Source organism: Sceloporus occidentalis, unplaced genomic scaffold, assembly GCF_023333645.1.
Source record: "Sceloporus occidentalis isolate IW3139 unplaced genomic scaffold, rSceOcc1.0.p SCAF_2, whole genome shotgun sequence".
NCBI lineage: Eukaryota > Metazoa > Chordata > Lepidosauria > Squamata > Phrynosomatidae > Sceloporus > Sceloporus occidentalis.
The window spans coordinates 272,755,691-272,892,763 of record NW_028316982.1 but is presented as its reverse complement, the minus strand read 5'-3'; the positions used below and the strand labels follow the sequence as shown (position 1 = coordinate 272,892,763).

At 51.6% G+C, this 137,073-nt stretch overlaps 7 protein-coding genes and 1 pseudogene across 11 annotated transcripts; 3 read left to right on the top strand and 5 right to left on the bottom strand.

Annotated features, from left to right (window-relative positions):
* Positions 1–1,179: 1,179 nt before the first annotated feature.
* Positions 1,180–11,514, bottom strand: LOC149320207 (arfaptin-2-like). Of its 3 annotated transcripts, none has more exons than XM_089513139.1 (9): positions 11,407–11,514; positions 6,922–7,032; positions 6,360–6,468; positions 5,811–5,906; positions 5,480–5,595; positions 4,675–4,896; positions 3,782–3,939; positions 3,408–3,582; positions 1,180–3,080 (listed from the first exon to the last, which is right to left on the bottom strand). In XM_089513139.1, exons 2-9 carry the CDS (start codon positions 7,021–7,023, stop codon positions 2,925–2,927), a joined length of 1,134 nt encoding a protein of 377 aa, XP_089369265.1. In that variant the 5' UTR covers positions 7,024–7,032; positions 11,407–11,514; the 3' UTR covers positions 1,180–2,924. The 3 variants fall into 3 exon arrangements, with proteins under 3 accessions (XP_089369265.1, XP_089369263.1, XP_089369264.1); XM_089513137.1 differs by having other exon boundaries at positions 6,922–7,131; positions 11,407–11,480; XM_089513138.1 differs by lacking the exon at positions 5,811–5,906 and having other exon boundaries at positions 11,407–11,482.
* Positions 11,515–11,576: 62 nt separating this feature from the next.
* On the top strand, positions 11,577–14,554 carry TIMM10B (translocase of inner mitochondrial membrane 10B). Its single transcript, XM_089508298.1, has 3 exons — positions 11,577–11,618; positions 13,174–13,269; positions 14,059–14,554. Exons 1-3 carry the CDS (start codon positions 11,577–11,579, stop codon positions 14,224–14,226), a joined length of 306 nt encoding a protein of 101 aa, XP_089364424.1. The 3' UTR covers positions 14,227–14,554.
* Positions 14,555–16,216: 1,662 nt separating this feature from the next.
* On the top strand, positions 16,217–66,855 carry DNHD1 (dynein heavy chain domain 1). Of its 2 annotated transcripts, none has more exons than XM_089513136.1 (43): positions 16,217–16,278; positions 17,914–18,586; positions 18,694–18,903; positions 20,086–20,289; positions 20,412–20,522; positions 20,609–20,765; positions 21,613–21,864; positions 22,053–22,196; positions 22,354–22,444; positions 25,961–26,229; positions 26,709–26,952; positions 27,053–27,210; positions 32,751–32,876; positions 33,617–33,893; positions 34,017–34,144; positions 34,398–34,596; positions 34,849–34,940; positions 35,124–35,340; positions 35,895–36,020; positions 36,187–36,284; positions 36,465–39,501; positions 39,786–39,936; positions 45,877–46,069; positions 46,177–46,480; positions 46,636–48,355; positions 48,439–48,650; positions 50,668–50,872; positions 52,230–52,332; positions 54,006–54,155; positions 55,285–55,467; positions 57,392–57,823; positions 58,615–59,056; positions 59,154–59,300; positions 59,398–59,613; positions 61,008–61,186; positions 61,298–62,287; positions 62,385–62,559; positions 62,881–62,967; positions 63,057–63,258; positions 65,095–65,186; positions 65,321–65,473; positions 65,581–66,317; positions 66,399–66,855. In XM_089513136.1, the coding sequence occupies exons 1-43, from the start codon at positions 16,221–16,223 to the stop codon at positions 66,741–66,743; spliced, it is 14,289 nt and encodes a 4,762-aa protein (XP_089369262.1). In that variant the 5' UTR covers positions 16,217–16,220; the 3' UTR covers positions 66,744–66,855. The 2 variants fall into 2 exon arrangements, with proteins under 2 accessions (XP_089369262.1, XP_089369260.1); XM_089513134.1 differs by having other exon boundaries at positions 20,579–20,765.
* A 68-nt stretch (positions 66,856–66,923) lies between these two features.
* LOC149320204 (F-box/WD repeat-containing protein 7-like) lies at positions 66,924–76,280 on the bottom strand (annotated as a pseudogene). The gene is made up of 13 exons (XR_016280289.1): positions 75,963–76,280; positions 74,894–75,016; positions 74,528–74,801; positions 73,939–74,021; positions 73,620–73,758; positions 71,733–71,867; positions 69,804–69,927; positions 69,591–69,727; positions 69,209–69,322; positions 68,942–69,123; positions 68,600–68,825; positions 67,504–67,714; positions 66,924–67,394 (listed from the first exon to the last, which is right to left on the bottom strand). The product of XR_016280289.1 is annotated as an F-box/WD repeat-containing protein 7-like (transcript).
* A 9,400-nt stretch (positions 76,281–85,680) lies between these two features.
* LOC149320203 (scaffold protein ILK) lies at positions 85,681–93,311 on the top strand. Its single transcript, XM_089513133.1, has 13 exons — positions 85,681–85,746; positions 86,739–86,870; positions 88,242–88,407; positions 88,547–88,642; positions 88,867–88,963; positions 89,389–89,472; positions 89,571–89,656; positions 89,750–89,859; positions 90,150–90,277; positions 90,883–91,004; positions 91,109–91,208; positions 92,571–92,701; positions 92,785–93,311. Exons 2-13 carry the CDS (start codon positions 86,782–86,784, stop codon positions 92,932–92,934), a joined length of 1,359 nt encoding a protein of 452 aa, XP_089369259.1. The 5' UTR covers positions 85,681–85,746; positions 86,739–86,781; the 3' UTR covers positions 92,935–93,311.
* A 1,935-nt stretch (positions 93,312–95,246) lies between these two features.
* TAF10 (TATA-box binding protein associated factor 10) lies at positions 95,247–99,658 on the bottom strand. Its single transcript, XM_089513132.1, has 4 exons — positions 99,070–99,658; positions 96,502–96,566; positions 95,487–95,601; positions 95,247–95,392 (listed from the first exon to the last, which is right to left on the bottom strand). Exons 1-4 carry the CDS (start codon positions 99,592–99,594, stop codon positions 95,303–95,305), a joined length of 795 nt encoding a protein of 264 aa, XP_089369258.1. The 5' UTR covers positions 99,595–99,658; the 3' UTR covers positions 95,247–95,302.
* Positions 96,502–118,212, bottom strand: TPP1 (tripeptidyl peptidase 1). The gene is made up of 14 exons (XM_089513131.1): positions 118,171–118,212; positions 117,992–118,081; positions 117,334–117,473; positions 115,934–116,084; positions 113,160–113,281; positions 112,642–112,823; positions 111,917–112,115; positions 111,593–111,781; positions 108,720–108,792; positions 104,362–104,482; positions 102,921–103,079; positions 102,003–102,140; positions 101,729–101,874; positions 96,502–96,566 (listed from the first exon to the last, which is right to left on the bottom strand). Exons 1-13 carry the CDS (start codon positions 118,188–118,190, stop codon positions 101,737–101,739), a joined length of 1,722 nt encoding a protein of 573 aa, XP_089369257.1. The 5' UTR covers positions 118,191–118,212; the 3' UTR covers positions 96,502–96,566; positions 101,729–101,736.
* A 4,351-nt stretch (positions 118,213–122,563) lies between these two features.
* Positions 122,564–128,979, bottom strand: TOMT (transmembrane O-methyltransferase). Its single transcript, XM_089508296.1, has 3 exons — positions 128,696–128,979; positions 124,398–124,594; positions 122,564–123,253 (listed from the first exon to the last, which is right to left on the bottom strand). Exons 1-3 carry the CDS (start codon positions 128,955–128,957, stop codon positions 122,933–122,935), a joined length of 780 nt encoding a protein of 259 aa, XP_089364422.1. The 5' UTR covers positions 128,958–128,979; the 3' UTR covers positions 122,564–122,932.
* Positions 128,980–137,073: the final 8,094 nt, after the last annotated feature.

Sequence of the window (137,073 nt, the reverse complement as noted above, 5' to 3'; positions counted from 1 at the left end):
CAATCTCCAGCTCCGTCCAGAGGCTACCCCAGTGATGCCCAACCCAAAATACCCACCAGGTTGGCCCAGGAGAAAACCAGAGGTTGGAGGAACTGTTCCTCTCTCACCCCCCACCAGCTCCCCTCCTGTTTAGCGTGAGGAGCCCTCCCAGGCCCTATTCCCCCGAGAGACCCCCTATGCCCCCTTCCCCAGGAACATTTCTCCACAGCTGGATAGGATGCCACCCTGCCCCCTTTGCAAAGCACAATGCCCTCCATGTTCAGGCATCAATAAACCTACTTCTGGGGTCTCCACCTCTGTTTAGGGCTGAGCACATAAGATGGCTCCAGGGGGCAGAGACCCAGTGCCCTCCCCTGGAATAATACTGTGTCCAGTTCTGGGCACAATTCAAAAAGGATGTTGAAAAGCTGGACTCTGTCCAGAGGAAGGTGACCAAAAGGGTGAAGGGCCTGGAAACCATGCCTTATAAGGAGAGATTTAGGGAGCTGGGTATGTTTGGCCTGGAGAAGAGGTTAAGAGGGGATATGATAGCCCTGTTTAATGTCTTTGAAGGGGTGTCACACTGAGGATGGAGCAAGCTTGTTTTGTGCTGTTCCAGAGAATAGGACCCAGAGCAATGGATTGAAACTGCAGGAAAAGAGATTCCTCCTAAGCATTAAGAACAATATTCTGGGGGAGGTTTTTAAATGGAGGCTGGATGGCCATTGCCACTTGCCAGGGATGCTTTGGATGTGTCTTCCTGCATGACAGAATGAGGTTGGACTGGATGACCCCGGGAGTATCTTCCAATTCTATGATTCTATTATTCCTGCCCCTCACCTTCTGGCAATCTGTGGACCAGGATCAGGCCCCAGTTTGCAAAAGGTTCTCCCCGTCACCCAGTTCCTGGGAGAAGAAGAAACGCAGGCAAGGACAAGGGTGATCTTTGGGGGGGGGGTGTGCATGAAATAAGGTGGGCTGAACAAGGGAACGCTCCAAGGGTCCCCAGACTCTTTTGCCCCCCACTTCCCTCTCAAGGCACTTGGGTCCCCCCACCCTCTGGGTCTTAGCAGAGTTCCTGTCTGGGCTGTGAGGGTCCCAATCCCCCTCCCAGCAAGGCATCCAGAGAGATCTACCAACATGGAGGTCGGAATGAGAGCCATGTGCAGCCAGGCTGACGGAGGAATCCCAGAGAAGCCATTTCCTTCAGAATGCCGCATTTTATTTCTTTGCAACCCTTTTGATTGTCTCCAACATGATCACCAGCCTCCCAGATCACGCCATCATTTTTCCGATTCAAAGTCATGCTCCTTCTACTGAAACAGAACGGACTACAGGGGTCTTGGAGGGCAAGGGAGGCCCGGCAGAGCAAAGAACTGCAGCCGGCCAGAGCTGGGAGTGCCAGGGAACAGAGGGTCCAGAAGTGCAAGCGATGGCCCTCCCCTCTGGCCCAGCATCTGGGAAATGGAGGCAGGATGGTGGGGACATCAATGGAGCCCCTGACAGAGAGGTTTGGGGGAAAAGAACTGCTAAGCAGCCCAGGGTCCTAAGCAGGGGGTCCACCTGGCCAGGCAACCCCCAACCTCCAAGCAGCCAAAGGGACCAAGAGGACCTGGCCCTGGCATTTTAGACAGAGAAATGAGTCTGTGTCCTTTGGAGGGGATGGGGAGAGACCCAACCTTTGTGAGGCTGCCTCCTTGCTGGTGTTCAGGCAGCAGGAGAGGCAGCAGGACCCCAACCCTGCTTGTTCCTCCCCAGCACCTGCTTCCTTCACCATCCCTTCACTGACAATAGTGATTCCCCACATGCCAGCATTGCTTTAAAAAAGGCCAGCAGGCAGAGGTACGGAGAGGGGTTGTCCTTGGGGCATGCAACCTCCCTCCAGCAGTCCACTGGGGAGGAAACCAAGCCCGGGAAGACCCAAAGGTGAGTGTGCCTCTGTTGTCCATGGATTGGGGGGGGGGGGGCAGACTGAGGATTCCCCCCCCCCCCCCCCATTTGGCAGCTCAGTAGCTGGCCACCATGGAGCCTCTCTGGCTTGTACCGTTTATTCTGGAATCTTTACTTATTCTGGAATCTTTACAGGTGGGGGAAGGCCCTGGGGGTCCGCAGCTGGCAATGGGAGGGGTGCTGGGGGAGCAGCAGCCTGGAGTCCCCCATCACACTCTGCCTCCACCCCCGGACCCAAGACAGGGAGACTGGCCATAATATACATCTCTCTTTCTATATATATATATATATATATATAACCTATCCATCTATTTACAGATGCCTTCGCTATGCCTGCCTCACCTGGGAATCTGGGGCAGGCTCTCTGTTTGGTCCTTGGCCCCCCCATGGCTCTGGGGGGGGGTAGGGGGGACACAATCCCAACTTGCACTCCCTCCCTGCCCTGCAGCAGCACGCAAAGGCTCTGCCCGCCTTCCTGCAGACGCTTGGGGGCAGAGCCCAGGAGGAGTTGGAAGGACTCCCATGAGAAAAATGAAAGGGCAAAAGTAAGGGGGCCACCCCTGCAGACAATCTTGAATGTGAGGCTGGAATGAGGCTGACAGAACGTCCAACAAGCATGCCCCCTGCCTAGACAGGCCAGAGGCGCGGGAGGGGGGGAACAGGGAGGGACATGTCTCTATCATCCCATCCCATCCTGCCCCTGAGTTCGGAGTGTTTGAAGGTACGTGGGAGCATTCTGGCATTGGGGGACCAGCAGGGGAAGAGCCCAGCTGCCCCCAGCTGAAGTAAGAAGAGGAGGGGATAGCTGGTATCACCTTGGCATCCCTCCACTCACACACTGCCCCATGCAGGAGGAGGAGGAGCAGGAAAAAACAGGAGGAGCCACTGAGCCTCCCCAGGTGCCAAATTAGAGTCCAAGTCCACAAAGGGGGAGGGGGGGAGGAAGAGGGCCAGACCCACAGACTGACCCAGGAGCAGGGGGAAGGGTCACAGCCTCACTGCTCCTCCAGCCAGGAGGGCTTGTCAGCCCCAGGACTCTTGAGACGGACGTTGAACTGCTTCAGTGTCTGCTCCAGCTGTGTCTGGTTGCCAGCAAAGTAGGCTGAGATGGCGTTGTGGAAGAGCAACAGCTGCTTGTGCATCACCTTCACCTGTGTGGAACAAATAGGTGGATAAGGAGGTGAGGAAAGGGGAAGCTAGCCTGTCCTCCCCCCATAGCAGCCCCATTTTGCTCCTGTCCCTCTCAGGCAGCCTGGCAGTCAAGAGTAGGGGCCTCCAGGCTAGGGCCCCTCTTTGGGTAGCCAAGTTCAAATCCATTCCACCCCCGCCCATTTTCCAGCCTGGAGGGGAGCACATGCCTCACTTAAAAGGAGATTTGGGCATCATGGAAGGCCCAACTGCGGCACTTCTGGCCAACGCTCTCCATCCCACTGAGAAAGAGCAGCTGACCCAGCTGGAGCGTGTGCCCCCACGCCCACCTTGTTCTCCTCCAGGAACTTGAGCTTGACGGCTACGTCGGCGCGGAGCTTCTCATACTTGGCGCGGTGGGCATGGAAGCTGGCCTGGGCAGCCTCCAGGCGACAGAGGGTCCCTGCATCCCGGGGCCCCAGATTGACCTCCTCCAGGTCAGTGCGGTAGGCATCGTACTCCAGCCTGGCGGGGGATGAGAATCAGAAGGGAATCAGCACTCTTCCTCCCCAACAAACATGGCTCGCTGCCTCCTGCTAGGGATCCAGTGAGTGGATACCACCCCCACCCCCCAGAAGCCAAGGCAGTGTTGCTGCCACTGCCAAACGCTGCCTTCCCCCCACGGGTACCTTTGCCCTCCCTCTGCCCCACTTCAGATGCCCACCTGGCTGTCTCGTACTGCTTGACTGTCATGAGGGTGTCCTCCATGGTCTTGTTGACCAGAGTGTTGATACTGGAGACAAAGAAGTTCACAGCCCCCAGGAGGGTCTCCCCGTTCTTGCACAGCAGCTTCTGGGTCTCTGCGTTGTACCCAAACTCCTCCTGTGGGCAGGGAGGGTTGAGGGGGAGAAAAGGGGTGTGGTTCTCAGTATATGTTTGGGACGATGTTCCCCTGCCCTGAAGAAACCTCACAAATTTCTAGTTGGCCAAAGGAGAGCCCCCTAGCTCAATTTTGAGGGACAAAAAAGGATGGAGGAAGGGCTCAACCTCTCCTTGTCCAGCACCTCATCCCTGGGAAAAGGGATTGCTTGAGGTAAAGGAATTGTCCCCCCTCCTCAATGGGCTACAGCCTCCAGCAGAGTGGCCAGGCCCTCCCCACCCCACATGTGCTGGGCTCTGTTCTAACAACTATGGGGGAATGGGCCCCCCTTGAGGTCACAAACATGCCATGTTGGATGCTGCTGTTGAAAGGTGGCCAGTTGACTGGCCACAGTGGCTTCTAGCCCTGACCAGCCTACATCTGAAGAACTCCAAATCTATCCACGCACCCCCTTGCATCACCCAGTTGACTAGCAACTGTCTTTCCCCAGCTGTTTGAAAGGCTTCCTCATCTGTTAACAACAACAACAACAATGGCCTGGTACTCACCCAGCAACCCTTTTGAGGGCCTCATTGGAAGCATCTCATCAAGACCCAAGAAGCCTTCACCCAGAAAAGTGTGGCAAGACTTTGGGCCCCCAGTGCTGCCCCCCAAACTCTCCACTCTCTTCTCCAAACTTGGAGGCTTCAGGAGGCACTTCTTTCAGGGAGTACCTAGGCTGTGTGCACCCCACCTACCTGGAGTTCGGGGGACTTCTGGCTAAGGTCTGAGAAGGCGTCAGCCAGGGCATGTTGTGTCTGGACCAGGCTGTAGAAGTGGCTGGTGAGGGCACGTGCCAGGCCCAGCACGCATTCGTATTTCCGCTTGGTGTCACGCAGCAGCTCAATCTGTGTCTCCAGTTCCAAATCCACCGTCCGTGAGCCACGTCCGAAGCGCTCTGAGATCAGCTGCTTCGTGCACTGGAGAGGGGAAAAGAACAGTGGGGCAGGGGGTTTGTGGAATCTCTGGAAACCCCCTTTGTCTCCAGAGATGTTGCCTGGGAAAGCACCCAGTGGGACCAAGCTAACAGGAAGCCAAATGGGACCAAGCCCCATGCTGGCCAACCGGGCAAGCTGTTCCTTAATCCACAGTCCCTTCCCTCGACTTTGCACAACTGCCTCCAGGTGGCCCTTCCCAGGGTTGGGGGTGTGCCCCCAACCATGGCCATAGCACCCCATCTGTGCCTCTCACTCTTCAGGAGGCTCCCCAGGGCTAGGTGCAGGCTTTCTCTGAGATCCCCTGGTGCAACCCTCTGGGAAGGGCTACCCGGAGGCAGGTGTGCAAAGTGAAGGGGAGGGCCCATGGATTAAGGGAGAGCCTATGCAGCTGATCAGCAGAGGGGGAGCCCTGTGGCCAAGTGGGGCTCTGGCACCTCTGCTCTGGAGAAGAGGCTCCCCCATCAGGACAGACTTGGCCTCTAGGGCCCAAAGAGGAATTGAGAACTCCCTACTGCCCACCTTCCCTGCCCTGACTGCTCCCCTCACCCCACAAAAGGCTGCTCACCTTGTAAGTGTTAATGCCCCATTTCTTGACGATGTCAAACTTTTCCACTGCCACCCCTCGTGTGGCCGCCTCGTCCCCTGCGGGGCCCGGATGTGGCTGGTGGTGCAAACTGGAGCCTGTAATATATGATGCACAAGTGGGGAGGAGTCCTCACCTGGAAGCATGGACAACCTCACCCACTCTATACGCTCTCAGCAATCCTGCCCCACTCACCCACCAGCATGATAGGAAGCTGCTGGAGGAGAGGACGGGAAGCAGGACCAGTCTGGGAGCCTCATGGCCAATACCCCAATCCTCCCCCCACTGCTGGTTGGAGGGGGCAGTTCTGTACCTGAGTCATGGTCACCCTGACTCCCCATTCGGGCAGCAGCTGACGGACTGGGGGAGATGAGTGGTCCTCGAGGGGGGTGAGATGGAGTGAAAGAGCCTGAAATGGAGGGGGTGGAGTGGGGTGTTCCAAGGTGGGAGAGATGTAGGGAAAGGGCAGTGAGCCCCAGAGGGAGTCAGGAGGACACAGCCAGAGGGGAGGCGGATGGGCGGGGTAGTGATGCATCAAAACAGACACAGGTAGACAGACAGACGAAGGAGGGAGATGAAGGCACAGAGTGAAGCAACAACTCAGATGAGACAGACAAACAGTACAGTGGGTCACTCTCGGGGGTTGCCTCCCTCCATCTTAGTGTGGATGCCCCCAATGCCACACTAAATGAGATGTGGGGGGATAGGATTGGGATCCAAGGCAGGAGGCCTCACTGGCAGCTTCCTGGCATGAACCTCCAAGTCCCACTTGGGAGCAACCAAGAGACACCCCTATCTGTTGGGGCCAAGGAAGGTTGGCTTGCGAGGTAGTGGCAGCCCCCTTGACAAAGCCGATTCTCACTTTTGATGGCGCTGGTGGGGATGATGCCCTCAGCGGTGCCACCGTATCCGCCTGACACAATGCTGGTCTCATTCAGATTGGGACCGGACACCATCACTTGTTGAAGGTCCTGGAGAGGTGGGGGGAAAAAGGGGGAGTCTGCATGGAGGGGTTTGCCTTAGCAGGGTCCCCAGAGAGGGAGGTGGGATAATCTGCTCTCCACTGGCCAGCCGCAGCCTTTTGGAAAGGAGTAACAGAGGAACAGCCCTTGGCACAGTCTGACCCTCCCCAAGATCTTGGCCAGGGCCCAGCAGAAGCAGGGCACAGTGGATATAGCCCTGGGGACACTGAGGCTGTCCTGCTCCCACCCTGAACAGAACAAGTCACCTCCTCCTTGGAAAAACTCAGCAGCTGGCAGCTTTATTTTTTTAAATAAAAAGTAAAAAAAAAAACACCAAACTCTGAGGCACTGGACAAGGGTCTGGCACTCCCCTTCCCTGTGTACTCCCAGCCCCCAAGGCGACTTCTCTACACCATATCTGGACTGGGAGAGGGGTGTCCAAGCCCCCTTCCTCACCATTACCTGCTCCAGGCCGTCATCCTCGGCAGCCAGGCGCCGGGAGTCTCCATTGCCGTGGATGGGGATCTCCATGGTGGCCGCTTTGCTCATCAGCCTGTCCGTCATGCTTGGGGTCTGTGGGAAGGGTGGAATGGGGCCACTTCAGTGACCAGGGCCTCACATGCCCTCGCACACCTCCTCCTCTGTCCCACATAGACAGCCTGAATGGAAAAACTGGAGAAGGGGGAAATGGGAGCTTCCAGGAAAGGTGGCCAAGATGGAAGAGACCACAAAGACCATCCAGTCCACCCTCCCACCATGCAAGAACTCACAATTAAAGCATCTCCAACAGATGGCCATCCAGCCTCTGCTTAAAGACCTCCAAAGAAGGAGATTGCACCACACTACGCTGAAGTGTGTTCCACTGTCGAACAGTTGTTACTGTCAGTTTCTTCTAATGTTGAAGTGGAATCTCTTTTCCTGTAGCTTGTATCCGTTGTTCCGTGTTCTAGTTTCTGGAGCAGCAGAAAACAAGCTTGCTCCATCCTCAATATGACACCTCTTCAAATACTTAAACAGGGCTATCATATCACCTCTTAACCATCTCTTTTCCAGGCTAACATCCCCAGCTCCCTTTCCTCATAAGGCACGGTTTCCAGACCCTTCACCATTTTGGAGTCCTCCCCACTGAGTGCAGCGATTTGGGAAGCAGAGCTACAGCATTAGCTCAAAGAACTTTCTCACCCACGCTCTCGATTACCTGGGTGCGGGGGGTAGTTTTGCAAGGAGAGCAGCAGAAATACAGTTCCTCCCTCCCAAACAGTCTCAGGGTAGCTTCCCTCCTTTCAACCCTAGAAGGCAGAAAGCATCCTGCCAGGAGATGAACTGGGGATAGCTCTGCAGCCACCCACCTGTAACACAAGCAGCCAGGTGGCCAGAGAAGCAGGTATGCACCTTACCAGCATTGCCATGGCTCCAAGTAATGTGTAAAGAGAGAGCCTACCCACAATTCTTAGCAAGAAGCTTGAGAAGAAGTGGGGGGTCTCTCTTTTCTCTTCCACAGGGTTGCCTGCAAGGCCTAGATCCTCACCAGAGGCTCTACCCATCTTACCTATTGCCCTCTCACCTGTCCTGATGGGATTTTCCTCTGCTCATCTCCCCACACCTCAGACATCACCGCCACTGCAAGGTGGCTTGGAAAAGACCCACTAGCTCACTGTCGCTAGGAGGAGAGGACCCAAGGGAGGCCTCCTCCAGCAGCCCCTCACTGCAGGCAACCATGGCCTTCTGGTTCCTTACCACTCTGCCACTCATCCATCTGTCCAAGCAGAAAAAGCAGGTGTATTTACATATTGGGGGGGGGGGGAGAGGACACCAGCTTGGCTTGGGGTGCTAAGGGTGGGCAGGGTGAGTTCTTTTGCGGAAGCCCCCCCCCCCCCGGTTCCCAGATCCATGCTACCTGACCAATGGTGGAATGGGGACACGGGCAAAGCATCTGGATGCAGTAGTCAGTGGAGGGCGCTGGCTCTGTCGACACCCCCAAAGATGCCCCATCCCTGTTATGCTCCCTTGGGATCCTTGCAACAGTTACGGGGAGGAGATGAAACAGCAAAGAGTTGCGCAGAGACATCTCTGTGGTTAACCACAGAATGTGGAGAACGTGCTTTGGTTTTGAATTAACAATTAAGATTGGTCAGCTTCACAAAAGACCCACTAATAGTGAAGATGCCAAGAGCCAGAGGTAGTGTGTTCACTGATTGGGGTAGACATGGCTATGGGGAAAGTGGCTATGAGGAGTGCAACCTTTGGCACCCATGCCATCCCACCTGCCTGGCCTGGGCTTGCTTCTCTCAGTGAAGCACCTCCTTCCTGATCCAGGGTTCTTTTTGGCACATCAGGCTCCGTTCCAGGAATAGGAAAAACCTGTCTGACTGCTTTAGAGATGCTGCTAGGCTCCGGATGGCTGGCAGGCTGGGCACCCTGGGAACAAAGACCTGGAATACTGTGTCCAGTTCTGGGCACCACAATTCAAGAAGGATGTTGACAAGCTGGAGGGTGTCCAGGGGAGGGAGAGCAAAATGGTGAAGGGTCTGGAAACTCCCATCCCTCTGAGGAGTGGCTTAGGGAGCTGGGTATGGTTAGTTTGGAGAAGTGGTGATATGATAGCCCTGTTTAAACATTTGAAGGGATGTCATATGGAGCAAGCTTGATTTTTGTTGCTGCAGAGAACAGGACAAGGAGCAATGGATGCAAGCTAAAGAAAAAGAGATTCCACTTCAACATTAGGAAGATGTTCCTGACAGTAAGGGCTGTTTGACAGTGGATGACACTGCTGCCTTGGAGAGTGGTGGAGTCCCCTTATTTCGAGGTTTCTGAACAGAGGCTGGAGGGCCATCTGTCACAGGGAGGGCTTGGCTTGTGTCTTCCTGCATAGCAGATGGGGATTGGATTGGATGGACCTTGCGGGTTCCTTCCAACTCTAAGGAGTTTATTACATGATGACAATTGGAAATATACACGATGTGATAATCCCGCAATTGCACTAACGGTTTTCACACGACATCATGTTGAAAGCACTATTATCCCGTGAATAACTTGTGATAATCCTGCAATTGCGCTAATGGTTTCATATGAAGTCATACAACCAGGGTCAGCCCTGGTTAGCCCTAGGAACGGAGGACCTATAGGCTCCATTTCAGAGGAAGGAACTGTCCAAACCACCTCTGAGGATTCCTTGCCTGAAAACAGCTTATGAAATTCACAGGGAGAAGGGGAGACCGACAGGGGAATCCCAGGCTCTTTGTCAGAGGAAGGAACTGTCCAAACCACTTCTGAGGCAGGCGAATGGATGGCACACATCCCTCCACAATGGCCCTGAATCAGGGGACAGGTTCCCTGCCTAGTCTTGGGTGCTAAGGGGAGCCAGCCCTGATTAGCCCTTGGAGGGGAGACTAACAGGGAATCCCAGGCTCCATTTCAGAGGAAGGAACTCTCCAAACCAGCTCAGAGGCAGAAATATGGAAGGCGCATATACCTCCACAATGGGCACCAGATCCTCTGCCTGGCCTTGGACACTAAGCAGGGCCAGCCCTGGTTAGCCCTTGGAAGGAGGACTGACAAGGAACCCAAGGCTCCATTTCAGAGGAAGGAACTGTCCAAACCACCTCTGAGGCAGGTCAGTGGAAGGCACACATACCTAGACAATGGGCACCAGATCCAATGCCTGGCCTTGGACACTAAGCAGGGCCAGCCCTGGTTGGGGCTTGGAGGGGAGAGCGTTAGGGAATCCCAGATGCTTGGGGCTCTATTTCAGAGGAAGGAACTGTCCAAACCACCTCAGAGGCAGAAATATGGAAGGTGCACATACTTCCACAATGGGCTTGAATGCTCTCAACATCAAGCACCCTGTGAAATGCATGGAAGGTCTTAGAAGCTAAGCCCTGGTTAGTCCTTGGAGGGGAGACCGACAGGGAATCCCAGGCTCTTTTTCAGGTAAATGCCCTCAACATCAGGCTCTGGGTTTCCTGCTTGGTCTTGGGAGCTAAGCAGGGCCAGCCCTGGTTAGCCCTTGGAGGGGAGACCACCAAGGAACCCTGGGCTTTATTTCAGAGGAAGGAACTGTCCAAACCACCTCTGAGGATTCCTTGCCTGAAAACACCTGATGAATTTCATGGACGGTCTTAGAAGCTAAGATCTGGGATGCTAAGCAGAGCCAGCCCTGGATAGCCCTGAGAGGGGAGGCCGACAGGGAATCCCTGCTTCAGAGGAAGGGACTTTCCAAACCACCTCGGAGGCAGAAATATGGAAGGCGCACATACTTCCACAATGGGCTTGAATGCTCTCAACATCAGGCCCTCTGTGAAATGCATGGTCTTAGAAGGTCTTAGAAGCTAAGCTCTTGGAAGCTAAGCAGGGCCAGCCCTGGTTGGCCCTTGGAGGGGAGGCTGACAGGGAATCCCTATTTCATAGGCAGGAGCTGTCCAAACCTCCTCCTCCGAGGCAGGAATACGGAAGGCACACATACCGACACAATGGGCTTCAATACCATACTTACCAGGCACAAGATTCTCTGCCTGGCCTTGGAAGCTATGCAGGGCCAGCCCTGGTTAGTCCTTGCAGGGGAGACCACCAAGGAACCCTGGGCTCCATTTCAGAGGAAGGAACTGTCCAAACCACCTCTGAGGATTCCTTGCCTGAAAACACCTGATGAATTTCATGGAAGGTCTCAGAAGCTAAGATCTGGGAAGCTAAGCAGGGCCAGCCCTGGATAGCCCTCGGAGGGGAGGCCGACAGGGAGTCCCTGCTTCAGAGGAAGGGGAATGGAAGGCCCGCATGGCTGGGCAATGGGCTTCAAGGTTCTCATTCTCAGGCGCCGCCTGGTTCCCCACCTGGCCTTGGGAGCTAAGCAGGGCCGGCCCTGGCTGGGTCTTGGAGGGGAGACCGGACCAGAGGCCCCGCCCCCAGGGGCCTCCTCCTCAGCCCCGAAGGAAGGAAGGAAGGGGGTCTCACCTGCCGGCTCCCGGTCCCGGAGGCTCCGGGCGTCGGATCCGCGGCGTTGGGCCCCGTCGGGAGGGACGGACCGGAAGCCACGTCACCCGCCGGGGCTCCAGGTGCCCAGAAAGGAGGGCCGGGCGAGGGCCGGGCGGAAGTGGCGTCACCGCGCCGGAAGTGGAGCCGGCATGGCCGAGGCAGAGCAGCAGCAGCAGCAGCAGCTGCGCAGCGTAAGCAGGGAATGGAGAGAGAGCGGGAAGGAATGGCCCACTTTGAGGCCGCTTTAACTGCCCTGGTCCAAATGCGGAGGGATTCTGGGATTTGTAGTTCCGCGAGACACTTAACCTTCTCTCTCTGAGAGAGCTCTGGCGCCACCGCAAACTACAAACCCCAGAATCCCACCGCATTTGAGCCAGGGCAGCCCAAGAGGTCTCCGACTGCATCGGTGTCTGTACTGAGGATGCAGCTATGGTCCAAAGCCCACTTTGAGGCCGCTTTAACTGCCCTGCGGCTCAGTGCTAGGGGATTCTGGGAACTGTAGTGTTTTCTGAGACATTCTCTGGTGCCACAACAAACTACAATTCCCAGGGTTCCCTAGGGGAGTTAAAAGGCTGAATGGCTCACAAAACTACAGTTCCCAGAGTTCCCTAGCATTGAGCCCAATGGATTATTTCTGCAGTGTGCTTTGGTCTCTGCTGATGCTGCTTTAACTGCCTTGCCTCAGTGCCATGGGATTCTGGGATTTGTAGTTTGTGGTGGTTGCCAGAGCTTTTCTGACTGAGAGGGCGAAATGTCTCATGGAACTACAATTCCCAGGATTCCATGGTGTGGAACCATGGCACTTAAATTAGATTATTTATGCAGTGCGTATGCAGCCTCTCTCTCTCTCTCTGTCTTCATTTTCTGTCTTATCCGGATGATGTCTAAATTGTGAGTTTTCAGGGACAAACTGGATTTTTTTCGGCTTGTTTTAGTATGTTTGAAATGTCTCACAGAACTACAGTTCCCAGGATTCCCTTGCTCTGAGCCATGGCAGTTAAAGCAGTGTCAATCTGCGTTAATTTCTGCAGTGTGGGTGCAGCCTATGTACCAAAACACACTGCAGAAATAATCCAGATTGACACTGCTTCAACTACCAGAGGAAACCCTGGGAATTGTAGTTTGTTGTGGAACCAGAGCTCTCTCTGACAGTGAAGGTTGAATGGCTCACAAAACTAGTTCCCAGAATTCCCTAGCATTGAGGCAGGGCAGTTAAAGCTGTCTCAAACTGGATTATTTCTGCAGTGTGCTTTGGACATAAGGCTGCATCTGCACTGCGGGAATAATCCAGTTTGACAGTGTTTTAAGTGCAACAGCTCCATGGTATGGAATTCTGGGAACTGTAGTTTTATGAGCCCTTTAGCCTTTCCTGTCACAGAGCTCTGGTGCCTAAACAAACTAAAAATCCCAGGATCCCATTGGAGATGAAGCTATGGCAGTTAAAATGGGGTCAAACTGCAGTGTTTGTACAGTGCGGATGCAGCCTTATTTGTCCTTTCAAACTGATGCGTTTTCAACTGATCTCCTGTAGTTGTTAGTTGTCCCACCAACACAATGCCTAGCTCCAGGGAGAGAGGCGGGTAAGAAACTAATACTGTTATTATCCAGAGACATGGACTGGAAAACCAGTACGCAAAGGGATCGAGTTACAGGTTAGTCTCAAAGGTGCTACTAGATCCCTTTGCATGTTGTTGTTGTTGTTGTTGTGATTATTATCATTGTTGTTATTATTACTATTCTCTTCAGCTCCGGGACTTCCTGCTGGTCTACAACCGGATGACTGAGCTCTGCTTCCAACGCTGCGTCTCCAACCTCAACTACCGGACGCTGGCCATAGAGGAGGTGAGCAGCTGGCGGCTGGGGTCTTCCAGGATGACTCTTCCCACCTCTATCCCATAATGACAACAACAACAACAACATAATTATTTATTATTATTACACTCATCCCTCTGCATTTGCGGCTTTGACTTTTGCGGATTTGATTATTATGTTCTCTCTAGGAATATCTGGGTCCTGCAGCACAACTCTGTGGTCAACTTAAAGCAAAGGTCGCACCGAAGGGCCTAGAGATTGCTAGGGAGAACACTCCACTAGGCATTTGTAGCTCCTCCAGCGCAATTCTATGATCAGTGATTGGCAGGTGTTGACCACAGAGTTGCACTGGAGGACCTAGAGATTCCTAGAGAGGTGTTCTCTCAGGTAAAGACATTTTTGTTAGTTGTGGTTTTTCCACATTCATGGGGGTCCTGTGTCCCTAACCCCAGCAAATGTGGAGGGACAAGTGTATTAGAATCATAGAGTTGGAATACACAAATCAAAGCAACCCCGACAGATGGCCTTCCAGCCTCTGCTTAAAAACCTCCAACGAAGGAGACTCTACCACACCAATTATTGGTGATGTTATTATCATTATTATTATTATTGCTGTTATTATTTCTTTCCCACCTCTCCCCACGGATCAAGGAGAGGAACAACAGCAATGAACAAATACACAAACTCAGTTAAAACACACATCAGTTAAAGTGCACATCGATTTAAAAGGACAAATAAGATATCCACCTATTAAAACAATCCGCATTTAAAATTCATTATTTGAAAACAATACCCTCCCCATCTATCCCTCCCCAACAGGAGTCCTGCCTGGAGGGCTGCGCCGGGAAGCTGGTGCGTTCCAACCACCGCCTGATGGCCGCCTACGTCCGGCTCATGCCCACCCTTGTCCAGCGCCGCCTCGCCGACTATGAGGCCAGTCAAACTGGCCCAGAAAACAGCCCGCAGCCACCCGACCAGGCAAGCTGAGCCACCACAACGCTGCTGCTGCCAGCTGGGGCAGGGGTTGGTGCCAGGACAATGGCTGGGTGGTGGGGATGCCTGCATACAACCAGACTTGCCCGTTGGACACAAGAGGGCCAGTTGGGATGGGGGTCACTCTGCCCCGGAGCCACACAGAATGAGGACTCACTGTCTCCTTGCTGGTCTCCCACGTTGGCATGAAGGGGAATTGTCGGGACGCTCTGGTGGGGTGAGGTTGTGTGCCTCCCTGCTGGTAAGGGAAATGGAGCCTCAGGAGGATGGAGGGGGCTTCATTGTCCCAGTACCAAAATTAAAACATCTATTTCCAATAACAGTTTGCTGAGTGCAGAGAATCTTTGCTGGTAAGATCCGTTTGTAGAGAAGCTGTAAACCAGGGCTGAAGACTGGCAGGGGGCAAGTGGGGCATGAGGGAGGTTTCAGTGACTGGCAGCTTTGCCAGCTGTGTGCCAAACCCCCCCCCCCCCGCCCTCCACCTGCTTTTGGCTGCTTGGTTTTGGAGCAATGGGTTCAAGAGCTGTCATCCCAGATGGATGGGAGGAGCAGGCTGTCACCATCGAGACTGAACCAATTCCCAGCATTCTTTACCAGTTCCGCCGTTTGGGATTTGCAGTCAAGCAGCATCTGGAGAAAGGCTACATGGCGCTCATGCCAGTCAGTCATCATAACTAAAAGACGGATCCATCGATTGTGTGCCCTGCGTTGTCCCAGTGTAGACCAGGGTGGCTCATATCGCACTGGAACAAAGCATAGCTAAAACCTCTTTAGAGAAACGTGTAACTGTTCTACAAGAAGCATTGAATGACAAAAGGTTAGAACGAAACCACAGTATAGTAGAAAGGTGCCAAAGTACAACACTCTCTTACAGAAGGCCCTTTGTGTGCCGGAGCGCTAAGAGGGCAAGGCCTGCCTGGGTGGTTTTTTTCACTCTTTTATTGGTTTTCAAATATATACACACAATAAAAAACAAGAAAACATCAGCGACAACAAAAATATTGGAGAAACAATCTTAGACAAACAGTTAAACACAATTCATTCTCCGGCTTCGGTGGTTTCTTAGGACCAGTCATTCGTTTTACGGATAGGCTTCCCATATCTCCAGGCATCCAGATCAGATTTGTCACACGCTGAAAGGCTTTCCCTCGGCCGTCTCGCCTTTCGCTGGTAATTAAGTCGTTAATGATGTATCATTTTCTTGTTTCGTGTTAATATCTACAAATGGAAGCTTGTCCTTTATGTCCTCCAATTAGCATATTTAGTGACTACCTTTTTGTTTTTAAATCCTCACGCTACCAATATTTGATCATGTACTCGATCTTAATTAACTGCCTGGGTAATTCTGCTGGTTGACGGAGCAGGGCTGAGGGGATGAACCCGGCCTCCTGTGCGAGGGAATGCCACAGCGGGAGAGCAGGATCGTGGGGTTGGAAGGGGCCCCAAGGGCCGTCCTGCCATGCAGGAACTCTCAGTCGAAGCCCTCCCTGTGGCAGAGGGCCATCCAGCCTCTGCTTCAAAGCAGCCTCCAAAAGGGACTCCAACACTCTCCAAGGCAGCATCTCTCGGTGGCAAGCAGCCCTTGCTGTCAGGAGGCGAACCTCTTTCCCTGGAGCTTGCCTCCATTGCTCCACTGGGTCCTGTTCTCTGGCGCTGCAGAAAAGAAGCTTGCTCCCTCCTGAACAGGAGGACATCCCTTCTAATACTTGGAGAGGGCCATCATGTCACCCCCAGCCTTGCCTTCTCCACACAGACCCAGCCCCTAAGCGGCCTCTGCTCCCTCCGAGGGTTTGATGGTGCCCCGACTAGAGTAGCCCTGTGAACAGAGTCCAGGAATGGAGGGCATTCCTCCTGGACAGAGGGTTGGAGGGCGAGGCCGGAAGTCCTCCCGCGCCGCTCTAGCCCCGCCTCCGGCCACAGAGAGGAGCTTCCGTTGGGCCTCCCTTAGCAACGCCCGCGCGGCCCTAGCAACGCGGCCCACTCCCGCCATGGAGCCGCCTCAGCAGCAGCCCAGCCCTCTCCCTGGCGCCGCTGCTGCCCAAGCGGGTAAAGCGAGAGGGCCTCTGAGCATGGGCAGAGGGCCCCGGGGGTGGGGGCTCCCTTTGGGCCCAGGACATGCCCTGCAGTCCAACCTTCTGGCCAGGAGGCATTCCAACATGTCCTCCATCCAGAGTCCTCCTTTTCCAGGACACGCCCTCCTCTATTCTAATCTTCTGTCCAGAAGGAATTCCAACATGTCCTCCATCAGGGGGACCAGGTGTCCTCATTTTCCCGGACACAGCATCTTCCCTGCACAGGAGGGGTCCTAAAATGCCCTCCAGTCAGTGACCAGGTGTCCTCCTTTTCCAGGACATGTCCTCCATTTCAGCCTCCTTTCCAGGAGGCATTCCAATGTGTCCTCCATCCAGGGTGACCAGATGCCCTCCTTTCCCCGGACACGTCCTCCATTCTAACCTTTGGATGAGGACTTAGAACTTGCCTGAGCTAAAAGAAAGGTCTTTTATGCCATCCAGACTGAATGCTCTCCCTCCCTGCAGCCGCTTTGGATAACTGCAGATCTGAAAAGACCCCCTTCTCCAGGCCTGGCTCAGTTTGCCATCATGGTGCCCTACTTTATTGCCCTGCTTTATTGCCCTGCTTTTGAGGCAAGGTGAGATCATTGCTGTGCTGGCTATTGGCCGTAATACATGGAAGTGACATGAAAACCTCTGCCCAGGAGGCTCTCCGGGCGTCCTCCATTTTGAGCAGGACCAAGAGGCTTTTGCTCTTCCCCTTGTAAAGAAGGAATAATACAACTTTGGTATATACCCCGCTTTCTGTAATAAAACAGCCAAAGCGGCTTACACGAATAAAAAGGCCTTTGCTCACTGGAAACAGCCGGACCAGATGGAGCCTGGGAGCAGCAGCAGAGGAGACTCGCACCCGGAGCTTGGGCTGTGCTTCTTTCTCGGAGGGGAAAAAAAGGGGCAGCAAACTTTTTATAGGCCCTGGGCTGCTTGAAGCCACAGTACAAATGTGGAAAGGGCTGCTTTCCCCTTCATTTCGGCACCAAGGGTAAATGAAAGGAAGAATTTCAAGGGAGACTTGGCCAAGGGTTTGTTTTTTAAAAGTACAGTAATGTTAAATATTTCTCTTTTCTCTCTAGGAATCTCTAGATATTCCAAGAGAGAACATTTTAATCAAATACGTGAAAAATCAAATCCGCAAATATGGATTGATGAGCATATATTGCAAGCCAGTAAGGCGTTTTAATGAAGATAAATTCATCAGAAAAATATGGTTGAGTACATAAATAGAGAGGCAGCGTGGGCTAGTGGTTTGAGTGTTGGACTGGACTGCTACTCTAGAGACCAGGGTTCAATTGATGCCTCAGCCACGAAACCCACTGGGTGATCTTGGGCAAGTCACATTCTCTCAGCCTCAGGGGAAGGCAATGGCAATCCTCCATTGAACAGATCTTGCCAGGAACGCCCCAGGATAGGTTCACCTTAGGGCCACCTTTATGAGAGGTTCTTGCATCACTCCTGAAGGAGCCATGCCTGACGCCCCGAAGCACCTTACCCAGGCCATCTGCATGTGCTCAGATGCCCTCTTGCTGACTCGTCACCCTCCTGCTTCTGAGAGGGGCCCTTCCCAAAATATATGCCTCTCTTTTCTCTCTCTCTCTCTCTTCCTCAGCAGGGGTCCTACCATGGGAGGACGATGGTGGTGGAACCTGGGCATACTCCATCCGCCGGCGCCTGGCTGAGGAGCTCCAGGAGTTCGGGCACGCTGACCCCAAGCATGTGGATGACCTGGTGGCCGAGTTGGTGACCATCCTGTGTGCTGTGATGCGGAAGAGCAGCCGGGGAGCCTGGCTGCGTCTGATGGAGGCCATGCGCCTGGCCGCCCCTTTCCGGCAGCTCCTCTCTGGGCGGGCAGAGCTGGCCCCTTACCTGGAGGGCCTCTACTACCAGGTCCACCTCAACCAGGCCTTAATCTCAGACCTGGATGTCCTGGGCACTGTGGGACAGACCTTCCCTGAGGACTGCTCTGTGCTGTGGGCCCCTCCGAGGGCCGCCTGCCTCCGGGATCCTGCAGAGCCCACCAAGATTCTGCCGCTGAACCAAGAGCCCATTTTTGCAGGCCTGCCCTGTCCTTTTGCCACTGACTGGGCCATGCCCGGGATTTCTGGCATATGGGAATCAGACCCTGTGTCCGTCCAGGAGCTACAGAGACATGTGGGGCCGGTTGGGAGTGAGGTGGCCCGAGAAGAGACTGCTGGAGCAGGCAGCCTTTCCCTCATGGCTCTGACACTGGCCACAGAGGTGCCAACCCATTTCCCCTGCATGGAAGAACCCACTGCTGCTGCAGAGTAAGGGCCCAGAGGGATCTGGCAGGGATGCTCCTTGGTCCTCCCCTGACAGAATGGGTCCCTTGCTGACCACCCCTTGCTCTTTCTCTTCCCTGCTGCTGCTGCAGACCTTCTTCGCAGCCTGGCCAAAAAGCCTCAGGAGCGGCCCTGTTGCCAGAGGAGAAGGTGGTGATGGAGGCAATTCCAGGTGGACAGGTGGCACCTGGCAAGGAACCGCCCATGACTGGTCTCCAAGCAGCTGAGGTGTTTGCCAGGAACCGCCATTTAGGGAGGATTAAATTCCTATACCTCAACATCGCTCCCAACCGGCATTTCAGGTAGCCCCATCACCTACCTTGGCTGCCCTTCCTATGAAGGTGGTTCCCCCATTTGCTTGGACCCTTGTAGCGCTCCTTGTTGCATAGGAGGCAGAGGAGTGGGGTACCTTTTTTTCTCAATCCTGGGCCTTCCTCGATAAGGGGCTTCTCCTCCTAGTTGACAAAAGGCACAAGGAACACTTCCATGTTTTCCTCTCCAGAAGATATTCCCTGGGGTGGAAAAGTGGCGGTGGGGGGGAGGCAGGTGGAAGATGGTGTGGCCTGGAGCCCTGTTGGGATTCGGGGAGCAGGCAGACAGTGGTAGAAGGACAGCCTCCCTTGCTGCCGCCCTCCACCCCTCTGGCTCTGCTTTGTCCCCCAGAGAAGCAGCCTCTTCAGTCAGCCGTGGCCTCTGCCTGCTGGGATTCAGCAGGCAGGTGGTCATGCAGACAGAGCTTGGGGTTGACTTTCTTCTTCCTACAGTTGCAGATGGTTTTTAAAATTTATTTATTTTTTTCATTTATTTTATTTATATCCCACTCTTTAGAAACACTCTAAGAACAGTTTATAAATTGTTGATTTGACAGTTTCATCCTTCAGGCTTACAATCTAAAAAGACATGACACGAAAGGAGAAGGGAATGGCAGTGGGGAAGAGATCAAGTCCAGCAGATACTGCCAGTTTTTGCTCTCCCTCCAAGGCTAAGGGAGGGCAGTTGGAGTGGAGAAAGGGCCTTTCATCTGCCTTGGGGTTAGGCATGGAAGAGCTGTGCCTGCCTCTTCTCTTCCTCCAAGGCTAGGAGAAAGGCAGTTGAGATGGAGGGAGGGCCTTTCATCTCCTGCTGGGTTAGGCATGATGAAGCCATGCCTGCCTCTTCTTTCTGTCCGGAGCCAGGGCGATGGCAGTTGAAATGGAGGGAGGGCCTTTCATTTGTCTCTGGGATAGGCATGGTAGAGTTGTGCCTGCCTATTCCTCCAAGGCCAGGAAGATGACGTGGTTCATGGTTCGCTTGTGTGGCCAGCCTGTCTTTGGAGAGTGACAGGATGAGGTCCTTATGCTAGATAGTAGGGAGTCTGTCCAGAGGAAGGAAGGAAGACCCAGGAAGAGGATGGATGCCCTGGGAAGAGGACGGGATGCACTTGCTCTTTCAGAAACCTTCTTCAGGGAGGGTCTTGCCTTTCCTTCTCACCTCCCTCTTTGTAGGCCTTATGACCTGGTGGCTGTTCCCAAGCACCTGATCAATCCCCAGCACTATGTCTTCTCACCATACGGGATATTGCATGTGCACCCCAAGGAGGCCTCCGAGGCGTTCTCCCTGGGTGACTGGCATCGGGAGGCTGTGCTGTGGCAACTGATGCAGTTCATACCCTTTTTCCGGCTTTTCTTGGTCCGCAAAGCCTTTGTCCGGTAAGGGGTAGGGAGGGGGAAGGAAGGTTGCCTGGTGGCATCCTGGTGACTTGCCTGGTATGGCTGTGGTGTTGGGTGGCTCAGCTTGACCATCTGCTGTCTTTCACTGCTGTCTCTCCCAGATGGTGCTTCAATGTCAAACACTTGCAGCGACTGAAACGGAGGGAGAAGCTGCGTCTTCAGCTGCTCCAGGCAGTGCCACACTTTGGGGCAGCTCTTCTTCAGATTTCCAGGTGAGGAGGCCTGAGGCCTGTCTTGATCCTCCTGTTGCCTTCATTGCTCTCCATAGCCCTGGCTGCCATTTCTATCTCCCTGGCAGACTGTTGCAGGAGCTGCAATCTGTCCACTGGCTGCCCATAAATAAGGCCAAGTGCTACACCTTTCCTGACCTCAAACGGAGCCTGGCTCAGGAGAAGAGCAATGCACAAAGTTTGCTCAGCCGCTTCCTTATCCTCTGCTCTTCCATCTTGGAGCTGGTAAGTGCCAGAATGTAGTAGATTACAATTATAGCAGGACAACAGCATCTTTGGTAGAGACTTATCACAATGTTGTGTTTCTCCCATGGTTGCCTTGCATTTTGATTGTTGTTGCTTCACATTTTCTCATTGATGGGGAAAACGTATTAATGGCTGCCATATCTCTCCTATTCCACTATTGTTTGTAGTGCAAACATTTCATTTGACTGCATGTGCGATATTATGGCAACCATGCGGTGTGACAGCATGGTTTTATTCTCCCCTTCACTATCCCCAAGCAGAGAGAGGTCACTACAGGGAAATGGAGCCAGGCTTCCTTGTTACCTTCTAGGGTAATTGAAAGCTTCCTCTCTCTCTCTTGGAATGCGTTCAGAGAGAGAGAGAGAGAGAGAGAGAGAGAGAGAGTTTATTGGTCAGTCCACTTGAAACACATACTTGATTTGGTGAGGTTACTCCAGAGAAGAGGAAAGAAAGACTTCTGTCCTCTGTTCTCTCAGGCTCTCCCTCTTCATCTCTGTATGAGTTACTATGGGGCTCATGTGAGGAGCCAGTTTCTTACAGACCTTATGAGGGAAATGGGCAGTATCTAGGTGTATGTATGTCTTTGGAGCAGGGGGATGTTTCTTGAGATGGAACTGTGCAGGGAGGACTATTTGCAGGGGTGAGTTGGTAGGGCCTTCCATACAGAGCAGCACTGGTTTTCCCATGCCGTTGGTCTTGGAGAGATGTTTTCTGCTTGCATTCTTTGGGCTTTTGGAGCACAAGGGGGGCAGAAATGGCAGGTAGAATAGTCATATAGCAACAAAGAGACACTATGATGTCACTGTTGTGTCTGTTTCCCTGGCAGGTGCGGGATGACACATACAAAATGGTCCATGGGATGCAAATGAAAGTGCAGAATTATAAGCTGTACCTCCTCAAGGAGTCACTCTACTACCAGCGGATGCAGTATGAGGGGCTGCAGCGCCGCTTGCGGGAGGCTGAATCCTGGTTAGGGCGGCTGGGCATACTGGCTCTTCTGGTCAACTTCCTCATCTGCCAGACTTTGGTGTCTGCAATCCAAGAGGATTCCATGGCCTTTGTCCATCACACCATGAAGGTCCTGGGCCTCTGGAGTGAAGTGCCTGTTTTCCCTTGGGGTGGGGCTGGGGGCAGAGGCCATACTCCCACAGAGGCTGCCTTGGCACAAGCCCATCTTTGCTCTGTCTTGGCCCTGGCGGTGTCCAGGACTCTCCCTTCCTCAAAGTGCTTGTGTTTTCACTGGCCCTTGGGCCTCTTTCCTTGCAGGCCGATGGCACTGCTCGAAAAGCGGTCCTCCGGGTGCACCTGGTGTTCAGTGAAGACAGCCAGCTGGTGCTCTTCCCCTCCAACCAGGAGCTGGAGGACTGCCTCTTGGGGGCAGTGAATGTGGTGATAGAGTCAGTCCTGCAGGTAGGTAGGTAGGTGTTTGGTCGGCACCGCAGGATAAAGCCTTTCTTCCTCCCCTCAGTGCCTTGCACTTGCATATGGTCCTGCTGACTGAGGGAGATTCCCAACTGAGTCGGCAGAGCCTGTCTGAAGCTTACCTGCAGTTTTCCGTTTCCTTCAGACAACCCGGATCCAAATGGAGGGGCCAGAGAGCAAGGGGAGCCTAAACACCACAGCCTCCGTCACCGAGCACCAACCAGTCCAATCAAGTGGTGAGCCAAGAAAGAGCAGCAAGAACGGCTGTGGCCTGGTGGATCTCTCCTTCCCCAGCACACATGCCCCACCTCCAGCAGCTACTCGGTCTCTTTTTGCTAACATGTGTTTTGGGTGCCACTTTGCAAAAAGCAACCAGGATACATATGTAGGAGTTTGTCAGGTGGAGAGGGGGAGGAATGTACAGAACAGAGCCTCTTCAGAAGTGGTGCCAAACCTTTGACTTTTAGAAGGCTTCAAAACCACTCAGGGTGAGGGGGTTTCTCCGCAGACAATGGATCATTAATTAAATGGACACCCTGAAGCCTTGCCATTCAACAACTGAACAATACACAGATTAACATGCAAATTGTTTCCACTCAACCAACAGTATAGTATATAATCCACTCTCTTCCATGCCAGCATTCTCTGAAGATGCCAGCCACAGCCGCTGGTGAAATGTCAGGAAAAACTCTTCATAGCCCCCAAACCCCGCAAAAATCCACTGTGCCTTTTTTTCTCCTTTCTCTACCAGGATGGTCCGTCCGTTCTTCATGAGAGTCTGTGAGGTTTGGGGTTTGTCCATTGCTTTGGTTGTATGTGGTGCCTTTGCTTGTTTAATTGGCATCCTTTGCTGTTTCTTTATTCTCTGGTTGGTGCAAGGAGGAATATAAACAATGGGTTGAACCTCTACCTCCTCTGGATGCTCCTTCCAGTTTTCTTCCCTGCCTTGTCCAGAACTGGGCTGTCTCTGGGAGCTGGGGCTCCAATTGCCTTTTTCAATTAGTATTATTATTTTATTATTAAGTTTTAAAATTTTGTATTTAAAAAGTCCACACATAAACCAATCATATACCCAAGACAACATTCAACATACATCAAACATACTACATATCCCACAGTAAAATCATTAAACATAATGAAACATCTACCATTCTTCATTCACTACTTCCTATCTGCAAGTCTGAATTTTATTCCTATCTAATTTGTTTTTAGATTATCTGTTACTAAATTGTACAAAAACATTCTATCCTTATTTTTACCTATAGTTTTCTTTGGAGTCCTAACTTAAATTATAAGAATATTCACATAGATTCACTTTAATCAAACTAAACATCATTGAATTTCATTACCTTAAAGTATAATCATGTGGTCGCTAACTCCATTAATTCAAGTTAATTCAGACTAATCTAATTATATCCCTGGAGAGCTGACTTCCCCCCAGTTCTTCTGAAAGTATTCTGTTATCTCCCAATCTTTGTTTTACAGGTTCGAGGGCTTATTTCTAATTCCTCTTGATAATTTATCTATTTCCAGAATATCCAGTGGCTTAAGTGTCCATTCTTCCATTGTGGGTATTTCTTTTGTTTTCCACTTCTTGGCGTAAACTATTCTTGCAGCTGACAACATATAAAATAATATTTGGCCATTCCCCCCCCCCCCCAAAGATTGCTCTATTATGTTAAGTAAAAAAAATTAAGAGGTACTTTTATAACCTTCTTAATTAAAAAAAAATGTTTCCAAAATTTCACAGCTTTTTCACAGGTCCACCACGTATAAATAATAAATAAATAAATAAATAAATAACCACGTATGGCAGATGGACCCCTCTCTTTCCCACACTTCCAACACAGATTACTGCAATTGTTATAAATCTTACTCATTCTATCAGGGGTTAAGTACCACCAATCGAAAACTTTGTAATAGTTCTTGATGTTTTGACTGCAAGTATAGTTTAACCTCCTTTTCCAAGTTGATTCCCATTGATCCAAATCAATTGTGAAACCAAAATTCTGGGACCATTTAATCATGTTTTCTTTGACAGTTTCCTCTTGCTTATTTTTATGCTGCTCATGTCTTTCCTTCCAGATTCTATTTCTGTTTGTTTTAATCCAAAACCCTTCTGTCCCATCTTTATATCTTTATTCTTTTTAAATGAGATTGGTAGGGATGATAATATCTCTGCCTGTAAAACAGAAGAAGAGAAGAAGCCTTCTTTAGCTTCTTACAAATCAGATATCAACCACAGAATTATGTTTGCCATCCTGTATAGTTCAGCAGCATCTGCACAAAGGAACATTTGTGGAATCATAGAACCATAGACTTGGAAGGGACCATAAGGACCATCTATTCCAACTCCATACCAAGAGGTGATGCCTTAGAATCATAGAATTGGAAGAAATCCCAAGAGCCATCCAGTCCAACCCCCTTCTGCCATGCAAAAACTCTCAATCAAAGCATCCCCAACATATGGCCATCCAGCTTCTGTTTAAAGACCTCCAAAGAACAAGACCCCACCATTCTCCGAGGGAGTGTGTTCCACTGTTGAACAGCTCTTACTGTCGGGAAGTTCCTCCTAATGTTAAGCTGGAGTCCTGTAGCCTAGACTTCTCTGCAGTGTCAAAGGGGACCCAGTAGCTCTTAGTTTCCATTTCTGTTTTTTTACTTGAGATTGTGTTGTTGTTAACTGCCTTCAAGTCAACTTTGACTCATGGTGACTTCGGTACCCCTGTCCTCCTCAACCACTCTGTTCGGGTGCTGCAGGCTCAGGGCAGTCCCTCCATCTGGGATGTGGTCTTCCTGTCTGCCTACTGCCTTCCACCTTGCCTAGCATTATTGTTTTTTTCTAGTGAGTCATGTTTCCTCATGGTGTGGCTGAAGTACTACAACCTCAGTTTGGTAAAGTTTGCTTCCAGGGTGAGCTCCGGCTTGATTTGTTCTAGGACTGATTTGTTTGTCTTTTTGGCTGTCCATAGTATCCTCAGCACTCTTCTCCAGCACCATATCTCAAATGAGTTGATTTTTGTCAGCCTTCTTCACTATCCAGCTCTCACATCTGTGTGTAGTGATGGGAAATAAATGGCTTGGACGATCCTATGTTTGTTATTCGGTTTAATATCTTTGCACCTTACAGTCTTGTCTAGTTCTTTTATAAGTGCCCTTCCCAGACCTGATCTTCTGATTTCTTGATTGCAGACTCTGTTCTGATCAATGATTGATCCAACTCTGAAGATGCCAGCCACAGATGCTGGTGAAACGTCAGGAAGAAAATCTTCTAGAACATGGCCACATAGCCCGAAAAACCCACAAAAAAACTCTGCTTTAATTGTTTGCAAGAAACCATTTCTTCCTCTTTCTGCCGAAAGAGTTGTGGTTCTGGCAGATGTTTAGTTCTGTTTTTTTTTTTTTTTCCTTTCCTGTTTGTACATCTTTGGAATTTGTCTTCTAAGTCATTAATCCTTTAGTATGGCCATGAAAAGCTTTAGGATAACTGCATCAACCTAGAATGGCCCTTAATGTTTTATCGTATATGTGGAACAACTGCTAAGATCTCAGTTGAAGAGTTTAATGGTCACATTAGCATGTATAGAAGAAAATGGCCTGTTAAACCTTCCTCCCAGGAATCATACTTGTTTATTATGGGTTTTAATTTGGATTCTTTTGTTAACTGCCTTGTGAATATACAAGTGGCAAGGGCAAGATCTACACTGGAAGAAGCAGTCTGGTAAGGGGGTTTGTCCTCTGCTCTCTTGCAGCTCTGTCCCTGTGTGGCCGGAGCCACTGCACTCTCCAGCCCTTCTCCATAGCTGCCGAGTCGCTTGAAAGGTTGCCCACAGCCATCTTGTGTGGGGAGGAACCCCAGCTGGTACATCGGCTGGACTTAAAGGCTTTTGGGGGCCTAGAGGTGGTTGGCCACCGCCTGAGGGGCGAGTACCCTTTGCTGTCCCGTGAGCAACTGGAGAAGGACCTGCACTCAGATGGCATCATACGGGAGGCCCTGGCAACTCAGCAGGCTCTGCTCAAGGTGATGCCCTCTTGGAAGTCTGAGGCCCCTGAGGCAGAGAGTTTCAGAGAACAGTCAGGCATCTTCCCCCAGGCTCCAAACCAGCCATGCTATGGGGCACAGTTTACTTGTGTGGGAGCTTGAGCCCTTCCTTGCTTGGCACCAGGCCATCTCTGGCATTCTTGTCTCTGTGCTACTGGTGGAATCCACAGAGGGCACAAAGAGAGTGGACCAGCAGTGCAGAGGAGCGTAGGTTGGTGCTGTCAAGGGGCCTGATTTGCCTCAAGGATGGGGCTGGCCAGCACAAGGGTGTGCTGCCTGCAAATGATGCAACTGATCACCAAGACCTTCTGTAGAAGTGATGCAACTGGATCCATCTCTGCGAGTAGAGAATAGGGTGCTGGTCTCCAAAGCATCCTGTCTCTTAGGCCAGGGCTTCTGGGTCAGAAAATATTACCCCACACTGACCTGATGACTCTCCCTTCCCATCCCGTCCACAGGTTGCATTGAGCGAGACCCAGCTGCTGTGTCGGGAGTACTCCTGGCTCAGCCAGATCTACGACTTTGTTCACAGCTGGGGTGCAAGCCAGATAGAAAGCATGAAAGGCTGGCCAGCGGAGGAGTACGTGAACCAGATCCTGAAGCTGCGTGCGTGGGTGACCCAGGTCGAGAATGTCCCACGTATGGTCATCACATATAACCGCCTCCTCTTTGTGGACTGCAGTGGCATTCATCAGGACATCCGTAAGCTCCAGCAGGGCATATGGGAGGTCACTTGGGTGCTCATAGTGTTGTTGCTGACTCCAATGGTGTTGAAACCTCCCCAATGCCTCTCTCATCATAGTGCCCCTGCTAGATTCCATCAACAAGGACATTTTGTCGCTCCTGCTGAGCGAGACCACACAACGCAGTGAGGTCTTCATTGCAGAGTTGGCTGCTGTGCTGCAGCTGTACATGAACGTGGGCAGTGACATCTTGACCATTGCCAAGTGCTCCCAGAAGGTAAGCTGGCATTGCAAATAGGTTTTACAGAGCTAATGATCACCGAAGAATAGAATCATAGAGTTGGAAGAGACCACAAGGGCCATCCAGTCCAACCCCATTCTGCCATGCAGGAAATCCAAATCAAAGCATCCCCGACAGATGGCCATCCAGCCTCTGCTTAAAGACCTCCAAGGAGGGAGACTCCACTACACTCCGAGGGAGGAATGTGTTCCACAGTCAAACAGCCCTTACTGTCAGGAAGTTCCTCCTAATGTTGAGCTGGAATCTCTTTTCCTGGAGCTTGCATCCATTGTTCTGGGTCCTGTTCTCTGGAACAGCAGAAAACAAGCTTGCTCCCTCCTCAATATGACATCCCTTCAAATATTTAAACAGGGCTATCATATCCCCTCTTAACCTTCTCTTCTCCAGGCTAAACATCCCCAGCTCCCTAAGTGGTTCCTCATAGGACATGCTTTCCAGACCCTTCACCATTTTAGTCATCCTCCTTTGGACCCATGGCTCCAGTTTCTCAACATCCTTTTTGAATTGTGGTGCCCAGAACTGGACACAATATTCCAGGTGGGGCCTGACCAAAGCAGAATAGAGTGGCACTATTCTCTTGATCTAGACACTATACTTTTATAGCCTAAAATTGCATTGACCTTTTTAGCTGCAGCATTGCACTGCTGACTCATGTTCAACTTGTGGTCTACTTGGACTCCCAGATCCCTTTCACACGTAGTTTCATTCAGCCAGGTGTCCCCCATCCTATATCTGTGCATTTCATTTTTCTGCCCTAAGTGCAGTACCTTACATTTCTCCGTGTTGAATTTCATTTTGTTAGGTTTGGCCCAACTTTCTAGTCTATTCAGATCATTTTGAATGTTGATCCTGTCCTCTGGAGTATTAGCTGTTCCTCCTAATTTGGTGTCATCTGCAAATTTGATAAGTATGCTCCCAATTCTGTCATCCAGGTCATTGATAAAGATGTTGAATAACACTGGCCCCAGGACAGAGCCCTGTGGGACCCCACTGGTCACTTCTCTCCAGGATGAAAAGGAGTGGCAGTGTCGTCCCCAGTTGAACAGTTCTTACCCTCAGGAAGTTCTTCTTAATATTTAGGTGGGATCCCCTTTCCTTTAGCTTGAATCCATTGTTCCATGTAGTCTCTGCAGCAGCAGAAAACAAGCTTGCTCCATCCTCAATATGACATGCCTTCAAATATTTAAACATGGCCTGTCATTTTACTTCTTAGCCTTCTCTTCTGCAGGCTAAACATACTCAGCTCCCTAAAATATAGGTAAAGAAATAATTAAATAATAGAATCAAACCTAGAGTTAGATGAGACCCCAAGGGCCATCCAGCCTGGTCCCATTCTGCCATGCAAGAAGGCTCCAGATAGATGGCCATGTAGCCTTTGCTTAAAAGCCTCCAAAGAAGGAGACTCCACCACTACTTTAGGGAATGTGCTCTGTCTTATTATGGCCTACTTGTGAGCCTCTTCAGTATGGATGAAATCGTGTAAAAGCCAAGCTCACCATCATGTGAATGAGGATGTGTTTGTGTGTGTACACACATACATATGTAGGTACATAAAGCTCTCCAGTGTATTTCTGATCTCAGCAGCTTAGTAGCAATTCATCTCAGAGAGCTGCATCTGCCTGTTGTGGTGGTGGCCAGGCTGGATGGAGATTATGGGAGTTGTAGTCAACCTACTTGGAAGATACCAGGCTGGCAAGGGCTAGAGATTTTTTGTGAGTATGGGTCCTGATCACTCTGCAAGCTCTGGGCCGGCTACAGAAAGTTCACTTGCACTCTCCTCTTGATGGTCCAGTTGCCCCCCCATAGACTCTGGAGGCAACACTTGTGTCCTGTCTGGCCAGGACTGGGGGTGGTGGGAATGTCCTACATGGTCCCTGTCATGCCTGCTGAGAGACCAGCCCGCATCTTCCCACTTGTGTAGACTCTGCTTATTCATTAATAGTATTACTAACTAATGATCAGCCAACTTGGAGCTCATTCAAAGACAAGGATGATAAGAGGTACAGAGAACAAAAACTAAGAGGAAAGGTTAGGACAGAGGGGAGACATGATGGCCCTCTTTAAATACCTCAAAGGTTGTCCCAGAAAAGAGGGGCAGGCTTGTTGCCCCAGAGGATAGGGCCAGGGCTAATGGTTTCAAGTTACAGGAGGGTAGATTTTGATTGAACATTAGAAGGAATGGCTTGACAGTGAGAGCAGTTGGGCAATGGAATCAATTCCCTAGAGAGATGGCAGGGTCTCCTTCTCTGAATGTCTCCAGAAAGAGGCAAGATGGCTCTAGTTGGAGACCCCACAGTGAGCAGGAGGTTAGGCGGGATAGCCTCTGGGAGTACCTTCCAACTCTAAGATTCTATGTAGCCTTGATTTCATCGTGATTCCTCTCCCTCCTTCATCCCCATTTTTCCTTTTGCAGCACTGAGAAAAGGTGGCCCAGCCTCTCTATCCCATTCCTGTTCTGTCTGTTCCTTCTCTGGCTGCTTCTGCATGTAGGTGGAAGCCATTTTCTTCTCTTGGGTCTCCGGTTGGGTCTCCTTTGTCCCTCCCTTGTCTCTGTCCCTTCTCTCTTTTTCTGTTATTGAGCTACATTGGCTGATCCTCCACCTGCTCCCAGATCCTGCATGAGGTCCTTGTCCTCCTTGGTGCCTGGATTCCTCCATGACCTTGCCCTGTCATGATCCACTGGGAGGGGAAAGAAGCCACATGTGTAATTCCAGAGGCCAAGAAGCGAAGGAATCATTCAGTAGCCAGGAAGACCAAGAGGGGCAGAGGGATATGCAAAGGAATAGTCAGGGTCCAGATCCAAGGGTCTTGAAGAAAGGCCACATGTCTGAGCTGGCTTGGGCTTCTTTCCCAGCAAGTGAGTGAGAGATGTTGCTTCCAGAGGCGAGGAGTATTTTGCCTTATCTAGGCTGGCTGATTGTTGACTGAATGACCGGTGGAGGCGGCATCACCTGAAGGGCAGATGGACCAAGTTCCTTTCCAAACACTCCTGCACTGTTGCTTTCCCATGGGGTCGAGGGGTGGTGGTGGTGGCGGTGGCAGCCTCACTTGGTTTGACTACCCTTTTATTCCTCTGGACACCTCCCTGTCCATGATCTGGCTTGGGTCCAGCTTATTTATAGGATCGCCTTCTCCCATATAATCTGCCCCAAACACTTAGGTCCTCTAGCAAAAACTTACTGCAGCCAGTGAGAACTAGGACCTTCTCTTCTGCTGCCCCAAAATTATGGAACAGCCTGCCAGAGGAGATCCAACATATGACCAGTCTTGAATGCTTTAAAAAAGGTGATCAAGACATATCTCTTCTGGCAGGCCTTCCCATATTAACATCCTAGTAATTTTTCTACTAATTCCATCAAACATCCATTACTGTCTGGATCTGCCTCTGCCTTGTTTTAACAATTGTTTAATATTTAATTGTATTTTATTGTGGATGGGTAGGTTTATTATCATCATCCCCATCCTCCTCCTCCTCAGGCTCAACCAGTGCCCTTTGCCCTCCTTGCCTTGCTCACCCGAAGACCATATAAAATTTGATAAAATTACCAGCTTAATAGATGAAGGGAATGCTGTAGATATATTATATCTTGATTTCAGTAAGACCTTTGACAAGGTTCCCCATGACATTCTTGCAAACAAGCTTGTAAAATGTGAACTAGACAAGGCAACTGTTACATGGATTTGTAATTGGTTGACTGGCCGAAGCCAAAGGGTGCTCAGCAATGGCTCCTTTTCATCCTGGAGAGAAGTGACCAGTGGGGTGTCCAGTGGGGCTCTGTCCTGGGGCCAGTGCTATTCAACATCTTTATCAATGACTTGGATGACAAAATTGGGGGCATACTCATCAAATTTGCAGATGACACCAAATCAGGAGGAATAGCTAATGCTCCAGAAGACAGGATCAAAATTCAAGATGACCTGAAAAGACTAGAAAGCTGGGCCAAAACTAACAAAATGAAATTCAACACAGAGAAATGTAAGGTACTACACTTAGGGCAGAAAATAAAATGCACATATATAGGATGGGGGACACCTGGCTGAATGAAACTACATGTGAAAGGGATCTAGGAGTCCAAGTAGACCACAAGTTGAACATGAGTCAACAGTGTGATGCGGCTGCTAACGAGGCCAATGCGATTTTAGGCTGCATCAGTAGAAGTATAGTGTCTAGATCAAGAGAAGTAATAGTGCCACTGTATTCTGCTTTGGTCAGGCCCCACCTGGAATAATGCTGTGTCCAGTTCTGGGCAAAACAATTCAAAAAGGATGTTGAGAAACTGGAGCATGTCCGAAGGAGGGCGACTAAAATGGTGATGGGTCTGGAAGCCATGCCCTATGAAGAATGCCTTAGGTTGCTGGCAATGTTTAGCCTGGAGAAAAGAAGGTTAAGAGGTGATATGATAGCCCTGTTTAAATACTTGAAGGGGTGTCATATTGAGGAGGGAGCAAGCTTGTTTTCTGCTGCTCCAGAGAACAGGACACAGAGCAATGGATGCAAACTGCAGGAAAAGAGATTCCAGCTCAACATTAGAAGGAACTTCCTGACAGTAAGGGCTGTTCGACAGTGGAATACATTGCCTCAATGGAGGTTTTGGTGGAGTCTCCTTCCATGGCGGTCCTGGAGTTAAAGAGAGGCTGGATGGCCATCTGTCAGGGATGCTTTGACTGAGAGTCCCTGCATAGCAGGGGGTTGGACTGGATAGCCCCTGTGGTCTTTTCCAACTCTATGATTCTGTGACCAGGAAGAGAGTGCTGCTTCTCCTGACTCTCTGTGAGGCATCCTCAAAGCCCACCTTATATGCTGCTTGAGTTTATTTAATCTTTCTTTAGAGTTGTCCAGGCTGGAGGCCCTCACTGCATCCCTAGGTGATGAAACACTTTCTGTTGTTTGTCCTGAATCCCGCACCCATTGACAAGCTGAAGAATTTCCCAGAAGAAAGGGAGGCTGTGATGTTCCTAGTCCTGATGGCTAGAGAAGGATGTCCAACCACAGGAACAGCTGTGCCATTTTCTTTCCACCCCACCCCGAAACAGGACAGCAGCATTCTGTTGATTGTTTAGTTATCATTTTAACTTCATATGATCTCAGTTTTTAAAAATTGTATTTCTTCTAATTTTTGTAAGTCACCTTGAGTTCTAGACTGGGGAAGAACCAAGATATAAATATAACAATAATGAATTATTGTTTCTCACATTGTATTTTTTGTGGGGAAGCTGTCCCTCTTTTTGCAGGAGGATAGGGGCTTCTTGGGGCCCATTGCCATACAATGACCATACTAGGTAGACCAGTATTGTTATCCCTGACACATTGAACTACATGTAGAAGAGTGGCTTGCTTGAGGGTGCTTTGAGGATTGCAGGCCAGGTGCTTTGTCACTGGTGGGGACCCCTCCTCCTATATGTGTTTTGGCTCTCCAGCACTGTAAGCCTACTGTCTGTGCCATTGCTGGGCTGCTCCTCAGGCACGGCGCTCTCTGCGGGTGCAGAATAAATTCCTGGTGTCTGTTCTTCCGCAGCTGGAGCAGTACGAGGGGCAGATGAAGGAGTTGCAGGAATACATTGACTACGTGCGGGCCCTGAACGAGGTCATACAGCAGTGCTTCCGTCCTCTCAGCCCCAGTGAAGAGAGCCTGGAAAACACAGTGAGTGGCCACCCTCTCTTGGGCTGGGGAAGGGTCTCAAGGAAGGACTTTGAGTGGAGATTCACCTCTGGCCATTTTGATGTGTGGCATGCAGGGGTGGGTGGGTATGAAAGCTTGCCCTGCCAGTCATGAGGAATGAGTAATAAATAAATAATAAAACTATTTATATTCCACCTCTGTCAGTGACAATTGAGGCAGCTTGAGAGTCGCAACCAGGTGAGTTAGAGTTTAACCAGACCTTGGAGGCAGTGGGGTTTTGAGCAGGGGCTGGCAAGGACTACCGCAAAGGCTGAGGTCGGGGGGCTGACACTGCTTCAGACTCTTCTGGGGCAGGACAACAGGGGCCTTCTTTCTCTATTTTAAAGACCCAGAGCAGCACAGAAGCAACTGCAGGCCTCTCCTGGCTCTCCAACCTTGTAGCCCCACACCTTGTGGGATGGGGTGGAATGAAAGCCCTGCATGCTGTGGATTAAGAATCAATACTGTTGCTATAGTTTTTTGTGGGTTTTTCGGGCTATGTGGCCAGAGAAGATGCCAGCCACAGATGCTGGCGAAACATCAGAAAGAAACTCTGCTAGAACATGGCCACATAGCCCGAAAAACCCACAAAAAACTATGGATGCCGGCCATGAAAGCCTTCGACTTTACAATACTGTTGCTCCTCCATGGGTTGGGTTCTTAGAATTTAGTCCCCCAGATTTGTGGCATGCCTCTGACCTCCTGGGCCTTCCTTGCCATAGCTCCTGGACACCTGGGATGCCTTTGTGTACCAGCAGCGGGAGGTCTCTGACTTCATTGTCTCTCGGCGCCTCAGCATCATTGCGGAGCTGAGCAGTTCACTCCAGAAGGCCATCCGTGAGCTGCAGGATGTTCTCTCCATGGTCACAGTGGGCCGTTTCCTGGACCCTGCCCAAAACCCTCGGGCTATAGAAGAGGAGCTCCATGCCCTCCTGCAGAACTTTCAGGCTTTGGTGTTGCGGGTGGCCGACCTCTGCCGGTCTCAGCGTATTCTGACAGGTGGGAGAGTCAGAGTGGGAGGGGGCACCTGGCTCCAGCAGAGCTCCCCCCCCCAGCAAAGGAGCCTCTGCCTGCCTTGGGGCAGCAGGGTGTGAGCCCTGTGGTCCGTTGGTGTGTCTGCAGGAGACTGTATGGATGTGTCTTTCATCACGGGGAAGCAGGGAGTCATTGAGATCCGGGCACGGATTTGGCAGCTTTACCGCATCATCTCTGAACAGATCATGGAGTGGAAGTGTCTGGCTTTTGCCAAGGTAACGGAATGGCAACATCTAGCCCAGAGGCTGCTTCTTGTTCCCTGCCCCATTGGCTTCTCCCTGGGGCTACTACTGGACCCCAGGATTCTCGGTGTGTGGTGCTGTCCCAATGCTTTTCTCTACTTCTGCCTGATTCCACCAGTGCCTCTGACCTGGCAGCACCAGCCCTAGGGAGCCCGTGCCAAGCTTACCCTATCTCTTGGTGGTCTTGCCTCGACATCTCTCTCCCTCACCCTCCTTTTGCACACAGTTCAGCACTGCTCTAGCCATGGAGAAGACAGAGGAGTGGCAGAAGGAGGTGATCAGCCTTGAACACTGCCTGTCCGACAACCACCCTGTCCTGCAGGCTTGCTTGCGGACCATTGGCAACTTCCAGAAGTACCTTCCTTTGCTTCTGAAGCTTGGCAGCCCATTTCTCAAGCTCAACTGCTGGAAGGAGATCTTTGCAGGTGAGGCCTTGTCACCTCTCCTTTGGTGAGGGAGGGATGTCTTTCTGGACTGGGCCCACTCCTGCCCTGGAGTGTTGTGGGGAGGTATATGTGGCTCTCTCACTTGCTCCCCTCCCTCTGAGAGTGCCCAGCCACACACTGTAAGCAGTGGTGGTAGTGGTGGTGGTGTCGGTGGTCAATCCCCAGGAAAACACCAGCCTGGCTGGAGGAGCAGAGGTGGCCATCTTCTTTCTTTGGTCTGCTCTCTTCCAGTGATGGGCATCAAGTGCCCCCTGAACATGCAGTTCACACTGGGCCAACTCCTCTCATACCCACTGCTGGAGCACAGCGATTCCATCTTTCGGGTGAGTTGCTTCACACAGTGGGCTAGGGAAAACCTTACAGTACCAAGAAGGTGAGGCATCCTGTGGTAGCAGCTAGTGCTGGTGGAAATTGGGCCTCCCACTGCTGGCATTGCAGGCCACAGAACTCCTACCCCTGAGCCCATGGCCTTCCCCCATAGGGCAGTAATCTTGTTTGTCCCCCAGGTCTACGCCTGTGAGAAGAGCCGCCACTTTGCCAGGGATAATCTTCACCGCCTTCAGAGGACCTGGACTGAGAAGCAGTTCCGCTTGGTGAATTTCATCCTCAATGTGCCATACCACGAGCCTCAGCCAGAGCGCTTCCGTCGTCCAGTGAGTGGCCGCCACCGCCCAGCCAAGCTAGAATATATTTCCAAGGACAGTGGCACTTACGTCTTGTCAGGTGAGGCAGCTAGGGTGACTGAGGAGGGGTGGCGCCCCTCAGCTCCTGAGACCACATTATTGGGTCCAGGGCCACATTGCTGTGGGCCAGCGATTCCTAGTGAATGTTCAGAAGTGCCTCAGTCTTGCACCTGGGATTCGTGGTTTGGGACTGGGGGTGCAGCAACAGAACCATCGTCCCTTCTGCCCTTTGCCTCCGTCTATGAGGCAAGGACTGCTTTGCAAATCATTGGCTGGCAGTCAGCTCCCAGTGCTTCTTTCTTCCTAAATGCTCAGCAACCCTTCTGGCTGAGGAAGCCATAACAGCTGTTCAAAGTGTATGTGTGTGCACATGCATGTGTCCTGCCACAGAAGGTCATTCCCAGGCTGGTGGCTCTCACAGACTTGGTGTCACACGGGAGTTGCTGGGGGAGGGTGCGTTCTCTTTGCTTCACCAGCCTCCTCTCAATGAAGAAAATAAGAAGCGGGGAAAGAAACCAAGCTGTGGAGGCAAATGCCAGCTCCTCCTCCGCTTTGCCCAGCTCTCACTGCATCGCCTCTCTCCTCTGGCCACAGACACATCTGAGCTGAAAGCCGCTGTGCAGAACAGCATCTTGACTCTCCAGAACATCATCTTGTCCCCCTTCACATCTGACCTTTTGGAGCAAGCTGAGAGCTGGGCAACCACATTGCGTGCCTTTGGTAAGGAGAAGGTGTGGGCAGAATGTGACAGGTCTGCTACATGGCTGTAGTGGGGCAGGAGCAGTCCTCACTTTGGCCCTCTTGAGAGGGAGGAAGGGCTAGGGACTTGCACCCATGGAGGAGTCAGCCTGCCCCTTTCCTTTCCTTTGTTTCCATGGCTCTACAGATTCCCTCCTGGATGCCTGGGTCAATTTCCAGCAGAAATGGGTCTTCCTGAATATTGTTCTCTATGAGATGGACATTAGCCTACCCAGTGCTGAGCTGGTGAGTCAGCCTACCCCTTTGCTTGCACAATAAGCCCACAGAGTCTTTGCCTGTGTGCAGCAGCAGACACCTGCCCATTCCTGTTGCCTGAAAGGAGTCCCTTTTGTCCTGGTTGGGGCTCTCTTAATTGCTCACCTCTCCACCCTTGCAGCACTGTCTTTCCCTCTCTCCTCTCTTCAGGATACCAGGTTCCAACGGGTAGATGCCTTCTTCCGAGAATTCATGCAGGTGACATGCAATGACCCCCTGGTGCTGTCCAGTGTGAAGCTAGCACCAGGCAGGTGCCGCGACAGCCGCTTCGTGGGAAGCAGCCTACAAGCTGCATTCACGGAGGGCTCTGGAGACCTCCTGGTCATAATCCGGGCCCTGGACTATGTCTTGGAGGCAACACGGATGGGATTCCCCCGGCTTTTCTTCCTCAGCAATGAGGAACTGGTTGCCCTGGTGGCCACAGCATCAGAACCTGCAGAGGCCTCAGCTTGGTCCCAGCGCTGTTTCCCTGGCGTGCGCCAGCTGCAGCTCAACGTGCCCTCTGCCACCCAGAATCGCACCACGTTCTCTGCAGAGCTCCCAGTGGTCCAGGTGATGGGCCTGGTTGGGGAGCATGGTGAGACACTGAAGCTGTGCAGCATGGTCTCCCTAAGCCGGAAGGCCACACAGTGGCTCTCTGCCCTGGAGCAGCGCATGAAGGAGTCCCTTTTCTACCAGATGCAGGAGTGCATGGTCCAGCGCCTGGTCCTGCGTCCACAACTGGACGTAGCCTTTGAGCGGCACCCAGGCTCCACAGAACTGCCCCTGCATTTGGTTGCAGAGTCTTGGGGGACACTGGGCAGCGCCTTCCCCACCCAGTGTGTGCTGCTTGCAGAGGAGGCCTTGTGGCGGGTGGCGGTGGAGGAAGCCTTGCAGAAACCTGACTGCTGGTCGGGGCTGCAGCTGAAGTTGTGCCTGAAGATGGAGGCCCTGGCCCACTACATCCGCAATTACCGCAGCATCCATGACTGGAATCCCAGGGAGGACCAGCTGGGGGTGCTGCTGGGCAGCCTGATCATTCTGACCGTCCACCAGCGGGATGTCCTTTCCCAGCTCTTGGAATGCAAGGCCAGCTCCCCACAGGCCTTCCAGTGGGCTGGGCAGCTAAAGTACCGCGTAGTCCTGAATCCCGAGCGAGCCCGATCAGCAAGGCTCCCTCCCAGAAGTCCCTGGGTGGGCAACCCGCCCGGCTGCTGGGGTGAAGTCCTTGAAAGCTGTCTCCCGTATGACTATGAGTTCTTGGGCCCTGGTCTCCGCCTCCTGGGGAGCTCTTGCTTGGACAGGACCCTGCTGGGGCTGCTCCTGGCCCTGGACGAGTTCCGTTGTGGAGGCCTGCTGGGCCACCCTGATGTGGGCAAGTCCCACACAGTGCAGGGCCTGGCCCAGGCGCTAGGCCGCCAGCTGGTGGTGGTGAGCTGCACCATCCGCATGTCCATCAGTTGCCTTGCTCGCCACCTCTGTGGGGCAGTGCATGCGGGGGCGGTACTGGTGCTGGACTCAGCTGAACAGCTGGAGACAGCAGTGCTGTCCGCCTTCAGCCAGCGTCTGGTTGACCTGCAGAGGATGTGCCTGAGCCTGCAGGCTAGCAAGAAGACTGCCCCGGGCACCTCCTCCACTGGTACCTCCCCAACTAGCCAGGACTCGGAGAGCTCTGGAAGCTCTGATGAGCAGCCCATTGTGGCTATGCCAGAGCTGGGCATGGATGAGGCCGAGCCCTACCAGCCACGGGTCCTGGGCAACATCCTCTTTGGGGGGCGGCTGCTGCGGGTGCGGGAGACCTATGGCTGCGTGGTCACCCTAGAGCACCTCCCAGAGCCCCTGCGCCTGGCTGTGCGCCCCCTGGCCCTGCTGCCCCCTAACCTCACCAGGCTTGCAGAGGTCACCCTGCTAGCAGCTGGCTTCCGAGAGGCAACACGGTTGGCAGAGAAACTCTGTACCTTTTTACGCCTGGAGGGGGAACTGGGGCCCGATCCGCCCCGCAGCCGCCCAACGCTACTGCGGGAAGTGATCTCGAGGGCTGTAAACATCTTATTCACCCCTACACCAGGGCGAACCCTTACACTGGACCGGTCCAAGCACTCAGCTCGGACTACCTTTTTCTTGGGTTTGGATGAGGAGCCAGCTGTGGTCAAGGCCCTGTGCCTCTCTCCCTTGCTGAATGGCCCAGAATGCCCTCGGCTGCAGAATGTGCGAGAGCTCTTGCATGAAATCTTCCCCAGTACTTCCACGCAGGCTTTGGAACCCCCGATGCCCGCCCGGCTCCAGAGCGCCCTGGTGGCCCAGCTGCACGAAGACAAGATACACCCTGACCCACAACTCCTGAGATTTGCTGGTCTGCTCTCCCAGGCCCTGCAGGGTACCACAAGTGTGGTCCTCCTAGGGCCCTCAGGCGGGGGCAAAACCACTGCCTGGCGCACCCTGGCCAAGGCACAAAGCAGGCTGGCAGCTAGCGATGCCACACATGGGGTGTCACCAGGGTCTGGCACGCAACCAGGGAGCGGCACACACCTGGACACGCTATTCCGGCCTATCAGCACAGTCTGCCTGTGGCCCAACGGCCTAAGTGTGGTGGAGCTCATGGGCAGCCTGGAAGGCAGCATGTGGCAAGATGGAGTCCTGTCTCGGCTCCTGCAAAGGGCGGCCAATTCAGCCTTGGTCAGCGAGACAGATGTGGGTGGCACCCAGCAGTGGCTGGTGCTGGATGGAGCAGCCTGTGCCGACTGGTTGGAACCCATCTCCTCTCTCTTCAGCACCAGGCCCTCCCTCACCTTGCCCAATGGACAGCGGCTGCAGATCCATGAGAACGTCAAATTCCTCTTTGAGATGCAGGATGCTTCTGGGATGTCTCCCTCTGTCTGCACCCACTGTACCCTGCTGCACTGTGTGGGTGCCAACCTCTGGCAGTCACTGCTGTCGTCAGCTATTCTCCCTGTGTACCGCAAGTACAGCCTGACTCAGGAGAGTTTGACTATGCTGCAGGACCTGGCAGAGGAGCTCTTCCCACCCACCTTGGCCTTTCTGCAGGAGCACTGCTGTTCCGTTCTTTTGCCCCACAGCCACCCACAGAACCCAGTGGTAGAAGGAGCTCAGGAAACCATGACCTTTGTCCGGATACTCCATGCACTGCTTGAGCGGTACATGCGACGGGACAAGATCAAGCTGCTAGCTGCTGCCCAGGAGCCCACAGGTGAGTTGTCCTTTCCAGGAGGCGGGTTCTGGGTGGCAGGCAGGTGCTGATGAGAGTGTTTGGTGGGAGCAGGAAAGACCCCTATGAACAAATCGCCCCATCTGCAAGGGTTAGCTCCCCAAATCCACAGGACCTTTGGACTGGAGGGCTGAGGTGGTACTTTTTCTGCCTGATCTCTAACCCAGCCCCTTATGGGCTGGACCCTGTTACAAAGGGACCTTGTCTCCCCTCCCTATGGGAGTGCGGGTTCATGCCTTTTCCTTCACCTAGCCTTTTCTCTGCAGAAGCCAAGACAAGCCCATATCTCACTCACTCTGGCTCCACCTCTGGCTACCGCAACTTGGATGACAGCGTCCCTGCCCATCACCACCTGCTTATCCAGAGCATCTTCGTCTTTGCCTACATCTGGGGCTTTGGAGGCCACCTCCATCCCAGGTATTGGCTCCAGTGGGGCAGGGCATTGGACCAGGTCTCTTGGGCTTTCTGTCCTCTATTCAAAGTACACCTGAGGGAGAAGCTAGAAAGAAGGCAGTCACTGATGTGGCAGCTGAGAAGTATCCTTTAGAAACAAGGATGGGTGAGTGGGCTGGTCCTGGGGAATTGAAGCATGGTCCCCCTTTGTGTCTACCACAGCTGCATAGTACTCCACCAATGGACTTTGTGGATCCCCTTTTGCAGGGGATTTGTGTGGACACATGGGGAGGACCAGGGTTCAGCCCCATGAAGCCTCTTGCAACAAAACCAAGAAGGAACTTTGTGGCACTTTCATAGCTAACTAATTTTATTTAGCATCCTCCTTTCATGGCCTGCAGCCCATTTCATACTACTGACCACTGTGAACAAAATCACCTGGTGATCCTTTTTGCATTTCCCCCCATGCCCACATGTGCATCTCTGTGGGTTTCTCCTAACTGAACCTACCCCTGGTTCCCAAGAAATGATTGTGATCTCTAGGGAGGGTAAGTACAGCTGGGTCTCACCAGGTCTGTCATGCTGACAAATGTCCTCCAGCAGTTTCAAAAAGATGTTCAAAAGCAGTGAGGGCAAATATGAACCCTGCACAGCCCATACATCAGTTTGGGATTCAGTGCCCCCAGGATACAGGTGACTTCAGCTCTCCATCTCCTTTCCCTCAAATTCAAACCCAGCTGCAGGCTTTCAGAAACAGACTATTTTTAAGGAAAGGGTTTTACAATGGGCCCTTGGTATCCGCTGGGGTTTGGTTCCAGGACCACCAATGGATACCAAAATCCGTGGATGCTCAAGTCTCATTAAATACAATGGCACAATAAAATGGTGTTCCCTCTATAAAATGGCAAAATCAAGGTTTGCTCTGGGGGGGGTTATATATTTTTAAATATTTTCGAACCGTGGGTGCTTAAATCCACGGATAGGATTGCCATAATTCTCTACTAAAAACCGGGACAAAATGTAGGACAAAATTTAGACCAAAATATAGGACAATTGTAGGATAAGGTCTCTTAAATGTTCTATATTTTGGCTAAATGTTATCCTACAATTGTCCTATATTTTGGTCTAAATTTTGTCCTACATTTTGTCCCGGTTTTTAGTAGAGAATTATGGCAAATCTGTGGATATGAAGGGCTGACCGCACTAAGGTGCTGTGTTGTTCTCTAGTGGTGTTTTGTTTTCAAGAGATGTTTTAAGTTTGCATTCTGATGATACTATTTTGTGTTTTTAATATGTGTTCCATCTGGCTTAATGTGCAAGCCATCTTGTGTCCCAAGTCTGAGGGAAATAAATAAAGCCAGCCTGGTGCAGTAGTTTGAGCATTGGACTAAGCCTCTAGCAACCAGGGTGCAAATCTTCTTTGCTTGACCATGGAAACCCATTGCTACCTCCTCAATATGACATCCCTTCAAGTATTTAAACAGGGCTATCATATCACCTCTTAACCTTCTCTTCTCCAGGCTAAACATCCCCAGATCCCTAAGTCATTCCTCATAGGGCATGGTTTCCAGGCCCTTCACCATTTTAGCCGCCCTCCTTTGGATACTCTCCAGTTTCCCAATGTCCTTTTTGAATTGTGGTGCCAAGAACAGGACACAGTATTCCAGGTGAGGCCTCAGAATAGAGTGGTTTCTAGAGACACCTCCCATTTTTCTTCCTCATTGGAACTGTTTGAAATTGTGCCTTCAGTATCTCCCTTTTAAGAAACTCCCATCCGTCCTGAACTCCCTTCCCTTTTAGTATTTCTGACCACAGGATCACCCTCAATACTTCTCTAAGTTTACTGAAATCCGCTCTCCTAAAGTCCAGGATGCGTGTCTGACTCTGCCTGGCTTCTCCTTTCCACTGTATTACAAACTCCAGGAGAACATGGTCATTTCCACCTAATGATCCCACCACTTGCACCCCATTAACCAAGTCATCCTTGTTGGTTAGGATCAGATCCAAAATAGCTGACCCCCTTGTTGCCTCTTCCACCTTTTGGACCATGAAATAGTCTTCCAGGCAAGTGAGGAATTTGCTAGACCTTGAGGATCTGGCTGAATTTGACTTCCAACAAATATCAGGGTAGTTGAAGTCGCTCATCACTACTACATCTCTCTTTTCTGACTGTGTGGTCATCTGTTCTAGAAAGGCATCATCCAATTCCTCAGTCTGACTTGGGGGTCTGTAGTAGACTCCCACCATAACATCCTTCTTGTTTCCCTCCCCTTTGATTCTTATCCAGATGCTCTCCACCTGGCTTCCATGATTGATGTCCAGGATCTCTTCACTGGTGTAAATATCTCTGACATATAGTGCTATTCCTCCTCCTTTCCTGTTTGGCCTATTTCTCTTAATAAGGTTATACCCCTCTATTTCCACATTCCAATCATGAGACTCATCCCACCAGGTTTCAGTGAGGCCTATTACAGTGGAACCTCGCCATATGTGGGGGATCCGTTCCGGATCCCGCCACGTATGGTGATTTCCACCTATGCTCAAGCCCCATTGTAAACAATGGGGCTCGTGCACGGCGGCGCGGAAGTGTGCGGGGCGCAACGGGCACGCGCGCCCATTCAACTGAATGGGACGTGCTGCCCCTTCCGCCCCGCGTGTGCGCCGCGGCTTGGGCGCATATGCTCAAGGCCGCGTATGGCACGCCCGCCTATGGTGAGGTTCCACTGTATATCATATTTTCTTTGTGTGCTAGGAGTTCAAGTTCATCTTGCTTATTTCCCATGCTCTGTGCATTAGTGTAGAGACATTGCAAACCATGAGTCCCATTTACTTGCTGCTTGTGCAAGTTTTTTTGCCTCCCACTGCTGGGTCCTTGCACTGTTTGCCTTGTTTCCTCTGTGTCAGTTTGACTATTTTCGCCATCCCTTTCGCCTTCCTTAATATTGTCTCCCTTCCCCTCGGAACTCAGTTTTAAGCTCTCCTGATCCAGTTCTTGAGACTGTTGGCAAAAACATTTCTTCCAACTGGCGTGAGATGCAACCCGTCTGTTGCAAGAAGTCCCTCCTCATGGAACCGCAGCCCATGATCGAAGAATCCAAATCCTTCTCGGCGGCACCATCTGCGAAGCCAGTTGTTCACATCTGCTATTTTCCTCTCCCTTCCTGGACCATGCACTTCAACTGGCAGAAGAGACGAGATGACAACCTGTACATCCATTCCTTTCAGCTTCCTACCAAGCGCCTCGTAATCCCTTTTGATGTTCTGAAGGCTGTGTCTTGCAGTATCATTAGTTCCCACGTGGACCAAAAGGAAGGGGTATTGGTCAGTAGGCTTGACCAGTCTTGTCAGCCTCTCTGTCACATCACAGATTTTTGCCCCTGGAAGACAACACACCTCTCGAGACATCTTGTCAGGCCTACAAATCACTGCTTCTGTACCCCTCAGCAAGGAGTCCCCCACTACGACCACACGCCTCCTCCGAGGCTTAGCAGCGACTGTTCCCTCGGGTGGGACTCTCAGGCTCCCCTGCTCCGTCCCTGAAGTCTGTCCATGCTGCTCTTCTTCATCCTCCTTGATAAGGGAAAGAGCTTTGAATCGATTCTCTAGCTGCAAGCTCCCAGAACAATCCCTTCTTGGCTTACTTCTCTTTGTGACATTCCTCCAGCTGTCTGCCTCCTGTGTATGTGAAGTGACATTCTCCTCCCCGCAACTTCCTCTGTGTGGTCCCCGTCCAAGACCGTTTGTTCTGTTCTGTCCAGCAAATCCTCTTGCTCCCTAATATGCTGACTCCAGCTGCTGGACATGCTCCCATTTCTCAACATCCTTTTTGAATTGTGGGGCCCAGAACTGGACACAATATTCCAGGTGGAGCCTGACCAAAGCAGAATATAGTGGCACTATTACTTCCCTTGATCTAGACACTATACTTCTGTAGATGCAGCCTAAAATTGCATTGGTCTTTTTAGCTGCCGCATCACAGTAGTCTTAAGTAGACACGGAAACAGAACTCCCTCAAACCCCCCTCATAAAACACCTGTTGGCCTTGCGTATTAATGGAGCTCCTGTTTGCTGAGCTTCAGGGATAGTGGCTGCTAGGTCCTCTCCCAACCAAAACTCTGACTCCCTTCCTCTCAGCTGATCCCCTGAGACCATGTGCTGAGGCAGAAGAACTGGTCTACATGCAAGTTGGATTTCTTTAGCTTCCTGGCCAAAGATCCCTCCCAACCCATCATTACTCTTCCCACAGTATCTTTCCCATTGTATCTTCTTCAAAATCCAAGCTTGGGGGAAAAATCTCCCTTCACAAGGTGATGTGGCTTTATGTTGAGATGAGTTTTAACATGATTGGGGACAGCCATGTAGGTGGAGTAGTAAGTCCTTGAGTTCCATTTGTGGAAGAAAAGCGAGACATAAAGGACCTAGAAGCAGTGGTACATGCGCTGGTAATCTCTCGTCTTGATTTCTGTAATGCGCTCTACATGCTACCCTTGTACCAAGTTTGGAAACTTCAGCTGGTTCTAAATGTGGCAGCCAGATTGGTCACTGGTTCGTCCAGGCTTGACCACATAACACCTGTTCTAAAATCTCTTCACTGGCTGCTGATCAGCTTCCAGGCACAATACAAGGTGTTGCTTATTACCTTTAAAGCCCTACATGGCTTGTGCCCAAGTTACTTACGGGAAAGCCTCTCCCTACACAGTCCGCCCCGCACTCTCAGAATAACTGGGAAGAATGTGTTAGAACATCAATCAACTAGGCTCACATCGACTTCCCAAAGAGCCTTTACTGTAGCTGCTCCGAAATTGTGGAATGGTCTTCCGGAGGAGATCTGTCTTATTGCCTCCTTGGAGGCATTTAAGAGGGCACTTAAGATGGATCTCTTCCGGCAAGCGTACCCACCGGACCATGTGTAAAAGATATCCCATATCTTTCTGATCGTTGTATAACGCTTTTGGATTTCCACCTGATGATGAGCTAGTTTTAATTAATTGTTATTTTATTTTATCCATGTGTTTTTATGTGCATTTTAATGAGCTGTAATCCCGCCTCAGTCCATTGGGAGAGGTGGGAAAATATAAATAAACTATATTATTATTATTATTATGCAAATAAACTATACAGTCCTCCCTTCCCTTATGTGGGGGATCCATTCCAGAACCCCCTCCCCCCACATAAGGGGAAACGGTGTATGCTCATGCCCCATTGAAAAAAATGGGGTGCATGCATGGGGTGCGCACACCATTCATTAGATTGTACCACGGCTTCAGTGTATGCTGAAAGCCGCAGAAGGTAAGCCCACATAATAAAAATAATAATATTAATAATAATAATAATAGGATTTATTTATATGCCACCCAGTCACTGGGAATCTGGGCGGCTTACAACAGAAGGGATAATAGACGGTTCCCTGCCCTCAGGCTTACAATCTAAAAGACACGACACAAAAGGAGAAGGGAACGGTGGGAGAGGAGGGGATCAGGTCCAGCATTCTTCTCTCACTCTGAGGCCTGGACCAAGGCAGATGGACTGGGGGGGGGCTCTTCTTCTTAATCGAGGCCGGGCCCGATGGTGTTGGGCCTGTCCTTTCGCTCCTTCCCAGGCCAGAAGATGACAGTTGGAAGGAGGGAGGGGAGGGCTCTTCCTCTTCAGGCCCGACGGCGTATGGTGCGGGCTGACTGTATTTTATTTTTTTCTGCCTTTTGCAAGGCAGGAAAGCAGACTTGTAGCTTCTCCCATGTTGAGTTATTAAGAGGAGGGCTGGAAATGGTTGTTCTTCTTCCCCTTAGATGCAAACTTGGGGAATGTCAAGCTGAAGATAGAATCCTTTGTGTCATGAGGGGAAGGCAGTATTTTTGGCTGCTAGTTAAAATCTGGGACTGGCAGAGGAGGAACAGGAGGCCCTTTGCCTGAGAAACTCTGAGCTGTCCGACATGGTCCTCAGGCTCTCTTTCACTCTCTGCTCAGGCACTGGCCTTTCTTTGACCGCTTTGTCCGCCGAGCTCTGCTCAATAGCCGCTTCTCCATAGAGCTCCCTACTACAGATTCCATTTTTGACCTCTGCCCCGTGGCAGAGAGTGGCCACCTGAACTCCTTCAATGGGGACTTCCTGTCCAACCGGGTCAAGATCATCCCTGGGAGCTTCTCGGTACTGCCACAGGTAGGTGCAAGTTTGGGTCTTCTTCCCCTTCAGAGTGAGCGTGTCTGCTGGCAGGAGAGTTCCTGAGGGCCATCCCCCTTCCTCAGAGATACTTCTGTTTCCTGCAGTATGAGCGGGTGCTTTTCGTGGTGGACCTGCTGCTGGGCACTGAGCAGGCAGTCCTCTTGGTCGGGGAGCCTGGCTGTGGGAAGTCGTCTTTTGCCGAGATGCTGGTGCAGCCCAATTTCCTCTACCACCGGGTGCGTGTCACGCCAGCCCTTAGGGCAGCTCACCTGCGCCAGCTGCTGCACAGGAAGTCTCTCAGCACTGTGCGGGACAAGGGCCATTTCCCCATCGGCAAACCTACAAGGGGCACAGCTGCCAAGGGGTGCTGCCTCTTCTTGGTGGAGGACCTACACATGGCCTTTGTGGGTGAGTTGATGCCACCATGGCTTCTCTCTGTTCAGGAGTGGCTCCTCTCTGCCCTGGCTTACAGAGGAGCTGCCTGGGGCAGGCAGGGCTGGTCTCTGGGAGATTTCAGGACATGTCAGTGCAACTACCATGGCTCTCCTCCTCCTCCTTTTCAGACCCTGCCCATGGTTCCAGCCCTGTGATGGAAACCCTGCGCCAGGCTCTGACTCACCAACAGTTCTATCATGCTGAGACTCTGGAGCTGCAGAGCTTTCCAGGCACAGGCTTCAACTGCTTTGGCACCCTTTCGGTGCCTGTGACTGGGGCACGACCCATTTGCCCTCGCTTTGGCCGGCTGTTCAGCACGGTGGTGCTGCCAGCAGTGACCAGGGAGTCTCTGCTCCACATGCACACGGGCACCATCCTCTCCTGGCTGGAGAAGTTTCCCCTGCTGACCCGGCACAATGACTTAGCTTCAGCCATAGTTAGGGCCACCATTGACACCTATGAAGCTGTCAAGAGTCAGTTCCAGTCCTCTCCTGCCTGCTGCATTTTCCAGTTCTCCTTGCATGACATCCAGAAGGTGATCAAGGGGATGCTGTTGCTGCGGCCCCGTCCAGGCATTCACCTCACTAGCCCCCTGGATGACCACAGCTACCGTACAGCAGCCAGCCGGCGTGCCTCTGGTTTGGGCAGGATGCCCACAGGGGCAGGCTACACCACAGTCCTCAGCATCCGGCTGATTGTCCGCCTCTGGATACATGAGAGCCTGCGTGTTTTCTGTGACCCACTGCGTGGTGAGCACCAACGTGAGTTGTGTGGGCAAATGCTGATGGAGACGGCCAAATCCACCTTCTGTGCCAAGCGTACCATCATGCGTATGGTGCCCTCCTGCTGTGCCCAGCTCACTGCTCAGACCAGTGTTGCTTCCCAGCCTCCCAGCACCTCTGATGCTACAGAAGAAGTGCCCAATCAGGAGGACCTCTTGCTGAGCACCCATGTCGAGCCAAGCTTCACCAGGAATTTCACCCATCTTGATCCCTGGGACCCTGTGGAGCAGGCACCCCCTCTTGCACTCGACCCCCCAGTGCCAGCCCCATGGGAAGAGCCCCTCCTAGAGGAGCTGCCAGAAAGTGAAGCTCTTGATGTAGTACCTGAGGAATTGGAGGCTGGGAAGAAGAAGGATGGTGCCCTTGATAGGGCAATGCCGGATTCTCTGCGGGCATATGAGAGCCATGCCACTTCTCGCCGTCCCTCCTATGCACGGCTGAGACGCCGTCCCTCCTCCAGGAAGGAGATCCCTGGCCCAATGCTGCCTGCACACCTCCTGCTGCTACAGGGCGAGTCCCTGAGGGAGATTGTCTTCAGCAAAGACCTGGGCCCTGATGCCTATAGCCCTACCGCTCACAACCCCTACCAGGAGAAGCCCTGGAAGGTCTTGGAGGGTCAGCTGGTCCCCACCTTGTCCTCAGACTTCTTGCTGTGCACAGAGGGACTGAGGCAGGTGGTACACCTGAGCCGCCTCCTCTGTGGCCCTGACAGGCACGGGGCCCTTGTCTCCTTCAGCCGATGCACGGGCCGGCAGACGCTGGTGGCTTTGTTGGCCCGTGCCACTGCTTCCCTGCGCGTGGAGCTGCCGGCCAAAGCAGATGAAGCGGAGTCTGTGGCACTCTTGCGGTTGGCAAGCTGGCACGCAGGAATCAAGGGAGATCGGGTGCTGCTGGTGGTGCACCCGGGAGTGCGGATGCCCAGCTTGCATCTGGTCATGACGCTGATGGCAGAGGGGACGTGCCCAGGACTTTACAGCCCCGATGACTCCATGTCCATCATACAAGCCCTGCTGCAGGAGAACCCTGCCATCAAGCGCACCATGAGGGATGACCTCATTCTCCAGAAGTACGTATGGGCCAGTGGGGTCAAGACATTCCTGGGCCCCCACACCTAAATCCTCAGGCCCCTGTTTTTGGTTTTCTCCATAGGTTCTTCCATTTTGTGCGCTCTAACTTGCATGTGCTGCTGCTCCTGGGGGGTCCCCCAGGTACCTTGGCCCTGTCCCCTCTGATGGCCACAGCCCTGGCCCAGTTGCTCTGCAGCATCGAAATCTACCAGCCCTGGAGTTACACATCCCTACTGGAGGTGTCCTCCAAGCACATCCGGCACCACCTCAAGCACACCACAAGGCTCACCCGAGGTATGTGCCAGATGTGGGTGCGGGTTGGCTTCTGGAACTCAGCCTCTCCTGGGTCCCTATGAACTTTTTACTCACAGATGTCCATATGTGGGCAGAGGCACCACTGATGAAAGCATGTCTGATATGAGCATTGGACTCCAACTCTGGAGACCAGAGTTCATAGAATCATAGAGCTGGAAGAGACCCCAAGGACCATCCAGTTCAGCCCCGTTCTGCCATTCAGAGCCCTCCCTGTGACAGGTGGCCATCCAAGCTCTTTTTAAAAACACCCAAAGAAGGAGACTCCATCACTCTGAGGCAGTGTACAGACAAGGGAATTTCAGCAAGTGTTGCTTGTGACCTGGTTGTATGACAAGCCAAACCTAACACATTCCCTCTTCGATGCAACCATCGAAGGTACAGGACCCCTTTTCAATTTTTGGTTTGGCCACCCTAAATCTTCCACTTTACCTTCATTTCCTTTGTTTCATAAAGACAAGGAAGTCATGTGAGCTGCTATAAACTTCCTGCCCAAGGCTTTCTCTCCATCTTGTTTATCCCAGGATGGAGCACAACTCTTATCAAAATAGACAGTTTATTCATTCCAGCCATCTTTATAATCTTTAATATCAATTCATCTTTAGATGGAATCTCCAGATTCTTTTGCGTACAACATGCAAGCTGTCAAAATAGTATAATATAACACTTTATAATTCAACTCTTTGACTTGTTCATTTCATATTCCCAATAGAAATAATTATGGTACAAAATTTTGATTTTAAACACATCCTGCATGAACAATTGTACCTGTTTCCAAAATTTCTTGGCCTTGTTATATTCCCAGCACATGTCATAGAAGGATCCTTCATGTAGGTCACACTTCCTTTATATATTTTAGATAAAATGTGAAAGTGTCAGGTACTACCTGTATATCATCTATCATTTTTTCTTCAAACATTGAACCTTTTAAAACCCTTTGGCCCACATCTTTTTCCATTGTTCTAGATCTATATTATACCCAAAATTTTGGGCCCATTTAATCATACAAACTTTCGCCAAATTCTATTTTTAACATTTTGTAAATTTTCCCAGTCAAGCATTCATTGTCTGAGCAGAGTTTAATCTCAAATTCATTGTTTTCCTTCTCAAAGCCAAATAGTTTCCTGTCCATTCGAAATCTTTCTACTAGCTGTCAGTACCTGTACCGTTGTATGTTCAGACCATCAGCCGCCAATTTTTCTTGAGGCTTAAATCTATATTTACCATTTTCTAAGACTAAAAGGTCACCATACGTTAGCCATTTCTCCTGTGCCGCCTTATCCATCATACAAGGAAGAATCTGGACCAGATACAAACATAGACTGTATCCCCAAACACCCTTATGGATCTCCACTCAAGAAGTGTTTTATAGGTTGAAGTCTATGTTTCATTGGGGGGAATTTTCCAAGGCAGAATAAAGCAGGCACTGCCTTATCCCCAAGTGCCCTTCATTTGCCCATTTGCAGATGGCCACTCTGTCCTTTCATGGCTATCTTCACTCTTGTTTTTTCTTCTAAGGCAGATGCTGGCTTTTGCATGCAGCACTATCAGAAAGGTCCATTTTTAAACAGAGGCTGGATCGCTGTCTGTCATAAAGAGTGCTTCGATTGCGTATTCCTGCATGGCAGAAGGAGGTTGGGCTGGATGGCCCCCGGAGTCTCTTCCAACTTTATGGTTTTATGTTGTTTGTGAACCAGCATTTTCCTGAACCAAAGTTCTACTTCATTGGTCCCACTTCATCCATTCAGCCTTAGTTCTCCTTCCCAGCACTCCAGAATGCAGCGCATGTAGCCGTGTGCATCTCCTTCTGGCAGGCTTCCCACAAACCACTGGTTGACCACCTGGCAAATGGGAGATGCAACTAAGGAGCCTTTACTCTGACCCAACATTGGTCTTCATTGGTTCTGTTGTTTAAAGCAGTACTCCTGCAGGGGTCTGGAGTAGCTGTGGCGTGACCTGGGTTGACTGACTACCTGTTTGTCTATCTGTTATCTCTTAGAAATGTCCCCTCTGTATACCCTCAAGGACCTGCGGCATCACTTGGCCAGCGTCACTGCTCTGATCCACTCTTCTGCTGTTGCCCATGCCACTTTTCTTGGTGCCCACCTTCCCCTTGTCAGCCCAAAGAGTTTTCTGGACTTTCTGGACATTTTCATAGTACTGTTGGATTCCTTGCAAGAGCGAAATAGCAAGCAAACAGAAAGGTAAGTTTGGCTCCTCAGAGGCAAAGGTGGTGGCGACAGCCTTGCCGATACCTGCCTGATATCAGGCAGCCTCCCTGCCACTTCCTGGGGCTTTGGAGAGATAGCTGCTTTTCCTGGAGCTTGAATCCATTGCTCCGGGTCCTAGTCTCTGGAGCAGCAGAAAACAAGTCAGCTCCCTCCTTAATACGACGTCCCTTCAAGTATTTAAACAGAGCTATCATATCACCTCTTAACTTTCTCTTCTCCAGGCTAAACATCCCCAGCTCCCTAAGTTGGACATGGTTTCCAAATGCCCTTAAGTTTTACCCTCAACTTATCCACGGGTCGTAGCAAAATCCATAATTTTGGCCCCAAAGCTTGCCCTCAACTTATATATGAGGTCGACTTATAGTCAAGTATATATGGTAATGCTGGGGTAGGGTAGAAGGGCATAGGTATGTAGCTTCAATGTGTGTTAAAGGAAGGAGAACCTGTAAAGGTCCAGGTGCAGATCCCTGCTGTAAGCCTTTTCTCGGCAGTGGAGGGGTGGCACCCAGACAGCACTAAGCATATGCCCCCACGAATTGCCCCGGAGAGGAATCCTACCAAGGTGGGATGACATCTGGCCTAGCACACGCTGTTCCTGTTCACAAACTGTTGTGCGGTGGAATGGTGAAAGGAGAACATGGGGGTAAAGGGGCACCTTTTGTCTCATGTTCCCCAACCACTGGGAGGCATGGGCTCCTACTTCTGACATTGGGAGATGAAATATAACTAGTAGCCAGTAGCCAACGTTGGCCCAAGCCTTCCTGAATTGATCTCATCCCCTTTTAAAGCCACCTGAGTTGACTACTGTAACCACCTTGTGGCATTGAGTCTTACATTCAGCCTCAGAGGGAGCCATCAGGCAGACCAGCAACATCTTGGACTGCCTGAAGGACGAGACTTCTCCCTCCTTTAACTGTATTTTGTATTGTATTACGATTTTACTGTACACCGCTATGATCATCGCGGAATAGCGGTCTATAAATAAAACATATTATTATTATTATTATTACATTCTCTGGCTTTTGGGGTTCATATATGAGAAAAGGAGAAAATATTTTCCCTATACAAGTCCTTTACACCAGGCATAGTTTTATATGCCCCTGTTGTGTTCCCCATAGCCTTCCTCACCTTTTTGAAGAAGTTAAAATCAACTCCCCACCACACACACATACACACCTTTTAAATTCTCATCTGTGATGCCTGGCAGCCATTCACTGCCTCCCTCCCCGGTGTACAGAGTGGGGAGAGAACATGGAGGCTAGACTATCTCTTCCCCCTTCAGTTCATCTGCTCCACCTGAGGCTGACGAAAGCTGGTTTCTCACCTGCAGGATGAAGCTGGCATTAGTCAAGATGGGCGAAGTGACCAAGAAACAGCAAGAGCACACGCGGGATGTCCGTTTCTTGCAGCAGAAACTGCTCAAGATGAAAGAGGTGAAGTGTTCTAACCCCAGGATTCCTGCTTGGGTCGCCCTCAGGAAATAAGTCTTTCTTTTTTTTCTCCTTCCTTCCTTCCTTCCTTCCTTCCTTCCTTCCTTCCTTTGTAAAGGGTGGCTGTGAGATTTATCACACACAGATTTTTAGAGCTTTTGCAGGTCAGTTCCGACGTGACTGTGCTTCCGACGATGCGCGTTCACGTCAGAATGTGAATGTATTATCAGACACCATTTCTTTCTATGGGAGCTCCTTGCGAGGTGCTTCTGCAGTGATTCCAAAGTGACCCCTCATTTTGGTAAAACCAAAAAAAAGTAACTTCACAGAATTCGCTTCCAAGCTCACTTTGATTGCACTGTGAATTGGTCTGGTGTGGAAAACCACTCCGATGTCACCCCCCCTTGGCCCCCCGCATCCTGCTCTGTCAACCCCCTCCTCTTTCATGCCATCTCGCCCCCTCTGCCACCCTGCAACCCATCCCATCATTCCCATCATCCCCTGCCTTCTCCTGCATCCCGATCCTGGCCCAAGCGACCCCCAGAGACCAATCCCATCATCCCCTGCCTTTTCCTGCATCCCAATCCTGGCCCCAGTGACCCCCTGCCACCCATCCCATCATCCCCCAACTGCTCCTGCATCCCCATCTCACCCTCTCTGCCAACTTGCCACCTATCCCATCATTCCCTGACTGTTCCTTCACCCCAATGAAGGATGACAGCTACAAAGGGGGAAGAGAAGCAGGACAGCTTCCAGAGCCCCACTGAGCATGTGCAAGGGCACCGATTCGAATAGTTGAACTCTCCGATGTGGTAATGCAATGTGCACTCACTCCACTTTGCTTGAATCCGCATCACGTGACTTGCTTGGAACAGAACTGACTCCGCTTCTCCCTCAGTTCAGAAGGGCAGTGGAAAGGCAACCAGGTGTTGTAAAACATCACGTTTTAACCTTAATTCGCATTGCTAGACAGGAGTGACTCTGGATCTGGTGTGAAAAAACATCACGCTTTGTATTGCTAGAACAGGAGTGACTGCGGATCTGAGCTGGAAACTCCCCCACGTGTGATAAGGTCCTATGTTTAGTCTGGAAAAGAGATGGTTAAGAGGTGACATGATAGCCCTGTTTAAGTATTTGAAGGGGTGTCACATTGAGGAGGGAGCAACCTTGTTTTCTGCTGCTCCAGAGACTAGCTCCCAGATGCAAGCTCCCAGAAATGAGATTCCACTTCAACATTAGGAAGAACTTCCTGATGATATGAGCTGTTTGATAGTGGACCACACTGTTTCCTATGAGAATAACAGAGTCTCCTTCTTTGGAGGTCTTTAAGCAGAGGCTGGATGGCCATCTGTCTCAGGGGTGCTTTGCTTGAGAGTTCTTGCATGGCAGAAGGGGGTTGGACTGGATGGTCCTTCTTGGGGTCTCTTCCAACTCTATGATTCTATGATTCTATGAACTGGGGTCCTGGTGGTGGCAGTGAGGTCTCAGGACTGAGAGAGAGAGCAGGAAAGGATGTCAAACGGATGATGAATTTTATAAGTCTATCTAAAGGTGAAGACCAAAGCCCAACAGGTGTGAGGAATGGTCCACGAGAGGCTGCTGTAGTTGTGTGTGGAGAGCAGTTGGCCGCGTGTCTTGGCCAGAGGGGCAGCCATGACGGCAATGTTTTCTTGCAGCAAGTGGCGCAGAGCCAGCGGGAAATTGAACGGGAGCAGGAGGTACTGAGGCAGCAGGAGAAGGAGTGCCAGATGTACGAGGCCCACATTGACACCCTCACCAAGGAGCGGGATGACTTGGAGAAGAAAAGGGAGGTGGCCATGAAGAAGGTATGGGGGTGTTACCCAAATTGCGCCACAGCTGACTCTGAGAGGGCAATTTATTGAGCTCAATAGAGAGCAGCAAGAGGGCTTTCAGTAAGGTAAAAGCCAGGTGCTTCTGCCTTTGTTTAACAGTTCCAAACCCACTGGAACTCCAGTGTGCAAGATCCAAATGTAGTTTTATTGATGCAGTAAAAGGATTTCAGCATCCACACAAAGGCACACAATCATGCACCCATACAAGAACTAAGATGTAAGCAGTAAGTAGAATAGGATAGCGATTTGAAGGTTGTACTTTACCAGGTTCAGAGGCAAGGCTTTCCAGTCAGAGGCATGGCTGCAGAATAGTTTGAACTGAGATCGCTACCTGAGAAGTGAATGGCTAGCAGAGCTGGGAAATTTTAGCTAAAATCTGACAGCATGCCTGCCTGGTTTCAACCAAGACTGAACTGAAACAGCACACATAGCCACTTGCATAGAATGAATGCTTCTTGGGGCAGTTTCCCAGGATATCTGAATGTTTTTCCAAAGGAAAGGACAATTGGAGAGGTTTGAAAGTGGCTGGACAATAGATGTAACATCCTAGACCAAACATGTTAACTTCTGGATGGCAAAGCTCTTTGATGTCCATTCCTCTGACAAATATCAGGCATAGTTTCCCTTCCTTAACACTCCCAATCGAAGGATCAATTTCAATTTCAAGGAGTCCATCTTCCTTCCTGTGTACTGGAGTGCTTCCCTGCAAAGTCAATGGGACCTCCTTATTTGGACAGATTATCTCTTGGCCTTGGGGTGGCTTTGGTGGCTACATGACAGCCTCCCTTTTAATATGGAATTTGATATCAAGGTTCAATTAGGGGTGTCCAGTACACAAACAGGGGAGCATGCTGTCAAAGGCCATCTTGTTCCCAGGACTGCTTTATGAGCATTGGGATTCCTTGGTTCTCTTCTAGCTCTGTAGTTCTGCAGTCTTGCTGAGTGATGGATGGACTGGAGGGAACGGGGGTCCCGGTGGGTAGACTGCTCTGGCCCTGCCCTCTCACGTTCCCCCATGAGGGAAAGCAGCCTGCCAGTTGGCACCTGCCTGCAGTAGGAGGAGGCCAGAGGATTTCTCTCAAGGCTCTCTTTCTCTTCTCAGGTGAGCAGAGACTACAAGGCTGCCCTGGCTCAGCTGCGTGTGCAAGACATCGAGGAGCTGCGCAGCTACCGCCAGCCCCCGGACCTTGTGATCAAGGTGACCGACTTGCTCTGCATGATGTTTGACCATGAGCCAGGCTGGGAGAACGCCAAGCTGCTCCTCAACCAGGAAGATTTCTATGAGGTGAGGGCCAGGTTGTAGTTGACTCCACTGTGTCAAAAGGTCCACCTTGAAATGCTGAAGAAAGGGCCCTTGTGTGAGGCTCTCTGGCTCTTGGTTGTGCTTAAAAGCTATTTGGTTTTTTTGCTTAGCAAGGGGAGAATGACTAGAGTTGAACTCCTTGGAAACAGTCACCACCATGTTGTAGGGTTTACTCTACAGGAGAGTGGGAAAGTGCCAGAGAAATCCAGCATGGTCCTGTTTGGACACAGCCACAACAGTGAAGTTATTTTGGGTGTGGAAAATAGCAACAGCAATAGCAGTTTCATTTATATACTGCTTCATACCGCCTAAGCTGTCTCTAAGTGGTTTACAACTGTAAGCCAATTGCCTCCAACAAGCTGGGGACTCATTTGAGCGACCTTGGAAGGATGCAAGCCTTGGTCGAGCTTGAGCCCTGGCTGGTATTGAATTTGCAACCTTATGGTTTGTGAGTGACTGGCTGCAGTACAGGCATTTAACCACTGCACCCCCAGGGCTCCTAAGAACAAAGGTGGGCTGTGAGCAGTGCCCACAGGATCCCTAGAGATAGTGGGTGGGGGCAGTAAAATGACAGACAGGTGCCAGTATCTTCCCTTACACAGATGCCATCATGACTGGGATGTTCTAGACAATTCTGGCCCTGACACTTAAAGAAAGTGCAGAAAGAGACGATGCCCAAAGAACACAGGGTTTGGAGCCACTTGCCATCTTGAAGTGGAAAAGTGATCATGCCAGGGGGACTATGTAGCTTGTCAATACCAGCAAGGAGAGCCGCAGCTGGGTGCTGGAGAGAAAGTGAATGTGGGGAAGCTGTCTTCCCTAAGACTAGGATCCCAAAGGCAGATACGCATCCATGGAAGTCTAAATGGCAAGGGAGGTTCAGGAGAGAGGAAGGAGCTGGGGTTGCATCTGATCTCATTGCTGCTTCTTGTGGGCCACTGACTGAGCAGAATGCTGCACTAAGGGAGCCTTTGCTTTGACCTGCTTCAGGGCTCCTGGTGGATTCTTATACTGTCTCAGTTCACGGAGTTGGTCTGTGCCACTTCAGGCCTGGCTCTCTGAGGTCTGTGGTTCTGAAGGTCTGCAAAGATGCCGTTGTGGAGATCCTTCCTTCTTTCCAGACAGTGGGATCTTGGATACTCACTGTGAAGGTCCATTTTGAGTTGGCTGCCAGGAGGAATCCACCCCGCCTCCCAGGAAGCAGATGACTTTTGTCTACACTCTTAACTAATCCTTCTCAAAATGGATTCTTCATTCTAGTAAATGTTTAGCTCTGGTTTATTCTTTCCTGTTTGTACTCCTTTTGGTTTTTCTTCTTTAGTTATTTAACTCTTTATTTTGGCTGTGAGGCAAAACTGAAAGGAAGAGCTAGAGGAGGCAACTGGTAAGCAAAGCTTTAGGCCAGGGGTCGGCAACCTACGGCCCGTGGGCCGGATCCGGCCCGGCGAGGCTTTGGGACTGGCCCCAGCCCGGTCCTGCCGCTGATTGCTGCCCCCGCCACAGCTTCCACGCCGCTCCGGGCGCCATTTTGAGTTCGGCATCCAGTTGTCTGAGGGACAGCAACCCGGCCCCCGGCTCAAAAAGGTTGCCTACCCCTGTTTTAGGCCATGTGATTCTCGACTTCTGTCTGGGTGGTGATGGCTACAATCCATATAGTGTGGTTTCCTCATGGCAACTAACCTTGGATGGACCTTTAGTTCCATTTCATCTGCCTGCCTCCAACTGAGAGAAGGAGCAGGAAATGACCTCAGAGAAGGGTAGAAAGAACAAAAACCTAAGTGTAGCCATCTACACATAGATCTATGTGCAGGGGCTATCTATTTGCCCGTTGTCGTTCTCTACACAGGTTCAGCTTGCTTACTTCAGCATTGATGTTTTCATGTCCCACACCTGTTTTCCTCTCCAGGAGCTGATCTTCTACCCAAAGGAGGATCTCCCCACAAGGCTCTTCACGGAACTGGGCAAGGTAGTGTCTGACAAGGATTTCTCTGTAGCCTCCATCCAGAAAGCCAGCCAAGCCGCAGCATCCCTCTGCCAGTGGATCTCTGCAGTCTACTGGTTCCACTGGGCACTGCGCGAGTGGCAGCCCGCTGCACTGCAGTTGCAGCACTGCGATGCTCAGATCAACACAGAAAAATTGTGCCTGGGTGACCGGCGTATGCACGCAGAAAGCTTGAAGGAAGCCACTGAGGCTCGGATCCGGGAGCTGAAGCAGAAGCAGGAGCGGCAGGAGAAGCTGCTGCAGCAGCTCACACAGTCCTTGCAAGCCAAAGAGGAAGCCACCACAGTAGAGAGCTCTGTGGCGGAGCACATGGCCAACTGGAGCACACTTGCCAAGGTAAGGGGCGAGTTGGGGTCCATCTTGAGCAGCGCCTGGCAGGCTCCCCTCTTAAATAAAATAAATAAAATAATTTTTTATTTGTATCCCGCCTCTCTATCAAAGATAATTGAGGCAGCTTACATATTAAAACTCCATACAAAATCCCTCCCTTCCCAAAACAAAACTAAACAATAAAATATTAAAATGATCTACAATAAAATGATCTAATTAAAATAAACAGCATAGGATTAGGCACAGGGCAGTCGATGGGGTAAACATATTAGGTGTGTGGCCAGGATTGTTATTCGGGGAAGCCTGCCAGAAGAGTTCCATCTTGACGGCCTTTTAAAAGCTAAGCTAGTAATAAGACGCATCTCCTCTGGCAGGCCATTCCATAGTCTGGGAGCAGCAGAAGGAAATGTCCTCTGGGTGGTTGTGGTCAATCTGGTCTTTATAGGTTGCAATAGTTTCCTGTGTGGATTGTACCGAAGGAGGCATCCTCTAAATAGGTAGGACCTAAGCCATGTAGGGCTTTAAAGGTCATAACCAATACCTTGTACTGCACCAGGAAACCAATAGGCAGCCAGTGGAGTGATTTTAAGACCGGTGTAATGTGGTCACTTCTAGATTTTCCCATGACCAACCTGACTGCCATATTCTGCACTAACTCAAGTTTCTGGATTAAGTACAAGGGTAGCCCCATATAGAGCGCATTACAGAAGTTGAGTCGTGAGGTTACCAGAGCATGTACCAGAGAGCATGTACTCTTTGAGTGCCTGGAGCATTCTCTTCCCCTCTCTTTGCCGCAGGGCCTGGAGCGTTGCCACATCACTGTGTACGGTGATGCGCTGCTCTGTGCAGCTGTCCTCTCGTACCTGGGCCCCTTCCCTCCGACCCGGCGAGAGGAGCTGCTGGAGAAGTGGCAGGCACTGTGTGCTGGCTCCCAGGTCCCCCTGGGCCCAGACGACATCCGCCGGATCCTGCAGAAGAACCTGCCTTGCCCTGGTTCGGCCTCCATCGGCCCCCCACTGGTGGCAGTCCAAAGTCCACTGGACCTGGTCTCCCTCCTCAGCTCGCCTCAGGAGCAGCGCCTCTGGGATCGGGTTCACAAGCCCAAGGATTCCGAGAGCCGGCTCACAGCCATGATCCTATGTTCCAGCATTCACTCACAGGCCCACCGGTGGCCTCTCTTGGTGGACCCTGACAGGCAAGCCCAGCTCTGGCTCCTCTCATCCCCTGCTTTAGAAGAGGGTAAGTGGAGGTGAGGGCTGGCTGGGCAGTTGGGCGCCTTTGCTTGGGGCCTGCTCTTTCCCAAGGGGCTGCTCACCACTGATCTCTCTCTCCCCAGAGGAATCGGAGACCTGTGTCCTTTCGGAGCTCGTGCCAGATATGGTGGAGCAAGGCGGCTGGGACGAGATCCCAGAAGACAAGCTGGAAATCCTGTCGCTCACAGACCCTGACCTGGAAAAGAATCTCAGGAATGCTGTCAGCCTCAGTAAGCAGGCCAGGCCAGGTAGGGTGGGCGCATGGGAACCTTCCTCAAGTCCCTGGCACGGGTGGAAAATGCAAACAGCCCTGGTGCATTCCTGCAGACTTGCCAGTACTGCTGCTGAACTTTGAGAAGAATGTTCCTTGGTGCCCGACTCTCCGGCAGCTGATGGATAAGGAGTCCTTCCGAGGAGCCGAAGGCAAGGTCCTTCCCACTAAGTCTGAGAAGGGGGATGAAGAGGAGGAAGAGGAGGTGCTGGTGCAACCCTCTTTCCAGCTGTACCTGTGCACCGAGCTGCCTCTCGAAGCTTTGGGTGCAGGTAAGAGAGAAGCACGTGTGCTGCTGACCACCTCAACTGCCAGGCCCCTTGAGGTGCAGGGGTTTGGGGCCACCTGGCTGTGGCGACACCGAGGAGGTGGCTGTTTGTGCAGGTGCATTTGGCCCGTTGACTTCCTTGGCCCCAGCTCCTTCTCTAAACTCCTCTTGGGCTTGAGAGAGAAATGGGCTGCTGGGATGTATAGCCGGACAGGCCTGAGGAGCCATGATTTAGTACCTCTGCTCAGAGGGGGATCCACCAGCCAGGGCAGAAGGCACATCTCAGGAAAGAGGCCTCTGGATTGAAATCCATCGCCCAGATCAGGCGCTTCAGGACGGGTAAAGTTGTGCCATGACTGGAAAGGGCAGAGTGGGTACTGGAAGCTCCACAGAAGCCATACAGGGCAAAACTCTACACAGGAGGAAAGCAGAAGGTGAGAGGTGGGAACCCATCAGCAGGGGCAAGTAGGATTGGTGACAAAGAAGACAGAGTGGCAAAAACCTAAGCTGTCTCTGCCCAAGGAGCTTCCAAAAGGAATGCCCACACTGGTGAGATGGGCATCAAAACTGCCTTTGAGATTGCTGAGGCAAGCCCTCCCCGGAACCCAAAACCCCATCCAGCATCCTCTACTTTTCAACATATTTTCCATAAATGATCTGGATGAAGGGGGAAAGGATTGCTTGGCATATGAGGATGGATCACTTCTGCCATAGACAAGCCTAGTTAGTCCCACTCTGCATTCTCTGAAGAGTTGAAAGCTGGGGAAAAGAGTTCAGGAGAGAACAAGGAAGGCTCTCCCTTTTTGCTGTCGGGAGAAAATGGGTCAGAATGAAGACATGGGCTGGGGGAGGCCTCTCTCTTCCAAGTGTAATGTGGTGGGAGAGAGAGCTGGATTTGATTTACAGAGACCTTGGTTCAGTCCCAGTCCTATCATGCTTGCTGGGCAGGGGGTGACTCGGTGCCCTTGAGGTACGTTTGCCTCTCAGGGTTGTTGTGAGGATGCTATGGGGAAGGGAATGGTCTTCCATAGAGGGGAGACCATAAAAAGGAGGGAGGGGTGGTGGAAGGAAAGGGCAACCATCCTTTCCATGCCCTGAATAGCCAGAGCAGGCAGAAAGCTTTGTGGTGGTGAGAATACGACAGCCAGATTGTCATCTGAGTGGCATGGAGGACATTGGTTTGGAGCTGGCCCCATGGGGCCACAAGGGCTTTGTCCCCTATCCCCTGTGCATATTTTGGCCTCTGACTGGGTCATTCTAACACCTTCAGGCCCTACTCCTCTCCTCCCGTCACCACTGCTGCCTGTCCTGCCTCAGGGAGGGAGACAGGTGCTCTGGCCCATGGCTGAGTGCACACCAGATTCCCTCTTCTTCTTCCCTCTTCTGCCCCCTGTACAGAGGTGGACCAGATGCTCCTGAAGAGCTTGAATGTGATTGACCTCAGCCTCAGCCCAAAGGCACTGGAGGACCTCCTGCTGGGAGAGGTGTTGCGGGCTGAACGCAGAGAGATCCTGAAGACCCGGCAGGCCTTGCACCTGGCCGTCCTCCACCTGGATGGCAAGCTAGAGGCCACAGAGGTGAGGAGAAGAGGGCCAGGAGCTACTGCCGGGGGTGGGGTGGGGGTGGTTCTGGCGTGCCTGCCTGCCCAAACATCTGCCCACCCTCTTTTCTGCTGGTTTGCCCTGCAGGAGGAGCTCCTGGATTTGATCTCACAGCCCCAGCGCTCCCTTTTGGAGGAGGAGAACTTCATGCCCATGGTGCGGCTCCTGCAAACTCAGATCCAGGCCCTTCAGGCCACTCGCCAGCACATGGTCTCCCAATACCAGGAACAAGCTGACCTGTGTGACAAGTACCGGCGGGTGGCCCACATTGGCACAGCCCTCCATGGGGCACTCAAGCAGGTGGCCCGCCTCCACCCGCTCTACCGCTTCCCCACAATGGTTTGCGTGGACCGTGTGCGCCAGGCCCTCCTCTCCGCCAAGCGCCAGCAAGACACCAGCAAACAGGAGACACTCGAGGCCCGGCTGCTGGAGCTGAGCAAGTATGTCCTCCAGCAGTTGCTGACTCAGGCCCTGCCTGGCCTGCGGGAGATGGACCGCCTCCTCTACATCTTCCTGGGGGCACTGGCCACCCTGCCTGGAGCCGGGGCCAAGGCTGTCAGCTCTCTGGAGTGGCTGGCTTTCTGTGGAGGCCTGCGGGAGCCAGCCACCATGTCCCTGCTTCTGCTGAATGAGGAGAGGGCCCATGAAGGGATGCCGCGCCCCAGCTGGGTGCCTGCCGAGGCCTGGGAGGAGTGTCGGGCACTGGAGCAGCTGCCAGGCTTCCGAGGTCTACTGGCTTCCCTGGCTGGGCAGGTGGAACAGTGGCAGGAATACTTCCGCCTGCCCTCCACTGTGGTCGGCCCTGCCTTGTGCCCCAGCCATACCCACCTCAGCCCCTTCCAGCGTGCCATCCTGTGGCGTGTGCTGTGCCCCGAGGCCATGAGCCGAGTGCTGGCAGACCTCACCACCTGCTTGCTAGGCTGGTCCATGACAGAGGAGATGGTGGCCGCCAACCCCTACGCATACAGCCGGGCCAACAAGCCCATCATCTTCCTCACCCCCCCAGCCGGATCGGCTGCCTCCTTCACCGTGCCCCTTCTCTGGATCCACCAGATGGCTGCTCACCGGAAACGGGCGGTAAGGAGGTAGGGGCTGGGGAAGGTGAGCAGAGAGAAGGTGCCCGAGCAGCCTGACCTGGAAGTTCACCCTGGTCTGGGCCATGCCTACTTTGCAGGGAAAGATTGTGGTCATCTCCTTTGGCACCCCCGACGCTTCCCGGCGCGTGTGGCGGACGCTCCCTGTTTGCACCAAGAAAGGCAAGTGGCTGGTCCTGAACAACTGCCACCTCCAGGAGCACTGGGACCCGGATGTGCTCCTGCAGTTGGATCACCTGCTGAACATGCAAGCAGGTGAGAGCAAGGAGAGGGGTAGGGGGCTGTGCTCAGGAAGCTGGCCTGTTTGCTTGCCCTCCCTCCCAACTCAAGGCTCCTATTCTGCTCTTCCCCATGAATCATAGAATCCAAGAGTTGGACAGGACTCCAAGGGTCATCCAGTCTAACCCCATTCTGCCATTTAGGAACTCACAATCAAAGTACCCCTGACAGGTGTCCATCCGGCCTCTGTTTAAAGAACCCAAAGGAGACTCCGCTGCCCTCCAAGGCAGCAGTGTCTCCCACTGTCAAACAGCTCTTATTGTCAGGAAGTTCTTGCTCATGTTTAATTTATTGAAGGTGAGACCGAGGGCCGAACCCTTGAAGTCAATTCCAAGTTTCGCCTCTGGCTCATCACAGCAGCTGACGCCCCTGAGTCAGTGCCAGGTACAGTACATGAGCCCCAAATGGGATGGTAAGTGAGGTATGGAAAGAGTGATGGCCCCCACAGACCCTGGTGCTCCTCTCTGCCACAGGGCTTGTCCACCGCAATGCCACCATCTTTTTCTGTGAAGTGCCTCTGGAATTCAAGGGCATCCTGATGCGGGCTCACCAGTGGCTGCAGGGACAGGTGCATGCCCTGGACACGGAGAAGCGGCTCCCACTCCTTGTCCTCTACGCTGTCCTGCTGTACCGGCAGATCTACGCCCCCTGGACCCAAGCTGCCCTTTATCTCTGGTGAGGAAGGGGAACAGGGTCAAGTTGCGGCTGGTTCTGGAATGGAAAACTCTTAACCAGAAGCAGTTGTTTGCTTGGGCTGTGAGTGTGGAGAGTGTGTGTGCCTTTACTGGGGCAACTGGATCGCCTCTCTTCTTGCATCCTGTTGCGCAGAAAAGAGAAACCCTCTCTGACCAGGTGGGAGGTTTGCTTGTGCTTGCTTCTCTCCAAATAGCAGGGGCCAGGCACGGCTCATCTCTTGTCTGCAGGGAATGCCCCTCCCTACATATGCTAGCTAAAGTTGTGCGGAGCCAAGGTGTGTATGTATGTGGGGGTGCTTAGCAGGTTCCCACAGACCAAACCCCCCAACCATGTTGTTACAGCAGGAACTCCTGGGAGTCAGGTGCCCAGAGGACCAACCTTCTACACATTTAATTACGACGCCCATTTATCACAGACTGATTGTCCTGGTTGGAGCTAATGGGGACTGTTGTCCAAGCCATTTAGAGAGCCCTCCACCTAAATACCTTGAAGGGACCAGATCCTGTCTGATCATGGAAGCTAAGCAGGGTGGAGGCCTGGTTAATACTTGAATTAGAAACGGCCAAGGAATACCAGTTGCTATGTTTCAGAGGACGGAAGGAAATGGCAAATCACTTGTCTGAGAACACCCTATGGAATTCATGGTTGCCATAAGTCAATGGGTGACTGGAAGGCAATGGCACATTACCGTTGAAGATTGCACTAACATTTCTCCAGTCACAGCTTGCTTCCCTTCCCACCAGGAAAGGTCCATGGACTGGCTACACAGAAGGAAAAGCATCCAGAGGTTCCTACACATCCATGAAAAGTGGTGGGGACCAGGGCTGGTCAGCTGTGTTGGCAGCCACAGGTTCAATGTGCCAGTCAGAGTTGACTAGTGCTAATCTGGAAGGACAGCCAAAGAACCAGAAGCAGTTCCACGGGCGCTTACCCAGAAGGCCCTGGGTTCAGGTGGAAGCCCTGCCGCTGCCAGAGCGGCTTAGAGAGATGCTCCTGAGGGCATTAGCAGAGGGGCTTCTTGGCCTCAGCTCCAGGGAAAGGTGCACCATCACTATAGGGTTGCTAATGAGAGCAGGGATCCTTCTTGCCCATCCTGCCTGTCCCATTCCCACTGGCAGACCACCTTGTCCATAGACTGGTGACCATGAGCTTGCTGCCCACCTAGGTCCGTGAAGACTGATATACTCAGTGGCAAAGGGCCAATGCTTGCCAAAATCCAGATGGCTCTCTTGGCCCCACACAAGCCCTAGGCTCTGCAATTCAAGGAAGGGAAGGCAGCCATTTCAGCTGATGCCTCTCTCCCCAGCCACGTGAACTAGCCAGGCTGCAGTTCTGTGGGCCTCTGCAGCATCCCTCAAGGTCCCTGGGCTGAATTGTGGATCTGTGAATCTGAAATTATTGCTGTTAGCATTTTATTCTATGCTTTTGTTACCTGTGAGCAAGGGGATGGTCCTGCCACGAAGAACAGTGGCTGTTTCTGCGGCTCTCTTGGACTCTCCTAGTACAGCAGGGCCCTTTCCTTCCCTGTCCTCTTGTCTGTGGGATGGGCACTTGGCAACTGTATGCAGCTCAGCCTCTCTGAGTGCAAAAGGCCAGAGGAGACCCCAACCTCTGGTCTAGGCAACAAAAGACCTTCTGCCCTGACACTGAAACGAGTGAGGAAGCAGTTCTTCTTCAGGTAAGTGTGGGTCAGCATGGTGTTTGGGGCTGGCAGAGGTAGGCAACAACCAAGGCACAGCAACGGCTATGCTTGGTGCTGTTTTCTCCCCTGGGTGCCAGCGCCTGAGCGGGTGGCTGCCTGTGATCTCCCACCAGGAGCCACTGGGAAGTGGCCGAGGGATTCCAGATCCAAGAGAAGCTGAGTCATCTGGCAAACAGCCCCCCAGAAGCCCTGCAGGAACTGGCAGGTATGGAGAAGAGGGAGGCTTCCACCCACCCACTTTTTCCACAGTAGCCTATTAGTCCCCTGTGAGATGGCCTGACCTGGCCCACTGGGGATAGCTTAGCTGGCCACTTTGGCCCTTTCTTTTCTCCTCTGCAGGGAGCATGCTCTATGGGGGATACGTCCTGGACAGCGGTGATGCTCAGGCTGTGGAGAGTCTGTGCCAACAATGCCTCAAGGCCACTGCCCGCCTGCAACCAGGTTGCGGCCCCCAAAAGATCTTGGATCTTGTAATCGGCTCCCCTGGCTCAGGTGAGGGGAGGGGAGGGGAGGGGAGGGGAGGGGAAAGGGATGCAGGTCCCTTGGCCAAGAGTGTCACCACTCACAGGCTATCCTGCCTCCTCCTCCTTTCCTCCAAGGGCTTTCAGAAGAGGAGGCAGCAGCCGCCACACAGGCCCGGATTGCGCAGCTGCCCAGCCCCATGGAGCCCACCTGGGTGGGTCTGTGCAGTGGGCTGCAGCAGAAGATGCTGTTGGGCCGCAGCCAGGCCTTGCTTTCGGCACTGCGGGCATCCCAGGGCCTTTGGCAACCCCGAGGACCCCCTCTCCAGCAGCAGGAGGAGCAGCAGGAGGCCCTGGCGCAGATGGTGCGCAAGGGCCTGGAGGTGGTAGATGAGCTGCAGGGGCAGCTGGAACGCTGCGGCTGGGAGGTGGGGGTCCGGGGGGGTCCTCCCGAAGGACATTCCCGCCCCAAGCCCCGCCCAATGCAGCGCTTCCTCTTGGAGGAGGGGGGGACCTTACTGGCCCTCCTGAAGCAGGTGGGCCGGGACCTGCGCTGTGTGGAGGAGCGCCTGCAAGGGGCACCCTGCTCCTCCTGCCGCTGTGCAGCCATCTTCCAGGAGCTGCTGTGGGGGCGGATGCCCAGCCCTTGGCTGCCCTATGTGCCTACTGGGCCCCAGGCCCCCCAGATCTGGTTGGAGACGCTGCGGCAGCGCTGCCGTTTGCTCTGTGGCTACATAGGCTCCATTGGGGGTCAGTTGGTGGCCCACTACCAGCTAGCTGCCTTTCATCGGCCCCGGCGCCTCTTCTTGGCTCTGCTACAGGAGAGAGCCCGAGCTGAGAAGCAAGAGGTGGATGCCTACCACCTGGACCAGAAGGTAAGGATGCAGAGAAAGGGTGGGGAGTAGGGGTGGAGGGCTCCCCAAGCCTTGGTACTGATGCCCCTGTTTGTTCCACAGATTTTGCCCGGCATACTTCCCCCCAGTGAAGCCCCTGAGAAGGGCCTCTACCTGAGTGGCCTGGAAGTCCACCATGCCATGTGGAATAGCCGCACTGGGCAGCTCCAGGAGACCCTCTCTGCTCAGCCCTGCCGGCTGCCCACCATCTGGGTCGAAGCCAGCCGGCAGCCCTCGATAAACACTGCTGACCTGCCCACCTATCAGTGCCCTGTATACCTGGGGGCACCCCAGACGCCCGTGCCCCTCAGTAGCCGCCACATCATCATGCATGTGGCCTTGCCATGCAAAATGGCCCTGGAACTGTGTGCCCAGCGGCGGGTGTATGCCATCAGCCTCTTACAGTGAGAGCCCTGGAGACAGAAGCTGGAAGAGCCAATGTTGCTGTTGTTACTGTAGTTAATAGTAAAATTGGTAGTGGCAAGGAGAGAGGGGATGTCCATTATCCCTCCTTCAGCCTCCCCTCTACCCCCCCCCCCATGGCTATGAAAAGGTCGGGGGGGGGGATGAACACAACTGGAAACACTGTACAGAAATAAAGTGATATATTTTTGAGTGTGTACAAAAGCCAGCTCTGGTGCTCTGCCCACCTGCCAGCCTCTTTGGGCCCCCAATGTGCCCAACTACATAAATATGGTGCTCTGAGAGGCACCCCCTCCCACCCCTGCAGTGCGGGGGTGCCTGGCCTGCAGGCTCCCCACACAGCCCATCCCCCCCATCCCCTCTGCACTCATTTCAGGTCCACGTCAAAATCTAGCACCAGCAGTTTGGTCTCTTCAGTTCCGTTGCGGCTGCCCACCGCACATACGAGTTTTGTGTTGGAAGCACGGATGCGCCATACCACGCCACCACTCCCGCCACTCTCCAGTGCCACCAAATTGCGCACAAACTCCCCCGTCTTAAGGTCCCACAGCTTCACCGTCCCGTCGTCTGAGCTGGTTACCACAAACTTGGAGCTGAACTGGAGGCAGGTGACAGCGCTCTGGTGCTTGCTGGGACCTGATGAGGGTGAGGGAGGAGAGAGGCACTCAGTCCCCATGCTAACTGAGCAACTAAGTCCCCATGCTGAGGAGGGGGGGGTGTCCCAATCACTGTTCTGAGCACCTACCTTGCAGTGTTTGCAGACACTGGCCAGTCTTGATGTCCCAGATTTTGACGGTGGAGTCAGCGTTGCCTGAAACCAGGATGTTGTCCCGCAGCTCCATGCCACTGGTCAGGGACTGGTGGCCCATCAGTGTGTGCAAGCAGTTGCCACTCTCGGCGTCCCACACACGGATCGAGGTGTCCAGGGAACCGCTCACGATGTGGGTGCCATCAAACTGTTTTGGCAGAGGAGAGGGAGAGAGAGTGCCAAGTATTAGTTGAACTCTTCCCCCAAACTCAATAAATCAGTCCACTGCAAGTGAAACAATCAAGCTTTATTTCTGAAGTTGAAGAGATGCTACTAGGAAAACTTCTTGGACAGAATTAAACGCTAAGCACACATACATCAAAGAAAAGCAATCAAAGGCATTGGCCCCACCCCACAGAACCAGTGGGCTAAATCTATTTCCCCTGTTCCCAAAACAACTACCAGTAGGTATTTTTTGTTTTTTTTCCAGGTTGTCTTTTCCTGGCCTCTCTGACCATTGAAGAAAGTAGATTAACAGAGCTAGCCAGCACTGTATAATTACTCCTGCATATGCAGCTGGCATCCCTATCATGCAAGGTACTCGGCAAAGGCCAGTTTCATCTCAGGCCCTTTCCTAAAAGTCATAAGAGATTGCCCAACTCCAATATATATGTCTTTGCTATAGACATATTTTTGTTAAATATGCTAAATCAGTAAGTAGTTAACCAGCTACATAACTAAATTATCTCCTTCTTACATAGATTCTATAGAACACGATTGCTTTACCTGTTTCTTTGAGGTACGTCCCACCTGCGTACCCCAACTAATGATGAATACAATCCAAACCCCATATGCTATACCAGCCAGTAGGAATAATAAATCATACAATCATGCTAATAACAAATGTATAACAAAGAACATATACCAGGCAAAGAACATAGCATGTCAGCCAATATACCAGCCACTATAACAACAAACCAAAGCAATGAATCATATGATCAGGTCTATAGCAAAGACATATCGATAAGCCCACACCTTACAGAACCTTCTGTCACAAAGATGTATGACCAAGTATCATACACACATCACTTACCTGGAGGGAGTAAACCCGGTTGGTGTGACCTTGCAAAGTGTGGATGCAGCTCTCCGTCTCAGGGTCCCAGACCTTGACGGTATAGTCATAAGCACCACTCACCACCTTGTGCCCATCGTACTGGACGCAGCGCACGGCTGCCACGTGGCCCATCAGCACATGGAGACATTGCCCTGTCTCAATGTCCCACAGGCGCAAGGTGGCATCCCGTGACCCGCTCACTACCCTGCCGAGGGAAGACAAGTTACCCTGAATCCCCAGAGGCTCAAAGTAGCCACGTCAAGCCCAAATCAACGGGGGAGAGGAAGGGGTACTCCCACCCATCTTCCCCATTTGACCCACCTTGTCCCATGGAGATGCATGCAGCGTACAGTGGAGGTGTGCCCATAGAGGGTGTGTACACACTCGCCTGTGTCTGCATTCCACACCTTCAAGGTCCTGTCTGTGGAACCACTGATAACAATGTTGTCCCTCATCTGGGAGGACCAGACCCCACCGGTGTGGCCCACCAGGGTCTGCACACACTATAAGGGAAGAGAGGGATGCTCATGAGGAAAGTGGACACGAATAGTACCAGCCATGCACCACCCAGACAGAAGGAAGGCTCACCTCGCCTGTGACAGCTGACCAAACCTTGAGTGTGTTGTCGTCGGAGCCGCTGACAATCCGGTTGCCGCAGAACTGGAGACAAGTGATGACATGGTCGTCATGGCCTTTAAGGACCTACGAGAGGCAGAGGAAAGGAGTGTTAAGACCGAAGGAAAGGGCACAGCCCCCCGAGGCAGGCCTTGGCATCAACGATGCCAGCTGCCACCTGGCTTTTCTCTGTGGCAAAATGTGTCTCCTCTAAACCAGTTTGCCCCTGTGCTCCTGTATGATTCTCTGAATTCTATTTGCCCGAAAGAGGTAAGCAGCAAGGGCACAGTTGGGCCCACAACCCAGGCTCTCGAGAGCCCAGCCCTTCCCTTCCACAAACCGTTTCCCCCCCTACCTTGGGAGGGCGGGCATCACCACTGCGCCAGTTCATGTCAATGCAGTGCTGCCGTAAGAAAGCCAGCTTCCAGGGACTGTACATGAAGCCAGGACTGAGCAGGCGCCGCTTGCGCATGCTCAATGGCTCTTCAATACCTGTGAGAGGCAGATGACACCATGAGGACCAGGAGCACGAGGAGGAGGATTACAACGAACATGGAGCACGACTCACCCACATCACGGCACTTCTCCCTCCAGAGCAGGTTGTCTTCCGCCAGGATCCGCCAGTAGCGACATGTCTGGGCAGCGCGGAGCAGATCGCGGGGCTCCAAGAAGGAGAGGACGTAGAGTGCCAACTGCGAAGGAAGCCAGAGGCACTGTGCTCACTCTCTACTACCCCACGGCTCAGGGGTGGCCTCTCCTTGGAGACCTTCCTCAGCCTCACAGGAAGGAAAACCACTGCCAAGGAAGGCAGCCCAGCTGAGGCCGCAGGCTGCAGGTGTATCTACTGTGTAGAAAATAAAGCAGTTTGAGACCACTTTAGGTGTCATGGCTCCATCCTATGGAATCCTGGGATTTGTAGTTTGGTGAGGTATTCAACCTGGCTTGTCAGAGTGCTCTGGTGCCTCACCAAACTACAAAACCCAAGATTCTACAGGATGGAGCCATGACAGCTGAAGTAGTGTCTCTCTGCTCTATTTCTGCAGTGTGGATACACCCAGAGAGAGGATGTGTGTGCATCTGCACTGTAGAAATAGGGCAGTTTGGCACTACTTTAACTGGCACGGCTCCATCCCACAGAATCCTGGGACTTGTAGTTCAGTGAGGCACCAGAGCTCTCTGACAGGCCAAGTTGATACCCCCACCAAACTACAAATCCCAGGATCCCATAGATGGGGCTACAGCATTAAAAGTGGTATCCAACTGCCTTATTTCTACAGTATAGCTGCACCCTGTATTTTTCATCAGTTTCAACACTGAGAACCTTCCACCGGGTGGTTTCTCTGGAATCTCTATGACACCCACAGCTCAGAGCTATGCATCATTAAGCTGGAAAGGAACCACACTCCAACTGGGCCCTGGTCTCCCCACTGCCCCTCAGCAAGTGAACACAGACTCCTGAATGCAGCAAGCCATTCCCTCTGTTGGGCTAGGAGGGGCTGACTGGCTGCCGGGAGCAGACAAACTCCCCAAAAGTCCTTCATCCCTGCCCACAACCCCAGACGCATGGCCAATGCAGTGAAGACTGGAGACAGTGGCTGCAGAGCTAACAGGCACCTAACATAGAATCATAGAGTTGGAAGAGCCCCCATGGGCCATCCAGTCCAACCCCCTGCCATGCAGGAACTCTCAGTCAAAGCATCCCCGACAGACGGTCATCCAGCCTCTGTTTAAAAACCTCCAAAGAAGGAGACTCCATCACACTCACAGGGAGTGTGTTCCACTGTCGAACAGCCCAGTCAGGATGTTCCTCCTAATGTTGAGGTGGAATCTCTTTTCCTGTAGCTTGCATCCATTGTTCTGGGTCCTGTTCTCTGGAGCAGCAGAAAACAAGCTTGCTCCCTCATCAATCTGACATCCCTTCAAATATTTAAACAGGGCTTCATATCACTCCTTAACCTTCTCTTCTCATTACTCATAGGGCATGGTTTCCAGGCCGTTCATCATTTTAGTCGCCCTCCTTTGGACATGCTCCAGTTTCTCAACATCCTTTTTGAATTGTGGTGCCCAGAACTGGACACAGTATTCCAGGTGGGGCCTGACCAAAGCAGAATAGAGTGGCCCTATTACCTCCCTTGATCCAGGGAGGTAATAGGGGCACTTGGTGTCTTACCAGACTATTCACCCCAAGAGCATACAAGGTTGCTCTGCCTGTGCGGCCCAGAAACCCCTTCAACCACACTCTCCTTGACTGCACTGGGGTTCCGCCTTTGCTGCCTACATCCCTCTGCCAACATAAAATCTAGGCTTTTGGGCCCCTAACCTTCCTCCAGTTCCAACAGACTGCGCCACCTGCCCCCATTTCTGCCGAGTTTGGCTTCCTGGCGTCTCCACACGCAGAGGCTTGCCACAGCCGAGTGAAAAGCATCCCTGCCAGACCTGAATGTCCTCCTGGGGTTTACCTGCCTACCTACATGCCTCGCCTTGCAGGTGCACTCACCTCCTTGGGCAGAAGCGAGATGAAGTCCCGCTGGAACTGGGGCTCGATCACTTGCATCATGTGCTTGATCTGGGGAGGCTCACAGCGGTCAATGAGTTCATCCAGAGCCAGGAGCTTCTCTGGGCTGCTCCAGCGCTGGGTGGGGAGCAGAGAGGAGCAGTGAGAGAAAGACCCTGAGCCCCCTCAATTGTCTGTCTTGGTTCAACAGCATGGAACAAAAACAAAGCACGTAACAAAACTATCATCGTAAAAGCACCTCATCGTTTTTCATTTTTTAAGCATTCAAATATTTATGTTGCTCCCTTTACCAGAAAATCTTACGCAGCATACGACAAACAAATTTAAAGTAGAGCAAATTGTTAAAATAGTTTTAAAAAGCCAAAAAACAAAACAAACCCTAAACAATTAGCAAACAAACTGAAAGTATTAAAAGTTTTAAATAGTTTTAAATTAATTAAAACAATTGAATTTTTTTAAAAAAAGATTTAAAACAGCCCCTGAACAGACCGCCCCCAACGAGTGGCCTGCAGCCGCCTCTGTCTTCACTGGATCGGGGCCACGGCAACTACACAGTGTGGCCCCAATTTGGCCTTTCTGCAGCGTAAAAGGGAGCTGCAAAAAACAGCTCCTTTTTGTGCCATGGAAAGGGCACCATAGCTGCCGGCGCCTTGGCTTTTCAGTGCTCCTTTGGCGCTGCGTCAGCAAGGTGTTGGACTGGATGACCCTTCAGCTCTCTTCCAATAAAGGTGCTATAGACTGAAAGATGTTCCTGCCAAAACATTTATAGGTTTAGATGTCATCACCAGCATCTATAATTCAGACCAGAAGCATATGGGCAGCCAGAGCAATCTCTTCAAAACTGCCATTATATGGCATCTAATTGGGACCCATCTGCTGTATTTGTCCCTTGCTGTGGTTTCCTTACCTTCTTCCAAGGGCAGGCCTGCACAAATTGCTTTTGTTGCTGTTCTATGCCTTCCAGTAAGTTCTGACTTATGGTGATCCTAAGGTGTACCCATCTCAGGGTTCCTCTGAGGCTGAAACAGCATGACTTATCCAAGGTCACCAAGCAGGGATTTGTAGTCCAATGCTGAAACCACCACACCGCACTGGCTCTCAGAGTCCTTTTCAGTAGCCTAACTGGAAAGTTACCAGTACATAGGCCATAGCTGGTGGGCCAGCTCAGGCTTGGTGACCTTGGATAAGAACTTGGACACACTCTGTGGCTGGGTCTCCAACAAGGATGGGTCCAGGAGTGCTCCCAGGCTACACACTTGCTCCTTTGGTGTAGGGAATGCCAGCAACTCCATCTAGGTCCCTTACCTAATTCCCAGACCTGAGTTATCAGCCCTCCATATCCCCAGATCCCACATTCAGGGTTTCAGTTGTCCACAGTATGAAACTATTTCCCCAAAAGAACATCAAAAAGCAAACTTTGATTTTGTTTTAATATAGAATAGACATCATTTTATTTTGCCATTGTATATAAAAGGAGTTGATCATTCATAGACCTTGTCATCCATGGGGGGGGGGGGTCCTGAAAAAATTCCAGTAGATACCAACTGTGTCACCAGTACACAGATTTTAACCAGCAAAGCTCATACTTTTCTCACACAAATATCTCTCTAAAACCAGCATTAAAACACAAAAGCAACACTCAAACCAAAAAATGAAAATCAGCAGCTTTCTACTCACACAAAGACCTCCTCTCTCTCTCTCTCTCTCTCACACACACACACACACAGGTCTTGATCAAGTGACTGACCAGTCAAGCAGCATCGCCATTTTTTGGAAAACATGGTGCTAGCCACCCAGAAGACCCTATTCGGTCTGAAACTGGTACCCAGCAGAGTTCCTCTGAGCTGCCACCTCCTGGTGTCCCCTCACCTGGAAAGTCCGTAGCCAGTCCTGCAGCTCTGGGGGTGGGTTCATGGGGGGGACATGTCGGCAGCGGGGTTGACCTGCCTTAGCGTTCCGCAGGTCCCCAAAAGTGGCAGTGGGGCTGGCGACACAGGGACCCAGCACTCTAGGGAGGGAATGAGAAGATGAGGAGGAAACCTCCAAGAGGGCAGGCACCCAGAGCACCGTTGCTCCCCACCCCATTCCCCAGGAAGCACTGCCAGATGTCATGGGACACTCTCGCCCCAACACTTGGTACTAGGAGATGCTTCCACAGCCTCTGTCCCACTTACTCCAGGGTCCTCACCTGCCCCTCTCAGAGCCCTTGCAGACCTTCTTGCCTGGCGACTGAGCTCTGCCATCCGGGCCGTTCTCAGACTTGCGCTTCATCTGAAATACAAAGGAGGTTTTGTGGGAATTAGGCAAGTTTACATCTTCACAAGACACTCCACTCCCCGTTGATGCCAGTGCCAGGCAGAAGCCACCTTCCACTCTCCATTTGACCCAACATCAAAAGACCCAATGCCCCCCCCCCCCCCCCCCCCCCGCAGTCCAGGCAGGGAAGAAGCAGGAGACCAGGATATTCTGGCTTGTCAACAGTGCGAGGAATGTCAGCCCACCAGAGTCTCATCAGTTGGCCCCCTTCCAGGATATTTCTAGATCTCTGGCAGCCCTCAGATGTAAGAGGGGCCCATCTGGCCATCACTAGACACACCAGAGCAGGGTTTGGGGGCAGATGCCTGTGTCCCAAATAACACAGGGAGGTGGTTGATCTGTGCGGCTGCCAGAAACCGTTCTCTGGCAGCCCCACATATCTCCCTTTAGTCAGGGCCTGAAACCCACACACCGCAGCGCAGCCCTCGAGAGCAGCGGCTCTCACTTCCAGACGCACCCACCTTGGGCCGGCTCTGCCGAATGAGGCCGCCCTCGGTACGCTCCAGGTAGTCAATCCAGCGCTCGTCCACCGTGTAGTAGAAGTAGACGTCACCCCCCTCCGCCACTGCCTTGCTCTTCCTCCTCCTCTTCCTCCTCACCGCTCTTGCCCTCCTCTTCCTCCTGGGCATCAAGGCTCTCAGTCGTCGTTGCAGGGAAGGAGGTCCCAGGTTCGGGGGGCCGTCGGGGCTCTTCGTCGGCAGCATCGTTCTCTGCCTCTTCCTCCTCCTGGGGAGCCTATGCAGAGAAGGAAAGGCTATGTCACCTGCCCTTAGGAATCCCCATTCCCTCTCCCGTACCCAGAAAGGAACCATTGGAAAAGGGCGCACCTGTTGGGATCCCTCCGTTGAGGGGGCTCTGCAGGTGACCCGCTGGCTGTTCAGCTCCAGGATGCGGGAGGTGATGCCCTTGACACGGAGTAGGTCCTCTGGGGAGGCAAAGCCCTTCAGCTCCTGCAGGATGGAAAAAGTAGGGGGTGAGAGAGCAGCCCGGTGTGTGGGTGAAGGAAATGCCCCCTCCCCACTACAACTCCCCTCTCCTCCGGACTCCTCCTTTCTCCTCCTGCCCCACGGCTCCCCTCCTCCATCTTCTTTCACCCTTTGCATCCCTTCCCCTCCTCACATTGAGTAGGGAGCAAGTTTGTTTACTCCAGCTCCAGAGAACAGGACCTGGAACAATGGATGCAAATTACAGGAAAAGAGATTCCTCCTCAACATTAGGAGGAACTTCCTGGCAGTAAGGGCTGTTTAACAGTGGAACACGCTCCTTCCCTGGAGGTCTTTAAGCAGAGGCTGGATGGCCATCTGTCAGGGATGCTTTGACGGAGAATTCCTGCATGGCAGAAGAGGGTTGGGCTAGATAGCCCTTGGGGTCTCTTCCAACTCTAGGATTCTATGGTGTTTCCTCCTCCTCCTCCCTCTTCCCTTCCCTTCCCCCTCCCCACTCCTTCTTCTCCTCCCTGCCCCATGCCTCCCCTCCCCGCCCACTCCCTTTATCTTCCCCACCTCTTGCCTTTCCCACCCCCTTCTTCAACTCCCCTCCATGCCCTCTCCCCACACCTCCCTTCATTTCCTCCTTCTCCCTCTCCCACCGCCTTGCCTTGCCTTTCCTCTCCCCTCCCTTTTGCCCCTTCCCTCCTCCTCCCTGCCGCCTTCTTGCCCCTTCCCCTCCCATCCTTCCTTCTCTCCCCACAACTTCCCCTCCTGCCCCCTCCCCCTCCCTTCCCTTGCCCCTCTCTAGTCCCCTCCCAACCCTCTCCTGCCCCTCCCCGTTTCCTTCCCTCTCCACCCTTCCTTCCTTCCTTCCCTCTTCCCGTCCTCCTTTCTTCCTTCCTTCTCTCCCAATTCTTCCCCACTCTGCTCCTTCTTTCCCACCCCCTTCCTTCCTTCCTTGGCTGACCTCCCTCTTGCGGACGATGCCCCTGGCCCTCCGGCGCCCGATGCCGACCAAGGCCCTCTCCAGCTCCGCCGCCCCGGCCCGGTTCAGGTCCAGCTTCCCGCCCTCGCCGGGGCCCGGCCCCAGCGAAGACCCCGACATCGCTGCTCTCCTCCGACACAGCCAGAGCGCCTCAACCGCGCCTGCGCATGGCGCGCCCCTCCCTTGACTACAACTCCCGTCAACCAGCGCGCGGGAGAGACAGACAAACACACACACACATCCGCTCCGCCGAAAGCTTTTATTGGTCACGGACGGATAACTCCCGCCCACCGACGTCATCTCCGCTTGTAGAGGCAGGGGCGGAGCGCCAATCCCGGAAGTGGTTTCGTCTTGGCCGGAAGCGGCGCCGCTTTGGCGAACTCGAAGGTGTAGAAGTGGCTGCCGGAGAGGTCCTGGCGGAAGGAGGAGGGAGAGTGTCGGCGTGGGCGGGGCTAAGGGCGCGTGGCCCCGCCCCTTCAGCCAATAGCGCCTAGGGAACGGGAGGAGGCGGGGCTTACCTTGGAGCGCAGGGCGAAGCCGAGGCGGGCCAAGGCCCCCACAAAGGCCCGGATGTCCGGGAAGCGGCTGGCCACTTCCGCCACCAGAAGCGTCCCTCTGAGGGAAGAGGGAAAGGTCAGGGGTCAGAAACCCGGCCCTCCGTTGCCATGGAGACGGCGGAAGAGTGGCCGCCATCTTGTATCCATTAAGCACCTCCCTTATTATTGCTTTCGCCGCCCTTTCAACTAAAACTGTCTGCATTGTATTCTGCTTCCTAGAAAGTCTTCCGCCTCCGGAAGAAGAAGAAGGAGAGTAATAAGAAGAAAGCGAAGCCGCCCGCCCGCGGCAGACGCTCTGCAAAACGACTCAACGCAAGACGTCTTAGTACAGCCTAAACAGACATTCAAACAACGTCGGATCATGTTTTCCCGTGAGCCGCCTTGGGCCCCTCCCCAGAGAAAGGCGGGATAGAAATGGCATCAATAAACATGATGATGATTCCTTCCTTATATATACCCCGCCGTTCTCCCAATAAAGGGACTCCAGGGTAATGCCTGGCAAGGCTTCCCTGAAAGTATTGTCCTTAACTCAGTTCTGAAGCTGGCGAAAGAGGTGGGCCCTTCCATCCCAGGGTCCCTCCCTATTCGCTGGGGTTAGGGGCACAAGACCCCCAGGAATATCGGGAAGCCACAAATGCCCCAAACCCCATGTTTTCACCTGAGAGGACACCTCTCTAGAAACCTCTAGGTCCTCCAGCGCAGCTCTGTGGTCAACGTCCGACAGACATCATAGAGCTGGGAGAGACCCAAGAAGGGCCCCGATCCAGTCCTCCTCCCTTCTTCTGCCATGCAGGAACTCTCCATCAAAGCATCCCAGCAAGAGAGGGCCATCCAGCCTCTGCTTCCAAGGAAGGAGACCCCACTGCACTCTGAGGAAGGAGCGTGTCCCACTGTTGAACAGCCCTCACTCTCAGGAAGTCTAGGTCTTTCAGTGCAACATTTGGTTAAAGCTGACCAGAGAGTTACACTGGAGGACCTAGATATTCCTGGAGAGAACATAGTAATCAAATCCGCAAATAGGGAGAGATGAATGTATTTTCATGGAAGAGTAGCAGAAGTGGAGGAGGCCTTCCTGAACCCCACAAATTACTCCCCTCACCCCACTTCCTGCCCTCCAAAACTGAACTATGGGACTATACAGGTCACCCCTTTCCTGGCCAGATTGGGGACATGGCAATCTCACGCAGCAGCCCCAATCTGGCCTCTGCGGGGGGCAAAAAGGAGCCACATTCGCACAGCAGTATGGCGCCCCTTCGGAGCTGCATCATCTGGACGCAGCGCCAGAGATGCGTCATGATGGCGTACATTATCTGGGCGTCCTGGGGGCGGAGTTAGGATGCATAATCAGGATGCTGCACCCTGACTCCACCCACATGCCAGTCTTTCAGGCCGGTTGGATAGCCCCTAAAGGGGTTTTTTGGGGTCGGTTTTTCAGGCTATAGATGTTCTCAGTTAAGATGATATTCGAACCTCACCACAAAAAACCCACCTCTTTTTCGTGCTGCAACTCTTTGGTGGATTTGTAATTGGCAGATGAAGGGAAGGCTGTGGATGTATCACAGAGTTGGAAAAGACCCCCAGAAGGGCCCTGATCCAGTCCAACCCCCTTCTTCTGCCATGCAGGAACTCACAATCAAAGCACCCCTGTGAGACAGCCATCCAGCCTCTGCTTAAAGACCTCCAAAGAAGGAAGCCTTTATAGTACTGTATCCTTATTGTTTGCAGTACAATGTACTTAGTGGTGTGTTTGGAGACTTTGTTATTCTCTCCCCTTTGGGTTTTGACTACATGGACGTCCCTCCATACTATAGAAATCTAGAGTCAGAAGAGACTTTTGGAGGCCATCCAATGCCATGCAGGAAAGAAACTACACTCATCCCTCCACATTTGTGGCTTTCATATTTGCAGATTTGATTATTCACGGATTTGATTAATATGTTCTCTCTAGGAATCTCTAGGTCCTCCAGTGCAAATCTATGCTTAACTTTAAGTAAAAGTTGCACTGAAAGACCTAGAGATTCCAAGAGAGAACGCTCTACTAGGTCTTTGTAGCTCCTCTGGGGCAGTTCTATGGCCAGCGCCTGTTGGACGCTGACCACAGAGTTGCACTGGAGGACCTAGAGATCCCTAGAGAGGAGTCCTCTCAGGTAGAAACATGGTGTTTTTGTTACTTGTGGTTTTTCCATATTCACGGAGGTCTTGTGCCCCTAACCCTAGTGAATATGAAGAAAGTGTATTTAACTTCCAGTAGTTAAACACGGTCATCTTAACCATCTCTTCTCCAGGCTAAAAATCCCCAGCTCCCTAAGGCTTTATGGTTTCCAGACCCTTCACCCTTTTGGTTGCTCTTCTCTGGACATGCTCCAGTTTCTCAACATACTTTTGGAACTGTGGTGCCCCAAACTGGGCACTGTGTTCCAGATGAGGTCTGAATACCAGCTTAACTGAGAGCGACTGTAACAATATCTTCACAAAATGTAGGCCTATGACTCCAGCATCATCAGTTTCTCTCCCTCTCTCTCTTACTCCTGTTTGGTTTTTAACACCTTTGCCCGATGAAGAAGCCTGCGGTGCTTTGAAACCTTGCATCACATATTTTGTGCATTTTGTTTGGTCCCATAAAAGTATCCCTGTTTTGTAGATTTTGGATGTTATTGTACTTTGCTTGAGAACAGCAGCTACCAAACTTTGGTCCTCCAGGTGTTTTGGACTTCACCTCCCAGGACTGCAGACTGTTAGCCAAGCCAGCTAAGGCTTCTGGGAACTGAAGTCCAAAACACCTGGAGGACCAAAGTCTGGGAACCACTGCTCTGGAATAATTTTCTCTTTGTGGAATTATTCCAATGATGGTATGACTCCACCATTGAGGCACTGGAAATACCTTATTTTCTGGGCTGATTGGATGGCAGGCACTGGGACTATTGGGGGGGGGGGGGGGGCTAGCGTAACATCCCCAAAGCAGCTGCCCCCACCTCTGCCAGTAAGGACCCCCTTACCCCATCCGTAGCACCCGGCTGGCCTCTGCCAGGACCTCTTGCACGTTTGTTCCCATGAGCGCCAAGCAGAAGACGGCCACATCCACTGATTCACCTTCCAGGGGGACCTGGGGAATGGATGGGGGTGAGAAAAAAGGACAGGTAGAGGAGGGAATAACCACCCATGGCGCCCAGTGGCCTTCTCAGGGAGACTGGTGAGCCCAGAAGAGTCCCAACCATAGCAAATGGGGGCCGTCACCCTCCACCCCCTGGAGCATACCTGTGCCATGTCACAGACGGTGACGCGTGGGTCCAAGGCCACGAGGTCAAAGCAATGCACCCTATTCCGGAGGTTGCGTGCCAGTGTGCAGTCGCCACACCCAAAGTCAGCCACCACCAGGGAAGCTGGTCTGGATTTCAAACAGTGCAGAGAGTGAGAGAATTAGGAGCCAGATTCAGCCTTGTTCTGAAGGAAGCCCACCCCTCTCTGTTTCTACGTGGGTTGTACAAACCCTGACGGCTGCAAGGGATCAGGCCGGAGCCCTGGGAGCCTCAGAGGACTGGGCTGTCCAGGTGCACCTGATGGGGCAGGAGATCTGCAAGGCACTGGGCAGCCAGGAATTCATTCTGATGAGGTGGCTGTCTCTTCGTTCCGGCCAAACCAATACCAGGGGTTGTTCTCAGAGGTGCAGGCTGCCACCAGGGAGGCTGGTCTGGATTTCAATCAGTGCAGGGACAACACAATTATGAGCCAGCACTGGCCCTGCTCTGAATGAAGCCCACCTAGAATCGTAGAGTTGGAAGAGACCCTAAGGTCCATCCAGTCCAACCCCATTCTGCCATGCAGGAACTCTCAATCAAAGCATCCCAGACAGATGGCCATCCAGCCTCTGCTTAAAGACCTCCAAAGAAGGAGACTCAACCACTCTCTAAAGGTAATGTATTCCATTGTTGAACAGCTCTTACTGTCAGGACGTTCCTCTTAAAGTTAAAGAGGAATCTCTTTTCCTGTAGCTTGCATCCATTGTTCCGTGTTCTAGTTTCTGGAGCAGCAGAAAACAAGCTTCCTCCATCCTCTCCCTGTTTCTGCACATGTTGTCCAAACCATGACGTGGCACCCAGAGGACCCCAGCCAGGGAGCTTACCTGTTGCGCAGGTAGCGCACAAGGCGCTGGACGGGCTTTTCAGGCCAGCGAGCCATCTGCCGGGCAAAGCCCCGGTGGTAGATGGCAAAAGCCTCTGGGTCCTGCTGAAAAAGCTGCACCGCATCCCGGCTGGGCAGGGTGTAGAGTTGCTCATTGAGGTAGCGGAAGCGTGCGGCCTCCAGGCGCTCTGCCATGCGCAGCCGCAGGGATGCTGCCCGGCCCGCAATGGACTCTGAAAGAACTGTCTCTCCTTCTTCTGGGCTGCTGGGGGGCTCCTCTGTAACAGGAGGCTGGGAGTGGTCCCCTGGCTCCCCCCCGGGGTCACCCCGCTGTTCCCCCGGGGCTTTGAATTTGTTCTTCTGCCGCCGCTTGTTCTTCTGGCGGTTCCTCCACTGCTTCCTGGTCAACATAGGCTGCCCTGGTCTTTCCTTGGCAGCCCTCTCCTCAGTCCTGGCATTCTTGGAGTTAGCACTGGGCTTGGCAGTGCCATCCTTCTTTTCAGCCACCAATGGTGATGCTGTCGCTGCTTCGCTGTGGGCCAACGGCACATTTTCTGAAAGAATGGAAACTGTTTATGGATTTTCAAGCAGTTGAACTATGTACTAATTTGTGGTTATGGTTACTAGTGATCACAGAATCATAGGGCTGGAAGAGACCACCAACCCCTGCCATGCAGGAACTCACAATCAAAGTACTCCTGACAGATGGCCATCCAGCCTCTGCTCCTCCAAAGAAGGAGACTCCGCCACACTCCGAGGAAGTGTGTCCCACCTTCCAATAACTCTTACTGTCAAGAGGTTCTTGCTAATGTTTAGTTGAAATCTTTTTTCCTGTATCATACATCTATTGTTCCATGTCCTATTCTCTGGAGCAGCAGAAAACAAACTTACTCCATCCAAAATATGACAAAATGTTTAAACAGGGCTATCATACCTCTCAACCATCTCTTCTCCAGGCTAAACATACCCAGCTCTCCGAGTCTCTTCTCATAGAGCTTTATGGTTTTCAGACCCTTCACCATTTTGGTTGCCCCCTCTGGACACGCTCCAGCTTCTCAACATCCTTCCTGAATTGTGATGCCCAGAACTGGACACAGGATTATTCCAGGTAGGCATGACCAAAGCAGAATAGAGTGACACTTGATCTAGACACTACATTTCTATTAAGCCTACAATCACATTGGCCTTTTTAGCTGCCACATCACACTGTTGACTCATGTTCAACTTGTAGTCTTACATTTCTGCTCTATTCTGTTATACATTTGCCTTTTAATATTGAGTTTTAATCTTAACTTAGTTTAGTATTAGAGCCACTGTAGTGTAGTGGCTTGAGTGCTGGATTAGGACTCTGGAGAGCAAGGTTCAAATCCCAATTGTAAACCCACTGGCTGACCTTGGACAAGTCAAACTCTCTCAACCTCAGAGGATGGCAATGGCAAACCACCCATGAAGAAACTTGCCAAGGAAAAGACCCCCGCAAGGGCCATCCAGTCCAGCCCCTTCCGCCATGCAGGAATATCTAGACTCCTAGAGCAAGAAGAAACCCTAAGGGGCCAACCAGTCTAACCCCATTCTGCCATGCAGGAAGACATAACCCAAGGGAGCCATCCAAAGGACCCTACCCTCCAATGACGGGTCCAGACGCCCCCTAAAATGCTTCCTGTCCCTTCGCAGTGTTGCCAATGTGGTGACTTTCACACGAAAACAGGGACTTTTCAGAGCTTTTGGTGTGATTTTGGTGCCTGGCTCTATTTCAGTGCATTTTTGGTGACTTTTGCCCATTTCAGCTCCAGCCCTGACTCTGAGAGCGAGGCTGGCTACAGAGCAACCAACCTTTTGGAGTGTCACACACTAACAGTTTTCAGCCAATCAGAGAGAGGACTGGAGAGTGGTCGCTGCCCCCGCCCTCAGGAAACGCTCTCTCCCTCTCTCAGCCCTTGACTCCCTCTTAAGTGTAGCTTTCCTAGACTTAAGTGTACTTCCTCAGATGCATGGGAATTGTAGTTTATTGTGGCACCAGAGCTCTTTCTCACAAAACTACCATTCCCAGGGTTCCCTAGCACTGAGCCAAGGCAGTTAAAGTGGTCTCAAACTGGATTATTTCTGCAGTATGGATTGGACCTTGAGCATGTTTAATAACTAAGGTCCAAAACACACTGCAGAAATAATCCAGTTTGTGACCACTTTAACTCTCCTGGCTCAGTGCTAGGGAATCCTGGGAATTGTAGTTTGTTGTGGCACCAGAGCTCTTTCTGATAGAGAAGGCTGTGTCTCACAAAACTACCATTCCCAGGGTTCCCTAGCACTGAGCCAGGGCACCTAAAGTGGTCTTGAACTGGATTATTTCTGCAGTGTGTCTTGGACCCAACTCAGGCTGCATCTTCACTCCAGACTCCAGACACAATCCAGTTTCATACCGTTTTTACTGCCATGGCCCAGTGCTATGAAATCCTGGGAATTGTAGTTTGTTGTCACAGCAGAGTTTGCTGAGAGAGAAGGTTAAATGTCTCTGAAAACTAGAATTCCCAGGATTCCCTAGCACTGAGCCATGGCAATTAAAGGGGTGTCAAACTGGATTGTTTCTGCAGTGCAGTTGCAGCCGAACATGTTTCTATTTGGCACAAAGCTTCCTGGAGCCCCTTCAGTCAAAATAAACATCTTAAAAGTATTAGAAGGACTGAAAGATTCTTTGGTTGGTTTTAATGGTAATTTTGAGAGTTGAAATAAGTTCCAATTATTTTTATTCAATTAGGGCTACATTTTATTGCCATATTAAGATTATGGGGACTTTTCGGGGATTGTGAATGAATATTCGGTGAGATACAGGGGGATTTGGTGAGTTTTGGGCCAAACGTTTGGGGAATTATCTTCGAGGCTTATTGGCAACACTGCGTTCTGAGTGTCTTCAACCTTCTGCCCACCAGGACCAGGGGGAGGTAAAGGAGGAGAGGAGAAGGGACTACTTTACCATCATCCCCAGGAGGATGAAGAAGCTGCTCCTTCTTCTCTTTTTGTCCCCGCAGCTGCCGTGTCCTCCGTCGCTTCTTTACCCGCCGTGACGGCTCATCTTCCGGGTCCTTGAGGCCCCCTGCACCTCCTTCCTCCTCCTCCTCCTCCTCCCGGTCACTGGATGAGGGGGTCCCAGGGGCTTCCCCTGGTGGGGGTCCTAAGCCCTCCAGGCGGCGCAGGGTGGCCAGGAGGAGACGTCGGGGTGCGGGGGTGCTCCCTCTGGGGGGTCCCTGTCAGAAAGGGGAGTTAGTGGTCATAGAGGAGGAAAAAGGGTGTCACCCTCCAGCCCCTTCCAATCCCAACCACCCCCAGGTTATCCAATCCAACCCTTCTGCCATGCAGGAATACATGGAATCCTTGAGTTGGAAGGGACCCCAAGGTCATCCAGTCCAACTCTCTTTGGCCATGCAGGAAAACAAAGAATCCTAAAGTTAGGAGAGACCCCAAGGCCCATCCAGTCCAACCCCCTTCTGTCAGGCAGGAATACATAGAATCCTAGAATTCAAAGATATAGCCATGTTAGTCTGTATAATCATTCTGCAAAGAGATTATGTAGCATCTTTGAGACTAATTGAAAGAAAGAAGTTGGCAGCATGAACTTTCCTAGACGTAAGTCTATAGTGGTATAAGCAGTATAAGAATGTACTTGCTCTTGTTAAGTCTATTTCCTCAGATACATACCTGTTACAAATAGAGCTTTTCCCTATCAGCCATTTGATCAAAGATGGCCTTATTGGCGGAAGGGAAAAGTGGGCATGATTTTGATGGACAACACAGTATATGGCTGAATTCAAACACACAGCCATGTTAGTCTGTAAAATCAGTATGGAAAAGGCTCTTGTAGCATGTTTGAGACTAACTGAAAGAAAGAAATTGCCACCAGAGGGTTGGACTGGGTGGCCTTGGGCTCCCTTCATGGACTGGTGGCAGGAATATGGATATGGAATACAAATGGACCTGAGGAAGTAGACTTAAGCCCACCAAAGCTCCTGCTGCCAACTGCTTTCATTCAGTTAATCTCAAAAGTGCTACAATCTTTCTCTACGCAGAATCCTAGAGTTGGGGGGAGACCCCAAGCAGCCATCCAGTCCAAGCCTCTTTGACCATGCAGGAATGCAGAGAAGCCTAGTCGGGAGAGACTCCAAGGGACCATCCAGTGCAACCCCCTTCATCTATGGAGGAATACATAAGACCCTAAAGTTGGAAGAGACCCCAAGAGGCCATCCAGCCCAAACCTCTTTGGCCACTCAGGCAACATAAACTCCCAGAGCTGGAAGATGCCCTAATAGGCCATCAAGGCCGACCCTCTTTAGCCATGCAGGAACACTTAGAGTAAAAGATTCTCTTTTACTGTACATGGAAGCCTGGAGCTTGAAGAGACCCAAGGGCCATCCAGCCAACCCTCTTTGGCCATGCAGGAATACATGGAAGCCTAGAGTGAGAAGGGATTCCCAAGGGGGCCACCCGGTGGTCCAACCCTCTTTGGCCATGCAGGATGGAAGACCCCCTCCAAGCCCCTTCCAGGCCCCCTCGGCTCCCCACTCACTTTGGGGCTCCTCTTGGGGCACCTCTGCTGGGCTCCCTTTCCGGGCCCCTGCTCCTCGTCCCACTCGCACTCCGCAAACATCTCCGCAAACGACAGCCCCGCGAGGTAGGCACACTCTGGGGAAGCAAAGGAAAAAGGATCCCCGACGCTGCCTTCCTCTTTCCCGGCACACGCCGTCGGAAGCCCTGCGCATCCAGTGAGGCAAACCCCGGTTGCTTGCCCAGGGCGCCCCCTGTCGGTGGGAGGCCGCGACTGGGGGCGGCGGGGGTCTCCTTTGCCCCCAAAAGAGGCAGGAAGCGGGGCGTGGGGGGCGAGGGCTGCGGGGGAAGCCCCTGGGAGTGAGCAAAGGCAGGAAGGGGTCCCCCGGGGTCTCCCTGTGACGTTGGCGATGACGACAGCAGCGCCGCCGCCGCCCTTGCAGTCCCGCTTCCCGGCGCCAGGGGTCGCTGCCGGGAAGGAAGGAGGGAGGGACCGACGCCCCAAAGAGACCCGCCGCCAGAGAAAGGGAGAGAGAGCCAGGCGCCGCCGGCGGAGGGTGAGCCAAGGCGGGAAGGGGTCTGGGCAGACCCTGGGGAGGGGGCGCTGGCCCTGGACGGACCCCCTGAGATGCCCCCCTTGAGTTGCTTCCCCTCCTGAGACGACCCCTAAAGTTGCCTCCCCCCAGTTGCCCCGCTGAATTGGCCTCTTTGAGTTGCCCCCCTTGAGTTGCTCACCTTTGAATGGGCCCCTTGGATCCCTCCCTGAGTTGGCCCACCTAGGTTGCCCCCCTTTGGGTTGTCAACTCCCCCCCCCGAACTGCTCCCTCTTAAATTGCCTCCCAGTCCCCCCCTGAGTTAGCCACCTAAGTTGTCCCCCCCTTGAGTTCCTCCCCGAGATGCTCTCCATAGCCCCACTTGAATTGCCCCTGAGATGCTGCCTGGTGCCCCGCTTGAGTTGCCCCTCCCCCAAGTTATCCCCCTCTACTTGCCCCCCTGAGATGCTCCCCGTTGCCCTCCTTGATTTGGGGCCCTGAGTTGCTCCCCCATCAGAGGCACCCATTAGTCATGGCCAAAGGCTCCTCTGGGCCACTTGCCCCCCACTTTGAGTTGCCCCCTCTCAGTTGGCCGCCTGAGTTGCTCCCTTGACTTGCACCTCCTGAGTTTCCCTCTGGCTTTCCTCGTTGAGTTGGCCCACCTAAGTTGCCCCTCTTGAGGTGCCCCCCTAGTTGGTCCCCCTCGATTTGACCCCTTGATTTGCCCCTCCTTGAGTTGCTCCCCCATCATCTGTGGCTAAAGGCTTCTGTGGGCCACTTGCCCTTGGCCCAGCGGCTGGCCGTGGGGGGGACACCAAGCTGGCCCCCTCTGCTCCCTTGGAGAAGTAGCTTCCTGGGTCAGCGGAAGGGCCAGTGGCTGCAAGGCCAAGATAGAGCTGTGGGCAACCACTGCCCGGCCACCTCCTTCCTGTTTTGGGGCAGCTGGGCATTTCAGGGGGCTGGCATGGGAGGGTTGGTGGTATACTGAGCCCCCTCCTTGCCTTCCCCTTGTACAGGAGGACCCCCGCCCATTCACCCAGCCACCACTGGGTGCCAGCCATGGACGACATCTTCACCCAGTGCCGGGAGGGCAACGCTGTGGCCGTGCGCCTTTGGCTGGACAACACAGAGAATGACCTGAATCAGGGGTGAGCGGGGCTGTGGGGGTGCATGAAAGGAACGCAGGCACGCAGGTGGGCATCCCCTTAGCTCCAGCCTCTGGACAGTGGCAAGGGATATGGGCACTGCATCTGACACTCTCTTGTGGGGTTGCCAGATTTTTTTTTCTCTCTGAAGAAGTGGCTAACGTTTGCCTCAGAGGACTAAAACTGTCCCATGCAGAGGGTGGCAGGGGATGTGGCCACTGCTGCTGGGACGCTTTTGCAGGGTTGCCAGGACTTCATTTGGAAAAGTGGCTGGTGTTTGCCCCAGGAGGACTGGCACAGGCCCATCTAGGTCACTGCTTCTCTTTTGTGGGGTTGCCAGGGCGTTATTTGGAGAAGTGGCTAGTATTTGCCCCAAGAGGACTAAAACTGGCCCATCCAGAGGGTGGCAGGGGATGTGGGCACTGCTTCTGCGACTCTTGTGGGGTTGCCAGGACTTTGTTTGGAGAAGTGGCTAGTGCCTGCCCCAGGATGGCTAGCACTGGCCCATCCAGTGGGTGTCAGGGGATATGGGTACAGGGGGCACTGGCTCTCCTCCCTGCCCCATGGAAGAGGGTGCCAGTCCAATGTTGGGGTCCACCAGCAACCACACTAGAGAGGTCCAAAGCCCTTCACACTCTCTGCTAGCCAGGAGACAGGTTCTGGTTGCCACCTCTGGTGCTTTGCTGTTCGGAATAGACTGGGGTGGTGGTGGTAGCTGGAGGGTGGTGGAGGGGATGAGAAGGCGAAAGATAGGAAGAGTTGGGCATGCTCGGCCTTGAAATCGAAGCAGGGAAGAAGGCATGGCAGTTGTCTGCAGAGCGTTGCCAACCACACAGAAGGTGATGGACAAGAATCTCCATTGGTTGTCCCACTGAGCTTCTTAGCATAGTCTCCTTGTGAGAAAAGTGAGAATTCCCTTTGCTGGGAGTGAGTTCTCAAGGGTCAGTCTGCTTGGTGTTCAATGTTCCCTGCCACTCTGGGCAGCATTGCACTTTCTCTCTCTCCGACAAACAGAGAAATGGGTGGGAGGGAGTATGTCCAGCAAAGGAGATCCCACTAGGAGGCTGACTGGCATTGCAAGTCGCGTGGTGATGAGAGGGGGGCTTTCTGCCCGGCTGGGTGGGCAGACTAGCTGTGTTGTCTCTTGCCGCTTCCTGGCTCAGATCTCCTTTTATGGCCAGCTGGCCGCCATCTCTCTTTCTCCTCCCACCCAAAACGGGAAGAACCAAGAGGGAGGGAAGTAGGGAAGGAATCCTGCTGAAGAGCGACAACAGCCCCCCCCCCCCTTGCCTGGCACTATGAGTGGTAGGGATGCTAGCCTATGCCAGCTGTCACCATTGGTAGGGATGCCAGCCAATGCTCCCGTCGTTGCAGGGATGACCATGGCTTCAGCCCTCTCCACTGGGCCTGCCGAGAGGGCCGCTCCAGCGTGGTGGACATGCTGGTCATGCGTGGTGCCCGCATCAACGTCATGAACAGGGGGGACGACACCCCCTTGCACCTGGCCGCCAGCCATGGTCACCGAGACATTGTCCAGAAGGTACGTGCGGGGGAGGCAGGAGGGATCCAAGGGCATTCTGCCGGTGCCAACCCACCCACCTCCTCTGGGCACCCACTGTTGGGACCCTCTGTGGTCTGTGCCAGGAGTCAGACTCTCCCCTTGGCTCTCTTCCCCCCAGTTAATCCAGTTCAAGGCCGACATCAACGCTGTCAATGAACATGGGAACAGCCCCCTCCACTACGCTTGTTTCTGGGGGCAGGAACAAGTGGCCGAGGTGAGTGGGGGCTCATGGTGGGGGGGCTGGAATGGGGCAGAGCCAAACTATGCCCCCCCTTCTTCGTTGGCGGGTTCCCTTCAGATTCCCCAGACGCTTCGAGCAGACCAAAAGAAGACTTCCCTGGAGGGGGGGAGCCCACTTGGAACCCCCAGAGAGTGCATATTCGGAGCCGGCATGCCTTTCGTTGCCCCCCATAATGCTGCTCTTTCTCCCTTTCCCAGGACCTGGTGATGGCTGGAGGTCTGGTCAGCATCTGCAATAAGTATGGGGAGACCCCGTTGGACAAGGCTAAGCCCCCTCTGCGGGACCTACTAAAAGGTCAGCCCAGGTTTGGCTCCCTGGGGGTGGGATGAGGGGCAACCTCCACCCCTTCCCCCTAGAAATCTTTTCCACCTTGGCACTCTGCTGGAGAGAGAACTCTGCAGGCAAGCAAGGCCATGATGCCTGCCCTCACCTCCCTCCTAGGCAGCAAACTGGTGGGTAGGGGTCAAAAGGAAGGCATTCAGATGGCATCTGTAGGCCCTTGGAAAACAGGGGAGTTTCCCCTCAATTTGACTCCTCCTCACTTTGCCCCCTTCCTGCAGTGTCATCCCTGCTTTTGGTGTGGATCCACACCTGCATTTGTAGGGTCTGTCCTTTGCAGGGGAAAACCAGGGGGCGGGTGGAGAGGAGTGGGGATGAGGCACATGCCATTTTTGGGATCCCCTTGGTGTTCCTGACCTGTTTTTCTCCCCCTGCCCCAGAGCGTGCAGAGAAGCTGGGCCAAAGCCTCACCCGCATACCTTACAAGGACACCTTCTGGAAGGGGACCACCCGGACACGGCCCCGTAAGTATAGGGGCTGGGAGGGGGGTTACCAAGGGGTATAATGATGGGACCCCACTTCTCCCGCCCTGACAGTCTCCTCCCCATTTTCCTGCCCCCAGGGAACGGGACGTTGAACAAGCTGGCGGGAATCGACTTCCGGCAACTAAGCTTGGGCCACAAGCTCAACGAGAACCAGTCCGGAGAGGTGGGGGCCTTTCCTGCCTCCGAGTGCTTTAGGGGTCCTGGCGGGGGGGGGGGGCAAGCTTCTAAGGGGCCTCTCCTCTTCTTCCCTTTGCAGCTCTGGAAGGGGCGCTGGCAGGGTAACGACATTGTCATCAAGGTCCTCAGGATCCGAGACTGGTCCACTCGAAAGAGCCGTGACTTCAACGAGGAGTACCCCAAGCTCAGGTGAGGAGGAGGCTGACTGGGCCATAGGCCATGCCAGAGCCCACCTCCTCTGGCCAGCATTCAGCCTCACTTTCGGAGTGAGTATCAGAGGGGTGGGAAAAGGGCCTTCTCCTGCTGCCCTTTGTGCCCTTCAGCTGGCGTCCTGCTCTGGGGCTTCAGTAGAAGGGCTGGAAGGATCTCTGGGTTGGCACCAGGAGGTAGAGGGCATGGGGTTGGCACCAGGGAATGACAGAGGACACTTCGGGATCACACACTGCCCTCTCCCCTCCTCCTTTTCTCGCCCTCAACAGGATATTCTCTCACCCCAACGTGCTGCCAGTCCTGGGTGCCTGCCAGTCACCACCTGCACCCCACCCCATCATCATCACCCACTGGATGCCCTACGGGTCGCTCTACAATGTCCTCCATGAGGGCACCAGTGAGTCTCTTTTGGGCAGGGTGTCCTATTCTGCTCCACTGCTGTGGCCATCCTGGTTTCTCCCCCCACCGGTCTTTGCCGCAGACTGTGTTGTCAGGGCATGTGGTACTGAACCAGAACACTCTGTGGTCACTTCTGCCTCCCATCTCTTTTCCTGACTTGTTCCTCTGCCTACCCCAAGAATCCCTGGTGGCTTTCCCCATTGAGCAATGCTGCCCCAGTTGTTCTTCCCTGGCGCTCCATCTGTACCACATCTTATGTTTGTAGATCTGGGTCCGTTCAGGACCGAACATAGAATCAGAGTTGGAAGAGACCACAAGGCCTATCCAGTCCAACCCCCCTGCCATGCAGGAACTTACAATCAAAGCATCTCCAACAGATGGCCATGCAGTCTCTGCTTTGGTCCCTGACTAGGAATGCCCTGCCCCAGCTACCAATCCTAGCCTGACCTGTTCTACCAGGCCCTGCCCCATATGCTCCCATCTTTTTCGTATTTGCTGGACTCCCAAATGTGAGAGTACCCAAACCCTACTTCCATCCTTCCACTACACCACAACCCTCTTTGCTGCAACTGTCATTTTGATGGCCTGTCCTTTTCCTGGCAGACTTTGTGGTGGATCAGAGCCAGGCAGTGAAGTTTGCGCTGGACGTTGCGCGTGGCATGGCCTTCCTCCATACCCTAGAGCCCCTCATCCCCCGCCATGCCCTCAACAGCCGCAGCATCATGGTGAGTGCCTGTCAGTGGGGTTAAGTGTGTGTGTGTGGGGGGGGGGGGGGCTTTTGTGAGTTGGCCCCAGAGCTGCAGTGCTTCTTCTCTCTCTTCCCCCACAGATAGATGAAGACATGACAGCCCGGATCAGCATGGCTGACGTCAAGTTCTCCTTCCAGTGCCCTGGCAGGATGTATGCCCCAGCCTGGGTGGCACCTGAGGGTGAGGAAGGCCTGGAATTACTACCCTACTTCCCCATGTGGGGTGGAGAGGGAGAGGTCACCCTTCAGCAGCACTCACATTTCTGCCATGGAGAGGCCTTGGCCAGGGTGCACAGCTGTGGCATGCTGTATGGTGCCAACCAAGTGAGAGAGAGCAATGTATTTGTGCTCCAGGGCCCTGTGCCACCCAGGAACCAACCCATCCACCCACCCTGAGGGTTCACACCACCTGGGACTGCTGGGGCCTCTCCTATTGCCCCCGCTTGTGGAGTGCCACAGGGATCTGTACTGGGCCCTGTGCTATTCAACATCTTTATCTGTGACTTGGATGAAGGAATAGAGGGCATGCTGATTAAATTTGCAGATGATACCAAACTGGGCAGGGTTGCTAATTCCCCCGAGGAAAGGATTAAAATTCAAAATGACCTCAATAGACTAGAAAGCTGGGCCAAAGCTAACAAAATGAATTTCAACAGGGAGAAAGGTAAGGTCCTACACGTAGGCAGAAAAAAGGAAATAGATATAGGATGGGAGACACCTGGTTTGACTACAGTTCATATGAAAGGGATCTAGGATCTTAGCAGGCCACAAGCTAAACATGAGTCAAGTGTGATGCAGCAGCCAAGAAAGCAAACACAATTCTTGGTTGCATTAACAGGAATATAGTGTCTAGATCAAGAGAAGTGATAGTACCACTGTATTCTGCTTTGGCGAAACTCACCTGGAGGAACTGTCAAGTCCTCAATTAAAAAAGAATGTTGAGAAGCTGGAGTCTGTCCAGAGGACAACCAAAATGGTGAAAGGTCTGGAAACCACAAAGCCCTCTGAGGAATGGCTCAGGGAGCTGGGAATGTTTAGTCTGATGAAAAGAATGTTAAGAGGGGACATGATAGTCATGTTTAAATATCTGAAGGGGTGTCATATTGAGGATGGAGCAAGCCGGTTTTTTGAAGGGAGAACATATTGAAAAGGGAAACTGCTCCAGAGACTAAAGACCCGAACAGACAGGCCAAAATAAAGCTGCTTCGGGTCACTTTGGAAGTATGCTGTTTAAATGACATATGCATCCTAAGAGGCCAGAAGCCATGTCAAAGCCACGCTCTAGTCCTAAGGACTGGAGTAGTTTTGGTGCAGCTTCTGGCCTCTTAGGATGTGTGTGTCATTTAAACAGCATACTTCCAAAGTGACACGAAGCAGCTTTATTTTGGCCTGTCCAAGCCCTAAGACAAGGAGCAAGGGATTCAAACTACAGGAAAAGAGATTCCACCTAAATTTCAGGAGGAACTTCCTGATGGCCCATGAGGTCCCTTCCAACTCTGTGATTCTATGATTCTAAGGGTTTAGTCTTCTCCCCCACAAACAGCCTTGCAGAAGAAGGCGGAGGAGATCAACCGGCGTTCAGCGGACATGTGGAGCTTTGCGGTGCTGCTGTGGGAGCTGGTGACAAGGGAGGTCCCCTTCGCTGACCTCTCCAACATGGAGATTGGCATGAAGGTGAGGGTGAGGGAGGGATACCCACAAGGGTATGGCGCCCCACCACATGCCACTCCGGCTCATTTTGCCCGGTGTTTTCCCAGGTGGCCCTGGAGGGGCTGCGGCCCACCATCCCACCAGGCATCTCCCCTCACATCTGCAAGCTGATGAAGATCTGCATGAATGAAGACCCTGCCAAGCGCCCGAAATTTGATATGATCGTCCCCATCTTGGAGAAGATGCAGGAGAAGTGAGGGGGGGTTGGGATGGGGTTGCCACACATGCCACCCCTCCCTACCCACGGAGCTGCCCCAAGTGCCTTTTGGGAGGTGCTCTGGACGGAATGGAAGCGCCAAAACGGTACAGATGAACCTGCCACCACCTGGACCCCCCCCCCTCCGTGGGCAGAGGGATTCATGGAGGGGATGGGACTGCAAACTGCCTTGGCCTTTTTAACGCCTCCCCCCTGTGCTGCCTTTAACAGACCCCCCTATAACCACCAGAACCCCATTTGTAAGCTGCCCCCTTGCATTCCGCCAGTGCACGCCGCCTCGCTCCTCCACCGTTGTTTTTACTCTTTTCTACGCAGCCCCCAAGGGGGCACCCAATAAAAGCCCTTGTGATATTGAAAGCAGAACCATTTTTCATGGGGCGGGGAGCTGCTTCTACTTTTGCCCCTGCGCCCAAGAGATGAATAACACGGTATTCTATTATCTGATCAGAAATCTGGCCCAAAACTAACAAAATGAATTTCAACCTGGTTTTCGGTGGGTTTTCTGGGCTATGTGGCTGCATTGTGGAAAAATTTATTCTTGATGTTTTGCCTGCATCTGTGGCTGGCATCTCCAGAGGGTGAATGCCAGCCACAGATACAGGTGAAATGTCAAGAATGAATTCTTCCACAACGCCACCACATAGCCCGGAAAACCCACTGAAAACCATGGATGCCGGCTGTGAAAGCCTCCGACTTCACAGTGAATTTCAACAAATTGGATGAAGGAATAGAGGGCCTGCTTATCAGCAGCACATAAAAAAGCCAATATGAGTCTAGGCTGCATCAACAGGAGTACAGTGGTACCCCGGGATACGAATTGACCGCATTACGAAATTTCCGGGGTACGAAAAAGTTAGATTTAAAAAAACTGTTCCGGGTAACGAAAGATTTTTCGGGTTACGAAAATCATTTCGGCGCGTTTCGGCGCGAAATTCAAAGCACGGCTAGCGGCTAGCGGCTTTCCAGCGCCTTTTCGGGTTGCGAAATGTATCGGGTTACGAACGGCGCCGCGGAACGAATTAAATTTGTAACCCGAGGTAGCACTGTATAGTGTCTAGATCGAGGGAAGTAATAGCATCACTATTCCACTTTGGTCAGGCTTCACCTGGAATAATAGTGCATACAGTTTCAGGCACCAGAATTCAAGGGGGATGTTGAGAAGCTGGAGCTTGTTCAGAGGATGACGACCAAAATGGTGAAAGGTATGGAAACCATGCCTTATAAGGAGAGACTTAGGGAGCTGGGGGTGCTTAGCCTGGAGAAGAGAGGGTTAAGAGGTTATAAGATAGAGCCCTGTTTATGTCTTTGAATGGATGTCATACTGACAATGGAGCAAATTTGTTTTCTGCTGCTCCAGAGAACAGAGCTTGGAGTAATGGATTCAAGATACTGGAAAAGAGATTCCACCTCAATATTAGGAGGAACTTCCTGACAGTAAGAGCTATTTTGACAGTGGAGGAAGATGCTGCTGCCTCAGAGTGATGTAGTCTGGAGGTTTTTAAATAGAGGCTGGACGGCCATCTGTCAGGGGTGATTTGATTCTGTTTCTGCATGACGGTGCTTTGATGGTGTCTTCCTGTATGGCAGAAAATGGTTACATTGGATGGACCCTGAGGATCTCTTCCAGTGCAAGGATTCTAAGAGTGTTTGAAGCAGCAAAATTGACTACTCATTTCAACAGCTAATGCTGTCTACCCTTGCTGCCTTTAGATTCAGGTCTAAGCGTCTTACCTCCAGACCCCCACACCCGCCGTATTTGCTGCCCTCCCTGCCCAAGTTTCCTTTCCATTTTCAAGGGCTGCATTTTTCACACCCCTAAAGTAACTCACTCCAACTGTAGATGGCTCTTATGATGCAACTGCAAGCCAGATCTCTGTATGCAAGGCCTTGCAAGTCTGGGGGGCAATTAGGGTTCCCTTCTCTTTTTCTGTGCCCCTAAATCCCTGAGAAAGCCTGCACTGGAACCTGGTAACTCTCCCCCCTTTTAGAGGGACCCCCTTTCACCAATGTTACACACGTGTCTCCAATCAGGTATTGTCAAAATGTAATGAAGGGATGTCTCTGTCAATGGAAATAATTATAAGTAATTAATTACTGTCGACAGTCTTCCTGCGGGGAGAGAATTTGACCTAGGTAGAGGAAACCCCAGCCCCCCAATTTCCCATAGCCTCTGACCCTCCACAGGGCATTGGAGGGGGGGGCATCAGGAGCCTCATGTCACTGGTGGCAAATGGTTAAACAGGAAGGGTGCACTGCCATAGTCACAGGGAAAGGCAAAGGGAGAAGCAGTGATACATTACAGAGAAGGTCTTTAATGCTGCAATACCCAGCATCCCTACAAAGGAACACTAGGTGAAATAGTGGGGCTTCTTGACGTTGATGCCGTACTCGGAGAGAGCAGGGACCAGATCCTCCATGGTCAGTGTGTGCTTCTTGTCCTGCAGGGAGGCAAGGAGTTAGGAAGCAGTGGGCAGGGAGTGGGCAACCGAACTACCCCACCCCCCCCACCCCCTTCCTGGGCAGTGCACCTACCTTGCTTTTGCTGCGGGAGCTGCCTGAAGCTGTGCCCTTCATCTTGCAGTGCTGGAGGGCATCGTTGGCCACGTCTGAGATGAACTTCTGGGCAGCTAAGGAGATCAGGCGGATGCTGGAGGCAGAAGGGGGGCAGGATGTCAGGGGGGTCAATGAAGGAGGGGAGGAACCCCTCCCTTTGTTGTACTCAAGTGGCCTGTGGGACTCCCTGCCCCAGGACCAGAGGATGACCACCACAAAGCCAGGCTCAAAGACCATGATCCTACAGGGGAGGCATCAAAATGTCCCTCTGTGCTAGCTGTGGTGCTACTCTAGGTTGAGATCACAAAGAATCTCCCTCTTTCCGCCGGACCCAAGTAGCCTGTGGGACTCCCTGCCCCAAGACCAGAGAATGACCACTGCAAAACCGGGCTCAAAGACCATGCTATCTTGCTAAGAGGGCTGGCATCTAAATATTTCTCTGTGTCACCTGTGGTGCCACTCTGAAGGAGACCACGGGGACCCTCCTCTCTCTGCTGTAACAAGTAGCCTGTGGAACTCCCTGCCACAAGACAAGAGAATTACCACAGCAAAACCAGGAGCATGACGGTATCTTGCTGGGGGCGTGGTGGCATTTAAATGCCTCTCTGTGTCACTATGGTGCCACTCTGGAGGAGACCACAGCGGACACCCTTCTCTTTGCTGTACCCAAGTAACCTGTGGGACTCCCTGCCCCAGGGAAAAGAGTATAACCACTGCAAAACTAAGGAGCTTTGCTTAGGGGCTTGGCATCAAAATGACCCTCTAGGCCACCTGTGGTACCACTCTGGAAGACACCACAAGGGACCCTCCTCCCTCAGCTGTAACAACTAGCCGGTGGAACTCCCTGCCCCAGGACCAGAGAATGGCCACTCCAAAACCAGGTCCGGAGACTGTGAAGGGATCGGGGGGGGGGGGGGGGAGGTGGCATCTAAATGTCCCTTTGTGCCACTCTTGGGGAGACCACAAGACCCCACTTCCACCCATCTGGACTCACATGCGCGGATCGGAAGCTTCGAAGCCAGCCCGATTCAGGTAGTAGCCTGTAACAGCATCTGGGATCTGAAAAGGAAGGCAAAAAGAGTTTGCTGAGGATAAGGTGGGAAAGGATATGCCAAGAGTTTGAGTGTTGGACTTGACTCTGGAGACCAGGGTTTGAATCCCAGCTCTGCCACGGAAACCCACCGGGTGACCCTGGGCAGGTCCCATCCTCTCATCCTCAAGGGAAGTCAATAGCACCCCCCCCCCCGAAGAAACCTGTGAAGAAACCCCCATCGTAGGTTCACCTTGGGGTTGCCATAAAACGACTTGAAGGCACACAAGAACAGTAAGATGACAATAATAATTCAAAGTAAATAATTATAATTATTTATTGTGAGGCAAGGTGGCGTAGTGCTTTCAGTGTCAGGCTACTACTCTAGGGACACAGATTCAATTCCTTGCTCTGTCACATAAACCAACTGGGTTATAGTGGGCAAGTCACACTTTCTCAGTCTGGGGGAAGGCAATACCAAGCCTCCTCTGAACAAATGTGCCAACAAAACCCATAATAGGTCCACCTTAGGGTTGTCAGAAGCTTGAAATGACTTGAAGGCACACAACAGTAAGATGACAATTGATAATTCATCATCATCATCATCACCACCACCACCACCACAAGCCAGCATGCAATAATGGTTTGAGCATTCAACTACAACTCTGGAGACCAGGATTTAATTCCCATCTGAGCCATGGAAACCCACTGGGAGACCTAAGGCAAGTCACACTCTCTCGGCCCCAGAGGAAAGCAATTTTGGCAAACCTTCTTTGAACAAACCGTGCAAGAAAATCCCCATTACAGGGCGGCCATGGCCCAGAAATAAAGACCCCCAACCACTCCTCTTCCAATGTTGGGCTGTTTCACCAGCCATTAATGGAAGGCCACACTGACATGAGGAGGTCATGACAGGGCCGTCTTCGGGTCACCCTAACTCCACCATGAGTCCCCCTGGGTGAGTCACATGCTATGCTTCTAAGTCACACTCTCTCAGCCTCTCTAGAAGATGGCAAGGGATAACCCCTCCTGGACAAACCTTGCTAAGAAAACCTCCTGATAAAGGGTCACCTGAGGGTTGTCCTAACTCTGCCATTAAATCCACTGGGTGACCCAGGGCAAGTCACACTCTTGCAGCCTGAGGATAGCAATACGAAACCCCCTCTGAACAAACATCGCCAAGGAAACTCCACGACAGAGGTTCACCTTAGGGTCCCCCTAACGCCACTATGAGATCCCAGGGCAAGTCACACTCCATACTTGGGGTCTCTTCCAACTCTAGGATTCTATGAGAGAGCATGACTTAGAATCCTAGAGTTGGAAGAGACCCCAAGAGCCATCCAGCCCAGCCCCATTCTGCCATGCAGGAACTCTCCATCAAAGCATCCCTGAGAGATGGCCATCCGGTCTCTGTTTAGAGACCTCCAAGGAAGGCAATGCCATTATTCTGAGGGAGTGTGTTCCACTGTCAAACAGCTCTTCCTGTCAGGCAGTTCCTCCTAATGTTGAGCTGGAATCTCTTTTCCTGCAGCTTGCATCCATTGTTCCAGGTCCTGTTCTCTGGAGCAGCAGAAAACAAGTTTCCTCCCTCCTCAATATGACATCCTTTCAAATATTTAAACAGGGCTACCTCTTAACTTTCTCTTCTCCAGGCTAAACATCCCCAGCTCCCTAAGTTTTTCCTCATAGGACTTCATGGTTTCCAGACCCTTCACCATTTTAGCTGTCCTCCTTTGGACCCATGGCTCCAGTTTCTCAATGTCCTTTTTGAATTGTGATGCCTAGAACTGGACACAGGATTATTCCAGGTGGGGCCTGAGCAGAGCAGAATAGAGTAGCACTATTACTTTCCTTGATCTAGACACTATACAGTTGCCCCTTTGAACTCAGGCGGATCTGTTCCAGACCTCCCCGTGAGTTCAAAATCTCACGCATATTCAAGCCCATAGGCCTGAATGGGGCGCACACCCCATTCAGATGAATAGTGGTCGCCCCTCCATGGATTTTGAAGTCCGTGGACTTGGAGGGGCGACTGTACTTCTCTTGACGCTGCCTAGAATTGCACTGGCCTTTTAGCTGTTGCATTGCACTGTCGACTCACTTTCAACTTGTAGAGAGCTCTTGTAGCACCTTGGAGACTGACTGAAAGAAAGAAGTTGGCAGCATGAGCTTTCGTAGAGCTCCATAGACTCCAGTCTGCTTCCTCAGAGGCTTGTGAAGTCTATGCAACTCCAAAGCAGAATAGAGAGGCACTTTTACTTCCCTTGATCTGGACCCTATACTTCTCTTGATGCTGCCTAGAATCGCATTGGCCTTGTTAGCTGCCGCATCACACTGCTGACTCAAGTTCAACTCCTGGCCTACTTGGACTCCTAGATCCCTTTCGTGCATTTCAGGCTCCAGGGCGATGGAGGCAAACCCACTCCGACCAAACCCTGCCCAAAGCCCCCACGGCTGAGGCCCGCCTGAGGGTCCCCTAACTCCGCCTCGGGGTTCCGAGGCACTCTCTCTTTTGCGGGCGTCGGTGCTGACCGTGGGGGTGTAGTCCTCGAGCTGGAGGAGGAAGTCGACCAAGGGGGCGCCGGAGGAGGACGAGGGAGAAGCGGCGGCTAGTGCTGCTGCTGCCGAGGCGGCCGAGGCCGAGGCGGCCGGAGGGGGAGCCGGGGTCGGCGGCGGCGGCGGGGCATTGGCCGGGGCTGCGGTGGGCGTCTTGGCCTCCCCTCCTCCGTTGGCGGCGAAGACCCCGTTGGGCACCGAAGAGGAGGAAGAGGAGGAGGAAGACGACGAGGAGGAGGAGGAGGAAGACGGCGGTCCCTCGGAGGAGGACGGGGCCGGGGAGGGCCGAGGGGCGCCTCTCAGGGGAGCCAGGAGCGGCGGCGGCGGCGGCGGAGACCCCCAACCGGAACCGCCTCCGGAGCGTTCCCCGGTGGAAGGCGCCGCGGGGCTGCCGCTTTTGCCCGAGGAGGAAGGGGGCTCCGCGGCGGCCGGCGCCGGAGCTTGGGGCCCAGGGCTGGGGTCGCCTTCCCCGCCGCTTCCCGCCGCCCCTGTGCCGCTCATGGAGGCCTCTTCCTTCTGCGCAGGCGCGGCAGCAGGGCGCCCCGGATATGATGTCCTCCCGCGCGACGGAACTCTCGACCCTGGAACCACTTGTTGATGCCCCGCCCTCTCCTTTAGCCCCGCCCACGCTCAAGAGCGACTAACCTCTACAGCCACGCCCTTCTGTTCTTGTTGATGCCCCGCCCTCTTCTTTAGCCCCGCCTACGCTCAAGCGCGACTAGCCTCTGGCCTCTACAGCCACGCCCTTTGTTGTTGCTGCTCCGCCCTCTTCTTTAGCCCCGCCCACACTCAAGAGGGTAACCAGACGTCCTCCTTTTCCAGGACGCGTCCTCCATTCCAGCCTTCTCTCCTGGAGGAACGTTCCAAAATATCCCTCCATTTTGATCATGGATTTTATATTGTTTTTTATTTATCATTCTATTTTATCTTCTATTTTTATCTGGTGGGGCCTGAGACAGTGGCCCTATGCCCCCCAGCCCAGCCCCCTTCCTCTGCCGTGCAGGAACTCTCTGTCAAAGCACCCCCCCCCCCCCGACAGATGGCCATCCAGCCTCTGCTTAAAGACCTCCAAGGAGGGACACTCCACCACTCTCCGAGGAAGGAGCGTCTTCCACTGTCGAACAGCCCTTACTCTCAGGAGGTTCCTCTGAATGCTGAGGTGGAATCTTTTCCTGTAGTTTACATCCATTGCTCCATTGGGTCCTGTTCTCTGGAGCAGCAGAAAACAAGCTTGCTCCCTCCTCAATATGGCATCCCTTCAAGTATTCAAATAAGGCCATCATATCACCTCTTAACCTTCTCTTCTCCAGGCTAAACACCCCCAGCGCCCTCAGTCTTTCCTCAGAGGGCTTCATGGTTTCCAGACTCTTCACCCTCCTCTGGACAAGGTCCAACTTGTCAGCCTCCTTTTTGAATTGTGGTGCACAGAACTGGATTCCAGGTGGGGCCTGACTAGAGCAGAACAGAGTGGCACTGTTACTTCCCTTGATCGAGACACTACACTTCTATTGATGCTGCATAGAATCGCACTGACCTTTTTAGCTGCTGCATCACACTCTTGACTCATGTTCAACTTGTGGTCTTGTAGGACTCCCAGAGCCCTTTCGTATGTACTGTTGCTAAGCTAGGTTTCCCTCATCCTACATCTAGGCGTTTCATTTTTTCTGCCTAAGGGCAGTCAGTGCCTTACATTTCTTCATACTGAAATTCCTTTTGTTAGCGTTGGCCTTTCTAATCTATTGAGGTCATTTTGAATTTTGAGCCTCTCTTCTGGGCGGGTTGTTCCCCAATTTCCAGTAAATTCCCCAGAATCTGGGGAATTTAATTAATTTCTTTCTGGGGATTTTGACTGAATAATAATAATAATAATAATAATAATAATAAAAAATATTGTGGAATTCCAGGGATTTTGGCAAAACATTCTGGGGAATTGAGGCTTGTTGGCAAGACTGCTTCTGGGGTATTAGCCACTCCTCCTAATCTGCCTCCCTCCCACCCACCCAGCCCCATAGCAATGGGCAGCCCCCTGCCCACAAGACATGCACACATCTAGTCAGCAGCTCCATGGGTTTATTGCCTTGGACAGATGGTTTCCTGCCCCGCAAGCATTGCCCTGGGAGAATAGATGCCACACTGGGCCAGAGTCCTTCTCCTTTGGCTGGGTACTGCAGGGGTCTTCTGCTCAGGGCTGGCATTGGGACTCTCCTCTCTGGTAGGACATGCCCCATACCCACACCAATAGAGGCCTGCCTCATGCCACCCATCCATCTTCCTCCTACCTGGGCAAGGAGGGGAAGGCCATGGGCCAGGGGCCCCACACTGGCCAGTCCTTCCCCTCCTTGGCTGGACAAATGGAAGAAAAGCATGGCCACCACAGGGCAGCCCTTGCCCCCCCCCAAGATGGGCACATACTGGATGCTCAGCCCTGTGCCAGGCTTTGTGCGGCATATGCATCTCTCAGCCCCCCCAAATTAGCCCCTACTCCACCAATTCCACAAGCAGGCTCCTTCCAATGCCCTCTCCCCAGCACCAGGGTCTATGGGCATAGGAGTGGCACAGGACACCATTTCCTGCCACAAAAACGTGTCTGGGGAAGGGGCATTCATTCTAACGCATGCCCCCCACCCATACCCACTGGGGCCACTAGCCCAGCAGGGCACGCAGGAGCTCCGGGAAGTTGGGGGTCCCCCAGCCAGTGACAGGGTCCCAGGACGGAGTGGCGCAGAATCCCTGGCCCTCCACGGTGGCGTCCAAGCAGGAGAGGTGGCACCCGGTGGTGACCTAGGAGAAAAGGGAAGGAGAGGGTGGGCATCTGAATGAGACTGACCCTTTCTCAAGAGGGCATGGACTCCCTTCCCCACAAACACACAGGGCCAAGGGCGTGGGAGGTTCACCCCATGCACACTTACATCATAGAGGGCAGCGCCATGGCCCTGATCCTGGAGCCGGTAGAGGACTGGATTGAGGAAGCCCAGTGGGGGCAACCCACGCTGCAGGCGGCGGTCATTGATCAGCGCAAAGACTCCAGCCACCACCGGCGTTGAGGCCTGGAACGGGACACAACAGACCCCCATGCCCCAGTTATTCCAGACCAAGGTTCTCCTGGCATAGGGGGCACAGGAAAGTGGGGGGAAGTCATGAGAAAGGGGTGAAAGTGGAGGTTCTTTTCCAGTTCATGCCTTACATTTAAGCCTTTTGACCAGCAGAAATTCCTAAAATATCCTTCATTCTGAGCACCACTAAGAAGCCCACTGAGTAACACCATGTTTGCTGTTCCCCTTCGAGAACTTGGTCTACTTAACAGCCTGCAAATAGGATAAGAGTAATCCTTCTGAAGTTCTTTTTTTCCTAGGAGCAGCAGCAGACAGGACTCGCACCCAGAGCTCAAGGCACTTTTGTTGTTTCTCGAAGGGGAAATGGACAGCAAACCTGTTAGGCAACGGGCTGCTTCTGGACGCAAAGCAAATGTTGAAAGGGTTTCCCTCACTTTAATTTCAGCACAATGGACAAATGAAAGGAATAATTTAAATGTCAAGGCTTTGTTGCTAGTAGAGTACAATGTTAAGCATTTGCTTTGCTCCAAGTTCTGTAAGTATATTGCAGGCCAACAAGGCATTTTAACAAAGATAAATTAATCAGAAAAAAATATGGATAATAAAGACAGTAAAGACACCACCTGAAATGTATTTATATTTATACAAGTGTTTTTAGGTTTTATTGGTCATATCCTACATTTTGTGGTGCCTTTGTGGTTATGACATCTGGTCACCCTGGCTGGGGCCCTTAGGACAGACCGCCCTCCACCCCCAACACAGCCCCCTACTCACGGAGGTGCCGGAGACCCAGGGCAGCGGGATCCGGTTGGACACCACCCAGTAGTTGTCGGACAAGGCGGCCAGGTCTGGGTAGGCCCTCCCGGTGTTGTTGTAGTAGCTGGAGGGGGGCAGATGAGTAGCCGTGCTGAGGAAGCGCTTCACAGCGGCCACCTGTCGAGGGGGTGAGTGAAGCAGAGGTAGGGGATGCAGCCAGGCTGACCGCGGGCACAACCTTCACCCACCCCATCCATGCCAACCAGAACCTCCTTGTGTTGAACACAAACAAACACACATCCTACTCAGCAGCTCCATAAGATTGGTCACCAGGCATGCAGCGTGTGGTGTGTGTGTATGCGTAAGGTCTGTGTATGGCTATACAACCAGGCCAGTGCCAGGTCACTCTGCCCAGGCATGGCTGTGTATGGGAGGCATGCAAACAGAAGGGCAGGCAATAAGTGTACAACAATAATAAAAACAGCAGTGAGTCCTCCACACTATATGGGGTTAGAGACACAGAAGTGGAAAAGGACAAATGAATCACAGAATCATAGAGTCGGGAGAGACTCCAAGGATCATCCAGTCCAACCCCATTCTGCAAGGCAGGAACACCAAATCAAAGCACCCCCCACACATGGCCCTCCAGCATCTGTTTAAAAACCTCCAAAGAGGGAGAATCCACCACTTTCCGAGGGCTCATGTCTCACTGTCAAACAGCTCTTGCTATCAAGTTCCTCCTAATGTTCAGGTGGAATCCCTTGACCTATAGTTTGCATCCATTGTTCCGGATCCTGTTCTCTGGAGCAGCAGAAAACAAGAATATGACATCCCTTCAAATATTTAAACAAGGCTATCATATCACCTCTTAACTGTCTCTTTTCCAGGCTAAACATCCCCAGCTCCCTAAGTCTTTCCTCATTTTAGTTGCTCTGCTTTGGACACATGGCTGCAGTTTCTCAACATCCTTTTTGAATTGTGACCAGAACTGGACACAGCATTATTCCAGGTGAGGCCTCACCAAAGCATGAAGAAATACTATTTTTTTAACCCAAGAAAACATCTCTCTAGGAATCTAGGTCCTCCAGGACAATCCTAGGTCAACACCTGTCAGAGGCTGATTAGAGAACTGAGCTGGAGTTCCTACAAATGCCTAGAGCAGTGTTCTCTCTAGGAATCTCTAGGCCCTTCCTTGTGACCTTTTGCAGAGGCTGATGACAGAATCTCGCTGGAGGAGCGAGATTCCTAGAGAGAACATACTAATCAAATCCGCAGTAGTCAAATCTGCATTTGTGGAGGGCCAACTGTATTTCTCTCCCCGTGGGTCAAGACGGGGAACAACAACTATTAATAGAGAAACTGCATCAGCTAAAACACACATCAATTTCAAATGAAAAATAAGATGCACACATATTAAAACAATCCACATTTAAAATTCACAATTTGTTCAAAGGCTCACCTGGAATTTGGGCATGGGGAAAACATTGCTGAAACCACCGCCACTGATGTAGTCGGAGATCTCGGCGCTCACTAAGAAGGGGTGCTGGAAGGAGGTCCCCCCAACCGTCGTCACGAAGGGGCTGTGGGCACAGAAATGGGCACAGTCCAACCACAGGGAAATTCAAGGTGGGCACAGTGCCCCCCCAAGTAACCAGGATCTTAGAATCATATGAGTTGGAAGAGACCACAGGGCCATCTAGCCAATAATAATAAATAATAAAATAAAAACTTTATTTGTATACCGCCCTTCTAAAAATCAGGGCGGTGAACAACAATTCCGAACAATATAACAACAAGTCATACAAAACATTAAAAACAAATTAATAAAAATAACAAAATGTCCATGCCGGCAAGACAGTGCTGACAAGGGGAAGGGGGGAGAGTAACTGGTCAGGGGTAAGCTTGTTCAAATAAGTGGGTCTTTAGCCCCTTCCTAAATTGGGCTAGGGAGGTGGCTGAGCGGAGCTCGAAGGGCAGCGCGTTCCAGAGGTTGGGGGCTGAGATGGAGAAAGCCCTCCTGATGGTAGAACTATATTTCGCCTCTGGAACGGTTAACAATAGCTGCCCTGATGATCTGAGTGTGCGGGGCGGATTGTACGGAGAGAGGCGGTCCTCCAGATACCCTGGGCCCAAGCCATTTAGGGCTTTATAGGTAATAACCAACACCTTGTATTGCGCCCGGAAGCGAATAGGCAGCCAATGTAAGTCTTTAAGGACTGGTGTTATATGACTGGCCCTGGCAGTGCCAGTAACCAGACGGGCTGCCATATTCTGCACAAGTTGCAGCTTCCGGGTATGGTACAAGGGTTGCCCCATGTAGAGCGCATTGCAGAAATCCAAACGAGAGGTTACCAGGGCGTGTACAACCGTTTCAAGGTCTCCCCGGTCGAGGTAGGGACGCAGCTGGCGTATCAGCCGAAGCTGATAACAGGTGCTCCTGACCGTCGCATCCACCTGAGATGTAAGGTGAAGCGACGAGTCAAGGAGCACCCCCAGGCTGCGTACAGAGTCCTTCACGGAAAGCGTGATTCCGTTCAGGGCTGGTGGAACCACCGCCAGCCCCGGACCGGGGGAACCTATCACGAGTACTTCCGTCTTCTCTGGATTCAGGCTGAGTCTGTTGTCCCTCATCCAGCCCATTACCGACTCCAGACAGGCCACGAGAGGAGAGACGCCAATCCCGGTCACTGCATCAGTCGGAGACATAGAGAAGACTATTTGGGTGTCATCAGCGTACTGATAACACCGCGCCCCATGTCTCCGGATGATCTCTCCCAGCGGTTTCATGTAAATGTTGAAAAGCATGGGAGACAGAATGGCTCCTTGAGGGACCCCAGATGTAAGGGCCCTCTCATTGGAGCGCACGTCTCCCAGCTGCACCATCTGGGACCTCCCGGAGAGGTAGGACCGGAACCACTGGAGCGCAGTGCCCCCGATTCCCACCTCCGCCAGGCGCCCCAGAAGGATACCATGGCCTATGGTATCGAAAGCCGCTGAGATGTCCAAGAGCACTAACAGGGACACGCTTCCCCTGTCCATGCCCAGACAGAGATCATCGACCAAGGCGACCATAGCAGTCTCAACCCCGTAACCCGCCCGAAAGCCGGTTTGAAATGGGTCTAGATATTCCGTTTCATCCAAGATCGATTGAAGTTGGATTGCAACCGCCCGCTCGATCACCTTCCCCAGAAATGGCAATAGTGAGATAGGCCGATAATTGTTATGCAACAGGGGGTCAAGGGAGGGCTTTTTTAATAGAGGTTTAACTACGGCCAATTTCAAATTTGTTGGAAATTGCCCATCCCTCAGTGAGGTGTTGATAATCCGCTGTAACAACAAGGTTACAGCTGGGCCCCCCTGTGCCGCTAGCCATGAGGGACAGGGATCGAGAGGGCATGTTGTCTTCCTAACACTTCCAAGGATCTTGTCCACATCCTCGGTACTGACAGACTCAAACTGATCCAGACTAACCAAGTTCACGGAAGCCCTGGATACCTCTACTCTAGGTTCTGCTCTAAGGCTGGCCTCAAGACCTTCGCTTATCCGAGAGATTTTATCCGCGAAGAAGTTGTTAAATTGGTCGCAGCAGGCCTTAGAAGGTTCAAGGATCTGGTTCGGGGCAGGAGGGAGCTGAGTTAGCTCCCTCACTACCCTGAACAACTCTGCCGGACGCGACTCCGCGGACGCGACACGTGCAGCATAGAACGAATTCTTAGCTGCACGTATCGCCTCTCCATAGTCCTTCAAAAGATGGTCTAGGAGAGTCTGGTCGGATAAGCGCTGGTGTTTCCGCCAGCGGTGCTCTAGCCGTCGCAGAACCCGCTTCCGTGCCCGGAGGTCTTCTGTATACCAGGGCTTTCGTTTGGAAGCAGGCCTGAGAGGGCGCTTGGGAGCGATACTGTGTATAGCCTTGGAGAGACCGGTATCCCAAATACCGGTCAAGACATCAACAGAATCGCCGTCATTTCCATCCATAAGCCCCTCTAGGGCTTCCTGGAACCTTTTGGGTTCCATCAGCCTTCGAGGGTGGACCATTCTAATAGGTCCGCCACCTCCGAGGGGGATCTGGGTAGGCGCCTTGATCGCTGCCTCCACAAGGAAATGATCCGTCCATGACAGGGGGGAAATGTTGGTTATTTCCGCCCACGGATTTTCCATGCTCGAACAAAAAACCAAATCGAGCATATTACCCGCAGAATGCGTTGGACCCGAGACCAGTTGAGACAGCCCCATGGAAGTCATGGTATCCATGAATTCACGAACTGCACCGGATGGAACATAGCTGGCCGCGAAGGGAATGTTGAAGTCACCCAGGACTAAAAGCCTGGGAGACTCCAACAATACCTCCGAGACCAGCTGTGTCAGTTCGTCCAGGGAGTCAGTCAGCGCACGAGGTGGCCGGTATACCAACAAAATCCCTAAGCTGTCACTGGCCTTCAGGGTCAGGTAAATATACTCGATATAAGAAGTTTGACGAACATGGTTCCTAGAAAGAGACAAGGTGTCCTTATGGATCAAGGCGACACCCCCCCCCCGCCCACCTAACCTGATCTGGTCCTTCACTGAGTACCCGGCAGGCAGGGCCTGGGCCCACACAGCTTCCCCTCCAGGCCCAAGCCAGGTCTCAGTAATGCAAGCCAGGTCACAGTTGTTGTCCTGTGCCAAACCCCCTGCCATGCAGGAACTCGCAATGAAAGCATCCCTGACAGATGGCCATCCAGCCTCTGCTTAAAGACCTCCAAAGGAGACTCCACCACAATCTCCAAGTGAATGTGTTCCACTGTCAAACAGCTCTTACTGTCAGGATGTTCCTTCTAATGTTGAGATGGAATCTCTTTTCCTGTAGTTTGCATCCATTGCTCCATGTCTTCATCTCTGGAGCAGCAGAAAACAAGCTTGCTCCATCCTCAATGTGTCACCCATTAAAATGCTTAAACAGGGCTATCATATCATCTCTTAACCATCTCTTTTCCAGGCTAAACAGACCCAGCTCCCTAAAGGAAAGGAGCCTTTCCTTCCCAGGTGCATTTGGGGGAACCCAGAGTGGGTCTTTCCAGGTCTTTCCTCCATCTTTGCAAAACACCATCCCAAACCAAGCCTGGATGGATATGAGTGGGCTGGAAGCCAGAAGGGCTTTTGGGGTAGAATCATAGAACCATACAGACCTCAAAGGCTATCCAGTGCAACCCCATGCCATGCAAGAATTCACAATCCAAGCATCCCCCACAGATGGACATCCAAGACCTCCAAAGAAGGAGACTCCACCACCCTCCAAGAGAAACAAACTAAGTATCTCCTCATGGGGCTTTCTGGTTCTCAGACCCTTCCCCACTTTAGTCGCCCTCCTCTGGACACACTCCAGCTTGCCCACATCCTTTAAAAAAAATTGGAGGTGGGTCCTCTGGGAAATGGCAGCAGTCCACAATTATGGGGGGAAGAAGCAGGTGGGTAATTCAACCAGGAAATTCAAAGCCTGAATCCCCTCTGATGCACATCCACCCCACATCTCCAAACCAGGCTCAGGGAGCTCAGGTGGTAGGATGGACAGGTCACCATCAATGCAAACCCCCTCCCCACATCACCATCCCCAGCACAGCTTTGCCAGAAGGAGCATGGGAGGCTGGGAAAGCCCCTTCCCCGTCTCCTGCCCCCTCGACATCATTATCATTATCAATTTGTATGCAATTCTTTTCTCAAAACTGATACCCAAAGCAGCTTGTAATATTAAAAGAACAGCCCAGTTAAAACATACACAAGCGATAAATTAAAATAGAATTAAATTATGACAATATTAAAATAAATGCTGCCTCTTCTCACCTGGAAGCTGGGAAACTGGGTCGGAAAACATGGTGACCCGGCCGGATGGTCCGGCAACCGGCTCCAGAGTCCCCTGAAAGCATCAGAAGCAACAAAAGCTCCGTTAGTTCATGATTTCTCCCTTCATTAGCCAAAATTTCCTCTCCTTTGGCCTCCATCCTTCAAATTCTAGATTGTCTAGAATTGTTCTAGAATTCTCCAATTCTGGTTAGTCCAGTTGGGCCTGAATCATCCTAGTCAGTCCCAACTGGAGAGGAGAAGACCCACGGATGGTCACAAGGAATGACTTGTGTCCTCCCTGTTTGTTCAATGGCTCTACTCTATAAGGTGAAACAATAGGATTTGGGCTGTGGGATTTCCCTTTGATGTTTTGGAAACAGCTTTGCAAAAAATTCCTTTGCCCCTCAAAAAGAGAGGAATGAATGTCTGAAACAATTACATTTCCCCATGTAATCTGCTCCTTACACTCAGGTCCTCCAGTCAGCTCAGTTGGTAATTGTCAGCCAGAGGAATCACAGAATCATACAATCCTAGAGTTGGAAGAGACCTCAAGGGCTATCAAGTCCAACTCGCCATGTAGGAAGACACAATCAAGGCCTTTTTCTTCAGCTATCCATAGACTTTGGAATGACCTGCCAGATGAATGACCTGAGATCAAATTTAGTAAAAGCTGGTGCCACAGCAAAAGAGGTCCTGCCTTGACTGACTCTGCCTCTCTCCACAGGTTGCAGAATTCAAAGATATAGCTGTGTTAGTCTGCAGAATCAGTGTGTAAAGAGATCTTGTTGCACTACCTAAAAGTTAGAAGTTGACAGCACGAACTTTCATAAACGTACGTCTACTTCGGATGCATTTGAGGAAATGAAAGTGCATCTGAGGAAGTAGACTGAAGTCTACAAAAGTTCATGCTACCAACTTCTTTCTTTCAGTGGGTCTCAGTGATGCTACAAGATCTCTTTACATACTGTCTCCACTGGTGAGTAGCCGGTCTCAGGTCAGCCATGCGTGCTGTGCATGTGGAGGAAACAAAGTACAGTGGGCCTTCCGCATTCACTAGGGGCCCAGGACTCCTGTTAAAGTGGGGGGGAAACCCCTCAGTTAAAAAACACTTTTTTTTTAACTGAGAGAACACCTCGGTAGGAATCTCTAGGTCCTCCAGCACAACTACATGGTCAACATCTGTTGGAAACTGACCACAGAATTGTACTGGAGGACCTACAAATGCCTACAGAAGTGATCTCTCTAGGAATATCTGGGCTTCTCCAGCACAACTTCTGGCAGACATCGACCCTAGAGTCACGCCAGAGGACCTAGAGATTCCTAGAGAGAACTTATTAATCAAATCCATGAATAATCAAAGCAGCAGAAGTCAAAGCTGCAAAGGTGGAGGGCAGACTGTATAGGGTGAGATCTATGGTCTCCTAGTGCCAGTAGGCACTGCAGCTGCGCACTCTTCCTCAGGGGCTTCCTTGGACATAGGAGCTCCTAGCTCTCCATGGGGAGGGAATGACACCAGGGAGCGTCCAACCCAGCATCCCCAGCCAGTATAGCCTGCACAGGGGCCTTGTACACTCAAATCCTCTGGTGGACAATTACTCCAGTCAGCCAGGACTAAGTTGGTGACAGTCAGCCAGAAGACAGTCAGCCGCCCCAAAACTGTAGAATGACCTGCTGGACGAGATTCAACATCAGAATTTAAAACAGCTTTGAAGACCTGTCTCTTCCAGCAGGCTTATCCAGATGATTTTAAAGGGTAAATTTTAAATGATGAATTTTAAATGTGCATTGTTTTAATACATGTACATCTTATTTGTTCTCTTAAATTGGTGTATATTTAAGAGCTGATGTATTTTAACTGATGTTGTTTGTTAATTGTTGTCCCCCACCTCAATTCATGGGGAGGGGCAGATAAGAATAACTATAACAACAAAAATTATCGTTTATTTTTTGTATTTATTGGTTATTGTGGGTGGGCAGGTTTATGGGGTATTGTATTTTACTGTATTTTAATGTTTTTAATACTGTTGTAAGCCACCTTGATCTCATTGGAGAAGCGGGGTATAAATACATTTCATTATTATTATTATTATTAAGAATAATAAAAACTTTATATCTCGCCTCTCTCTCGGGGACAATTGAGGAGGCTTGCAATTAAAACGAGAACATACATATCCCATATCCCAATCATTCCCTCCCTCTCCTAAAGCATCAATTAAACAGAACTAAACATTAACAGCAATACAATTAAAATAATCAGGGATGGGCAGATGGGGTACAAGTACTCAATGGAAGATAGATTCAGCTGGTGGCCGAGTTTGCTATTCAGGGAAGGCCTGCTAGAAGAGATCCATGATTCTATGATCCATCTTGTCAGCCTTTTTAAAGCTGTCTAAGGTGGTAATATGACAGATCTCCTCCAGCAGGCCATTCCATAATTGGGGGCCGTTGCAGAAAAGGTCCTCTGGGTAGTTGCAGTCAACCTGGTCTTTATAGTCTGCAATAAATTCTTCCCAGAGGACCTGAGTGCGTGGGGTGGATTATACGGAAGAAGGTGATCCTTTAGATAGGTTGGACCCAAGCCATGTAGGGCTTTAAAGGTTATAACCAACACCTCTTACTGTGCCTGGAAACTAATAGGCAGCCAATGAAGCAATTTTAGGATGGGTGTTATGTGGTCACTTCTAGGTCTCCCAGTGACCAACCTGGCTGCCATGTTTTGAACTAACTGAACTTTCCAGACTAGGCACAAGAGTAGCCCCATGTAGAGCATGTTGCAGAAATCAAGTCGTGAGGTTACCAATTATTATTATTATTAATCACTATTATAATTATTAAGGTGCATGGGGAAGATGGCTTGGCTGGTCTCTTTGTACCTGAGGCAAAAAGGATGCTCATCCCTCGGACAGCTGCCTTCTGGAACTCCACGTTGACACGCTCCATGTAGGCCCTGGAGAGGCTGTCCTCATCGTCCCCATAGCTGACTGAGTGGACCCACGGGAGGGCAGAGGTGTTGCTCAGCAACAGCAGCCATGCCAGGAAGGGCTCCTGCCCCTCGTGCCTCCCTGTGGGCATGTGGGTAGAGCAGGATGCAAGGGGTCAAGGGCAGGGACCACTCCCACCCCTCTGCCACCCCACTCCTATGGAGAGATGCCCATGGGACTGAAGTCATCCTCCCCTGGCCCCTGTTGGGCTGGTACCTCCATTGCTGAAGACCCAGGTGGAGATGTTGGCGCCAGCACTCATGAGATACTCCACATCAAGGCTAGCCTCCAGGCCGGCCTTGCTGCCCCCTTGGTGGCCGACCACATGGTCTACGCTGGAGCGGTGTGGAAAGCCACTGCCAAAGAGCTTCATGAACTCCGAGAGGTCAGCTGGGTGAAAGTACTGCTCCAAGAACTGGGGATAAATTGAGGGAGCAAAGAGGGAACCGTCAGGGAGGGCCCACTCACAGACCCAGTAAGAGACCCTATCCGGGCAAAGTTGGCAGCAAGCATGCCACCCAGTCCCACTTTTTGCCATTCTCAGGTTTGCATGGCCAGTGGGATTTCTGCCAGCAAGGATGGAGGTGTCCACTGCCACTTGCCCCCCAATTTTCCTGCCCCCTTTGCGCCATAATCCTAATCTTAATGAAAGAAGGATCTCCATGGCAATCACTGATTGGGGAGTGGGTCTTGGTCTGAAATTGATAATGAAGACCCAAAGGCTTTGCCAAAGAACCACTCCTTGCAAAAAATGGAAGCTGTCAGTGTTGCCTAGTGGGAAGGGGTGACTTACATTTGGGGGCTACAGGGACTCCCTTCCATCAAAACAGCATGCAAGCCACGTGCCCGACTCCTCCATGGCCTGGGAGCCAGGCTCAAGTCAGGAAACAAATTGGGGGTTGGAGGAGGTACAGGAGGTTGGGGGAACTGGCTCCATGTACCTGTGCACAAGCCTGGCTACTGTTTGGGGAGGCGCCCACATCCCCCTCCGTCAGGTTGTAGCGCTTACGGAGTACAGCTGGAGTCACCCCTAGGTGGAAAGTGAACTGCGGCTCCTTCTTCTTGGCGCCCCAGGACCGGATCAGGGCTTTCCTCTCTGGGGGGAAGCGGTGAAGGCCACCCACTGAGAAAGAAAGGGAGAGGATTGTGGGCAGCAGCCATGTGTGGGTCCGTGGCACTGTCTGAAGCAGGCCTGGCCCTTGATCCCAGAGTAACATGGGGGGGGGGATGGACCTGACCCTTGATCCCAGAGTGACATGGGGGGAATGGAGTAGCCTGACTGAACCCTCATCCGCAGGACTTCAGCATCACCGGTCAGTGCCTCGGTCACCTATGGGCAGAGACTCAACCACTCAAAGTGGCAGATAAGGCAATGGTTTGGGATGTCAGGCTCAGGTGTTGTGTGTGTGTGTGGGGAGGGGGGTCCTGTTTCCCTTCCCCTCCTTGCACCACACTGTACCGAAATCCACATGCTCCATCAGCTCCTTGCTGAGAGTGTAAGGAGATGGTGAGCGGGCCACGCTCCATTCCCCCTTCACATAGCGATGGAACTGGGCTCCTGGGAGGAGGCGCTCGGCCGTTCTGTGGAGAGAAGGGAAGGGGTTCAGCCTCTGGGGGAGGCTCACCCCAACCTCCCTCCCTCCCTCTGGTCCCATATCTTCCCTCCTTCACTAAGTGGCATCACTAAGGTTGGTGCCACCCAGTTTGGTAACTCATACATACACATGAGACCTAGAATGAATTCTTACATAATGCAGAATCTTTAGTAATATTTTTATACTAATCATACTCCTAAATCATAATTCCTGTATATCACTGAAGGTCATGGCAAAAATTGTGACATAAACAGCTAGCCAAATTAAAATTGTTCCTTTTTAATTACAATTATCATGTGCAGAGCCTACGTTTATTTACATGTACTGTGTTTTATGTGGCTAAAAAGAAAGTGAAAATTTGGCAGGAAGTGATGTTTTAAATTTTTTTTTTAAAAGGAACAACAATTTTAATTGAATTTTTAAATCAATTTTTTAAATTTAAAGTTTAATTTTTTATTTTAAAAAATGGGGCCTCTCCTTTCTCCCGCCACTGAGCAGTTCCCCACTTAACCATTTCTTCAGTGTTTTAAAGGGGTGCAGGCACCAACCTCAGCCTGTTTCTGCCCAAAGGCAGAGATGTTTGGGGAGGAGTGGGGTCACACACCCCTTATTATTATTATTATTATTAATTTATTTTTATTTCATTTATTTAATCATAGAAGCATAGAATCATAGAATCGTAGAGTTGGAAGAGACCACAAAGGACATCCAGTCCAGCCCCCTTCTGCCATGCATAACAATACAAATAGGAAAATAATAAAAAGAGGGGAGGGGCCCTACATGGCCTGGGTCCAGCCTCCTTGAAGGAACGCTGCCTCCTCCCATACAATCCTCCCATACACTCCGATCCTCCGGGAAAAACCTCTTACAATCTAGAAAGACCAGGCTGGTGGTGAAATTCCCGGAAGTCCTTCTCTGCCTCCACTCCAAAAACTTGGAATGACCTCCGAAGAGATTCGCCAATGATCCTCACTCGAGGCTTTTAAAAAGGCGACTAAAACCTTTCTCTTCCGGCAGGCCTTCCCCGATGGATAATGTCCAGAACCACTGGAATCCCCCTCCTTTTATTATTTTTCTTAGTTGTGGTTTGTTTTTAACTTTGTTGTATTGTTATGCACAGTGCGCTCATGTTATATGCGGGTGCGCTTTACACGGACTTGAGCGTACGCGCTCAAGCCGTGGGGAACATGCAGGGCGGCGCATCCCATTCGAATGAATGGGGCGCGCACCTGTGGCGCCCTGCATGCTCCCGCGACACCATGATGCTGCGCACGAGCCCAATTCAAATGAATGGGGCTTGAGCATAGGTGGAATTCGCCTTACGCGGAGGGGGTCCTGAACGGATCCCCCCCGTAAGGCAAGGGCCCACTGTACTTTTTAACCATTTATTACTGTTTAATTTTATAGTTGGGAGGGAGGGTTGGGTCGGGATCTTGTGGGGCTTGTTGTTTTTATTATTGTGTATTGTATTCACTTTGCTGTTACCCGCCTCGATCCTCAAAGCAGAAGAGGCTGGATATAAATAATAATAATAATAATAATAATAATAATTATTATTATTATTATGCAGGAACTCTCAATCAAAGCATCCCTGACAGATGGCCATGAAGCCTCTGTTAAAGACCGTTAAGGAAGGAGACTCCACTACATTCCGAGGGAGGAATGTGTTCCACAGTCAAACAGCCCTTACTGTCAGGAAGTTCCTCCTAATGTTCAGGTGGAATCTCTTTTCCTGCAGCTTGCATCCATTGCTCCATTGGGTCCTGTTCTCTGGAGCAGCAGAAAACAAGCTTGCTCCCTCCTCAATATGACATCCCTTCCAATATTTAAACAGGGCTGTCATATCACCTCTTAACCTTCTCTTCTCCAGGCTAAACATCCCCAGCTCCCTAAGTCTCTCCTCAGAGGGCTTCATGGTTTCCAGACCCTTCACCATTTTAGTCACCCTCCTTTGGACACATGGCTCCAGTTTCTCAACATCCTTTTTGAATTGTGGTGCCCAGAACTGGACACAATATTCCAGGTGGGGCCTGACCAGAGCAGAATAGAGTGGCACTATTACTTCCCTTGATCTAGACACTATACTTCTATTGATGCAGCCTAAAATTGCATTGGCCTTGTTAGCTGCCACACTGCATGGTTGACTGGCGTTCAACTTGTGGTCTCCTTGGACTCCCAGATTCCTTTCACACATACAAGTCTCTCATTCAGCCAGGTGTCCCCCATAATCCTATATCTGTGCATTTCATTTTTCTGCCCTAAGTGCAGTACCTGACATTTCTCCGTGTTGACTTTCATTTTGTTAGCTTTGGCCCAGCTTTCTAATCTATTAAGGTCATTTTGGATCTTGATCCTGTCCTCTGGGGTATTAGCTATTCCTCCTAATTTGGTGCCATCTGCAAATCTGATAAGTATGCCCCCATTTCTGTCATCCAAATCATTGATGAAGATGTTGAATAACATTGGGCCCAGGACAGAGCCCCACTGGACACCCCACTGGTCACTTCTCTCCAGGATGAAAAGGAGGCATTTATATCCTGCCTTCCTCCCAGTACAGGGACTCAAGGCAGCTTAGGGTGTCACCTGGTGCATTCGATAACCCCAGCACCCCCTTAATGACACCCCTACCCTGACTCACCTAACTGACACCTGGCAATGCAGGAAGTCCTTGGTGGCCACCTCCTGGCACTCCTGGACGCTGTGTTTTTCCAGCCAGCCCCTCACCTTCTCCTGTGTCTTAGGGGACGGGGCCACCAGGGCCGCCACTTCGGCCAGTGACAGGAACTGCCCTGCAAGAAAACAGAGACCCCCAAGTCCAGGCTGTGTCCACTGGAGTGGGGTCACAGTCTCCCTCTGACCCCTGCCTGCAGTAGCCACAGCCAGGCCACCAAGCCGCTCGTCCCTTTTCACCGTAGCCCCCTTATGTGCACTCACTGTTTGGGGGGGTGCACCACAACCAAAGTGTGGGGTGTGCAGTAGGGGGCATTCGTGATCATTCCTTTAGGGATGTGGGCAGAAGCCTAATTGGGGGGACTCAGGGGAATGAGGGTCCCACTGCAGCTGGGCCAGAAGAGGACTGTGGCCACTGTGCCCCTGCCCTGTTTGGACAGAAAGGGCTGTCCAGGGAGCCAGGCCACTCTGTCCCCTCACTGCAGCCACCTGGAGGGAGCAGGTGTCAGTTGTCCTATGGCAGGTGACCAGATGTCCTCCTTTCCCAGGAGATGTCCTACATTTCAGATTTCTGTCCAGGAGGAATTCCAAATTGCCCTCCATTTTGGATGTTTTGGGACGCTTCCAAACGTCCTGCATGGCAGAATGGATGGCCCTTGTGGTCCCTTCCAACTCTGTCGTTCTATGATTCTGAGCATGGCTAAGAAGCCCACTGAGTAACACCATTTTGCTGTTTTCATCAGAGAAATGCATCTACCTGGCAGCCCATCCTTGCAGCAAATGGGGGGATAGGATGGATCCTATCGAAGTTCCTTTTTCCTTGGAGCAACAGCAGACAAGACTCGCACCCAGAGCTCAAGGTGCCTTTGTTTTTGCTGAAGGGGAAAAAAGGCCAGCCAAACCTGTTTGGCCATGGACTGCTTGAGGACAGAATGAAATCCTTGATTTCAGCAGAAGGGGCAACGAAAGGGATAATTAAAAGGCAGATGCAAGGATTTGTGGCAGTCGAGGACAAGTTTAAGCCTCTGTCTTGCTCAGAGTTGTGCAAGGATATTGCAAGCCAGCCAGGCTCTTTAAGGGAGACAAGTGCTTGTGAATGTCATGGGCTTTCCTTGGGTACATAACAAAATGCAGGCTACGCCAGAGAGCTGTTAAGAAAGCCTATGAAATGAATGGACAAGCTCTGCCAGTGAGTCTAGCTTTTGTTTTGTACTGCCCCACATTTCCCTGGAGGGTGCTACGCTTCGCGAGGCCTTGTCCTCCTTTGCAGTGAGGACACCTGGTCACCCAGCAGAGGCCAGGGTCATGGCTATGGGCCCATGGGGCTCCTGGCCCAGATGCTGCCAGCCAGGGGGAGGCCAGTCTTACCATAGGTTGGGGAGTCTGGAGACGAGAGCTTCTCCGCCAGCCCTGCCAGGTGGGCCAGGTGCTGCTGCCGGAGGGCCACCGTCAGGCTGAGCGTCTCGGAGGGCTCCAGGCGACCCATGGACTGCCATCCCTCTGGGACCCTGGGGCGGGAAAAGCGGGGTTGGAGGAGGAGGAGGAGGAGGAGGAGGAAAAGGGAGGCCAGCCCAGGGGGGCTGATGGGTGATGGCACACACCGGGGGTCCCTTGCTGCTCTCCCACCCCAGGACTGGCCAGGAGGCCCTCGGCATGTCTATGCTTCCAAGCCTTCTGTGGGCTGATGGGTCTCTCTCCCGGCGGGGCTTTCTTCGGCCAGGGATGCCGGGAGGCCTTCGGAAGGGAGCCTGGGATTCCTGGGCGGTCTCCCCTCCGAGGACACACGGCCGCGGCTGGCCCTGCTCGGCTCCCTCGGGGCTGCCATGCCATGCCATGCCCCCTGGGCCCCCAAGGCCTTCGCGGCTGCTTCCCCCGCGACCGCCCCGAGTAGCCACGGAGGGGCTTCGGGCCCCACTGCCTCCCTCGGGCGGCTCAGGACCAGGAGCCAGGCAGCGCCCGGGGGGGAGCGCAGGGAAGCCGGGCTCCTCGGGGGAAAGGGCTGGGCCCCTGGGTCCTGCCGACTCACCGGAGAAGCTGGTCCGGCTCCGGAGCCCATCGGGCGGCCGAGGAGGAGAAGCAGACCGAGAGGCCGAGGAGGAGGAGGAGGAGGAGGCACCTGTCGGGGCCAAGGGAGACCGGGTCAGCGGGGGCCCTCCATCCTCCGCCCGCCCGCCTTCCCCTCCCTCCCCGCCCGCCCTCGGGTACCGAAACTCCATCCTCCGCATCGTTTGCTCCGGTTCTGCTTGAATAAAGTCACAGGAGGACACAAGAGTCACGTGAGCAGCACGGCCCAGGAGTCACGTGTTCGGGGGAGTCACGTGGTGTCTCCCAGCTGCTTTTCTCCCTCTCCTCCCTGCACTCTGCCCATGCTCAGAGGAGGAGGCTCCAAGGAGAGCCCTCTGTCTGCGCCGCAGAATTGCAAGGCGGCTGGACGCGGCTCCCTGGCTGCAGCCAGACGGGAGAAATAACCCGGTTTGGCGCCGCTTTAACTCCTTCTCTGGCTCAAGGCTATGGCATTCTGGGAGTTGGAGTTTGTTGTGGGCCCAGAGAGGAGCGGAGCGTAAGGAAGGGAGGCCCCACAAGGAACTCCAACTCCCAGAATGCCATAGCCTTGAGCCAGACAAAGTTAAAGCGATCGACAGATGGATAGAAAGAGATACACTAGATAGATAGATAGATAGATAGATAGATAGATAGATAGATAGATAGATAGATAGATAAACATGTAGATAGAGAGACAGGCAAATAGGTAGGTAGGTTGGTAGACAGGTAGACAGATAGGAAAATAGATAGATGGATAGATAGATAGATGATAGATCGATCGATCGCTCCTCCAGGCTCAGCTCCACCTCCTGCCCAGATGCCTTCCCATCTGCCACATCCTCCCATCCCAAGAGACGGCAAGGGCCATCCAGTCCAACCCGAAGCAATGGATGCAAACTGCAGGAAAAGAGATTCTAGCTCAACATTAGGAGGAACTTCCTGACAGTAAGAGATGTTCAGTGATGCAAAGTGCTGCCTCGCCCCTCAAGGATGGCGGAGTCTCCTTCTTTGGAGGTCTTTACGCAGAGTCTGGATGGCCATCTGTTGGGGTGCTTTGGTTGAGAGTTCCTGCATGGCAGAAGGGGGATGGAGGGCCCTTGGAGTCTCTTCCAACTCTGGGATTCCATGATTCTATGACTTGTCCTGACTGCAAATCCCTCTAAATTCCCCTTTTCACCCTAGGAGCAACAACAACAGATAACACTCGCACCCAGAACTCAGGGCACGTTTCTTCCTCATAGGGGAAGAGGGCAGCAAAGGGGTTAGGCAACGGGCTGCTTGAAGACACAATGCCAGGGTTGCAAGGGTCACCCCCCTTAGTTTCAGCACATGGAGGAAGGAGAGAAATCATTTAAATGTCAATTCAGCCAAAGGCTTGTGGCTAGTAAGGGGCAATTTTAAGCATTTGTCTTTGCTCAGAGTTCCCTTGGGATATTGCAAGCCAGTGAGGCATTTTAACGAATGTAAGTTCATCAGAAAAAGTAGGGTTGAGTCCATAATAAAATACAGGATGTGTCACAGAGCTGTAAATAAACCCTATGGAATGAGTGTATACTTCTATTGTTAGCTTTTGGTATCTGCTGGGGTTTGGTTCCAGGACCCCGCTGTGGATACCAAAATACATGGATGCCCAAGTCCCATTACTTATTATTATTATTATTAAATACAGTGGCACAGTAAAATGGTGTCCCTTATAGAAAATGGCAAAATCAAGGTTTACTTTTTGGGAATTTATACAGTTTTAAAATATTGTCAAGCCATGGATGTTCTCCATTTTTTAAAATGTCCTTTGTTTTGCAGCACCTGGTCCTCCTTTGCACTTAGGACATCCGGTCACCCTGTTTGCCGGGCATTGGACCAGCCCTACTGACCACCAGCCCCACTGTTGGCTGGAGATGTCCTTCTGCCCCCTTGGATGCCTTTCCTGGGGGGCAAAGGCCACCCTTCCCACCTTGGTCCCTATTGAAGGCCCCAAACTGAAGGCCTCTGGTTCCCCCAGGCCCCTCGAAGGGCTCTTTGTCCTCTCTGAGGCCCCTTTGAACCATCACCTTTGGGTCTTTGCTGGTCCCCTGGGCTGGTTTTACTGGGTTTTCCCTTCCTCCTCCTGGATGTTTTAATTGTGATGCTTCTATTTTAAAACTCTGTTGTTGTCAACTGACTCAGTAGCCCCACTTTGAGCGATTCCTAATTTAATAAGGAATTTGCCGGGGTGTTTGTCCCTTGGCACTCGGAGGGCACAACGCCTTGGATCTTTTGGTCTCATTAGGAAATATGTCCTTCAGATCCAGAGAGGAACCTTATGTGTTCAGATACCAAACCTTGCACAAATCCCACCCCAAAATTCAGTGTAAAAGAGGCCAAAGTAATGCAGAAGGGGCAGATTTAGGTAGTCCCTTGCCCTTCTTACCTAATCCATTTCTCTCTGATAGAGAAAAGCCAAAGGGGAATCAGGGCAGAAACCTCAAAACACCCTTTAAAGGCAACTGCAAAGCAGGGACATTAAAGCCTTTCTTACCCAACATCTCCTTGAGTAAGACCTCTGTTTTAATCTGTTCATAAATTCTAGTCTTGGGAATGCTTGGAAACAAACACTAATCATTTACAACATCCAAAAATATGGACTGCGCAGTCCTATCTTTGCTGACTTAGTGAAGTTCTCAAAGCGGGAGATAAGGCAATTGTCTTTTTTAAAAGCTGCTTTCCCTGAATAATGGACGCAGAGGGGAGTTTGCACAGTGGCATCTCTCACATAAATGTGGCTTTTGGCTCTTCGCAGTGTTTCATGACCATGGAGGATCTACACAAATTCAACCAAGACAATCAGGAAATAGAAATAGTTAAAAGTATTCCTATACCTTGGAGCAAACATTGGACACAACAGAGACTGCAGTCAAAAGATGAGTAGAAGACTAGGAATGGGAAGGGCAGCCATGAAAGAGCTAGAAAAGATCCTAAAGAGCAAAGAGATACAACCGAACACTAAAGCGAGGATTGTCCAAGCCATTGCCTTCCCCATCGCTAGGAACCGAGGTGAGAGCTGGACTGTGGGAAAAGCAGATAAAGAGAAAATCAAATGATATGAGAAGTGGAGCTGGAGAAGAGTGCTGAGGATCCCATGGATGGCCAAAAAGACAAACAGTTGGGTCCCAGAACAAACCGAACCAGGACTCTCCCTGGAAACCAAGATGATAAAGGTGAGGCTGTCGTACTTTGGCCAAATCATGAGAATGCATGAATCATTGGGAAAAACAATAATGCTAGGATCCAATACAGGGAGAGGCGGGATACAAATAATAATAATAATTATTATTATTATTATTATTATTATTATTATTAGGAAAGGTGGAGGGAAGCAGAAAGAGGAAGAGGCACACTAGATGGATGGAGACGCCAGGACTGGATTTGCAAGACCTGAGCAGAGAAGCAGAGGACTGGGGGTCTTGGAGAGGTCTCTTCATCAGGGTCTCCATGGGTCAGGATCTACTTGGTTAACAACAACAAAGTGTTTCATGAAAACTAAAAAAATTATTTCCCATCAAAACAACCATATATAAAAACACTGAGTTATCTGAGCTGCCAAGTTGTTTTTCATGGTGCACAATGAAGTAATATTTGGGCTATTGCTTTCTTTGCAGTTGTTTGCAGGTTTATGGAGATGGGGGCATGGTTTCTTTTCCTCTAGCAAAGAAGTAAAGCAGAGCTCTCCATCTTTATGGCTACATCTCAGGCACAGATTTAGGAGGAGGCCTTCCAGCTCTTCAATATCCTCCTTAAACTGGGATGGCCATAATCAGAACCAGGACTTCAGGTAAGGTCTGTTTCAGTCACTTAGGGGGCTTCTGTGTCCATTTCTGGGCACAAACACCGTTGACAAAGGATACTGACAAGCTGGGAACTGCCCAGAAGAGATGATCAAAGGTCTGAAATCCAGTCCGCTCTATAAAGAGCAGTTTAGTTTGGAGAAGAAACGATGGAGAGGTGATGTGTTTCAACCTTCTTTAAACATTTGAAGGGATGCCATGTAGAAGATGGAGCAATTTTGTTTTCTCTTGATCTAGGAAGAAAGACGAAAACCAGTGGATTCCAAATTGCAAGAAAAAAGATTCCACGTAAACATTAGGAAGAACTTTCATTTACAGTAAGATCTCTTTGACCATGGAATGGACCACTTCAGAGCATGGTGGGCTCTCCTGCTTTGGAGATCTTTAAACAGAGGCTGCATGGTCACTTTTCAGGAGTGTTTTAGCCGTGTCTTCCTGCATGTCAGGGTTGGACTGGATGGCCCTTGAGGTCCCTTCCAACTCAGCCATTCTATTCGTCTGAGCGATCCATCCATGGGTTGTGGCAGAGTGGAAGGTGGTAGTCATCTAGAGTGCATAGGCAGTGTGGCGTAGTGGTTTGAGCATTGGACTATGACTCCAGAGACCAGGGTTCAAATCCCCACTCGAGCATAAAAACCCACTGGGTGACCCTGGGCAAGTCACAGGCTCTCAGCCTCAGGTCAAGGCAATGGCAAACCATCTCTGAAGAAACTTCCCAAGGAAACCCTGTAATGGGTCTGGCTTAGGGCTGCCGTATGTTGAAAGCAACCTGGAGGCACACAGCAGAGCGGTTGTAATCTATGTAGAAGTTGCTGTAAACTTGTTTTCTGATGCTCCAGAAACTAGACCACAAACCAGTGGGTTCAGACTGAAAGGAAAGAAATCCCAGTTAAGCTTTAGCAGACATTTCCTGATGGTAAGAGTTGTTTGATGGTGGGGCGGACTTCCCCGGAGGGTGGCAGACTCTCCTTCTTTGCAGGTCTTTCAACCCAGGCTGGATGGCCATGTCTCAGGGGCACTTCAGTGGTGTGTTCCTGCATGGCAGAATGGGGTTGGACTAGGTAACCCCTTGCAGCTGAGTGACTCGCTTGTCCCCTCCAACCTCACTGCAGCCCGGTGTATGTGAGCTGCGCCATCCCATCTGGAATGCCCCGGAAGTATGGCAGGCTGGTCCTGTGCACCCTCCACTTGTACTTCCCGCAGGCCTTTGCATATTGTAGGAAGCGGGGGGCCCCCGGGAAGATGACGTTGTCCGCCAGGATGGTGGCCCCCTCAGGTAGAAGGTCATGGGCCTCCAGCATCTGCAGGTCACGCAAGTAGCCTCGGATCCCGTGGTCCATGAAGACCAGGTCAGCTCGGAGCAAGCCATACTTCTCTTTCAGCTGGGGGATGATGTCCTCCGAGGGTCCCACAATGAGCTCCACCTTCATGGAGGGAAAGAGAAAGGCAGGTCAAGGGAGAGGAGGAATTGTACCACAATCCAGCAAGGGAAACAAACAGAAATTCCTAAACCAGGATGGCCAGTCAGGGATTGTGTCTCGCATGAGGTTGTTACCTAAAACAGTGATGTCCAAACTCTGGCCCTCCAGGTGTTTTCGACTTCATCTCCCAGAATCCCAGACTATTGGCCAAGGTAGCTGGGGCTTCTGGGAGATGAAGTCCAAAACACCAGAGGGCCAGAGTTTGGACATCACCAATCTAAAAGGAACTTTGTTCTCCAAATTGCAAGGGCCCCAGAGGGCACCCACAGCCTGATTTTTAATAGGGGAATTTTGTTGCTGCTGAGAGGGCTTTGGGAAACTACAAGCAGGGATCAAGCCTGTGTATACCAAGAAACGGAACTCCAGAAAGCAAGACCCAAATGTAGTTTTACTCACAGACCAAAGGGAATCGCCGCTTGCGTCAAGACACTCACTCACATACACACATCCAAGGACTAAGAATATGAAAAGTGGTAGCAGATAGGGACTTTCAGGATTGCAGATTGTACCGACTATAGAATTGTACAGTAGATTGTAATACTGGAGTGGTTCCAGAAGCAGTTGGGGGATTCTGTGAGATGGAAATGGCTCAGCATTCCCCGTTCCCTGTAGAATGGATTCATGGATGGATGAATGGATGGATGGACCATAAAAGCCCAGCCTCACAAGAATTGTACTGGCTTCCAATGTTTTTCTGAGCAGCGTCTAAGACCCTCTGCAAACGCCTTGTGGTGGGTCAGTCCCTCTGCCCCATTACTGTCCAAGGCAGGGCCTTCTCCATAAAAGCAACCAACTGGGCAATTCCCCCTCAATGGAGGCCAGGCTGGCTCTCCATCTTGTAGGAGCTTCTGGTGGGCAATTAAAAATGCCATACTTTGCTTGACCTTCAGTCCTTACAATTAGGAATGGTTGCTTCGGCTGATTTTACCGCGTCTCCCATGTTCCCACCAGAGATGCCAGATGCGTGGCAGTAGTGGGACCAAGAAAAAGCCTCCCCCCAAAGATCTGGGAGCCTGTGCAGTTCATAGAGGAAGAGATGTGGTTATCTCAAGGATACTTGGAGGTCATCTGTCTCTGAGCTACTGACCGTGTCATCGTCAAAGCCAGCCAGGCGGATGACCTTCTCGGCCACGGCAGCCTTGCGGGTGTCCATCTCCACAGAGTAGATCCGAGCGCCCAGCGGCAGTGCCTGCGCAATGACAATGGTGGCATAGCCGCAGTACGTGCCCAACTCCAGGACTGTGAGGGGAGCGTTCTCATAGATCAGACGCTCCAGGATCTTGGCTGGAAGAAACAAGAACTGGTTTGGATTCATCTCTGTAACCTTCCCTGAAGCCCAGAGCTGGAGGAAAAGTGGGCTATACATGGATTTGTTATCTTCTGGTCTTCTAGGATGTCATTGGCTGGAGTTTTGGACCATCAGATTCATAGAATCATAGAATTATAGAATCGTAGAGTTGGAAGAGACTGCAGGGGCCATCCAATCCAACCCTCTGCCATGCAGGAAATCCAAATCAAAGCATCCCCGACAGATGGCCATCCAGCCTCTGCTTAAAGATCTCCAAAGAAGGAGACTCTATCTCCCTCCAAGGGAGTGTGTTCCACTGTCAAACAGCCCTTACTGTCAGGAAGTTCCTCCTAATGTTGAGGTGGAATCTCTTTTCCTGCAGCTTGCATCCATTGCTCTGTGTCCTGTTCTCTGGAGCAGCAGAAAACAAGCTTGCTCCCTCCTCAATATGACATCCCTTCAAATATTTAAACAGGGCTGTCATATCACCTCTTAACCTTCTCTTCTCCAGGCTAAACATCCCCAGCTCCCTAAGTCTTTCCTTACAGGGCTTCATGGTTTCCAGACCCTTCACCATTTTAGTTGCCCTCCTTTGGACACATGGCTCCAGTTTCTCAATGTCCTTTTTGAATTGCTTTGCCCAGAACTGGACACAATATTCTAGGTGGGGCCTGACCAAAGCAGAATACAGTGGCACTATTACTTCTCTTGATCTAGACACTATACTGCTATTGATGCAGCCTAAAATTGCATTGGCCTTTTTAGCTGCCGCATCACACTGTTGACTCATGTTGATATTATGGTCTACTTGGACTCCTAGATCCCTTTCACATGAATAAGTCTCTCATTCAGCCAGGTGTCCCCCATAATCCTATATCTGTGCATTTCATTTTTCTGCCCTAAGTGCAGTACCTTACATTTCTCCCTGTTGAATTTCATTTTGTTAGCTTTGGCCCAGCTTTCTAGTCTATTCAGGTCATTTTAAAGTTGATCCTGTCCTCTGGAGTATTAGCTACTCCTCCTAATTTGGTGTCATCTGCAAATTTGATAAGTATGCTCCCAATTCTGTCATCCAAGTCATTGATAAAGATGTTGAATGACACCGGCCCCAGGACAGAGCCCCACTGGACACCCCACTGGTCACTTCTCTCCAGGATGAAAAGGAGCCATTGTTGAGCACTCTTTGGGTTCGGCTGGTCAACCAGTTACAAATCTGTGTAACAGTTACTTTGTCTAGCCCACATTTTACAAGCCTGTTTGCAAGAATGTCAAAGGCCTTACTGAAATCAAGATCTACTATATCCACAGCATTCCCTTCATATACCAAGCTGGTAATTTTATCAAAGAAAGAGATCAGGTTTGTCTGGCATGACTTCTTTCTCTGAAACCCATGTTGACTTTTTGTGATTATGGCATTGCCATCTAGATGTTCACAGATTCTCTGCCTATTCAGGCAGTATCCAGAATAATTGTGGTTTCCTGGATAACATAGCGTCTCCCAGTTTATCTTATTCTCACTCTGTCATGCCAAATAGGGTTTGGGATGGACAATGGTGGGGCCATAGCTGCTCACCAACTTTGTTGCCCCTTTATGAGGTCTCATTTTTTATGAGGTCCCAGTTTCTTTCTCTTCCTCAGCAAACTGACGACAAATCTTTGTCCACCAACAACCACTGTTAAAACTGGACTTTCTACCTCATTTCCATACCCATTGGATTCTGGACTTGAATTGACATTCTCACACACAAATGAGTTATATATGTCTGTCCCTTGACTTTCCACTCCAATAGATGCATCTGAGGAAGGAGGCTGAAGTCTACAAAAGGTATTCCACCTAAACATTAGGACAGTAAACATTCCTGACGGTGAGAGCTATTTGATTGTGAAAGACACTTCCTCAAAGTGTGGTGGAGTCTCCATCTTTGGAGGTCCTTAAACAGAGGCTGGGCAGCCATTGGTCACAGGGGATGCTTTGAGTGAGAGTTCCTGCATGGCAGAAGGGGGATGGATTGGATGGCTCCTGGGATCTCTTCCAACTCTATGATTCTTACTACCAACTTCTTTCTTTCAGTTAGATCTCAAAGGTGCTATGAGGTCCCTTTGCAGACTGGTTTTCTGGACTAATACAGCTGTATCTGTGTTATAGGATTATTTTGAGTTTGTAAATACCAATGAAGTGGACAAGCTTCTTGGAAATGTAAGGAGGACAACATGCCCCTCGATCCTTGCCCATCATGGTCATGGTTGACCGCCCAGGTTGGTCATTCAGTGAAGACACTACTACAATCTATAAGCAATGCATCCTTTAGGGAGGATAAATTTCCAGACCAACTAAAACAAGCGGTGGTCAAACCACTTTTGAAAAAACCCTCCCTAGACCCCCTGGTAAGAAATAATTGCAGACCGGTCTCCCTTCTACCATTCTTGGGCAAGGTGATCGGGAGGGCAGTTGCCTTCCAACTCCAAGTCGTCTTGGAGGAAGCCAATTGTCTAGACCCATTGCAAACTGGCTTCAGGGCCGTCTGGGCATCAACGGGGAAGTGTTACCCTGCTGGTGCTCTTGGACATCTCAGCGGCCTTCGATACCATAGACCATGGTATCCTTCTGGAACACCTGAGAGAGTTGGACATTGGGGGCACTGTGCTCCAGCGGTTCTGCTCTTATCTCTCAGGCAGATTCCAGATGGTGATGCTCTCTTCTAAAAGAGAGCTGAAATCTGGCGTCCCTCAAGGCGCCATTCTGCCCCGCATGCTGTTTAACATTTACACGAAGCTGCTGGGAGAGATCATCTGGAGACATGGGGCACAGTGTTATCAGTACGCTGATGACACCCAAATCTACTTCTCTATGTCTCCGACTGCTGCAGTGTCTAAAGATGGCATCTCCCCTCTGGATGCCTGCCTTGGGTCGGTAATGGGCTGGATGAGGCAAAACAAACTCAAGCTGAATCCAGAGAAAATGGAGGTACTTGTGATAGGTACCCCAAGTCTGGGGATGGAGATTTGTCAACCAGTCCTGGATGGGGTCACACTTCCCCTAAAGGATGAGGTTTGCAGTTTGGGAGTACTCCTGGACTCATCTTTACAGCTGATATCTCAGGTGGAGGCGATGGCCAGGAGTGCTTGGTACCAATTTTGGATGATATGCCAGCTGCGCCCCTACCTGGACCAAAAGGACCTGGAAACAGTGGTACATGTGCTGGTAATCTCTCATCTTGATTTCTGTAATGCGCTCTACATGGGGCTACCCTTGTACTAAGTTCGGAAGTTTCAACTGGTTCAAAATGCGGCAGCCAGATTGGTCACCGGTTTGTCCAGGTTTGACCATATAACACCAGTGTTTAAATCTCTTCATTGGCTGACGATTAGCTTCCGGGCGCAATACAAGGTGTTGCTTATTACCTTTAAAGCCCTACATGGCTTGGGCCCAAGTTACTTGTGGGAACGCCTCTCCCTACGCAATCCGCCCAGCACTCTCAGAATAACTGGGAAGAACGTATTAGAACTCGTTCCAACCAAGTTCATATTGACCTCCCAGAAAGCCTTTACAGCGGCTGCTCCAAAATTGTGGAATTATCTCCTGGAGGAGATCCGTCTTATTACCTCCTTGGAGTCATTGAAGATGGCATTTAAGAAGGATCTCTTACAGCAAGCTTATCCATCTGACATTGTGTAAGTGTCACCTTCAGACCATTGGACGGATTTTTATTGATGTATTTTAATTGTATTTTATACTGATGTATGTGTTTTAACGGACTGTAATCCCGCCTCAATCCATCTGGGAGCAGCGGGAAAATATAAATAAACTATTATTATTATTATTATTATTATTATTATATATCTTTGAACAACGACAAAGAGTTTGGGGAATTGATCTTTTTATAAGAAAAGGGCTTTTCTTAGTGTGCTAGAATACTTCTATTTTGTGACAGTTTAATGCCATCTTAAACCTCCCCCTTTACATGTTTCTATCTCCATGGATATTTGCTTGCATTCCTTTGTAACCTTGCAGTCCACCTTGAGTCCCTGCTTTGGGGCAAAAGCAGAGCTAAATGGAGAAATCAGAAAAAGTGTGTGAGGGAGAGGTTTGCACAGACCTTTTTGGGGGCCCAGGTTGCTGAGGTACTCGCAGTGGATGCTCCAGTGGTCAAAGGTTTCCAGGAGGTGCTGGGGGTCCCCAGGGATGGCATGGGTCAAGACGTACTGGAAGGCCCTCTCCTCCTGAGGGACACCGGTCAGGTAGTCCTGCAGCCGCCGGACCAGCACCGCCCGGTAGAAGAGCCGGAAATAGTGGCGGTAACGGATGAGGAGGGTGACCACGAAGGGGAGGAAGGCCAAGGCGATGGCTGGGGAAACCATCGCGCTCAGGGATGTCCTCAGACCTGGGACAGACACAAAAGGGGAGGATTTGGGGGACACTGGACTCTGCCTACTGGGCTCACTGGGGTCTCAGGAGACATGTCTGTAGGCAAACATTGACAGCCACATGAAGCCAATGAACCATAGTGAACCAGGGTTGGAGGGGTGGCTTCCCAACTTGGATATGGCTTCGAAAGAGGACTGGACAAATCCTCTAGCAATTAGGGCCATAAAGGTATCACCTCCAGGAAACCTTAGGTGAGATTTGTCAGCCTGTCCTGAATGGGGTCACGCTCCCCTTGAGGGACTCGGTGCGCAGCTTGGGAGTACTCCTTGATTCGTCGCTTCATCTGACATCTCAGGTGGACGCGACAATCAGGAGTGCTTGTTATCAGCTTCGGCTGATACGCCAGCTGCGCCCCTACCTGGGCCGTCGGGACCTTGAAACTGTTGTACATGCTTTGGTAACCTCTCGATTGGATTTCTGCAATGCGCTCTACATAGGGCAACCCTTGTACCAAACCCGGAAGCTTCAATTGGTGCAGAATATGGCAGCCAGACTGGTCGCTGGTAGTTCCAGGACAGACCACATAACACCTATTTTAAAAGATCTCCACTGGCTACCCATTCGCTTCCGAGCTCAATACAAGGTGTTGGTTTTGACCTATAAAGCCCTAAATGGCTTGGGCCCAGGGTACTTGGAGGACCGCCTCTCCCCATACAATCCGCCCCGCACACTCAGAACATCTGGGACCAATTTGTTAGAGGTCCCTAAATCCCATTTGGTGAGGACCTCACAGAGGGCTTTCACTATCGCCGCCCCCTCATTGTGGAATAAGCTCCCTGTAGAGCTCCGTTCCTCTGCATCTTTAGTTTCTTTTAAGAAACAATTAAAAACGCATCTATTCCAGTTGGCTTTTTCACTTTAGGTAATAGTGTTTTTTCTCTGCTCCTTGCCCTCTGTTTTTCGACCCCGGATTAGTGCAATATATTGTCTTTTTCTTGCCCCTAGTGAATTGTGATTTGTATAGATTCCCATTCCTACCCCTAGTAATGATGTTTTTAAACTTTTTATATTGTGATGTTTTACAGTACTTGTATTTTATTGTTTCTTGTCTTGTAAGCCGCCTTGATCATGCAATTGGAAAGGCGGGATATAAATAAAAATTATTATTATTATTATTATTATTATTAGGCAAGTCACCTCAGGCAAGTCCTACTCAGGCAAGTGACCTCAGGCAAGTCACACTCTCTGAGCCTCAGGTGAAAGCAATGGCAAACCTCCTCTGAACAAATCTTGCCAGGAAAGCCCCATGATAGGTTTGCCTTAGGGTCACTGTAAGTCTGAAGCAACCTGAAGGCATGCAACAACGCTGTCATGTCACCCCTTAATTCTCACTTCTCCCTAAATGTCTCCTCAGAAGGCTTCATGGCTTCCAGGCCCTCCACAATTTTGGTTGCCATCCTCTGGACACAGTTCCAGCTTCTCAGCATCCTTTTTGAATTGTGGTCCCCAGAAGTGGACACAGGAATATTCCAGGTGGGGCCTGACCAAAGCAGAATAGAGTGGCACTATTTGTCTGGGCTCTTTCTCACAATGCATAAATATAGATAGCACTTTTATAGTGCTGGTACTTAAAGTGGAATCATTGTGCTATATTTTCTCGCAGTTGTGAAAGAGATGTGGAGAGCCAGTGATTCACCTGGTGAGCTTTGTGGATTAAGTTAGAGTGGAAACCTGGATCTTTCTCTGTCCAGCACTGTGACTGCTGCCCCACACTGACCCCAAGGAAGTGCCCCTCGACCCTTGTTTCTGCCCTGCCCCCCGGGTCTTGAAATGGCTCCCTTCCTTCCAGGGGCCGAGGATGAGGAAAGCGACTCTTACCTGCCAGGAGCTACAGACGGCGGTCATTTTGTGTCCAGCGGCTGAGATGCAAAGGCCGCTCTGAGCTCACCTGGGTATCAGGGCGAGAAGCCAACTAGCCACCTGTCCTCCCTATAAATGATGGATGATGCTGCCTCTCAGGTTCCCTGTCTGCACCTGCTGCCATCCCTGGATGAGAGGGAATCGAGGCCTCTGAAAGGCTCTGGGTTAAAGGAAGTTTAGGATGGCTTGAGGGCAATGTCAGGCCTAATGTTAGACATAAAGAAAGGGAAAATAATGACCATGCAGAGTTTGCATAATGTCCACCTGGATAACGAGGAAAGTGTTGAAGTGTTCCCGTACGTAGGACCAAAGTCAGAACCATCCAATCCATTGTATTCCCCATCATCCCCGTGGATGGATATGAGAGCCAGACAGTGAGGAAAGTGGACAAGAAGAACATCAATCCTTTTGAGATGTAGTGCTGGGGAAGAGCGCTGAGGATACGCAAAAGACCAACAAATGGCTCCTGAAACAGACTGAACCTGGAACCTAGAAGCCAAGATGGCAAAACTCTCTTGTTCCCACCAAACATGCCTGAGAGGGTTCTGGGACAGAGAGAAAAGCCTCTCTCGATGACCTCAATATTCTGGGGGGCTTGGACAGGGAGATATGGTCCTTTAAAATAGCTTGGACCCAAGCCGTATAGGGCTTTAGAGGTCAAAACCAGCCCTTTGAATTGTGCCTGGAAATGGACTGGCAGTCAATGGAGCTGTTGCAACAATGGAGTTGTATGCTCCCTGAAGCCAGCTCCATTTAACAGCTTGGCTGCAGCTCTTTAGACCAGCTGAAGTGTCTGAGCACTTTTCAAAGGTTGCCCCACGTAGAGCGCATTACAGTAATCCAAACAGGATGTAACCAAGGCATGTACCACCGTGGCCAGGCATGACTTCTCCAGGAATGGGCCCAGTTGGCGCATGAGTTTTAGCTGTGCAAAGGCACTCCTGGTCACCACTGATACCTGGACTTCCAGGCTCAGTGCTGAATCCAGAAGTACCCCCAAGATACAAACCTGAGTTTTCAGAGGGAGTGTAACCCCATCTAACACAGGCTGAATCCCTATTCCCAGATCTGTCTTTTGACTGACCAGGAGCACCTCTGTCTTGTCTGGGTTAAGCTTCCATTTTTGGTGGGTTTTTCGGGCTATGTGGCCATGTTCTAGAAGAGTTTCTTCCTGACGTTTCGCCACAGATGCTGGTGAAACGTCAGGAAGAAACTCTTCTAGAACATGGCCACATAGCCCGAAAAACCAACAAAAACTATGGAAGCCGGACATGAAAGCCTTTGACTTCACATAAGCTTCCATTTGTTTGCCCTCAGAAACTGGTTTAGGACAAAACAGCTTCCTTGGAATTAGGTGGAAAGGAGCGACAGAGCTGGGTATCATCAGCATACAGGGGACACTCCAAAACTCTGGATAACCTTTCCCAGTGGTTTCATGTAGATGTTAAAAAGCATAGGGGACAGCACTGAGCCCTGAGGGACCCATGGCCAGGAGGCTGAACAGGTATCCCCCCAGCACCACCTTCTGAGAGTTAGAAACAGCAAGTGTCTTCAGAGGGGGTTTGCCATTGCCATCCTCTGGGGCTGAGAGAGTGATGTATCAGCCTGTCCCAGCTGATACAGGGTCCTACGCATTGTGCGGGTAATACTCTCGATTTGGTCTTCTGTTCGGAGGCGGAAAATCCGTGGGTGGAAATAGCCAATATTTCCCCCTTGTCATGGACGGATCACTTCCTGGTAGAGGCGAAAATCAAGGCTTCTACCCAGATCCCCCCCGGGGGTGGTGGACCAGTTAGGATGGTCCACCCTCGAAGGCTGATGGAACCTGAGAGGTTCCAAGAAGCCTTAGAGGGGCTCACGGTTGGAAATGACGGCGACTCTGTTGATGCCCTTACCGGTATTTGGAATACACAGAATCGCTCCCAAGTGTCCTCTCAGGCCCGCTTCCAAACGTAAGCCCTGGTATACGGAAGATCTCCGGGCGAGGAAGCGGGTTCTGCGACGGCTAGAGTACCGTTGGCGGAAACACCTTTGCTTAAATGACAAGACTCTCCTAGACAAACTGTTAAAGGACTACGGAGAGGCAATACGAGCAACAAAGAACTCGTTCTATGGTGCTCGTATTGCGTCCGCGGAGTCGCGTCCGGCAGAGTTGTTCAGGGTGGTCAGGGAGCTAACTCAGCTCCCTCCTGCCCTGAACCAGATCCTTGAACCTTCTAAGGCCTGCTGTGACTTGTTTAACGACTTTTTTGTGGATAAAACTTCTCGTATAAGCGAAGGTCTGAACGCCGACATTATGGCAGAATCTAGGGTAGAAGTGTCCAGAGCCTCCGTGGACTATGTTACACTGGATCAGTTTGAGTTGGTGAGTACCGAGGATGTGGACAGGATCCTTGGAAGTGTTCGGAAAACAACCTGCTCTCTTGATCCCTGTCCCTCGTGGTTAGCGGCCCAGGGGGGACCGGCGGTAACGCTATTGTTACGCCGGATAATTAATACATCTTTGAGGGATGGGCAATTTCCATCGGATCTCAAATTGGCCATTGTAAAACCGATCCTAAAAAAGCCCTCCCTCGACCCCCTGGTTCATAATAATTATCGGCCTGTCTCGCTGCTACCATTTTTGGGGAAGGTGATCGAGAGGGCAGTTGCGATCCAGCTTCAGTCAGTCTTGGATGAAACGGATTATCTGGACCCATTTCAAACTGGCTTCCGGGCGGGCCATGGGGTTGAGACGGCCATGGTCGCCTTGGTCGATGATCTCCGTCTGGGCATTGACAGGGGAAGCGTGTCCCTGTTGGTGCTCTTGGACATCTCAGCGGCTTTCGATACCATAGACCATGGTATCCTTCTGGGGCGCCTGGCAGAGGTGGGAATTGGGGGCACTGTGCTCCAGTGGTTCCGGTCCTACCTCTCTGGGAGGTCCCAGATGGTGCAGCTGGGAGACGTGTGCTCCAGCGAGCGGGCCCTTAAAACCGGGGTCCCTCAAGGAGCCATTCTGTCTCCCATGTTATTTAACATTTACATGAAACCGCTGGGAGAGATCATCCGGAGACATGGGGCGCGGGGTTATCAGTACGCTGATGACACCCAAATTATTTTCTCTATGTCTCCGACTGATGCAGTGACCGAGGATGGCGTCTCTCCTCTCGTGGCCTGCCTAGAGTCAGTAATGGGCTGGATGAGGAAAAACCGACTCAAACTGAATCCAGAGAAAACGGAGGTACTTGCGATAGGTTCCCCTGGTACAGGAATGGCGGTAGTTCCACCTGTCCTGAACGGGGTCACGCTCCCTGTGAAGGACTCTGTGCGCAGTCTGGGGGTGCTTCTTGACTCGTCGCTTCACCTGACTGCTCAGGTGAATGCGACGGTCAAGAGCACCTGTTATCAGCTTCGGCTGATTCGCCAGCTGCGCCCATACCTGGCCCAGGGGGACCTAGAAACTGTTGTACATGCTCTGGTAACTTCGAGACTGGATTTCTGCAATGTACTCTACATGGGGCAACCCTTATACCAAACTCGGAAGCTGCAAATGGTACAGAATATGGCAGCCCGGCTGGTCACTGGCGTATCCAGGACCAGCCACATAACACCTGTGCTAAAAGATCTTCATTGGCTGCCCATCCGCTTCCGAGCTCAATATAAGGCGTTGGTTATTACCTATAAAGCCCTAAATGGCTTGGGCCCTGGATACCTAAAGGACCGCCTCTCCCCGTACATTCCGCCTCGCACCCTCAGAACATCTGGGCAGCAATTGCTGAAGGTGCCTAGGGCCAGGTTAGCTTCCACTTCGAGAAGGGCCTTTTCCACAGCTGCCCCAGCCCTTTGGAACACGCTGCCCACGGAGCTCCGCTCATCTACTACCCTGGCCCAATTTAGGAAGGACCTCAAAACCTTCCTATTCAAGCAGGCGTTCCCCGATTAAATATCCTGTGGGCCTCCCTCCTCTTCCGTGGCCATGAGGTTGGGCTAAGGGGCTGTTATTGTTGTTTTTAGATTGTTGTTGCTGTTGTGTATATGTTTTTAACCTTTGTATTCTGTTTGCACTTGTTGCATCATTGTAAGCCGCCCTGATCGTTTGGAAGGGCGGGATACAAATAAAGATTTTATTATTATTTATTATGTTTATCACACTATACTCTTAAAGTGCTACTATTCCAGTTTGACTCCTCTAGCTGCCTCCTGTTGCATTCTGGGATTGGCAGTTTTAAGGAGGGGTATTTAGAGTAACCCTGTGGGTTTCTGTGGCTGAGCCAGGATTCAAACCCTGGCCTCCAGAGTCATAAACTACTAGACCATGTTGTTCTCAGTGTTTATTATGTAGTCATCCATATTTTTCTAATTAACTTATCTTTGTTAAAGTGCCTTGTTGGCTTCCAGTATTATAAGTTCTATAATAAGGTACTTTACTAGCAATTTTTAAAGCAACCCCCCCCCCCCCGTACTTTATTAGCAACAAACCCATGGTTGAATCTCTGTTTAAGTTATTCCTTTCATTTGTCCTGAAATTAAGGGAAAACCCCTTTCAACTTTTGCATTATGTCCTCTAGCAGCACATTGTCTCTAACAGGTTTTTGGGCCTTTCCCCCAAGCTCTGGGTGCAAGTCTTGCCTGCTGCTGCTGCTGCTCCTGCAAGAAAAAAGGAAAGGACCCATATGGCACTTTATCTGCTTGTGTCCTGTAGACCCTCTTTTCGCTGTTTCTTTCACTGCCTTCCTTTCCTTCCTCGCTGTTCTCCACTTTTGCACTCAAGTCTGATACTATTGTACAAACTGTCTCTTTATTGCTGATGTTCGCAGCGTCTGCATTTTGGTGTATCACTTCCTTGAAGTCTGCCATCTGGAGCTGTGTCTCCCTGCAGAGGTCTTTTACTTCTGGCACCACTGTAACCATATACTTTGCTTAGGGGAATTATTAGCTCAATAAAGCTGGGTTACACAGCCTGGGATCTTCTCAGTGTTTACAGAGGTGAGACACAAACAAAACCACATAGACAAAGTCTCAAAGAATGGTATTTTCTTTTAAGGGGAAACACATACACTGATCAAGGGAAGTAAGAGTGCCACTCTATTCTGCTTTGGTCAGGTCCCACCTGGAATAATCCTGTGTCCAGTTCTGGGCTCCACAATTCAAAAAGGGTGTTGAGAAGCTGAAGCATGTCCAAAGGAGGGCGACTAAAATGGTGAAGGGTCTGGAAACCATGTTCTATGAGGAACGCCTTAGGGAGCTGGGGATGTTTAGCCTGGAGAAGGTTAGGTTAAGAGGTGATATGATAGCCCTGTTTAAATATTTGAAGGGATGTCATATTGAGGAGGAAGTTGTTTTTTGCAGCTCCAGAAAATAGGACCTGGAACAAAGGATGCAAGCTACAGGAAAAGAGGTTCCTAAATATTAAACCTTAGGAGGAACTTCCTGACAGTAAGACCTGTTTGACAATGAAACACACTTCCTTGGAAAGTGGTGGTCTCCCTCCTTGGAGTTCTTTAAACAGAGGCTGGATGGCCATCTGTCACAAGGGATGCTTTGATTGAGAGTTCCTGCATGTCAGGGGATTGGACTGGATGGCCCTTGGGGTCTCTTCCAACTCTATTATTCTATGATTCTATGACCAAAGCAGAATAGAGTAGTACTGTTACTTCCCTCGATCTAAACCCTATGCTTCTATTGATGCTGCCTAGGATCATATTGGGTTCGATTACTCTTTCATGGCATCAATCTGTGTGTCAAGCGACCATCTTCTTTTCTGCCTGCCTTGTACTTTATTTTCAGCTTCAGCTGACTCATCTTTGCTTCTAGTGAGGCCTGACTCCTTAGCAGTGGCTAATTGCAACTGGGGAGGGTTTCGTGTTTCAGTTGGTGGCATCCCAGAAGAAAATGGCTGAGTGGGTTTTCCTGGCCCACGGACCCATGGTTTTTCAGGATTCCTCCTGGCAAAGTGGAGCTGTATTTTCTGGCTATTGGGTTGGCATGTGTGGTCAGCAGCTGCACTGTTGCCAGGGTACACTCTTCCCATTCATCCTGTGGCACCGACTAGTGCTCCAGCCTCACACGTCCCTCAGATACACCCAAGAAAACACAGTCTCTGGGGCAGGTGGTTATGGGAGGCCAGGCAGAGTGACCAGATACCCTCCTTTCCACAGACATGCCCTACATTTCAACCTTCTGTCTGGGAGGAATTGCAAAATGTCC

Bases quoted from the DNA above. Each gene is read 5' to 3' on its own strand.
- LOC149320207 (XM_089513139.1), bottom strand. From the start codon at position 7,023: ATGACGGACAGGCTGATGAGCAAAGCGGCCACCATGGAGATCCCCATC. The intron at 6,469-6,921 runs GTAATGGTGAGG...CCACCTCTCCAG, and splicing joins AGGATGACGGCCTGGAGCAG to GACCTTCAACAAGTGATGGT. The intron at 5,596-5,810 runs GTACAGAACTGC...CATATATTACAG, and splicing joins TCAGGGTGACCATGACTCAG to GCTCCAGTTTGCACCACCAG.
- TIMM10B (XM_089508298.1), top strand. From the start codon at position 11,577: ATGGCCGAGGCAGAGCAGCAGCAGCAGCAGCAGCTGCGCAGC. The intron at 11,619-13,173 runs GTAAGCAGGGAA...TATTCTCTTCAG, and splicing joins AGCAGCAGCAGCTGCGCAGC to CTCCGGGACTTCCTGCTGGT. The intron at 13,270-14,058 runs GTGAGCAGCTGG...CCTCCCCAACAG, and splicing joins GGACGCTGGCCATAGAGGAG to GAGTCCTGCCTGGAGGGCTG.
- DNHD1 (XM_089513134.1), top strand. From the start codon at position 16,221: ATGGAGCCGCCTCAGCAGCAGCCCAGCCCTCTCCCTGGCGCCGCTGCT. The intron at 46,481-46,635 runs GTGAGTTGATGC...CCTCCTTTTCAG, and splicing joins CCTACACATGGCCTTTGTGG to ACCCTGCCCATGGTTCCAGC. The intron at 59,057-59,153 runs GTAAGTGGAGGT...CTCTCTCCCCAG, and splicing joins ATCCCCTGCTTTAGAAGAGG to AGGAATCGGAGACCTGTGTC.
- LOC149320203 (XM_089513133.1), top strand. From the start codon at position 86,782: ATGGACGACATCTTCACCCAGTGCCGGGAGGGCAACGCTGTGGCCGTG. The intron at 86,871-88,241 runs GTGAGCGGGGCT...CCGTCGTTGCAG, and splicing joins GAGAATGACCTGAATCAGGG to GGATGACCATGGCTTCAGCC. The intron at 88,643-88,866 runs GTGAGTGGGGGC...TCCCTTTCCCAG, and splicing joins GGCAGGAACAAGTGGCCGAG to GACCTGGTGATGGCTGGAGG.
- TAF10 (XM_089513132.1), bottom strand. From the start codon at position 99,594: ATGAGCGGCACAGGGGCGGCGGGAAGCGGCGGGGAAGGCGACCCCAGC. The intron at 95,602-96,501 runs GTGAGTCCAGAT...TTCTGCCTCCAG, and splicing joins GAAGCTTCCGATCCGCGCAT to CATCCGCCTGATCTCCTTAG. The intron at 95,393-95,486 runs GTAGGTGCACTG...GCCTCCCTGCAG, and splicing joins GCTCCCGCAGCAAAAGCAAG to GACAAGAAGCACACACTGAC.
- TPP1 (XM_089513131.1), bottom strand. From the start codon at position 118,190: ATGCGGAGGATGGAGTTTCG. The intron at 102,141-102,920 runs GTGAGTAGGGGG...GTCCCGTTCCAG, and splicing joins CCTGGGTCTCCGGCACCTCC to GCCTCAACGCCGGTGGTGGC. The intron at 101,875-102,002 runs GTAAGTGTGCAT...CTTTTCTCCTAG, and splicing joins ATGGCGCTGCCCTCTATGAT to GTCACCACCGGGTGCCACCT.
- TOMT (XM_089508296.1), bottom strand. From the start codon at position 128,957: ATGGTTTCCCCAGCCATCGCCTTGGCCTTCCTCCCCTTCGTGGTCACC. The intron at 124,595-128,695 runs GTCTGTGCAAAC...TGTTTCTTCCAG, and splicing joins CAACCTGGGCCCCCAAAAAG to CCAAGATCCTGGAGCGTCTG. The intron at 123,254-124,397 runs GTCAGTAGCTCA...CCCTCCATGAAG, and splicing joins CTGGCTTTGACGATGACACG to GTGGAGCTCATTGTGGGACC.